This window comes from Neomonachus schauinslandi, chromosome 4 (genome assembly GCF_002201575.2).
Source record: "Neomonachus schauinslandi chromosome 4, ASM220157v2, whole genome shotgun sequence".
Lineage (NCBI taxonomy): Eukaryota > Metazoa > Chordata > Mammalia > Carnivora > Phocidae > Neomonachus > Neomonachus schauinslandi.
In genome coordinates, this window is record NC_058406.1 from 30,781,478 (window position 1) to 30,894,002 (window position 112,525).

The window sequence follows — 112,525 nt, forward strand, 5'->3', positions numbered from 1 at the left end:
TCTGACTCAAGTCACCTAACTCTCAGGTCCCACATCACCTGGCAGGTGCTTCCTCCCCACTCTGAAGAAAACCCAAACTCACCGAACTGATGAGTCTGAGCGTGGTGTTCCACATCACAGGGGGCTGTGCCCCTCTCAACAGCACACCCCTAGGGCATTTACACGAGGCTTCAGTTAACTTCTGCCCAGACACCAGTTTTCAGGAAGGAGGTGAAGGCAATCAGGGTAGCTCCCACGAGGAGATGATGTGCTAAGAGTCTGGAAGGAAAGAGGGAAGTTTAGAGGAAGGGCTAGCGAAAACATTTGTCCTTAAGAGCTTCCAGTAGCTTGTGGTGTAAAAAGACTTCAGAGATAGCTGTGTGATATTGAGCAAATTCATTTAAACTCTCTGATTCTCTTTCCTACTTTGTAAAACCGTCCCGACTCCTGGGTCCCCTAAACTGCCTTTCGGCACTTTAATGTCAAACTACTGTTGCTGAAGCCCCACACACAACTTTAAGACTTTTAACACATGAGGGACACATGGGGGTCCACCTGCTAAGGAGCTCTAGACCCTATTCTTCCTTCCTCAGTCCTCCCCCTGACTGATGGGGTCTGTGTCCTTCCCCAGACTCTATGACATGCCCGGGGGTGGGGGGGAATCCTGGCTCCACCCCCAGCCATGTGACCCTGAGCAAATCGTTCAGCTTCTCTGAACTTCTATCTCCTCTTCTACGTGAGGAGTCTACTTGCCACCTGGACACAGCCCCACTCTCCAGGTAGACTGGGTGTTGGATGGGTATAATGAGGAGCAGGATAACACTGTGATTAAAAACACAGGCTTTAGGGGTGCCTGGGTGGCTGAGGTCATGATCTCAGTGTCCTGGGATTGAGCCCCATGTCCGACTCTCTGCTCAGCGGGCAGTCTGCTTCTCCCTCTCACTCTGGCTCTCACTCTCTCTCAAGTGAATCAATAAAATCTTTAAACACACACACACACACATACACACACAGGTTTTGGAGACAGACAGACTTGGTTCAAAACCTAGATCTGTCACTTACAAGCTGTATGACACAGGGCAATTCCTTAACAAACCCCCTGAGCCGACTGCTCCTCATCTCTTGAGTGGGTAAAATAATGCCCGCCTTAGGATTATTAGATAAAATGTTGCAAAATAAAGATTGGTAACATGCTAACTGCTCAGCTGGGCAACTACACTGTTACTACTCAGAATGGTGCCTTTGTAATGACTATACAGGGGTCAGTGTGTATTGGTCTGGATTGCACACCAGATGCAACCACTTCATGGGAAGGTTCACAGACCAACAGGATCACCTCTCCCTCCGGCCAGGGCTGCTTCCACCCCGAGCCCAGGATAGCATGGGATCTGGGTCCCTGTGCCTCTCAGGTGAGGTGGGAGCTGACACGGAGGCTGTGTTCTTCTCTGCCAGCATCTCAGCTCCTGGCCCCTCACTGGATGTTGGGTCTGGCATTTGAGACCCCTGATTCAACCTTAACCCAGCACCAGAGCTGCCCACCACATCTCCCATCCCAATCTGTGCCCATGTCAGAGGCCAGTGTCTGCCTCCACAGAAGGCGAGAAGGGGTCTCTTTTTTCTAGCCTCTCCTTTCCCCCCTCAGGAAGAGATGGGCGGGTGACAGGGCTGGCAAATGGTGGGAGAGGTAGGTTGGGCTGAGGGAGCGCACCCAGCTTGCATTGGGAGCACCATGCCAGCTCCCCTCCTGATTATGTGACCTTTGTCTCCCCCCAGCCAGACTCCCACACACAACGCTATGCACACACACAGGGAGAGACATAAGACACTTGATTTCAAATGTGTGATCACACACCCTACACACCCAGACAGATGATATACACTTAAAGATACAATCACATGCGTACACAGATGTGCCATGCACCCCCAAGACAAAGGCACACAGAAGCCGCCTCACTGACAGCCACAGGCATCTGCAGACTCACATATGTGTACACACCCACGCACACTCATACACACACACCCCTCCTTGGCCCCTGCCCAGCCCAGAGAGGCGGGAAGAGCCCATCCCTTCAGTGGGCAGGGAAGTGGGAAGTGTCTTACCTGGATCTTGGGTTCCCTTGGCTGAGGCAGGCATGCCAGCTCTGGGCGGGCGCTTGTGTGAGCTTGAATACACACACACACGCATCCCCGCTCCAGCCCCCAGTACCACGCTCCTGGCCCCCATCCCTGCAGGTCGGACAAAAGAGCTCCTCGGGGAGGTTTGTGGTGAGGAGATGAGAAGACTGGCAGGGAGCAGCTGCAGTCACCATGGCTACGGAGCTGACCCACTTCTCCTCCACCCAGCCTGGCCCACCCAGCCCAGGCAAGGGAGGACAAGCAGCCTGGGGCAGGGGGGCCCTCCCCATCACACACAGTAAAGAGGTGGCTCTCTGAGGGTGTGGTAAGGGATGGGTTGAGCCCCAGGCTGGTTCCTGCATAGAAAGGCAATAGCCCAGACATTCTTTGAGGGGAGCAAGGTACTAAGAAGATGGCCCCTGCTAAACCTAGCCCCTCGCCTCCTTCAGCATCTGTACCTCTGGCTTCAGGGACCTCCATGGGTCATGCGCTTGCCCTGGACACGTTCTCAGACACAGGCCTCATGGCAGGGCAGAGGGTGAGGCGGCCAGGCCCAAATCTGCGTCCCCAGCTCTAAGGACTCAGGACACTGAAGGGCAAGAGAGACCCAGAGCTGGTTGAACCCTGTGTCCTGCTCAGAGCAAGGTGGTGGAGGGCAGGGCTTATCCTCCCAACTTGGACTAGGGGCTCCTGGAGGCATGGCCATGCCTTCATTCCTCAGCCCGGGCTGCCATGTGGGTCTTCTCTCAGCCAGCGGGCTCCTGAGGACATGGCCATGTGTCTTCCCTCAGAACCGGGGATAGAGAGGAACCACACAGCCTTTAGACAGCTCAGTGTTGTGAGGAGATCGCTCACAAAGCAGAATGAATCACTCCTGAATGACAGCTTCCCATAGCTCCGCATTCCCTTCAGGATAAGGTAAAAACCCCCTCACACCAAGGCCCATAAGCCTAGTGACCCAGCTCATCCCATGCTCTTGCCCCTCTTCTGTATTTCAGCTACACTTGCCTTTTTCCCATTCCTCAAAAGTGCCCTGTGTCTCTCATCTGCCTGGAATGCTCTTCTCCAGCCTCCCCACCCTCATGTTCTGGGGCCCTGTATTTACCTGCTGAGCCACCTTTGCCTGGCTGATCCCTACTCATTGCTCAGTCCCAGTTGCAGTGTCATTTTCTAGGAGAGTCTTCCCAGATAAAGTGAGTCCCCCTGTCATGCTCTCCCAGACTCTGGACTGTCCCTGCCTGTTAGGTGAATTGTGTCCCCCACCCTCCCCCCAAAAAAGATATGTTGAGGTAGAAACCCCAGTACCTCAGAATACGACCTTGTTTGGAAGAGAGTCATTGCAGATGTGATTAGTTAAGTTGAGGTCATGCTGGAGTAGGGTGGTCCCTAATAAGGGTGTCCTTATAAGAATGTGAAGACAGGGACACACAGGGAGAATGCCATGGGATGACAGAGGCAGAGTTTGGAGTGAGCAGCAACAGACTGAAGAATGCCAAGGATTACCAGCTGTCACCAGAAGCTAGGAGAGAGCCATGGAACAGCATCTTCCTCAGAAGGAACCGATCCTGCCAACACCTTGATCTTGGACCTTTAGCCTCCAGAACTGTAAGAGAATAAGTTTCTGTTGTTTTAGGCAAGTCAGTTTGCGGTACTTTGCTACAGCTGCCCTAGTAAACTCATATACTGTGATTCCTAATGTGTTCAGTGCTTGTCTCCCACACCCCAGCCCCTGGCTGTGAGCTGCCTAAAAATAGACACCATGTCTTCTTCACCCTGACCCTCCAGGGCCTGGCACAGGTCTGGTCCATAGCAGGGCTCTGTAAAAATGTGTTGAATGAATGAATGATGATCTCAAACAAAGATTAAATTAACAGTATTTATAGTTGTATAGAATTGTGAGTCATTTTTATTTTCTTCATGTGACATATTGTGTTTTTCTAAGTTCCCACTTGAGAAACTATATTGATGTTATCATAAAGAAAAACTAAAATACATATTTTTCTTTTCAAAACATACATTAAGATAACAGTCATTTCCACGAATATGTATTTTGTGAAGAGGAGGAAGTTCTGCTATCTGCTTGATAACTACTTTTTCATTGATTAATTGATTCCTCCTTGTGTTGCTAGAGTGCTTTCCGGAGTCAGATTTACAGAGCTTGAGCTCTGGGGCCTTGCGGGGAATAGATTCCAGGTGGGAGGGGTCCAGGCAAAGTATGCATGCTTCTCAGCCAATCTCAACCCTTCCCATAGCTCATGGGATGTGGCCCAATGTGGCACCTGTCACCAGATGGGGGCTGCTACACTTCACACTTGAGAACACAACCAGCCCTGGCTGAAGGCCATTCCCAAACAAAAGCAAAATCCTACCCTTCATGAATGCACCCTCAAACTTAAATATTCACACTAATCATTTGGGGATCTTGTTGAAATGCAGACCTCAATCCCATGGGTCCCAGGTGGAACCTGAGATTCTGCATTTCTAACAAGATCTCAGGTGATACCCCACATTGCTGGTCTATGAACCACCCAAAGTTAAAGATAAGATATTCTGGTTGTTCCGCAAGAGTGAATGCTTTGGGATAGGGAGACCAGAAAAGGCACATTGGGAGTACCTCAAAAGATAGGTGGGATTTGGAGAGGTAGAGCTGGCAGGAAAGAGGTGGGAACTACCTGGAAAGGTCCAGAGGGAAAGTGCTATGTTGGCAGGATGGTGACTTGAGCAATACAGCTGGAACAGGAGGTAAGTACTATTGTGGAAGGGAGGGCTAGAAAGGTAGGCTGGGAACATCCAATAAAGGGCTCTGAATGCAGGGCTAAGAAGCTTGGCTTTAATTCCATAGGGAGTGAAATCTGACATGACTTAGAGATAATGTTTTCCAGAGATCAATCTGATACTGAGTGCAGACTCAGAAGAAAGTCTGACAGAAGGAAGAAGAGTCAAAAGGCAGGTAAGAAGGTTGCACTGCTTCAGATAATGCAGATGGGGAAAGGAAAGGGGTGGCTAGGAGTCATGAGAAGGCTTGGGGGTTGCCTAGAGTTAGTGATGGGACACAGTTGGGGAGAAGAAAAAACAGAATCCAAAGTGATTTACAGGAAGGGTGGAGACTGAGAAGCACCATCAGCAAAGCTTGAGGTCCCAGAGGAAAACACTGGCTTAAGGGGAAGATGAGTCCCATCTTAGATGTGATGAGTCTGACATAATACTGCAACTCCCACATAAAGGCACTGGGCAGGTAAGCAGATTCAGTGGAGCCCAGGAGAGCAGTGTGTGTGGGCAGGATTTGGATGTGTACCCTGAAGGGAAAAGTGGGGTACAGAAAGGAAAGAATGCCCAGAGGGGAATACAGAGTGAGCAAAGGGTGACAGGTAATACCCACAGCTAGGGGTAGGAGGAAAATAGAATCCACTGAAGGGAGAATCAGCAGAGAGGTCAGAGAAGATACCATGGGTATACAGATGGCCAACCTGGAGGCCCTACCATACTGTGACATCAAAACCAAGGAAAGGCCTGCCCAGCCAAGGCTGTAGAAGGGCAAGGGAAGCCCAGGCTCGAAAAAGAGCACTGCTTGAATGGAAAGCAGCATTTGAATTGGTGGAGAAGAGGACGGGATTCCCTGGAGTAGGTCTGGGCTTCAGCAGGATCCGAAGGGGCTTGGGGCTCCCAATCACTTATTCCAGATCAGCCCTAGCACAGGAAGGACGATCCCTTAACCTGCAAACACACACACATGATATGTGCACACCCCAGAACCTACCAAACCCCCAGGGCAGAGCAGAGAAGTGGGGAGAAGGGGTCTTTGAAGCAAAACCTTATGGCCGGGAGGCACATAATTTATCATCCAACTAGGACTCTTTTGAGAGTGAGCAGAGACGCTACCAACAATCACAGCACAGATGTGCATTAAGACTTCCCAGGCAAACCCAGCCCTATGGTTACCCTAGCCCTGGGGGATACTGATCCCCCCAAAATGTCCGTTTGCTCCCCGTTCCCCCTTTCTAGATGGGGTGGCGGAATTGAGTCACAGGCGAGAGGAACAGGCAAGCTCATACTCCGAGGCAGCCCCCGCCCCTCCCCGCGGAGGAGGTTGGTGGATGGGGAGATCTGGCTCCCCCCACCTCCCAGCAGCACCATGGACAGCGACCGGCCCAGCCCGCTCCCAGTCCCCTGGCCCTTGTTTAGGCAGGACCGCCGCGAGGCTCGATCAATATTTCATGGGGGAATGGGTTCGGGTTACCAGCCCCGTGCCTAGCCGGAAGGCGCCGCCCGCTCCCGCCACCCGCCCTGGGGACCCTCCCCTGGAACCCAGCACACCCGCGGCCCGGCTCAGACAGACACCGCCCTCAGGCGCGCTCCGCATTCCCCGCACACCGCTCCGCCCCCGGACCCTTCCCAGGGCACAAAGACCCGCGCACACGCCACACAGCTTCCCGCGGCCACTCAGACGCACCGCACAGCCAGACGCGCGCTGTATGAAGACGGTGACTACACAGAACAGGCACACCCCACACCCAGCAGCAAGCCACCTAGACACATAGCACACACACAATATGCCTCGCAGACACACACTGCGCGGAGAGTTCACCGCAGACCCTGAATGCAGGGCTAAGAAGCTTGTGACACCCTGCCACACACACAAACTCACATGCTGCCCGAAAACTCCCTCACAGAGAAGCTCCGATACATTTACTAGACACACATATCACACACTGTGTGTGCACACACACAGTATGCCTTCACAGAGTCCTTCAGACATATCGCCCAGAGCTACTTCACCACACACAAACTCTCTCTCTCTCACACACACACACACACACACCACACACACACAGTATGCCTTCACAGAGACCCTCAGGCATTCACCACGGATACGGAAGCACATGCATCACACTACCGAGGCCCACCACCACCCTCCTGGAGCCCAGGCCTGCCCTCCTGCTGTGGACATGGGACTGGGGAAAAGACAGGCAGGACTTCCATCCCTCCTGCCTGGCCCCGGTGTTGAGTCCTGTGGATAAATTCTGTGTGTACTCTGAGGCCTCCGGGGGTTGCTGCCCAATCCCCCAGGGCAGACAGACAGAAGCACAAAGAGGTGGGAAGGGGGGAAGCAGGGGAAAGGGGATCTTTGAGACCCCAAAGCCTCCCCAGCCTTGCTGTCCCCAGGCCCCAAGCTCTGGGGCATGAGGCTCCAGGGATGGCCTTGCCCTCACCTGCAGCTCCCACAGCCTCTGTGCTCCCTGGGACTGCCACCTTCTGGGAGGAGGTTTGTGTTGTGCGTGGGGACCAGGAGAACTGTGGAGTCTGCAGCTCCCGCTGCCCCCCTGGGAGTGCCCAAGTGCTGCCTCAGAGTTGAGGGGACATGCTACCCCCATCCAGACAGCCCAACTCCAAGAGCTTCCCTCTCCAGCAGGGGAGGGTAGAGTGGCACAAATTCTCCTCTCTGCAGAATAATCATGGCAGGATTTTCTGAAAGAAACCCAAGACAGGGCATGAGGTGAGGAGAGGGAAACAGGCTGGCAGAAGGAAGAGACCCCTGAATTTTCCAGGCAGGTGGAAGGGCCCTTCAAGATTATCTAGGCCAATAGGCCATGTCTCTGACATCCCCATACCACTTCCCAATTTTGCATTTTCCACATAATGTGCCCCCTCGACAATTTCTGCCAAATTTCCATACTCTTGTTCTGTTCCTTATTTATGGTCTTGAAATTGACACTTTTAACTTGCATGCATTTACTGTAAATAGAAACTCTGTGTTACTACTATAAATGCAAAGGCTATTATTGCTTTTAATAAATAGAAAATGATGGTAAAATACAGTAAAAGCAAACTGTGTTTAAATTTTAGCTACATGGAGTTGCCAGTCAAGACCTCTTTGTTCAAAAGGGAAGGGCAGCAGTGTTGGAAAGTTGTTAAAGACACACTGGCACCTTCTTCCTGGAACAACCTTGGACTTGACGGAATTGAAAGGTAACCGACTTTCTCACGACGTGAGCCAATGCTATGTAATGACAGGTCCACGAGCCACTGAAAGTCACCTCAGGTCTTGCTGAAGGTACTACCCCCCACGGTGGGAAGCTCTAGGCTTGCCCACCTCCTGGAGGAGCTTGAGCACAGTGGCTAGCTGGACCCTTGGTGCTACGATCCATTCTGATAATAACAATCCTTAGAAATTGCTCAATTCTTTCCTATTTACAAATTGTCCCTACAGCCACCATCTAGTATGAGCTGCACAGCAGGAATTATCATCCCCATTTCTGAATGAGAAAACAGAGGCTCTGAAAGATTAAGAGATTTGTTCAGAGTCACATAGCTACACAGGGTAGATCCTCAACTCCCACCCCCTTTTCTACTCTACCTGCCTCCATCTGTCCCATTATTGGGAGCCCTTGTTCTAGGCTGACCCCTTCCCGGGCAGAGGGGAGTAGAGGGAGAATGGTAACCTTGCATCTGCCTATGAGGCCCTCACAATCCCGAAGGCAAACAAGCAAGTGAGTAAGTAGAGCTTTTATTCTGGAGTCACACTGTTGTGTGTCCCTAGCCGAATAACGGCACCTCTCTAAACCTCAGTTTCCTTGTCTGTAAAATGGGGATATAATAGTACCTATCTGGGGTGCCTGGGTGGCTCAGTTGGTTAAACGACTGCCTTCCGCTCAGGTCATGATCCTGGAGTCCCAGGATCGAGTCCCGCATCGGGCTCCCTGCTCCGCGGGGAGTCTGCTTCTCCCTCTGACCCTCCTCCCTCTCATGCTCTCTGTCTCTCATTCTCTCTCTCTCAAATAAATAAATAAATAAAATCTTTAAAAAAAAATAATAGTACCTATCTTATAGGGTGTGAGGAGTCAATGAAATAACGCATGCGCATAGAGTCTGGCACAAAGTGAGAACTGAAAAATTTTTATCACCAGGGAAGTAAAAAGAATAGAATTAATTCAGGTAAAAAAAAAAAAAAGGCTGCTGGGGGGGGGTAGGCATGGCATGGTTTTTCACTGAAGAGAGGAAATGAGTTCCGTCTTAGAGAATGAATATGATTTTGGTAGAGAGAACTATCCTGTCTGCTCATGCCCTCCTCTTCCTTCTCTGCCCGCTCCAAAGAGAAGTGAGAAAATGCAGGGTCTCATCTTCCTATCTTTCTGCTCTGGCCTTTGAATGACAACTGACAGGCTCTTCAGAGCCTGCCCTGGGCATTGCTGCCCCAGTAAGACTCCCCTTTAAGTCACAATGCCCGGGCTGTTTTCTCCAGGGGCTATCCAGATGGAAGGTTGGGGGCCAAGCACACCCTGGCACTCTAAGGATTCTAGCAGATGTCTTTCAGCGTACTTGTGCAGACAACAAAGACCCTCCCTACCACCACCTTTCTCCAACGGGGTCAAGAGTGATGTCTGCCTGTCTGACTTTGAGAGCTTTCCCAGCAGGCTGCAGGTTATTGGACCTGGGTGGGCACCTGACCCATTCAGAGCCAATCAGATCCTCTCATACAAATTTGGACTTGGACGGGCCAAACCCCGGGTTCTCTGAATGTGGCGGGAAGGAAGGACAACATACAGCAGCTATAGGTTGCCCAGGCTCTGGTAAAGCAGAGAAAACCCAGTCTGTGGAGAAAGAAAGGTAAAGGCGGCCAGAAAAGTGCAGAGAACGGCTGCTTCCATTTCTCCTGGCCTACAGGTCCTGCCTCCCAGAAGCTAACGATTTTCTGCCCCTCCGTTCTCAGGAATCCCTTGTGTCCTGGTAATAAACCCTTCTTTATTACTGAAGCTGGCTTGAGTGGGTTTCTATATACAAGCAAAGACCTAATTAAGAAAGGGGAGAAGCTGGGAGCTAGAGGCACAAAGATGAACAATCCTGGGGGGCGGGGGGGGGGGAATCAGTGTGTCTGCACCGGATGAGCTCAGCTTAATGGGAGACATGGAAGCAGAGATGTAGACTCTGTACAGATGTGGCCAAAGGAGGGTGAGTTACCACCGTCCAGGAAGGGCCGGAAGGGTCCGCAGAGGCTTCGCAGCAAAGGTGGTAGCTGAGCCCGTTTTGAAGAGTGAAGGACATTCTCCAGGGAGACAAAGCAGAGGTGGGGGAGGGCTGACAGGCGCGGGAACAGCAAGTGCAGAGGCACAGAGGCACGAAACAGCCTGACGTGTTAGAGGAACTGCCAGAAGTTCAAAGTGTTGGGGAGGGGGGTTGTGGATAGAGGGGGAGAGCAGGGAAGATGAAGCTGGAGAGGCAGTCCGCCGGTGCAGATCACAAAGGGCTTTGAATTCCATGCTAAGAAGTTGAGGCCTTTCTTGTCAGCAATAGGGAGCTATTGAAGTATTTTAAGTAGCGGGGGGGGTGACAGGGTCAGTTCTGTGCTTTAGAAAGATGCCTCTGGGGCCATACAAAGAAAGGACTGGAGAAGGCAGGCCTGAAGGCAGGGAGGCCAGTTAGGATGCTGCAGCAATGATTCATCTGTTCCTTTCATCCACTGACCGGCTCACTGTATACCTACTGTGTGCTGGGGCTAGGCAAAACAGGATTCCTGACCCCATGGAGTTCACAGGCTAGCAAGAAAGAGAAACAAGAAAGAGGTAATTCAAGTGTGATGAGCGTCATGAAGAAGTATGAGGTCCTGGGGTGGGGGGGGCAGTGTTTAGTTTCTGGTTTTTAGGCTTCACCAGGGAAATGATGTTGGAGCTGGTATCTCTTTGAAAGCTAAGTAGGAGTTAAAGCAGCAGGAGGAGGAGTGCATTCTGGGACGGAGGACCATGTGTGAAAGTCCTGTGGCTGAGGGAGAGGAAGAATGGTACCACATGACAGAAAAAGGTAGGCAAGGACAGGAGCACACAGGGCCTCGGAGACTGCGTCAGAGTCTGGCTTTGGTTCCAAGAAGTCTTGGAAGGGTCTTACACAGGGAGATGATACAATCAAACGTTTATCTTTCGAAGATCACTCTGGCTGCAGTGTGAAAAATGAAATAAAGTGGGGCAAGAACAGAAACGGAAGGAGCCGACTCTAGGAGGCTGTCCCTGTGGTCCAGGTGGGAGCCGACGGTGGCCTGGAATGGGGCGGCAGGCCGGGAGAGAGATACAGAGAGCTAACACGACTTGCTGAGGATGGCTGTGGGATGTGGGGGTGAGGGAGAGGGAGGTGTCCAGGAGAACTTCCAGCTTTCCAGCTTGAGCAAGTGGGTGGATGGTGGCAGCAGAGATGAGCTGGAGATGCTGGAGGCACAGCAGGTGCCAGCAGGCGGAGCTGGGGACCTGGAGACCTGGGTTTGGACCCTAGGCAGATTGTGAGACATCTAAATGTGGCCCAGGAGGCAGTTAGACCTGCAGGGCCTGAGCCCAGGAGGGACCCCTCAGGTCCAGAGAGTAATGAGATGACCTTGCAGTGGAGGAGGAGTGGGCAGTGCAGAGAGGAGGTTGCGGGGAGGCAGGGGGCAGTGGCAATCCTGGTGGCAGCAGGGCCTGGGGGCAGAGTGACCAGAAGCTCTGAGCTCAGCAAATCAGAACCATGAAATCTAAAGGTTAATTCCCTCAGCCCCAGGAGGTATCAGGCTTTGGCTCCACCTCTCCTGGCCAAGCCTCTGGCCTCAGCACAGACACCTTCCAGCCTCCCTTCCCCACAGCACCTCTTCCTCCTACCAAGACACAGCTCGGGGTGGGGGGGGGCTCCACCTAGGGAAGACTTTCCCAGTCCTGGCATGCACTCTGCTGTCCAACAACCTGGGTTTGAATCCCAGTTCTCCACTTGATAGCTGTGTGACTTGGGCCAAGAAATTTAACCTCACTTCCCTCATCTATATAACAGAAATAACAGTAGTACCTATTTCACGGGGCTGTTGGAGGGTTAGTATGCAAAGTAGTTAATAGAGAACCTAGTACACAGTAAGCACTCAATAAATGTTACTATTATTAACATCCCGCCCACCTTGGGACAGTTAGTCATGCCCTCCACCTCGCACCTCCTCCACTTGGGACCTATTTGCAGGTCTATGTCTCTCCCTGATTCTTCCTACCCCTACCCCTATTTGTGGGGCTACATAATATGCAGGGCCCAGTGCTAAATGAAAATGTGGGATCCTTGTTCAAAATTAGGAGTTTCAAGATGGTGATAGCAGAACACTAACCCGAGTGTGTGGTCCTGCTAACGCGGGGCTCCGTGCTGCCATTGACTCATGAAACCAGCCCTGTCCCCACCCCCACCCAGCCCTGGGCCTGGCCTGGAGTAGGTGTCAGCCCCATGCAACAGGGTAAAAACGCCAACTGTCATCGAGATAGGGTTTTGTCATTTCCATCTGGAATTTCATTTAATCCTTCCCATAGAAATAACATCAACTCTGTTTTACAGTTGACGACACTGAGGTTTAGAGATGGGGTGGGCCTTGCCAGAAGTCACCCGCCTCCTGAACTGCAGAGCTGGGATGTGAACATAGGCCTGGTGCCAAAGCCCTGCCTCTTGCCCTCTGGCTCCCTGGGGAGGTAAGGAGAACCTGGCCCCAAGGGGTGAACTTTGTCAACAAGGCCCAGAGAGAGGGAGCTGGAGGGACTGGGACCGGCCCCCTCCCTCCTGGGGCGGGCCACATAAACAACCAGCTCCCTGGGCACCAGGGCTACCCAGGGAATGGGGTGTGAAAGGGCAAAAGGTCACTCCTAAGAAGGCTCTGCCTGAGGGCCATAGACTCCAGCCCCTGCTCTGGAAATGAAACCCTGCCTTCTCGGCTTAAAGCCCTTTAGGGACTGCCGTTGGCCTCAGGAGAACTCCTAAGCCTTTAGTATCCTACTGACCAGGAAGGTCTGGCCTCTGCCACGGGCACACTCTCTACCCTCTTTCCTCCACTGCTGCCCTCCCCCGCCACACCAAGCCCCTCGCACCATCACCCAGGCCTGAGCACACACTGCTCCATCTCCTAATCCCTGCTTCTTTGCCTCCTCAACTCCTTGTCACCCTAGGCTCCCTGAATCCTTCCTTTCAACCCACTGACACAAGTGTAATTAGCTGCCCTGGACCATCCTGGGCTAGAATGCAGGCTCCACGGAGGCAGGGCTGTGTGACTCACAGAGCTCGGTACATCAGCTGTCTGAAGGCATCCCCCTGCAACAGAGGCAGGAGGGTCCTGCACACCTTCTCCCCTTCTCTCCACTCCCCCCTCATCCTCTTTTTCTTGTTCAGGTATCTTGAGCTCAAGGTGGGAGAAGCCCAAACTTGCAAAGGGAAGAGAATCGTCATATAGTACACACCTTCCACCTGCCAGCCCTGGGCTGGGGGCTGTACGTCCAAGTCACTGCATCTAACCCCCAAGCATTTTCCTGATGGGGGTGGGGCAGTATAAGTGTAAATTATTCCTATTTTCCAGAGGAGTCTGAGACCAGTTGCCTGAAGTGGCCAACAGAGCCTGGAAGTGGAGAATGCAGGATTTGAACCCAGGTCTGTCTGATGCTCAAATACCTGGTGTCCTCTCTGCCCCTGTGACTGTCCCTAGCCAGCTCACTTCCAACCAGGGAGCAACTGTTTCTCACCCATACCTTCAGTTCACACACACCCAAAGCAGCTCAGCTCCTTGTCCGGTCAGCAAAACCCTAGTGCCGAAGGCACTCCGGGGTTAGTGAGAGGCCCATGTAGAAATCACGCCTCCCCTGGGTCAACAAAATGCCAGTCTAGGAGAAATACACCCCTCCTCTTCCCGTCAGCCAAACACTAACGGGGAAGACACCCCCACTGTCAGCAAAATGCTGGTACAGGAGGTATACCCTGCACCCCAAGTCAGCAAAAGCCAGTGCTAGAGACACTTCCCCACCCCTCTCTGCCCAGGGTCTAAGACATGGGCTGGGGGTGCACAGAGTCCTCCAAAGTAGAGCCCTTGGGGGTGGGGTAGGGGGAGCTTTGGGGCTGGGGCTGCCGTTGCCTGGGGGGGAGGCTGCAGCTGGGGAGCGGGCAGACTCGGGTGAGAGTTCTCACATGGCACTAATGAAATCAACCACCAGCCTGCCCCCCCCCTTCCCCAGGGACCCTCCAGGCTCCAGCTGATGCAATGCCCAGGCCAGATAATTGTTTTCTTCCCTCCTTAAAGGGCCAGCTGCTCTTGCAGCTGCAGACATCACCCAGACCCCTGAGAGACCCCACAGAGCTTAGCGCCTGGTTAGGGATAGGGGGAGCCTAGAAAGTAGCAGCTTGGCCCTAGGCTCTGCAGAGGAAAATCCAATTAATGTCCGAGACCAGAAATGTCTGTGAGCAGGGAGGGAGGGAGACATGAGAGTTAAGACAGAGACAGCGCCTGGCCCACAACCACATGCCCCTAGGGAAGGGAACCTGGTCCTGGCTGCGTCCTCAACACCTGGCTTCTGCCTGCCTGTCCCGTCAAGTCCTTGGCATGGGGGTTGTTAGTGAGTTCAGCAGTGCCAGGCACTGTGCGAAGCAGCTCAGATCCACCATTTCAATCACTCCTCCCAGCAGAACTGGAAGGTGGGTCTATTTTACTGAAGGAGGCTCCTAGAGGGGAAGTGATTCCCTCAATAGCACACAGCCGGGAAGTGGCAGAGGCCGGGTTTGAAGTCAAGTTTGCCTGACTCTGAGCTTCATTCCCTGCAGAGGGTTGAGTAGGTGTCGAACCCCAGTGCTGGAGGTCCCTAAGCCAGGCAGCCTGGGCACCTATGGCAGGAAGGGGGTCTGTGGGCCCTAAACAGGTTCAGAAGGGCACAGTGCTTGGTTTAAGCACAGATTTCATGGACCCCTTCCCTAATTCCACCCCCCCACACACACACCCCCCAACCAGAGAATGTCCCATTAGGCTACCCACATGCCCCCAGGGACAGTTGGCAGCTGCCTGATTACAGACTAATTGGTGGCTGGCAGCAACTGTGGGGGCTAGCTAGTTAACCCCTTGGTGACCAGGCCTAGCCCAGAAAGGCCCTCTCCCTGCCACTTAAGGCCCCAAACCCAAGGACCCTAGACTTAAAAGGCATCATAGGCAGAGGACAGGACCAAAGGGGCATCAGCCTTCCTCTCCAAACCCAGACAACACCCTTGGGGCTAGGGGTGGACACTGACATTCACCCAGGTGCCAGCCAGCACCCCTTGTTCTCTGGCCTTGGATATGGCATTACCTACTCCATTCAAGACCACAGGAGCTATGGGCCCTCCCTGGGTTTCCAGGCCCAGGATACTGGGAAGAAACCCACTCCTCTGGGCTGGGTTGTCCAGAGAAGGTGATGTGGGCATGGGTCCAGGCAGCCTGGAGGCCAGCCAGTGAAGCTACCCTCCCCTTGAATGAAAGGGTGTCCAGGTTGCCCACCAAGAGTCCTGCCAAGCCTCCCTGAACCCTGGACTCCCCACCGTGGATTGACCAATTGCCTTTCCCAGCTTCCCAAAAGTCCCCTCTTCCTACCCTAGGGCTGGAGTGAGTACCACCCCTTTTCTTTCATGGGCTGGGGGGGGGGTCCTCTGGGCCCCACAGTGGTGTTTCATTGGGAGGAAAGAGTGCCTGCTTCTCAACCAGGGCACAGGCAGGAGGGAGAAAGCAGGCTGCCTTCCAGCTCCCTTTCCAGGAGAGATTTGAGGCACTTTCTAAAAATGCCATGCGAGGCAATGCTGTTGAAGACCAGGGCCCCAGGTGCTCTGAGAATCAGCAAAGAACTCAAGACTCTGGGGTCCCCTACCCCATTTTTCAGGCTTCCTCAAATACCCCACGTTCCTTCTCATACCTTAGCCCCCACCCCTGAGCCATCACATACACTCTGCTCAGCCTCTGAGCCCCCGCCCTGCACCCCCCCAACCCTGCACACTCACATCCCTACGTGGCGCCTCACGGCCGGAACCCTCTCCCCCCGCCCCGGTGGTCCCCCAGATCTCCGCAGCCCCCTCCCCACGTCCACTCCCAGGCGAGCAAGGCCTACTGACTTACCCGGAGGTGGGGCCAGGGTCCAGACAGGGAGGGGTCTCCGCTGGGCGAGGCGGCTCCACAAGGCGGGGCAGGTGCTGCCCCTGGACCCCGCCCCGCGGACCCGGCGGTGGGCGCGGCCCGGTCCCAGGCGGGCGGCGGACTCCGAGGGTGTAGGGGCGCGGGGCGGGGAGGGGCGGCGAAAGAGGCTCACGGGGGCATCGCCCGCCACCGGGCCGGGCAGCTCCGCTCCGCCCGCCTGCGCTGCCGGCTCCGCAGCAGCCACGGTTCTCAGCCGCCGCCGGGTGCAAAGCCCAAGCCCCGGCCGGCGGGAGGCGAAGAGGGAGGCGGGGCCTGATGGGGGCGGGGCCTCGGTCGGGCGGGTGGGGTCACTGGAGGGGCGGGGCCACTGGGGGCAGGGCCTTTGGTGGTGGGCGGACTTAGGGGAATGGGGAGAGTCTAGGTTTGCTTGGTTGCAGGCAACCCAGGCTAACAGGACCTCGAAGGGTTGGGGTCTAGAGGACGCCTCAAGCCTCTCCACGTCCCTAGGACACTCCTGCCTCATGTCTGCTCCCCCCACCACCACCATGTCTATCTGTACTTTTTCATCCTTCCTCCTCTTTCGGGCACCTCCAAGGACATCACTGACACCATGGTACCCCTACTCCATCCTGGACCAGATCCAGGGAAATCAGATGGTGGGAGATAGAGGAAATGATACAAACTCAAATTCAATATACAGGTGGAAAAAATTGACGCCGAGAGAGGAGAAAAGTCTTGCCCAAGTTCCTGTTGTGAAGAAAAAGACTTTATGAGACCCTAAAATGTGGACAGCCTGAAGCAAGGTCCCACAGCTGGCCAGAGGTGAAGCCAGGACTCAATTTTATTCAACTGTTAATTAAACTTTTGTTATCATCTAATCTACATCAGGCCTAGAACTAGGCCTGTGTCATAGAATGATTGCTCTGGAACAGCAAGGGGGATTAGATTAGAGGGACAACATGGAGGTCAGGGAAATAGCTGGAACAATGGAGGTGAAGGATGGGGAGAGCAGAGCCTGTGAGGATGTGGGGGAGGAGGGAGGAATCAAGATTTCCTTGTGCTCTTCCCAAGCACCCTATCATAGAGACATGGAAACCAGGGGCTCCCTTTGGAATCATGGTCCCTTTGCACATTTGGTGAAAATTTGGGCCTTCTCTCTGGACAAATGTGCAAATGTACACTTTGCATACAATTTCAGGGACTTCAGGGACAAAGGATTGGGTGGACGGTTGATTCTTAAGTGCATGTAGAAGCATAAACATGCAGGAATTAAAAAAAAAAGCTAGAGAAAAAGGAATGGAAAGAGATTCTGTCTTACCTGATATTAAAACAGAGACTCAATGTATTTAGAGCAGCATGGTATCGAAGCAGGACTACACGAATTAGTGGAACAAATCGGAAAAGAGAAATGGATCCAACCACACAAAGGAATTTGATGTATGATAAAGTTGGCACTTCAGGTAAACGGGTGAAATAACTGGCAAGTCATTTGAGGAAATGAGAGAAAACTGTGTCCTTACACCAAAATAAATTCCAAGTGACTAGCATATTTATATATTTTATGTACCAGAAGAGAGCATGAGTGAATGTTTCAATAATCCTGGAGATGGAAAAGACTTTCCTAGGCATGATGAAACCTAGAAGCCAAAGGAAAAACATCGATAAATTTGACTATAAAAACTTCTATAGAGAAGAAATGATCATACTCAAGTTTGAAAGACATATGACAAACTGGAGAGGATGAATCCCAGCAGTCCTCTACTCCTGCCCACTTTACCCCGCCGGCTCCTCCCCCAAGGCGTGAAGGGAGCGAGCAGGAGGGACCGCAGTGGCTGTGAGAGGGCAGAGCACACCGTGGAGGCTCCTCCCACAGCCCCCCGGCCAGCGCCCACCTGTTCAGGGGCGGGGAAGCCCCGGAAATCCCAGCCCAGCCATCTGGGTCCACAGCAGGTGCCTCAGCACAGCAGAGCCAGAGTCCGCCCTGAGGCTGCTCACCACTTCCCTCGTATGGCCATCCTGGGAACTGTAATCTTCCGTTCCAGTTCATGCAGCTCCCGATTTTAAGGCGGGATTTTTTTTTTTTTAAGATTTATTTTTAAGTAATCTCTACACCCAATGTGGGGCTGGAAACTACAACCCCGAGATCAAAAGTCGCCGGCTCCACCGACTGAGCCAGCTAGGCACTCCGTGGGAATTTTTTTCTTAAAATAAATAACAGCTAATTTTTTGAGGGAGCTAACAATGTCCCAGGCATTGTACTAAACACTTAAACATACAGCATTTAATTTAATGCTCAAAGCCGCTCTTCTGGGTAGGTCTACTTTATTATCAGCTCCATTTGACAGATGAGGACACAGGGTTAGAGAGAAGTGACTTGGACAAATTCTAAGAGGCAGCATCAGGATTCAAAGTCCGACTCCTGGCCCCACTCTTGTTATAAGAAAGCCAAGGTCTAGGAAGAATTCAATAAAACAAAGTATTTTTTTAATTTATTTTTATTTTTTAATTTTTTAAAGTAACATATAATGTATAATTTGTTTCAGGGGTACAGGTCTGTGATTCATCAGTCTTACATAATTCACAACGCTCACCATAGTACGCGCCCTCCCCAATGTCCACCACCCAGCCATCCCATACCTCCCATTCCCCTCCACTCCGTTTCCTGAGATTAAGAGTCTCTTATGGTCTGTCTCCCTCTCCGGTTTTGTCTTGTTTCATTTTTCCCTCCCTTCCCCTATGATCCTCTGTCTTGTTTCTCAAATTCCTCCTATCAGTGAGATCATATGATACTTGTCTTTCTCTGATTGACTTATTTCACTTAGCATAATGCCCTCTAGTTCCATCCACATGGTCGCAAATGGCAAGATTTCATTTTTTGATGGCTGCATAATGTTCCATTGTATATATATACCACCTCTTCTTTATTCATTCATATGCTGATGGACATCTAGGCTCTTTCCATAGTTTGGCTATTGTGGACATTGCTGCTATAAACATCGGGGTGCATGTACCCCTTTGGATCACGACATTTGTATCTTTGGGGTAAGTACACAGTAGGGTAATTGCTGGGTCATAAGGTAGCTCTATTTTCAACTTTTTGAGGAACCTCCATACTGTTTTCCAGAGTAGCTGCACCAGCTTGCATTCCCACCAACAGTGTGGGAGGGTTCCCCTTTTTCCACATCCTCGCCAACATCTGTCGTTTCCTGACTTGTTAATTTTAGCCATTCTGACTGGTATGAGGTGATATCTCATTGAGGTTTTGATTTGGATTTCCCTGATGCCGAGTGATGTTGAGCACTTTTTCATGTGTCTGTTGGCCATTTGGATGTCTTCTTTGCAGAAATGTCTGTTCATGTCTTCTGCCCATTTCTTGATTTGATTATTTGTTCTTTGGGTGTTGAGTTTGGTAAGTTCTTTATAGATTTTGAATACTAGCCCTTTATCTGATATGTCATTTGCAAATATCTTCTCCCATTCTGTCAGTTGTCTTTTCCTTTTGTTGACTGTTTCCTCTGCTGTGCAAAAGCTTTTTATCTTGAAGTCCCAATAGTTCATTTTTGCCCTTGCTTCCCTTGCCTTTGGTGATGTTTCTAGGAAGAAGTTGCTGCGGCTGAGGTCGAAGAGGTTGCTGCCTGTGTTCTCCTCAAGGATTTTGATGGATTCCTGTCTCACATTTAGGTCTTTCATCCATTTTGAGTCTATTTTTTTGTGTGGTGTAAGGAAATGGTCCAGTTTCATTCTGCATGTGGCTGTTCAATTTTCCCAACACCATTTGTTGAAGAGACTGTCTTTTTTCCATTGGACGTTCTTTCCTGCTTTGTTGAAGATTAGTTGACCATAGAGTTGAAGGTCCATTTCTGGGCTCTCTATTCTGTTCCATTGATCTATGTGTCTGTTTTTGTGCCAGTACCATACTGTCTTGATGATTAGAGCTTTGTAATAGAGCTTGAAGTCCAAAATTGTGATGCCACCAGCTTTGCTTTTCTTTTTCAACATTCCTCTGGCTATTCGGGGTCTTTTCTGGTTCCATACGAATTTTAGGATTATTTGTTCCATTTCTTTGAAAAAAGTTGATGATATTTTGATAGGGATTGCTTTAAATGTGTAGATTGCTCTGGGTAGCATAGACATTTTCACAATATTCGTTCTTTCAATCCATGAGCATGGAACATTTTTCTAAAACGAAGTTTTTTTATGTTAACCTTGATCCAGGCTTTGTCCCAGGTGCTGGGGATTCAGAATTGAGAAAAACAGTCATTAAGAGAGACGGGAGAGGGCGCCTGGGTGGCTCAGATGGTTAAGCGTCTGCCTTCGGCTCAGGTCATGATCCTGGAGTCCCGGGATCGAGTCCCGCATCAGGCTCCCTGCTCGGCAGGGAGTCTGCTCCCTCTGACCCTCCTCCCTCTCCTGCTCTCTGTCTCTCATTCTCTCTCTCTCAAATAAATAAATAAAATCTTAAAAAAAAAAAAAAAAGAGAGACGGGAGAGAAATATTTCTGACACAGTGAATCCTGGAAACAGCCAAGGACCCATTAACCACAAGAAGGGGTATGGGGAGAGAGGAGGGGTGCAGGAGGAGATGTCCTTGAAATGAGTCTTGTGGAATTTAAGGGAAGGGTGAAGGAGTAGGGCAACACTTATAAGTCTGGGCGAAGAAGAACAGAGCTTAGGGGAGGAGCAGTGGTCTACCTGCCCTGAGTCTTAGGGTTGGTTAGAGATGAAGCTGGACAAGTATACCGGGGCCAAGCTAGAGTTTGGGCACAGAGGAGTTTGGGCACAAAGATTTTGAGAGCTTTTCAATGGTTTAGTTGACTTGGTCTAGGGGCCACCTGCTCTGCCAACCCAACCTGCCTCTTTCTTCCCAAATGGTCCCCACCTGAGTTCAAGCTACCAGTTGCTTAAGCCAGAAACCTAAGAGTCACCTTTGACTCCTCCTCTGTCCTCACTGCCATCCAGTTAATTATCAGGGCCTGCCTAATCCACCTCTTAAATATTTCCCAGGTTCATTTACTGCTATCCATCCCCATGGCCAGTCCCCTCGTCCACACTCGTTCTTCTCACTCCTGAATCCAGCTGGGGGCACAGACTTGGTTTGTAGGTCTAGACATCGCCAAGCTTTCACCCAAGAGAAATCCTTCTAAAACGAATCTGCCCACATCTACTCTCCTACTGAAAACCCTTTTCATTGATCCATTCAACAAATATTGAGCATTTATTACGTGTTAAATACTGAGGACACAACAATGAGCAAAACATAGAATTTAAAGTCTGTTGGTGGGGGGACGCCTGGATGGTTCCGTCAGTTAAGCATCCGACTCTTGATTTCGGCTCAGGTCATGATCAGGTCAGGGTTGTGAGATTGAGCCCCACGTTGGGCTCAGTGCTGGGCGGGAGCCTGCTTAAGATTTTTTCTCTCTCTCTCTCCCTTTGCCCCGCCCCCCACTCCCTCTTTAAAGAAAGAAATAGAGTCTACTGGGATGGCAGACATCAATCAAATGACCACCACACCAAAATAATACATAATTACAAACTGGAATATGTGCCATAGGAGGGCCTGCTAGAATGTTCCTCAAGGTACTTCATCTGAAGTTTGAATAGCTGTCAACCAGATCAGAGTCAAGGATAGGGTAAGAGTTTATGTGAAAAGGCCCCAAAGGTGCTTCTGAGTCTCAGTTTTCTCATCTGTATCATGGGGATATTTATAGTTGTGAGGATTAAATGAGTTAATATATGTAAAGTCCTTAGAACGGGTCTTAGGACATAATAAATTTCCCATAAGTGTTAGCTATAATAACAATAATTATTATTTATTTTTCTTTAGAGAGCCATTGAAGGTCTATCGGCAATGTTGTTAAATCATAAAGAAGCTTTTTTTTTTTTAAAGTAAGCTCCATGCCCAGCGTGGAGCCCAAGGCAGGGCCTGAACTTACAGCTCTGAGATCAAGACCTGAGCTGAGGTCAAGAGTTGGATGCTCAACCAACTGAGCCACCCATGTGCCCTACAAAGAAGCATTTTTTAAAGGTCACTCTTGCTGCAGTGAGGAGCATGGTTTGGAACAAGGAAAGAGCAGATTTGGGGAATTAATGAGGGCACTTTGCAGGGGCATTGAGAACTGTGGGGCATTTAAACCAAGGAGGCAGAGAGCATTTGGAGACATTTTGTGATTTTGGTGGGTGAAACGACTGGCCTTGGTGTTTGATTGGTGGTGGGAGACTGTAGGAGGTGGCAGGGGGCTCCCAACATCTTGACCCCAGCAGCAGGGCAGGTGGTGATGTTCTTCACCAGGTTGGGGAAGCCTGGAGGAGGACCGGGCCTGGGGGCAGTGCTCAGGCCAGTTGTGGATGTGTTCAGGCACAGGCACTGTGGGGAATCCTGGATGTGGGGATGCAGAAGCAGCTGTTTGGGTCTGGAGTTCAGGGGAGAAATTGTGGCTGAAGACATAAAATTGAGATTGTTGGCAAATACCTGATAATTGGGCCTCAATCATCCCATCTGTAAAATGATAGGAGGAAGGAGATAGCTAGATGATTTTTAAGGTTTCTCCAACATGTGTAAGATTCCAATTGTTGAGGTTGGTAGGCCTGCAGAGACAGGGAGAAAAAAATCCATGTGGCCTGAAAGATTTGGCCAAGGCTTCTTGGAGGCTATTTGTTATTCTTTAACCTATTTTTTACTGAGCAGCTACTATGAGCCAAAGGCTCTGCCAGGGGTGGAAGGGTGAATAAGACCCAGCCCTTGCCCTCAGGGAATTCAGTCTGAGGTACAGAGACAGACAAAGCAAAGGGCAATTACAAAAATGTAACCCAAGTGCCTAAAGGCAAGCTTGGGAGACAAGAATGCTTCTAGGGGAACTGACATCCAAGACAAGACCTGAAAGTCAGGCAGAAGAAGAAAACTGTGTGGGGAATCTGGGCTGGAGAAGATTTTTTGTTTTTTGTTTTGTTTTGTTTTTTTCAGAGGAAGGGGGGAGGGGAAGAGGGGTAGAGGGAGGGGGAAAGAGAGAACATCCCAAGTAGGCTCCATGCCCAGCGCAGAGCCTGCCACCAGGGCTCAATCTCACAACCCCGAGATCATGGCCTGAGCAAAAATCAAGAGTCAGACGCTCAAGTGACTGAGCCATCTATGCACCCCTGGAGAAGATTGTTTATGTGGTTATTTTAAAGATTTTCATCCCTCTTGAATTTTTTGCTTTGGAGTCTACCCATGTGCCCTGAGAGTCTATTTCAGGTACAAAGGCCCAGATACTGGTAGTTGCATTTTATAGGCTGTGTTGAATTTGTCTTCTTCTTCTCCTTCTCTTCAATGCTCCACGTGGCCTCAACTCCACATGCTTTGCCAGGGCTTGGATGAAGGCAGGGCAAGAGAGGCACCTAGGGCACAAATTTAGGGAGGCATATCTCAGGGATATGCAACGTGCTCCTGGCCCTGCTTCCTGCTCACACCCCCACTCCAGCCCTTCTGGTGCTCACATCTTGCTGTCTACACACATGGCCCACCCCCACTGGCCTGGTGAAAGCTCACTCCTGCTCCAAGGCTCAACTCCTGGAAGTCTACTGCTCTTGCCACCCATCCCTGCCTCCTCCCATGGCCAAGGTGATCCTCTGTGCTCTAACAGCATGGTAAAGGCTGCATAGCGCAGACCAGACTTTGGCATCAGAGCCCTGCTGTGCTATTTATTATCTGTGAACCGCTCTCTGAGACGGTTTCCACTTGTGTAAAATGTGGTGCCGACTTCACAGGGGAGTTGTAAAGATTAAATGAGAAAATGTATGTAAAGTGATCAGCAGTGATTGGTACAGGGTACTCAGTAAGTGGTAGATATTATCAGTTTGTTTATACTTCTTCTAAAGCACTCATGTATTCCAATTATTCTCCTGCTTTTATCTTCACTATACCATAATTTCCTTGAGTCAGGGAGGAGGAGGGGAGGTAGGAGGAGGGAGATCTTTATGAATGACATTGAACAGGCACTAAGACATGTCTGCTGCACAAATAAAGGAAAGAAATGACAAATTCTATGGAAAAAATTCTGGAAAGGAAATCTGGAGCCTTAGGCTCTAGTCACAGGGTCCCGGTGATGGCACAGTGCCTGCCCAACTTATATTCACTTGGAAGAAGAGCTGCCCAGACCACAAACCCTATTGGGCTCCTGCTTTAGACCACTTGGCCCCTTTAGCTTCTAGACTTGAACAGATGGGGCCAGCACCAGAGCCAAGGGTTACCATTTCATATACTCGCTGGTGACCTTTAACTAATGGCCTACCATAACAATCTGAGACAGGCCAGTTAGAGGCTCTCTTGATGCAAGGAACAGAAAGAAACTGTCAGGTAACAGAGAGAGCTGGAGTAGGGAGGTCAGAGACAAGTGAGCCTTGGCCAGTAGAACCATGTGCTCGCCAAGATAAGAGGGAGCAGAGACCAAGAAGAAGCAGAAGCCGATTAGTAGGTAGAGGCAAAAGGAGCAGCCCTGTGCAGAGATGGGGGAGGGCATCAGGAGAGGGAGAATGAATAGAACAGTGAGTCCTAGAGCTGCTTTGTTCCTGCTGGCATTTCAGTTCCAGTCCTTACAAGAAAATCCTTTATATTTGAGCTAGTTTGGGTTGATTTCTGTCCCTTGCAGCCCAATGAGCCTGATTCTACTTGTTATCCTGGTCAGTCTCTGCCCCTCTCAGCACCTCAGTTTGACTAGACCATCTCTATGGTCTTCTCCAGATCAATGTTTGCTTTGAACACCACGTAGAGAGAATGGATTTTAGGTTGTTGGCAACTGAGTTCAGTATTACAGAGTGCCATGACATCCTGGCTCCCAAAATAGCTTGGTAACTGGTTAACGAGCCTGTGGAAGGATCCAACACACATCTGACTTTCAACCTGAGTCCAGCTGATACAGTCAGCCTCCACACCGCCCCTCCCCACCCCAGGTCCATTGCATCCTTTGTTGGATCATAAAGGAACTGAGAAACCAGGGCTGGTGTTTCTCCAGTATCTTTGGCTGCTAAATGCCCTACCTACCCCCTTAACACTTTCCTGGACCTGCTTCAGCATTTCAGAGGAGTCCAGTGCCAGGTCTGCTCCAAAGAAAGTGCCACTCCAGGAAGATTTTGAACAAAGAAGTTTCCTTCTTTGGTGTTAAGATTTCCTGCCTTCCAGCTGTTTGGCTCTCAGCCTGGGCCCTGCCTCCATCTTTCTAAGCTAACAGCTATGTTGATAATAATACTTCCTTGCTTTTGTAGGGTGCTTTGTACTTTTCAGAGCATTTTCATGCTTGTCTTTGATACTCACGGAAACCTAGGGAGGATAGGCAAGAAGGGGAGTGTAGAGGATAATACCTATCTCCCATCCCATCCACCCCCTTAAAACTATTTATTTTAAAAGAACTTAAAATAGATGAAAATATTGAGACCAATCTTGATTAAGTGACTTACCCAAGATCACAGAGCAGGTAGATGACTGAGCTGGATCTAGAAAGTTCCCAATTGCGGATCACACTTAAGCAGGACTTGCCTAACACTGCCTTGCAAAATACTGCTGGCCATGGCAAGGGACCCCTGAGAGAAGTGGTGTTCTTGGCACTGCTGCCCTTTGGGGCCTCCAGGAATCATTCACAATCTTACCCCTCCAGTCTCTACGGAGACTTGGCTACCCCACAGTGGTTTGGGTAGCACCAGGAGCCCATAGAAGGTTAGCTGCAAGCATTTAGTAGCAGTGCTTTATATACTGGCAAAAATGAATGCTAGTGGAAGAGTCCATTTTCTTGGTTTGGTTACAGAGCACTTTATGGAGAATAAGACAGGAAAGGTTGAGAACCATAGGTCTACCCTTCTACCAGCACCTCTGAAAAAGAGGAAGCAGAGGTAATCATTCCTGCCCATCCTCCCTTCCTAAACTCTACTCTGCAGCAAGGACACCTTGTCTTGGCCCCTCTGTTTCGGGCCCCTTGCCAACTGCATTCATTGCTGCACTCCCACCTGGTCAGGATGAGCCTATCTCTCCCAATTGCAACATGGACTCAAGTTGTTCTGGGAGACACCAGTAAGTTCTAATCATTAGGGGTAAGTAAGGAAGCAATGGGAGTAGGAAGCTTCATCTGGGCTTTCTCCAGGGTCTGCCCTTGCTCCTTCCTCAGTGTGCCCTGGAGAGCATAGTGTGCTTTTCTTGTGGCAGTCACCCAGCCTGGCAACTCCAAACAGCACAACTGGGAAATTAGTCAAGGAAGTTGGCCTATCCCATGGCCCAGACGACAATATGTCAGCTGAGGTGAAGACAAGAAACCAGAAAATGTGCTTGGAAACCTGTTGGCTTGAAGGAGCAGAAGGGTAAGGTGAGGCAGACTAGAGATTTTTTTTTTAAGATTTTATTTATTTGACAGAGAGAGAGAGAGAGACAGCGAGAGCAGGAACACAAGCAGGGGGAGTAGGAGAGGGAGAAGCAGGCTTCCCGCGGAGCAGGGAGCCTGATGCGGGGCTCGATCCCAGGACCCTGGGATCATGACCTGAGCCGAAGGCAGATGCTTAATGACTGAGCCACCCAGGCGCCCCCAGACTAGAGATTAATACCTGCAGGAAGCTTCTACCACCCCTAGGCTTGGAAGATCAAATGGAAGGGTGTTACGGGGTCCAGAAGTACGCTTGCTGCTGACACTATGGGAGCTTAGGTTTTTCCTTTTTTTCTTTAAAGATTTATTTATTTATTTGAGAGAAGAGAGAGAACGAACCAAGCAGGGGGGAGGAGCAGACGGAGAGGGAGAATCAGACTCTCCGCTGAGCAGGGAGCCTGATGTGGGACTCGATCCCAGGATCCTGAGATCATGACCTGAGCTGAAGGCAGACGCTTAATGACTGAGCCACCCAGGTGCCCTTGTGTTCCTTATCTCTCCCTGCCTGGGATCCCCCTCCAGAGGGAAGAAAAATAGCAGATGGGCAAAAGACAGGTACACTGCTGGTCTGGCTTTTACCCCATCACACTTTTCACACTTTTCTGTCTTAATCCACTCAGTCTCCTAATTGTCAAATTCAACTGACTCTTTGTGCCTCTGCAGATCTTTTGCCCCTTTCTCTTTTTCTGGTACCACATATCACTTCCTGTTCTTTGTATCTTTCACCTCTACAGCTCAGAGGGGTTAAGTCACCTGTTCAATTTATACCACTAAGAAGTAGAGTTGGGACTTGAACCCAGAGTAGGCTGATTCCAAAGCATATGCTTTAGCTAACATTCCATACTGCCTTCCCAAGCAAACCAGTAGTCTAGATCTATGCTGTCCAATATGTAGTCATTAAATGCATATAGCTTATTTAAACTGAAATTAAAATAAAGTGAAATAAAAATTCAGTTTCTTAGTTGCACTACCTGTCTTCAAGTGCTAAACAGCTACCTGTGACTGGTGCCTACTATACTGAACAACGTAAATATAAAACATTTCCAGGATGCCTGGGTGGTTCAGTCAGTTAAGTGTCCAACTGATGATTTCGGCTCAGGTCATGATCTCAGGATTGTGAGATCGAGCCCCACATTGGGCTCTGCACTCAGCAGGGAGTCTGCTTGTGATTCTCTCTCTCCCTCTGCCCCTCCCCCACTCGCACACTCTCTCTCTAAAATAAATAAATCTTTAAAAAAAAAATAAAACATTCCATCATTGCAGAAAGTTCTATGGAATAGTGTTGGTTTAGAAAAAGTGTAGGGTAGCATTGTGTTAGATTGCATTCTGCCCTTTGACTTCTTCTCTTTATCCTCTGTCCCCTTATTTATTCTCAGGGAGTGGGCAGCATTTCCTTCATCTGCCCAACTCTCTCCTCCCACTTTTCTGGGATGTGTTATTCTATCCCACACCTTGCTATCACACCATTATCCACAGGGTCACAGTGAATACAGCCATGTTTATACATGACCCTGCATCTCTCTCCACAATGTTGATTGCTTCAGGGGTGGACATCTGGCCAAAGCTAGCCCAAGCAGTAGCTCTTCTCCCAGAAATTCGAAATGGAACCTAAAAGTTTAGTTGCCTGGCTAATCTCTTGAATGGAGGTGACTTGGGATCCACTGGTGACCATGTTTTGATCTGGATTGGGAAAACTGGTCTTCAGAGAGATCAAGAAATGACAAAACAGTTACGCATATTGGGGAGAGTTGGATCTAGCAGCTCAAAGAAAGTTCACAGAGCTCTGCCTTCCTTTGTGATGACTTCATGCTCAGGCAGGCTCTCTTCATGAAGCAGAAATGATGGCCATCCCCAGATCCATATGGCTCAAGACCTCCAGAAGAAAAGTCCTATCTTTCCTGGATCTATATTTCACATCTTCCAGAAGGCTTTGCTTAGCTTAGGTTGGGTCATGTGCTCATCTGTGCAACTGTGACCTGTCTTAGCAAGGGTTCCTAGAAAACAAAGTCTGAAGAAGGGATTAAGTGCTAAAGGTTTTTGTAGGATGCAAATTTCTAGGGCAGTGAGAATGAAGGGATAGGGGAAGCAGGAAAAGATGGAAAGCAATGCAAGGAAATGTTTGCTACTTCTTCACGATGAGCTGCGAAGAGACACAGCTAGTCTCTTGAGAGGTCCACCCACTTGGCCATGTGGAATGTCTCTAGATAGGTTGCATAGAGAAATTATACCTTGAAACAGTCCATTAGAAGAAGGAAAAGAGACTGGATTGTTCTATCCTGCTGCTTCCTGTCTCCTGTCTCCCATTGATTACTTTGCCCTATGGGTAGTTAAATCTCCTATACTTCCAGGTTGCTTCATTGGCCCCTTCAGCAGCTGCTCAGGAAGCCAGAGCTCATGTTCTCTGAAGAGGTGTGTCATCAGGGTCTGAAAGCGGCAGAAGCCTTAGAATCCACATCTGCAATTAGTTGGCCTCAGGCAGAACTGTAAGACCTCACTCAGAGTTGGTCAGCCATGTCTGTGGGTGAGGTGGACCAAATAACTAATGGTCTGAGAGTGAAATGACGCTGAGACACTGTGAGGAAGCATTGGGCCAAGATGTGGGGATCATTATGATCAGTCAGACTGGGTCATATGCCTACCCCTACAGCTGATGGGATATAGAAGATATGCTGTGGAAGGAAATATCCCATCCTCCCTCCCCTCATGCCAGTTCAGATCCTTAGAAAATCAGATACCAAGACAGGATTAAATGCAAGGAATTTATTATGAAAAACACCTGTGAGAGAAAATGGGGTAGGAGCTGAGAGACCAAGGACCATCAGACAATGATGCAGATCTGACCCTAAGGGAAGGAGAGAGAAGGAAGGAGTTCTAGGTGGAAGGGTCTTAGACTGCAGTGTAGTTCCAAGGAAAGTTTGGCAAGGCAACATTGAGGGCCCTTGAGGCAAGGTGGCCCATTAGAAGAGCATCATTTATTCTGAAAAAAGCTTATCCCAAAATTCCTGCAGGGCTGTCATTGGCCAGGACCAGCCTGGGGGAGGGGAGGCCTGAGAGTAAGGGGTGATGGATTTCAGAGCTCAGCACTTGCGCTGCTGATGAATTACACTTCTCCCAGTTGGAGATCTGCAAAGTGCATTCTCATGGCCACAGACCTTTTCAGCCCAGCACTACATGCAGATGAAGAAGGATGGTTTTACAATCTAAAAGAAGAAGAAAAAAAAGTAGAGTGCCACTACCAGTTGAAGGGGCAAAGGTGTTGAGCAGGCAAGACAACAATGTCCACCTCACAGCTTACAATATCTCATTTGTAATCCAACTCTACATGTTCCAACCTGAACTCATGACTTCTCCATGCTCTAGAAAAGTCCAGAACTCTTCATCTGGAGACTACCATCCTCCCAGCTGTGAAATATGAAAGTCATATTAAACACCTCTTGATCCCCTCTCCCCCTGCCCCTGAAATAGCCAACCACAACAGTCAAGTCCTTCCAATCCTACCGTGGCAATGTCACCTCTGCAGTTGTTCTCATTGCTGATGTGTTCAGGAGCTCATTGCATCTTGCCTGAACTACTGTGGAAGTCTCCAGTGGTCCTTTTGCAATCCCATTCCATCTTATCATCTCTGCCAGATTGTCTTTAACTACAGTTTTCACCATGTCAATCCTTTTGTAAAAACTTCTGTCACTGTGAATGTAAAATGGTGTAGCCATGGTAGGAAACAGTATGGTGGTTCCTCAAAACATTAAACATAGAATTACCATATGATCCAGCAATTTCACTTCTCAGTATATACCCCAAAGAACTGAAAGCAGGGACTCAGATATTTGTACACCAATATTCATAGCCATCATTATTCACAGTACCCAAAGGACGGAAAAAATCCAAATGTCCATTGATGGATAAATGGATAAACAAAATGTGCTATATACACATAATGAAATACTAATATTCAGCCATAAAAAGAAATGAAACTTTGGTACAACATGGATGAACCTTGAATATATTATGCTAAGTGAAATAAGCCAGACACAAAAGGACAAATATTGAATGATTCCACTTATATGAGATACCTAGAATAGTTAAATTTCAAAGAGACAGAGAACAGTTGTTACCAGGAGCTGGGGGAGGGAAGGATGGAGAATTATTGTTTAATGGGTATAGTTTCAGCAGAGGATGATGAAACAGTTCTGGAGATGGAGAGTGCTGATATTTACACAACAATGTGAATGTACTTAATGACAATGAACTATATACTCAAAAATGGCTAAAGCGGTAAAACAAGCAAAACCAAAAAAACTTCCATACTAACTCCCCTTAGCAGAAAATAAAACCCAAGAGCCTTAATCTGACCATATATAACTTTCCAGACGATTCTTCTTCCTTTTCCTGTTACTCTATATTTCCTCAATTGATCTCTTGCTTCCTATATTTGCTCCATTGGCTACCTACACATGGCATGCTCTTTCCCTTGTTCTACTCATTTTTTTAAGACCCAAAGGTCACATCCACGCCAATCTTTCTCCTTCCACTATTCCATACTAAGTGGAAGTAATTGCTCTCCTTTTTGAACTCCCACAGCTTGTGAATTATGTCTGTCTTTAACATTTACTGCTTTTCTTTTAGATCAAAGAAAGCACATAATGAGATAGAGAGGTGTAGCTGAGGGTAGGCTAGTCGGCCCTCTAGACGGGTCCCTCTACTAGAGTGCTATAACCTTAAGGAATTTACCAACATCCCAGAACTGGTCTTTAGCCTTGCAAATTCAGAAGCCTGATTTTAATAGTAAGCAGAGTGGAACCATCTCCCAGGGCGGCTCTTGTACCCATTAAGTTCACAGAAACTGATGGTTATATAAGCCAGAATCAACAGGCTGATGTACAATGAAAAATGTAATTATCAAAAGAACTGGGATCCTCTAGGTGGCAGATCACTAAATTCTGTCCCCATAGGTAAGTCATTTGCTGGGTGAGTATAGAATCACACCAGGGAAGCACGTTGATCTTAAGAAGCATTTCTCAGCTGAGGCAGCCTGAGATATTCTCACCCACTGTAGGGATGACACGGACAAGGAAATACTAATGCTCAGGTCAGTTTGACTGGGGCAGGACTTAGAAGGGCAATACTAATGCTTGCCTCTGTGACTGCCCTGTTTTGGGTTGTCATGGCTGATTAAGCCCTTTGGTTCACAGAATCTCTCTCCAAATAAGATACAGAATGACTGGTTGGTAAGACTGATTAGGCATCCGTTTATTAAATTACAATCACATCTGCCTTCTTGAGATTTCTCTTGTATGCCTGGACCAGAGTTCAGTTTGTTTTTTGATCATGTTTGTAGATAAACTCTAGGCTTACCACCACGGATAGCTGATTTTAAGGTTGCATTAGTCAGCTTAGACTGCTAGGTTATGCGGCATTAACAAACAACTAAATGAATTTCAGTGGCTTACAATAACAAAGGTTTATTTCTTACCTCACATGTATGTCATGTACATCAGCTGTGGCTCTGCACATCTTTATTCTGGGACCAACGCTGGAGAAGCAGTTCTATTTGGGACATGCTGCTCTCATGGCAGATGAAAAATAATATGGTGGAATCATTAGATGGCCCATACATTTCTGCTCAGAAGTGGCTCATGCCATTTCTACTCACATTTCATTGACCAAACCAATGCCAAGCTTGATGACATTAGGGTGAGAAGTATAATCTCCTAGGGACAGACTAGATAGGCAGGGATTTAGAAAGGCAGGGGCAGAGAATATTGTTAATAGTCTATAACAAGGACTAATATTCAGTCTGTGTGTACCAGTATGACTGGCACGTTATAATATTAACTATTAAAATATTGAAATAGTTTCATACTAGCTGATAAATACCTGCTACCCCAAACTTCCTGACAACTCCCCTCCCCTGGGAGCCCTTGGGACCTACTCTTCACGCCTTAGCAACTAAAGGGTTAATACCTAGCACAGAAAGATATATCCATAACTTCATGGACTTCAAATCTGCTAGATAAATGCTTCAGCACTACTTGTTAAATATGTTTATGATCACCTTTGGCTGATGTTTTCTATGTAAATTCTTATTAGTTTAATTCTGAAGGCAACCTGATTTCCAGGCTCTTAGAGGGAAACTGACTGCAGCCCCTATGTGCGGTCGATACTTAACTATAACAGCAATATCTAATAATACTAATTCATGCTGATTCCTACACATTTTTACATCTTTTGTAACAAAACATATGCAATAATTAACTCAATATTTTAGACTCACTTAGCTTTTTCCCATTAGCTAAGCTCATCTGTCTACTATCTTAACATACTATTTGTGTCTGTTTTGAATTTTTTATGCCATTTCTCATGTCTGAAAATGTCATAATTATCACTAACTTCTTTGGCACTTCTGCAATTTCCAAGGCACTCTCCTTTACACTATTTCATTCAATGTCCCCAACACTCCCAGGAGGTAGGAAATAGATCATTTTACAGATGAAGAAATCAAGACTCAGTGAAGTCAGGTGTCTTATAGCTAGTTAGGTTTTGTTCATTCATTCACCAAATATTTGAGTGCCTGAAGTGAGATTTATTCAGGTTGGATTTGGAAACAGTTTTCCTGAATTCATGTCAAGGGCTATTCCAGTATTCTTAACACCTTTATCATCAGAGTCATACGCTCAAAGGAAAGAAATAATAATAGTGTTGATTATATTGTTGAAGACTCCTGCAACCCAAGTCTCCAAAAAGCTCCAAGGTCATTTATAAAATTCACGGGAACCACCAGCAAGAGCAGTTTCATCTCTCTCAGTGCTTACATCTAACCCATTGGCTCAATGTAGATAATTCATCCACAGCTTTTGGAGCTACTCAAATTGAGTTTTGACACTTGCGAGCTGTGGGACTTTGATCAAGTTACTTAACCCTTTTGAGCATCAGTTTTATCTGTAACAGAAACACTAATACCAACTAGTTGTAGAGATTAAAGAGATAAGGTATGAAAGAGACGTAATGCTCATGGGGTTTTCAATTGTCTTGATGGAAGTTTTAAACTGCATTCAAATGAGAAAAGCAGTGTCTATGTCGACGTAAGGTTACACGCTAATAATTCTTCGGCGGTGCTGTTCTTTACTCCGGAGTATATAATTTTACAGTTTTGGTGTAAATCCCCTTTTATGGTACTGGTAACTATCTTCTTTAGGGGCGCACGTAATCTAGCAATCCCATGTCGTCCTTCGTCCCCCAGCTCTTTCCTCCCAAATTAAAAAAAACCCGAAAACCCAAAAAACGTATTTTAACATTCAAGTGCGCGCACCACATCAAAGGCCCACAAGCGTAGAACGCCCTGTGGAGGTCACCAGGAAACGCCTCCGGATCCTCTAGAAAGGGGTGGGGTCAGAAGGCTCTCTGATCTCATTCCTCCTCCCCAGGTCGTCGCCCCTTCTTAATTCTCGCGAGACTTCAAACAACTCAGCTCCTGCGCATTACAAGATACAGGGAATCAAGGCGCCAAGGGAGGGGGAGGGGAAGGGGGGGAGACGGTGCAAACGGCGTGGCCGCCATCTTGTTTGTGCCCCCGCTTTGCGCGCGCTCCGTTCTCCGTGACGCACGCTTCCCCCTCCCCTCCGCCGTGTCCAGGCCTCTGCATTGCCCGACTCCGCAGGAGCGCGGAGGCGGCTCCTGCTCTTCCCTGGACTCCTGAGCGGAGGCGTGTGAGTGTGCGGGAGCGTCTGTGGGAGGGAGGGTGAGAGGCGAGCGGCGGCGGCGGGGGGAGGGGCAGCGCTTCCCGCCTTTGGCGGAGACCTCACTTCCCTCTCACGGCCGCCGCTGTAGTTCGGTCCGGCCTGCCCGCCGCCATGTTGTGTTCTCGCCGGGCCCGCCGCTGTCACCGCTGTCGCGCTCCTGGGGTCCGCGCGCCTCGTCGGCCCGGCCCGCGGGCTTTCTCCCATTGGCGGAAGGCGACTGCGGGGGGGCTCGCTCGTGATTGGTCGGTGGCGGGGAGGCCGCGGACCTGGCACCTTATTGGTCGCGCTGGCTCCGGCCTGGGGGGTGATGAAGGAATGGGAGGCTGCAGGGATGCGCGCCTCTGCGGCTTGGGGCAGCAGGGTGGTGACCCCCTTCGGTGCAGGCGTGGGGTGGAGGCTGGGGGCGAGCCTAGAGACCTTAAGGGGGAAGACAGGGTTATGGTCTGGCAGGTACTTCGAGGATAACCTGTGCACGGTCCGGAGTGGGTGACACTCCTAACTCCAGAGGTATCCTCCATGGAACATGCGTGGCCTAGTATAAGGGCGTACAAGCCCCAAGGGTGCCAGGCTTGGAAACCCTGAAACCTGAGTTAGGGGCTGAGAGGGTCTTCGAGAGCCAAGAGAGCTAGACTTGGAAGGTGTTTTTGTTTTGTTTTGTTTTTGTTTTTTATCCAGCATAGTTAACATACAGTGTTACTTTAGTTTCAGGTGTACATTGTAGTGACTCAGCAATTCCATACATCACCTAGTGCTCATCCCGACAAGTGTATTCCTTAATCCCCATCACCTATTTCAGCCATCGTCTGACCTGCCTCCCCTCTGATAAGCATCAGTTTGTTTTCTATAGTTAAGATAGAGTTTAACACAGTTTGTGAGTGACCTCGATGTCCACGGATGCCAGGTCTGAGGGCATGGTATAGGAGGAAGGGTCACCAGGGCGTTAGGGACCTAGCTAAGCGATAGGATCAGATTGGGATTTTGCTGGAGAGTGCCAGCATTGAAACCGAGGTTTCAGTTACCAGATCTGGGATGTGATATCAGGGGAAAACAAACAGAACCAGCGTGAGAGAGGGATCCTATTGGACGAACGTGACGGGTCCTAGAAACAATGCCAAGCCTAAGAGGCACAGCATTAAGTAGTGACAGATATATAGGAATGAGGAAGTGTGAAGCATTTGGGGGAACATTTTCAGACTTGGGAATTATAGTAAGGGAGCAATTATAGATTATTGGGTCTCAGGACCATGCAGCTAATTTTGAGATGTATATGAAGTTTTCCTGTATTAGGAAGGATACATGTCAGGGCTGAGTTTCTAAAGCTACATTTGCTAGCAGGTATTAGATACTTGGCATTTATTTGTTGAATAGATATTGTCACATTCCTCTTTAGTGGAAGAGAGCTTAACAGAGATCCTGGACCTGCCTTATTTGTTTTCTTTTATATATGCCTAAAAAGTACACCCACCCTCATGTGCACTTAATTTTTTTTTTTTTTTTATCAGCTTGGAAGGAGAATAAACTAGTGCATAGTTTCTTGCATCTTGTCATGAGTTACAGAACTTGTCAACACTTTCTGGTTTGTATTTCAGAAAACTTTCGTTCTGGTCAAGAGTTGTTAGAGTCAGCTTGAGGGTATTTTATCACTTTCCATTTTATTGTAATGAATTGTTCTACATTTGCTCTTCCCAAGGTTTGGGGATCATGGAAACACATTTGTGTTAAACCTCTGTGTTTCCTAACTTTTTTTTTCCTTGTCTGTGTTATGTGGTCCTTTCTAGCTTTAGATAGTTGTTATACATCTGTTTTCATCATTTCAATTTCAAGAAACTTCTCTGGTTTTCAAATTTGGTCAGCTTTATGTGAATGCAACAAAATTTTCAAGAGAGAAAAGGAGTGTAGTAGAGGAAGGGAATTGACATTTTGGGGGCACATTTACTGTTAGGTAGGCATTATCATTCCCATATTGGAGATGAGAAAATTGAGGATCACAGAGGTTATGTAGCTTGTCCAGTGTCACTCAGTGGTTGAACTGGAATTCAAATCCAAGTTGTCTGATGCCAGAGCCTGTAGTTTTACTGCTATATCATGCTATCAGTATAAACCTGACTAGTCAAACTGCCAGATAGTGTTACATTTCAAAATGGGTCATCTTTCTTTGATTGCTGGGTGTTAGGAGTGTATTGAGTGGGGAGGATATAATTAACAAGAATTTGTTGTACTGTTTGAAAGATTCAGACCACAGAATAGGAACCATATAGAATATAGGTTCTTCAACTAGGTATTTAAATCATAGCTCTTGTTTTCTATTGTGTAGAGAAAGATTTACAAAGTAAACTGTTGGAGTTTTTATGAAGCCAGGTAGATAATAGGGAAAAACATGTACAGAAAGTTTAAGAATCTCATTTTTTAAAATCAGACTTAAGAAAATTGATGACGTAGTCTCGCTATATGCAAGTGATTAATGCCAAGGAATGAGGAACTACCAAGTGTATAAAGAACTCACTTGGGAGCTTTTTCAAAATATCACTGCTTCTTTAAGATGTTTGTCTCCAAACACTGGGACCTGTCCAGAAGCCTAGTGCCTTCTTCAAACTGTGGGATAGTGAATCTAGTATATGCTTATCTTAAATGATGTGTAAAATTGAAACTGGATACAAAAAATTATTTGCAGTTCTAGTATTTGCATGAAAATCTTTAAATAACTCAGGTTTCGAGGGGAGACCAGTGAATTGGAAGTCTGAGTTGCTTTGTGACTTGATACAATTAGGTGAAGGTCTCCTCCTTTTTATTTGCAATTACATTGCAGTGTGGAAGATAGAGTCAAAAGAACAAGGGGAAATAGGGCTTGCCATGCATTTTGTACATTGGTCATCTAACCTTTGTTTGACTCAGTCATTAAGTTAGCAGAATATGAGGAATGTTATGGCATCCATAATTTAGTTTCTTTTTTAGTAAATCTAGACAAGGTTGCAAAAACAAGCGTACACATATTTGCTTTTTATTCAGCAAACATTTCTTAACTATCTGTTCTTCAACACCAGTGATCACCTTAATTCCTTTTAGCTCCTTACACCCATGGCCAGTTGCTGGGCCTTGTTATCATCTGGAATTGACCACCCTAGAAATCTTGAACTCGCAGGAGGTCTGAGTAGGTCTGAGTTTATGTTAAAAACTTGAGAACATCAACTTTGCCTTCTAAGTAGACTCATACTAATGTTTAGTGTTTAACAGACTATGTCCATGTTTTGTTCTCTAAATCCTTGTAACAATTCTGTTATCTCATTTATGCGTACATATTTTCCATTTGGTCAAAATTGATTCATTATACTAGAAAAGATACAGGGTTTCTTATGCCCACTTAAAGAGAAGTAGAGGCAAAGTGACATGCGGGTTGGTGCTAGTTGTCTTTTTGAGGCAATTTTGAAATTCACATCTTTTAGTTCAGAGATGCTGAACCACTAAAAATCTAGGAATCAAGCTCAGGAATGATATTATAGTTACTACTTTTTATTGAGTGATTACATTGTACCAGCTAGGGTATAAATGTATTATGCATATTATCTGCCACGCTATGTGGTAGATCCGATCCTACTACCACCTGCATTTTTAGGTGTGAAGAAACTGAGGAGTTAAGTAATTTGCTCAAGGTCACATAAGGTGGCAGAGCCCAGATTCAAGCATAGGTCTATAACTCTTTTTTCTTTTTTTAATATTTTATTTATTTATTTGAGAGACAAAGCACGAGAGAGAGAGCACAGGCAGGGAGAGCATCAGAGGGAGAGGGAGAAGCAGACTCCCCGCTGAGCAGGGAGCCGGTTGCGGGGCTTGATCCCAGGACCCTGAGACCATGACCTGAGCCGAAGGCAGACGCTTAACCGATGCAGCCACCCGCGCTCCCCTGTAACTCTTAATTCTTACAAAATTTGTGGAACCCGTACTCTTAAATACTGGCTTCATTCTTTCTTGAGAGAGTGAATGCGTGAGGGGGGATAGGGGAGGGGAGAGGGAGAGAGAATCTTTTTTGTTTTTTTTTTTTTAAGATTTTATTCATTTAGAGAGAGAGCATGGGGGGAGTAGAGGGAGAAGGAGAGAGAATCTCAAGCAGACTCCACACTGAGTGTAGAGCTGACATGAGGCTCAGTCCCATGACCCTGAGATCACAATCAGAGCCAACATCAAGAGTCAGACGCTCAAAGAGAGAGAAAGAATCTTAGGTAGACTCCACGCTCAGCATGGAGCCCAATATGAGGCTCAATCTCACCACCCTGAGATCATGTCTTGAATTGAAATCAAGAGTTGGACATTAGACTGAGCCACCCAGGTGCCCCAAACGCTGTTCTCTTGACACCCTGAAATATTAGGAGAAAAGAAAAATTCTTGCATCTTAGATCAGGAAGTGGCTTTTGATTTCTTTTAGGCAAGTGCTTTGTACTGAGGCCCTAAAGAGTGTGATGACCTTGACAAGGTCACTTGGCTATGCAAGGGGAAAGCCAGGTTTAACTCAGATTACTGGATTCCCAGTCCAGTGCTCATTCCACTGGGCAGCATTGCCTCTTCTGTGGAAACATTGACTTGATGGAGATGACTCTAAGGCACCTTTTGTATTTTGACAAGTTTGCCTCATTCATAGGAGGGAGAATGGCAGAGGACATTATAAAGTCACAGACGGAGGCGCCTGGGTGGCTCAGATGGTTAAGTGTCTGCCTTCGGCTCAGGTCATGATCCCAGGGTCCTGGGATCGAGCCCCGCATCGGGTTCCCTGCTCAGCGGGAGGCCTGCTTCTCCCTCTTCCTCTCCCGCTCTCCCTGCTTGTGTTCTCTCTCTTGCTGTGTCTCTCTCTGTCAAATAAAATCTTAAAAGAAAAAAAGGTCACAGACGACCTTCTTGAGGTTCATTCCAACCTCAGGCATACAACCTAGGAGGAACATTCCTTAGCCAGCAAGTTGTTCTTTTCCATTCAGTTTCTTATGCTCAAAGCAGACTGATTGTGAGTTATCTGATGTCTTCCAGTCTCTCTTCTCATTTTGTTTATTCAGTTTTTCATGCATGTGCTGTGACTAGTTAGGAAGGCTACAAGGTCATTTTAGTATTTTCCCAGAGACTAAAAGCACCTAACATAATTTAAGTAGATTAATTGTTGGAGGAAATGGATTTAAAATACTTTGGCCAAAAAGTGCTGTTGGGAGGGGGTAGTGTAGTTGCTGACGCTGGAGTCAGACCTGGGAAAGAATTCTTCTGCAATGCAGTTACCCTCTGTGTGAGCTGGGGGTCAGTTTCTCAACCTGTCTGAGCCTTAGTTTCTTCTTATGTGAAGTATTGGTGGTGACACCTATCTTATAGAGTAGTTAGGAAAAATGAATACAGTAGCATACAGTGGGTGCCTGTCACCAAGTGGACCTTAATAAATGAGAGGACACATCATTTTCTTTTTAGAACAGCATAAAATCTGTCCTTTCAGCCTGTTAGAGCTTCCCTAATAAGGAGGCCTTTTGTAATTATCTACTCTTTTATGTACGGTAAGATGTTTACATGGGGGAGCAACCACTTGGCATGAAAGAAATAACCTAATTTAGTTACGTTGTGGTTTAGGAGCTGGTTTACAATGGATCTATATTATTATTAGTCTGTATTTATGAATGTATGAAGTAGTAGGATTATTTCAGGGTTAGGTTGTCTCCTGATTGCTCTGTTAATCCTCAGGTCCTGAGTGGTAATGATTTTGATGAGATGAGAACTTTTCCATATTTGCCAGATAGCGATAATTATTGAAATCAGAACAACCAGTTTTATCCTTCAATCCAGAAAGAGATTTGCATTATAGTCATTTAAAAAAATTTTCTAATTGTAGAAATTGTCAGTTGACATAGGACTGTCAGTTTGGTTTCTAGTCACCTGGGTAACATTTTCTTTGAAGTAAGCAGGAAGACAACATTGTGGAATGGTTCAGGAAAAAAATCCCTCTGCCTGCAGAAATTTTTGCCAGGTTGCAAAATTTGCTGCACCCTTCCCACACTTCTCCATGTTGTAGCAGTGATGTACCTGCTAACGGTGAGGCAACAGCTGTGCTCATTTTCAGCGTGGGAGTTGTATTTTCTATTTTGGTTTAAGTCTTTGTTTGGGGGTGCCTGACTGGCTCAGTCGGTGGAGTGTGTGACTCTTGAACTTCGGGGTTGTGGGTTCGAGCCCCATGTTGAGTGTGGAGATTGCTTAAAAAGAAAATATTAAAAAAGAAAAAAAGTCCTTGTCTGCAGACAGATTACTTCTAAATTCAGTGTACTTTTATATAATGAAAGCTTTCTAATGGGTAAACTTCAGGTGCAGTTTAGAGAGAGGGACTAGGCTAGCCTATACATTTGAATGTTTCCAGTAGAATAGGTTTAACTTAGAGGTTCAAATCTTCATGTCCAAGATATATAAAGTGTCTTATTTAGATGAATACTCTCCATTTAAAACCAACAATATATTGTTAGATCAGATTCAAGAATCTTTTTTTTTTAATTTTTAATTTTTAAAGATTTTATTTATTTATTTGACAGAAATCACAAGCAGGGGGAGTGGCAGGCAGAGACGGAGAGAGAAGCAGGCTTTCCACAGAGCAGGGGGAGCCCGATGTGGGACTCGATCCCAGGACCCTGGGATCATGACCCGAGCCTAAGGCAGTCGCTTAACCAACTGAGCCACCCAGGCGCCCAAGAATTAATCTTAAATACATTCGTGGGTATGAGCTGTAAATAGTGATCTTGAGCAGTGCTTCAATAAATGCTTCAGTGACTCATAGGAAATGATTTTGGAGTATAGAATATTTTGTATGATGTCATTGGCTTAAATCTATCAGAGTTACAGCAGTCCCACCCATTCTCCACAGTTTCGCTTTCTACGGTTTCAGTTACTGCGGTCAGCCGTGGTCCAGAAGCAGATGATCCTTCTGATTATTGTCAGAAGATAGTAGTAGCCTAACGCCGCATCACAGTGCCCCTCACTTCATGTCATTCCTCTCAGTTCATCTCATCACACAGGCCTTTTATCATCTCACATCATCACAAGAAGGGTGAGTGCAGAACAGTAAGAGATTTTGAGAGAGACACCACATTCACATAACAGTATATTATTATAATTGTTCTATTTTATTTTATTTTTAAGATTTTATTTATTTCACAGAGAGAGACACAGCGAGAGAGGGAACACAAGCGGGGCAGTGGGAGAGGGAGAAGCCGACCCTGTGGAGCAGGGAGCCCAATGCGGGGCTCGATCCCAGGACCCTGGGATCATGACCTGAGCTGAAGGCAGACGCTTAACGACTGAGCCACTCGGGCGCCCCAATTGTTCTATTTTATTATTAATTATTGTTATTGATCTCTTTACTGTGCCTAATATATAAATTAAACTTCCATCATAGATACGTACATATTGGAAGAAACAGTGTATATAGGGTTCCATACTACCTGCAGTTTCAGGCATCCACTGGGGGGGTGGGTGGTGGAATGTATCTCCTGTAGATAGGGGGGACTACTGTACTGAAGGTTTTCACAATTTCTGTTACTGTCAACCCTGCCCTCAGAAGCTGCACATTGTCCAGTGATCTATATGAAGTGAGATTCTTTGCCCAGTGTTAAGAAAACACATCCCCTCACTGGTGGCATGATCATTCATATAAAAGAGGAAAGTGAAAGTACATGAAGTCTGCACAGTTGAACATCTTTGTCATTTTTAACTGTCTTAAAAATTATTACTGTACCCTGAAGGGTAAGTAGCTTAGAATTTGCTCATTATCAGCTGACAAAGTTGTGGCCTTTTAAAAAAGCAAAGCACACTCGGTTGGCGATAATTTGGGAGGCAGAGGATTGCTATTTATGGTGATATTTAATGTCATCTTCAGTAGGACTAAATTAAAAGGGAAATGCCATAATGTGTGTAAAACTCCAACCATTTTGGAAAGTGGTCAGAATAGAGTTGCCTCTAATCTTCATTCCACTAAAATCTGTAAGGCAGCTTAGAGCAGCATTTCTTAAGCTGTTTCATTGAACATTAGTTCTTATACAATGTATTAAATGTCCTCTGGAGTTGGAAAAAGGATCCTTGACAGAATGATGTCTAAAGTGAAATGCATTTCTTTACTGCAGAATTAGTATTCAGAGTGTGTGTGTTGACGTCCTTATGACCCTTCAAGAGAGAGGATACATAATGCAGTGTTTCTTGAACTTATTTGGTTCTGGAACCCTGTTTGTGAGAACATCTAATAAGCATTTCATGTTACGACTAGTGTGTAGTGGGGCCCAGTTGAACAGTTCTGGTATAGAGAGTTTACGAGTAAAAAATGAATCTTTTTGTATATGACAGCTTGGCCAATGGTGGGAAAGGATTTGTCTGGGAACATACAACATATCTCCAAAATCACATAGACTCTTAGGGATGAATGTGATTTCAAAAGGTCATCTAACCCAGTTGCCAATATCAGCGATAATACTAGCAGTACCATTTTTTAGAGCACTTGCCGTTTATCAGTCACAGTGTTGTTATTCTACAGGTATTATTAACCACTGGTCTTAATGATTTTTTATCTTCTTAATATTTCCCATTCATCTGTTCAACATCTGCACTACCACATTTTCCAGTAACTAGATGACACAAGGTCTTGTTTTCCCTGCTATCTGTCTGGAGCTGTCATGCTCCCACCCTGTCTACTTCTCCATACTATACCCCAAATGATCTTTTAAAAGGGTAATTCTGATTGTGCCAGTCCCATGCATAAAGCTCTTCAGTGGCTCACTGTTGTCTTCAGAATAAAGTTCTAGTATCTTAGTCTTGTCCAGGCCTGTTCACTTTTCTAGGTTAACTTCTAGCCTCTTGTCACTGGGCTGCTGCCATATCAGACTATAGCCATTCCAGGAATGTAATGCTTTCTGTCACCTCCAGGACTTTGCACATGCAGTTTGCTTGTCTGTCTCAGTAGGTTCCTATTCTTCTTACAATTTTAAATCCCCCAAGAAGTTGTCTCTGACCAGCCTGAAATTTAGTTAGGCCCTGGGTTAGGGGATCTACTTATGTCTTGTACTATGCATTTCCTCCTGTTGGAACTCTTTTTTTTTTTTTTTTTTAAAGATTTTATTTATTTATTTGAGACAGAGAGAATGAGATACAGAGAGCGTGAGAGGGAGGAGGGTCAGAGGGAGAAGCAGACTCCCTGCCGAGCAGGGAGCCCGATGCGGGACTCGATCCAGGGACTCCAGGATCATGACCTGAGCCGAAGGCAGTCGTTTAACCAACTGAGCCACCCAGGCGCCCTCCTGTTGGAACTCTTAACACACAGCACTATGATTGCCTATTTTAATTTTCTTTTTTGTTATAAAAGACTTTAGTCTCCTTGAGGACAGGACTGTGTATTGTTAAGGATCCCCAGATCTTAGCATAATACCTAGCACAATACCTACACATAAGTATTTATTGAATGAATGAAAGTATCCCTAATCCTTACAGCCTTGCAAGATGGTTTATAGTTTAGGAGATTGGCCTCAGTGGAGTTAAGTAACTGGTTTGAGGTTACTCAGCTAAAAAGAGGTGAGGAGGGATTAGAATCTAAATCTGTCTAGCTGCAAAGACTGGGCTTTTTTCCCCTCTGCTTCTCCACATGGCTGCTCTTTTTCATCTTGTCTTCACATATTCCTGTCAAGTGTTCAAACAGCCTGTGCTAACAACCCCATCCATAGCTTCTGAGGCAGCTTGTGCCATCTTTGGACAGCTCTGAGAGAACAGAATAGTTTTCTAGAATAGTTTTCCACCCATTGGTTTTAATTTATGCTTTGGAGAATATAATTTATTTTTTAAAAACAAGTAATTCAGAATTTATGATCCACTTAAGGTCTCATTTATTGGTTCACTTCATTAATTTATTGAGCAGCCATTTACTGGGCATCAGGAAGCGCTGTGTTCCTTATTCTAATGATACTGTCATTGCTCAAAATATTTCTGGGACTTCTTTGGAAATTATCTTCAGAACTTCTGTCAGATTCTTTTGAAAATGTGTTGATACTTTTTTTTTTTAAGATTTTATTTATTTATCAGAGAGAGAGAGAGACAGAAGCAGGCAGAGGGAGAAGCAGGCTCCTTGCTGAGTAAGGAGCCCGATGTGGGACTCGATCCCAGGACCCTGGGATCATGACCTGAGCTGAAGGCAGAGGCTTAACTGACTGAGCCACCCAGGCGTCCCTGATACATTTTTTTAAACCTTGAAGGTGGATTTGGTTTGGGAAATAACTGATAGTTGTTCACGACCAAGTCAGGTGAAAGATATGGGTCAGGAGGAACAATCTGGCAGCCCTTAATTTTCTTTGATCTGCTTATAATTAAAAAATTCGAACCAAAATTGAAAATGGAAAGATTTAACATTAAAACAGTCTGGCTTTCATGGTTTTTTTGTTTTGTTTTGTTTTTTGTTTTTTAACCAGACAAAATGATACTATTTATGAAGCCATTGCAGTGGTTCTGGAAGGGATAATGAGGGTACAAGGAATGGGCATAATGGATGTTCTCTGTGATGCTGTTTACAATATTTTAAAATTGAAGACATTGAAGGATTAATATCTAAAATATATGAAGACCTTATACATTTCAGTACCCAAAAAAAAATCCAGTTAAAAAATGGGCAGAGGACTTTGAAAAGACATTTTTCCAAAGAAGACATACAGATGGCCAACAGACACATGAAAAGGTGATCAACATCACTAATCATCAGGAAAATGCAAATCAAAACTACAATGATACATCACCTTACATCTGTCAGAAAATTAAAAAGACAAGAAATAAGCTTGGCAAGGATGTGGAGAAAAAGGAACCTTTGTGTGCTGTTGGTGGGAATGTAAACTGGTACAGCCACTGTGGAAAACAGTATGGAGATTCCTCAAAAAATTAAAAATAGAAATACCATATGATCCAGTAATTCTACTACTGGGCATCTACCCAAAGAAAATGAAAACACTGATTCAAAAAGATATATGTACCCCTATGTTCATTGTAGCCTTGGCATTATTTACAATAGCCAAGATGTGGAAGCAACCTAAATGTCCATCAATAGACGAGTGGGTAGGAAGATGTGTGTGCGCGCGCACGCGCGCACACACACACACACAGTGGAATATTACATAGCCATATAAAAGAATGAGATTATGCCATTTGTGACAACATGGATGGACCTAGAAAATATTATGCTAAATGAAGTAAGTCTAACTGAGAAAGACAGATACTGTATGATTTTAGTCATATGTGGAATCTAAAAAACAAAACAAATGAACAACAAAAAAGCATAATCAGACCTATAAATACAGAGAACATACTGATAGTTGCCAAGGAGGGCATGGAATAGCTGAAATGGAGTGGGAGATACAGGCTTCCAGTTATGGAATGAATAAACCACAGAAATGAAAGGCACAGCATAGGGAATATAGTCAATGATACTGGAATAGTATTGTATGGTGACAGATGGTAGCTACACTTGTGGTGAGCATAACATAGAGAAGTTGAATCATTGTGTTACACACCTGAAACTAGTGTAATATTGTGAAAACTATACTCAAAAAATTCAAAAGGTAAAAAAAAAATTGGAAACACAAGTTACTAATATAAAACTGATTGAAGATTATGGTCCATTCAATGGACTATAACCCAATTATAAATGATATATATATTTGATATGGAAAGTTAACATTTTTTAAGTGCAAAAGATTACAAAACAGTTTGTATAGTGTTATCTAATATTGGGAGACTAACTCAGCCTTGTTTCTCATTTACATAAGCAAAATACAGTGTTTGATTCTGAGTGGTTGCATTAAAGGAATTCATAAAAAAATACCCCATTCCCTTAACCTATCACAACATCAGTACAAAACTGGTATATCTCTCATCAGCTTAGTATGTAAGAAGTCATACAATGTATTTAATATTCAAATGAATATGGCTTTGTGTTCACATCACAACATATGAAAATTTCATTTTTTTTAGAGGTTCTCTGATATTTCTTGGGGCTTCCAGGTTTACTTACTTCATTAAGTCCAAAGAAATCAGTTAGGGGTACCATCAGTAAAATGTTTGTTCAGGGCACTGAAGAGCCCAATATCTTTGCTGCTAATTATGCTTCTGATGTGATACAGTATAACCTCCAAGATTAGGTTATCTGGGGGACTGAGCAAGACTTTGTACTTGACAAGAATTGTCATGGTGGTTAGGGCCAACTTCTGCCATAACGCTGGTCCTTCAGTCATTCCTCAGGATGGCAGATCAGGAGCTGTTCTAGCATCACCTTTTTGTGTTCAGGATCTGGCTTTTGCTTCTTTGATTGGTTTTGAAGCTCTTGCTGCAATGGACTAGTGTTCCTCCATGGCATTTGTTAGTTGGAGCTGAACAATGGCTGCCCCTTTAGATGGGACATGCACTCTCCAGTTTTCCTCAATCCCCACTACTCCTTGTTATTTCATTGACACTATGGCTAAGGTTGTGTTTGAGATACACCTCTGTACTGAACACTGGGGATATATGTGGATATAAACAAAACACAGCTGCTGTCTTCAGGAAGCCCTCCTCTGGTAATAGAGACATGGTTGAAAGTAATTATAATGTGTGATAAGTGTTATAGTCAAGTGTATATTTAGATATTGAGTACCTACCACATGCTAGGTATTAATGCTGAGTGCTTTACCTTGTCACTAAGCCTCAACATTCCCATGAATTGGTGTTATTTTCTTCCGTTTTATACATGAAGTGAGCTCAGAGATGGTTAAGTAACTTGGCCAGGGTCATAGAATTTTCTGACCAAGAGCATCAGTTCCCACTGTGCCTACTTTGAGAGTATTTAAGCTTGAACCACTTAATCAGAGGCCTTCGATTTGCCTCATAGTGATCTGGGTGTTTTTTAGGGCAGAAGACGCAGTTGTCTGGTTTGGAGGGCTGCTGAGATCCAGGACCAGGGAAGAATGTGAGTTGGAATCCCAGAGATCCCATGAGGCTCTTAGTCCACAGTAACAACAGGCTAGAGAGGAGAAAGCAATAGTAAGTAAATGGGTCAGGCTGCCAGATGGAAATTCTAGGATAACTTCAGTTCTCTTCCCACTTGTAGCTTGAATTATAATAAGGTGGCTGTTGATGAGAAATAGGGGTTGAGGGGCGCCTGGGTGGCGCAGTTGGTTAAGTGTCTGATTCTTGGTTTCAGCTCAGGTCGTGTCCTCAGGGTTGTGAGATAGAGCCCCAAGTAGGGCTCCGTGCTCAGTGCACAGTCTGCTTAAGTTTCTCTCTCCCTCTCCTCCTTCCCCATGCTGTCTCCCTCTCTCTCTCAAATAAATAAATCTTTAAAAAAGGAAAAGAAATAGGGGTTGAAGTGTTTTTCTTGCAAACTTTCCAAGAACTAGTAAAAACTACGCCAAAGACCTTCACAGAGTATTAAGGGACATGTTTGGTTTAATCGGGTACATCAAACACAGAGTCAAGGATGGGCATTTGGGACAAGAACCAAATTTCCGCCTGGATTGGTGGTGAAAGGCATGGGGAAGATTTTTTGTAGCAGCTGGGAGTCCTCCCACACTGCCTTTTATGGCTCAGGAGTTGCTTTCTGCAGGGTTGCAGGGTATGCTGGAGATAGAAGAGAGACAGTCCCTTCTAGTAGCTTTAGGGCTTTAAGGAAAGGGTGCTATTTTGTCACATACTTAGCTAGGTCTCCAAACAAGAGATCAAGCTCAACATCAGTCAGATTTCTGATTTTTAAATTAATGAAGTTGGGTGTAATAGTTTATGCTACCTCTACATATATGTGACCCCTAAGAATTTCCTTGGCTGTGCCCTGAGGTGCCCCATGTCTCGGTATCAGCATTGTGGTACAATAGAAAGAATAGCACCCTAGGTGGGACCTGAGTTTGCATCCCAGTGTATGGTTAGGAGCCACTTGTCAAAGTTCTCATTCACTCTTTCTCACATATAAAAGCGGATAGTGAGGATTAGAGGGGGGAAGTCTGTAACATACCTAGCATAGAACCTGGCACTAATCATGATGAAATTAATTCATTTCAATGTGAGAAATGAGTAGAATGTGTATAGAGAAGTTAGTGCGGCAAAGCGATTAGAAGGACCACCTTGCTTCTGTTTCAGGGCGCTACCAAATCCCTGCATATGCCCATGATGACTTTGCATGTAGGGTCAGCCGAGGTATTTCTAGAGAAGGTCTCCTTCCCCTGGCAAAACAGTTGTGTTGTTTAGTCCTGGAATACTTGGTTTCAAGGGAGGAAGCAGATCTAAGGAGACTGTTAAAGGCCTTTGGTAATAGTGCGATGTTTCTATTTGAATATTTTGTAAAAAGAAAAGAAAAAAGACATGTTAATTCATTTTCACCATATTAGGAGGCTCCTCTTTAAAACCTCAACAGTTGGGCCCAAAATCCATAAGCAAATCTTTGACCACCGCAGTAAACTTCAGCACCCCAGAATGTCTTCAGTAACTGCAGTACTTGCACTGTCTATCCTGAGATCATCCCTGTTACTTATTCTTGAAAATGTGGTAAAAAGTTTATTGTCTGTGATATCAACACTGTAATATTAAAAGCTAATCATTTTTTATGACCATCCTAAATAATAAATCCATCAAACTGTAATGAGCTTTAAACAATAGTCATTGGGGGCGCCTGGGTGGCTCAGTTGGTTAAGCGACTGCCTTCGGCTCAGGTCATGATCCTGGAGTCCCGGGATCGAGTCCCACATCGGGCTCCCTGCTCGGCGGGGAGTCTGCTTCTCCCTCTGACCCTCCCCCCTCTCATGTGCTCTCTCAAATAAATAAATCTTTAAAAAAAAATAATAAATAAAAAAAAATAAACAATAGTCATTGGTGTTCTATCTCTGCCAGTTCTCCCCCCCCCCCCCATCATTGTATTTCCCTCTTGGGTTCCTGGTAGACCTTTTGGAAATGCCACCATCTCTGTCACTACCTTCTTATATTACTCCAGAATTTTCCTATTTAGATTAGTTTGTGTTTCAAACTAGTACTAATAATGTGCTTTCAAAATTACCAGGGACATAATGACAGATGCCTTTTTAGAAATCCTACAAGCTGTTGTATGGCCATTGTTATCACTCTTTGTTACTGTAAAGAGGTCACATTTTCTTCGGAGCTGTTGGATGAGCCCACCCGGTTTGCTTTTTCTTCTGTTAATGCTCGAGAAAACTGGATAGTTAAGTCACAACTTTCCGATCTTAGGCACATTGCTTCTCTGGTTTACTGCCATAGGATACTGTAGCAATATCTTACAGACATCTTTGATGGCCAATCAGAAGCAGTTAAGTTACCTTAAATTTTTTAAGTGGAACTCTGACAGCCAATAAGAAATCCTTTGGGTGGGAACTGTAACAACCCTTTCGTGTGATTTTAAGAACATTGTAAATTTGCAGTTTCCTCTGTTTTGGAAACACAAGAGGCCCTGGTGCGTCTGCTGTGTGCATTTGCCAGGCATTTCCAAGCCTTAAGTTCCCTGTAATTTGAAGTCTGAATCTGACCCCTGTTCTGCTTCTCAAGGTAACTTTAAAACAGGAAGTGTACAAAGGAGGTAACTGATGACGTGAACAGCCAATCATGGCTTTGTGTTCTTAGCTGATAAAGCAGCTCAGCCAATGGGACCACTCTGGAGGCAAGGTTTGGTGTCAAATAGCATGCTAGATTGAATGCCTTTGACTGTTAAAGTGGAAGGAGGCTGCAGGGCTTCATTGGAGCCTCGGAGTTTTTCACTGAGGCAGGGGTCAGCTGAAAGACAAAGAAAAATGGCGAATAGTTTGCTGGGGGGTGGGGGGACAGCTGTTCGGGTTTTCACTGGAGTGGACATTCCAGACTCAGGTTTCTGCATCTCCTGCTGCCTTTTGTTTCCTCCGTCCTTTTGGGGGGGAGGGCTAGGAGTGACTTAAATTCTCCCTGTCCGAGGAGATATAAATAACTACATGTAAAATTAATGCAGTTCCCGGTAAGTTTAATTCTTTGTTTTGTGTTAAAATGGTAGAAACTGTTTAGCTTCAGAGAGTGTAGACAAGTTGCACTGTTTCAGAAAATGGCCACTTTACATTCCATGCATACCTTTTGGTGCACCTAGAATACCTTGGCTCTGTTTAGATTTTGCATGCCCTTCACCTAGGATTTCTTTTCCTAGTTGAGTATTGACAAGATCAGGTACATGAAGAAAGGCTAATCATTTTTCAGGGACACACAGAAGCAAAGCACTTTCTCTTTGCATTGGGTAAACTTAACTGTTTTCCAAATAATTTTCCTTTGTTCAAGTGCACTGAAGCTTTCCTACAGAATAAGCTGAGTTGTTGTAAGACTTCTTCTGTTTCCATGCACTTTGTTGACATCTGTGTTTTCAGAGGTGGAAGCAACACCATTGATGTTCTAAATTTGTGTGAAAATACGTTTTGCATGGATGCAGGTTCTAATGGTGAAGGCCCACATGCCTATGTGAAATTCTCCCGTAACTTTCTTGATTTACCTGTCTGCTTCTATTCTAATACGTACCAGTAATTAAGTAACAGTCTTTGTTTTAAAATACACATTCTAGTTTAGAATGTTGGTGAGAAACATACTTTTCCACTATATTGGCAGTGAAAAGAGCAAATCTTTTTCTACCAGTTTCACACATTTTGTCAGACATTGGTTTAGTTCTTTAAAAATGTGAGCAAAGTGCTTTTCATTTTTCTGTATGAAATATTTTGAATCCTAATTTACCTGCATTTTGTGAATAGGAAAGTTAAGAGTACAGGTACCCTATCTTTTGCCCTTGATAATTTTTTCCCCTCTTTTAGGGATACAAAGCTAATGCTGGTTGCTAATCAGTAACCAGCCAGGTTTTGTGAATAGTGAACTCTTCTGTCCCATGTACTAACATCTATAATACACTTGATTTTAAAAAGCAATTCTTTGTTTTCTTATTTGAAAATATGGAATGAAGGTCATTGGAACATTTCTGCAGCAGACTCAGCGTGGAGCAGTGAGCCAGCAGTACTCAGTCTCTGGGTAGGGAAAAGGAGCAGGCCCTAGTAGAGGAGAAGTTTGGAGGGTGTTGATTGCCTTCCCCTGGCTTCCCCTCGTGTAAAGGATTTACCAGAGAGGATCCATAGGGGTTTAGATTTGGGGCTCTTCAAATGAGTGGTGTAGCAGTCAAAGTTCCTCGATGCAGGCCTCTGTCGTTGCTCGCAAAAGTGACCTTGAAAAACTGCCGAGGAGTTGAAAGATGGAAGGACAAAGTTTGTTTATACAGATTTAGACTGAAAAGCTCTATTTAAGATGAAAAGAGACTGTACTTCTGATGTTCAAGTCGAGTGGTTAGTAGGAATATGTTATAGATTCAGATTAGGAGTTTTCAAGCAGTAAGACAATAGGGCTGCATTCATTCTCTCTCCCACTCTTCTCTGTTCCTTCCCCCAGCAAAAAAATTCTAAATCCTTTGGTATGATAGTTGAGTGAACTGCCTAACAGATTCAGAATTCCTTGCACGCTACCTTGTCTTCTGTGTAATCTAGAGGGTTCTTAGTGAAGAATGGCATTTCAAGAGTTCAAAGCAGTTATGTTTGTAAAACTTCTTTGAGGGAATTGGAATGCTTATGGTAAGAAAACTGTCATTCTGGGAAGTTAAATCATAAGAGAAAGGAGTATGTGTTAAGGATTACACTTTAACAGATAATTTAAATTTATTTTTTATAAGTCATTGATTTATATGTTCTCAGTTGCTCCAGGTTTTATGTACGATTTAAAAAACAGATGTAGATACCGAATGACTCTTTTAGCCTGGGAGAAGGCCTGGAGCAGGGAAGGCAGAAAGGTAAGTGGGGCACAGTATGAGGCCTTGATTAAAACTCTTTGAGAACTTTGTGGATTTCGCTTCTTGGAAAGATCTCTAGCCATTGCCTCTAGCTTGGGTTCTTAACCTTTTCAGAGTCATGGACTCTGAGAATCTGACCCACTACCTGGAAAAATGCACATAGGCATGCCTATGCAGAACCCCTGGTGACTAAGATATCTTCCAGTATATGCCGAATGGTGTTGATATGATCTCCTTATTTAACACATTAGCCAGATAAATGTTTTCCAGAAAAATGAAGAAAACTCTGCTTCCATAAGGAGCATAGGACCTTCCACAGCTAACTAGAACTTAGACTAGGGGTGGGTGTGTGTGGGTGGGGATGACTTAGATGGGGTCTTAGATTTGGGCATTTATTTATACTCTGATTACAGTATTTGAGGCAGCATGGTGTGGTAGCAAAAGCAGGCTTAAAGTCAGGAGACCTGTGTTCAGGTTCCATTCAGCTATCACCAGCTTTGTGAGCTTGGGCAAGTCAGCCATTTAGTGTCAGCTTCCTCACATGTAAAAATGGGACCTAAAAATAGCACCTTCCTATTTAGTGGTGAGTCTCAAATGAGATCATGTAGTCAAAGTGCTTTGCAAATTGTGAATTGCTACATAAATATTAGTTGCTATTAATCCAGACTATGGGGGGGGGTAGGGGTTAAATACGAAGATAGGCGGGGCATCAAAGAAAAGAAATGCCAGTATTTTAATATGTTTACCAAGGAGTTTCCTTAAACCTGACACATCTCTTTTTAAACATGGTTCCACATGCTTTCACATGCATATTCTCGTTTGTGCTGACATGACCCTATGTAATTCATTTGTTGAGACCATCAAACCTTCCCTTACCAGGATGCCTATGATGAAAGAATTTTAACCCCTTTGTCAAAAATTAAGAGTGTCTAAGAATAAGATGAAATGGGAATGCTGAGTTTTTAAAAACCCTTACTAGATTTAGGAGCCTCTCAGAATAAAAACTGGGAACCAGTTCTGATTGGGTACTGAGATTTGTGTTATAATGCAGGTAAGTTCTAATAGTTGCAGATGTTTACTAAGCAGAGGTTCATTTTTAGTTTGTGCAACAAATATTTATAAAGTAAACTGGAGCTGTTTTTTTGTTTGCTTTGTGGTCATATTTTTTTGGTCAGTTTTCAAACTTGGGAGGTAGTTACAGCTTGCAGAGTAGTAGTAAGCAAGTAAATGTTGGGATAAAGAAAAAAATAATTGGTTGCATCAAAATATAAACACTAGCATGAATGCCACATAGCTGATACATATTGTGAGATACATTTCCAAGATAAATGGTGGAAACCCATGGGGATTTCTTACCCATTTTACATGCCTGGTGTCATCTATTTTTAGGACTTTTTTTTCTTCCCCTGGGGTGGGGGTGGATATTTTGTGATCTATTTGATTTCCTGTCCTGTTAAGTCACTTCCTGTCAGGCGTGGTCAGTCAGCATTGATGTCTGTCTCCTTTCTATGCATTGAAGGAATCATTCACACAGAATAAGATTTGGCAAAATTGGAATTGGCCTCTCCACATAAAAGTCCGCTTCCTGGGATGTGTATGTTTGAAAACAGCAGTCATGGTCACTGTGAGCTTTTTGTTCCTAAAACAAGATGAGGTCTCCTTTTAGAGAAGGTATATACTTTCATGGAGGCTTCAGTAACCCCAAAAGTATTCTTTTTTTTTTTTATTTTTTTTTTAAAGATTTTATTTATTTATTTGAGATAGAGAGAGTGAGAGAGAGTGCACGAGAAGGGGTAGGGTCAGAGGGAGAAGCAGACTCCCCACTGAGCAGGGAGTCCGATGCGGGACTCGATCCCGGGACTCCAAGATCAGACCTGAGCTGAAGGCAGTCGCTTAACCAACTGAGCCACCCAGGCGTCCCAACCCCAAAAGTATTCTTAAAGCTAATCATTTATACATGGTCTTCATGAATGGAGTTATTTTGGTCTATTCTGGCCCCGATAATATATGCATACAGAGCTGTTATACTCTTTAAGTTCAGCTGATGGAAATCATCTAGGGATCTAGTCTACTTCCCTTCTTGTAAAGTGGGGAAGTTGAGGCCCAGAAAGGTTAGGTGCCCCAGTCTTTCAGCTTTTTAATGGCTGGCCTATGCAAATTCAGAGATTCATCTCCTACTTAGTTCATTCCAGGTTTCTTTTATTCCTCTAGGTGGTTTTTACTTTTTATTTTTCATATTTCTCTTCCTTTTGGTACATCCATACAGGTTTGCTATTTGGACACAGAAGGAACAGAAAATGGGCCATGGAAGTGGTTCAGAAGTCTCCATGTGGAGTCTGTTGGTTAGAAAGTCTGCTGCAGCAGACTAACAGTCCCTTTTGGGATCTGAAGATTTCTTGCCTCAGCCATCTGGCTTATTTAGAAAGCAGAGAATCAGCTAGGAAGTTAATGGTGCCCACCTGGCTGAGGTGTCCCAGAGAGCTGGGTTACTTTTATATATTACAAGGAAGTAAACTAAGGTATACAAACACAACACCTGCATGCCAGTTGGGGTTTTGTTTTGTTTTGTTTTGTTTTTTGGTGGTGGTGGTTGTTAATACACCTCAAGAGCAAGCTAACTCCCAAACAAGTTCGGGCCTGGTTCTTCAAGTGAGTCCTTAAGCCAACTGGTATTTCATAAACAAAGATCGCAGGATCATTTTAAGCATTTGACAAGACTGAAATAGAAATCATTGTCTATATACTCCCTAAATAATATTTTAACTATGTTGACTTTAATCTTTACCACCAACAAAGTAGTTGTGTTTCTGCACGTGTGTGTTTGGTTTTGTTCTCATTTGCATATTCTCTGATACACCATAAACTACTTGAACGTTTTAAAGTTTTTTTTTTTTTGTAGTTGGATTTCTTTTTACCACCTTCATATATTTGAACTAAAGTTACAATTTACTGAAAGAGTGAGAGCTTGAATGATATGCATCTTATGTGATGTGTAGGTGCTGAGGTGTACTGTGTCTGAAAAGTAGCGTAGACATAGCTGGATAGTATCTTCCTTGCGTCTGCATCTCCCAGAAGCTTCGTTTTCTTTTTAACCTCTTCTCTCTGCTGTCTCGTCAGTATTGGGCCCAGACCTTTAAAACTTGGTCACATTCTGTCTGTATTGTCACCCTTATCTTCCCGTCAAAGCCACACCTCACTGTTCAATACATGACCAAAAGTTTTCCTCTGTTTATTAGAATGTTTACTATAAATTAAGTTACAGCGCTGCACTCTGTAGTGAAAAAGGGCAGTTGAAGGATAAGAAATGAAGGTAAATTCCAGTGTAAAGGCAGAACTAAAGAAAAAAAGCCATGTAGTAAATGTTTAACTTTAAAGTGGCATAACATAGCTTGTGACCTTGTGTTCCTTAGTTCAAAGGAAGAAAAGAGACAAACCACAGCAAACAGCAATGCTGATTCACTTGGTTACCTTTTTTCTTGGAAGTACTATCATTTGGTCTGTCTTCATCATTTCATTTACATAGAAAACTAAAGCAAGACCTGCTTGATTGGAAATACCCAGATAAAATGAATTTTTCCTTTATCTTCCTAAGCTGTATAGTTCTTACCTAGGAGAAAATACTGAAGGTGGATGCTTTACATTTCCTTTTACTAATTCACCACACATACGCATGTCTTATGTGTGGAGACTTCAAAAATGTGTACAAATAAAATTTTACTCCAGGATCTAACAGGGGAGACAGAGGATGTATATCAAGTATGTGAAACTGATGTGGAAAGTACAACCAAAGGACACAGAATTCAGAGGAAGGGAGATCTTTACTTTTGACTTAGGAATGAAGGTAGGCAGTGTAGCTGGGCATTAGACTCAGGGAGGTAGGGACAAGGGCGCTTTAGGCACAGGGAAAGGAGGAGCAAGGTCATGATTCAAAAAGTGCAGCATGTGCTGAAGAGAGCAGTAAATGGCCCAGTGTGCTTAGAGCATATAAGGAGATGAGTTAGGGACAGGAGGGAGTGCAAAACAAAGAAGTCTGGAGAAGTAAGTTGGGGTCAGCTGTGACTGTCAGGTTAAGAAATTTGAACTGTCTCTGTTGACATCGGTGAACTGTTGAATGTTGAAGATTTTGGGTAATAGGTTGATGTGGCATTATCAGAGATGTGCTTTTATAAGATTTAGTAGCATCATTCTGTAGAGATAAGCAGAATTTGAGTAGAAGACACCAGAAACAGTGAACAATGCAGTGAGTTCACATACTAGGTTCACAACCCTTAATTGTTACGAGGGTGGAAAGGAAGAGCAATGCAAAGGGCTTAGAACTGTACCTGGCACCCAGCATTAAACGCGTGTTAGCTATTATCATCATCATCATAGTCATTTTTGTTAACTATATGAAGATGATGAGGACCTGAACAGAGATAGTGACCGTATGAAGAAAGGTCAGGAGATGGACACTGTTGGACACTGTTACTACAGATTCTAGAAGTTGATGAGAATTGAACAGAGTCCAGGATGACTCTGAGGTTTTAAGCCTAGGTGACTGGAGGATAGAAACTGAAAAGTTAGAAGGAGCAGGTTTGGGGAAAGAAGATTTTGGACACATGGAGCTTGAGTTTGAGTTCTGGGCAGCTTTCCAGTTGGAGATGTCCAGCTTGCAGGGCTGGAGAAACAGCAGAATTGGTAATGTATATTTGGAATTTAAGCTATAGAGATTATAGCTGAACCTGGGGAATAGATGGGAGGGAATCAAGGGAGAGAGAATGGACAGAAGGACCGGAAGAATGAAGCTTTGTGTCAAAATTGGAAACACAAAAAAAGTTGGACCCTTAAGTTGAGACATGTAGAAATGAACATGGTGGAGTCCTCTAGGTCAGTGGTTTTTTTTTTTTTCTTTTTAAAGATTTTATTTATTTATTTGACAGACAGAGCACAGGGGAGCGGCAGGCAGAGGCAGAGGGAGAAACAGGCTTCCTGGCAAGCGGGGAGCCCGATGCGGGGCTTGATCCCAGGACTCTGGGATCATGACCTGAGCCGAAGGCAGATGCTTAACCGACTGAGCCATGCAGGCGCCTCTAGGTCAGTGTTCTGTAAGCTTTTTTGATTGTGCACCCCTTTTATCTGAGTTGGAGCTCCCATATAGAGTATTCTTTACTCTGAAGCTACTTATTCATTTTTTTGAATGTTAGTTTAGTTAAAACTGCAGAATATCTATAACTTCCCTAATTCAGGCCTACATAACAAAGTAAGGTATCACTGTTAGCCCACATTTTTCTCAGAATACTTAGAGCACCATGCGTGATACATGATCTTGTGACAAGTTAAATGGAATGAGGGCATCGGTATCAGCCCATGGGTTGAGTATTCAGAAAACTAATATTAACATTTTCAGTGTGTGCCTTGATATGTAGAAGATTAGAAATACTGCCCTAAAATCTGGTAGCCTTCACTTGTTCTGAAAATGTACAAATATTTCCTTGAAATGTTACCTTGTAGTTCCTTGAAATTAGTTATATATGTTTCTTTATACGTGTGTATGTAAAGCCTTAAGCTTTCTTATTTAAGTTTTAAGTATATACACACACACACACACACCTCCATCCAGTGGAAAAGCTGGGTTTTTTTTTTCTGAGTTGCATTGGGCTTAATCTTCACTGGTGTTAGCTTTATAAAGTCTCAAACGGCAGCCTCTGCATGAAGCAAAAATACACATGTAGGAATTTGGCGGCATTTGCTTAGCAAGTAATATATAGCCACATGATCATGATAACATGGCTGAGCAGCATACAATATAAATTACCAGGAATAGGATAGCCTCATCTGTAGGATTTAGCAGAATTTTTAATATAAGGCATGTATATTTAGTTTCTAGACTAGGTATGTTGTAATTATCCTCAATCTAAAATAAAGGTAATAAACTTTTCACTAGAGAAGGAGTGGTAAATTTCCAGCCACTCTACCTGATTGATTATTTATATCCTGAATTCCATGATTATTTCTCTCCTGGTAATTAATTAACTGGCCAAATACCCATGAAGCTACCCTTGAAGGTAGTTAAACAATGTAATAGTATGTAATGTTTATACGAAATAGTACTTTATAGTTAATGGAGTGATTTTATATTTATTCTCTCACTTAGTATTTACCTAAGGTAAGTAGGCAGAAGATTATTATCCCCATTTTGTGGGTGAGGAAATTAGAGGCAGAGCCTAGTGACATAAGCCCTGTGTTCTTTGCACTGCACCTTGTTACTGCCTGTGAAAAACAAGCTATAGCTATGTCTGTCTAATAGGACTAATTCTTCCTTCCGCCTCCCCTTTGCCTGTGTGTGCTGCTCTTCCTGAAAAAGGAGACACATCCTTTTTTCCGCCCAGAGTTCACATATAATCTTACATGAAGTGACTAAGCAGGTTGATCATAAAAGGAGCAAATATATAGTCAAACTGAATTATATTTTAAGTTTTTTTGTCAAACACAGCCATCTTTCTTTTCAGAATAAAGCATCGTAGGGGGCGCCTGGGTGGCTCAGTGTTTAAGCGTCTGCCTTCGGCTCAGGTCATGATCCCAGGGTCCCGGGATTGAGCCCCGCATCAGGCTCCCTGCTCGGTGGGAGGCCTGCTTCTCCCTCTCCCACTCCCCCTGCTTGTGTTCCCTCTCTCACTGTCTCTCTCTCTCTCTGTCAAAAAATAAAATCTTAAAAAAAAAAAGCATAGTAGAAATAGATAGGTACTAAATGAGTACCACCAGTGAGTGTGGTGGGAAATTGTCTTTCCTGAATCCTAAATTCACTGAGGTCAGGTAAGTATTTCACGAACTTTCCCCCCATAGATAAGAGGTTAGAGTTGGTGTTAGCTGTCCTGTGGTGTTCCTTAGTTGTGCAGATGCACACACATTTGGGCAGCTGCTAGATTTGTGTTCTTATCTGGAACTGCGGAGATTGGCGTTTTTAAATGAGTCATGGTGTTCTTAAATAATCATTTGCTTTATATTTCCTAGCTGTGATTTATAATACTTGCCTTACCCCTAGTGAGGTAGTTAGAACAAAGGAATGCTGATTTCTTGGAGCAATGACTGCATAATAAAAATAACATTGTCACCGTGTTCACAATGTGGCAATAGCTATAATTTTGAAACACTGCATAGTATTGAGCCAGATGATTCCTCCTGTGAGTGTGCACCTATGGAAACATCTCCAACAGGGGGGGTAGGCTAAGGCTATTCCTTTGAACTAAAGGGAAAAGATAGAGTGACTTCCCATCACCAGGCCCCCAAAGAGTGAACTTGATCTACCAAACCTTTTCATCATCACTCTTGGTTGGTGACCAGATAACTTCGACTCCCAGTCCTGTGTGCAACTATAGCTTTAACAAGCTTGAAAACCTTAAGCTTTCCACTTTGAAATGTGTAAGAATCTGGCACCTTGGCCTTCTGGCGTACTTTTTCCAGGAGAATGATCAGGAAAACTAAAGGTAAAAGGCTTGATGGACTTAATGTTGCAGGCTTCAAAGAGCCATACGTTCTTAAGTTTTGGGTCCTCTGTTGAGTAATTAATTCTATGGAGGGAGGAGAACATGTGGTTTAAGAGCGCAGAATGGAGAATCCAGGCATGTGGGGTTTCATTCCAGCTCTGGCACGTGCTTGTCCTGTGACCTCTCAAGTCCCTCAGTCCATCTGGATGGAGTATCTTTATCAGATGGGAGTATTAGTACTTGTGCTGTGTATGTAGTGAAAAACAAATGAGATGGTGGAAAGAGAGCTCCTGTACGAAGTGTAAAGCATGTACAGGTGTAAAGGATTAGCATAACCATCTCAGTTGCTTCGCCCTCTTTGAAGTAGTCTTTACACTGAGCTCCTGACAGCTATTATACATGGATGTAGGAGGTGTAGTGCTCGTTTGGCTTGGAGGATTTGTTTCTTCTCATGCTCTTCTCATTTCCTTCCTTCCTTTCAGCATCTAAGGCAACCATAAAAGACACTACGCAGAGGGCAGAATTCAGTGTGTCTGTGAATCAGCAGAATCCATACAGCCAAACCAATACAACCAAGCTCATTGACATTCTTAAAACACCCGCAGGTTTTTAATTGAGAATTCTTTGCCCTCCCCCCCCCAGTTTTTAGATGGATTAACTCATCAGCACAATCTCCCATTTTCCAGTGGAGTCTATGATTTAGATAATTATCTACATTCGTGGCGCATTTTCTGAAGAAGAACAGCTTTCTCTCCTTCCGTATTCTTTTTTGACTTTTCTATTGGATTACTGCACAAAGGTTATTGCACAGCTGGGTACAGGTACTTCAGAAGGGATTTCCCCATATGAACATTTCAGAGAAAAGCCGGAGTGAGGCCAAAGATACTTGGGGTCTTAAAATAGTTCTTGAGGAGCTTGTATTCTGTAGATTTGTGTTGAATTCCCACTATGAGCAAGGAATGTTTCCCTTGAGGATGTGCCAGAAACAAAGATAATTACGTAAGAACTGGGGAAAACATAGGAGCAGGGAAATTTTAGGCTTAAGAAATAACGTGCCAAATAATAATATGTCACACAAGTCTGAAGAAAGTGAATATGTTAATTGTAGAAATAGATTTTATTGAGTGCTGAGAATGGTTTTTTGGGGAGAAAAAAAATTTAGTGGCCGCTAATTAGTGAATGTATATTTAGTTTGTTATAGTTGTACTGTAAAAAGCAAGCTTCTTAACAGTGCTATTCCCAAAAAACCTTAACAAGGTTGGTTTCATTCCATGAAATAGTCTCAACAGTTCCTGCTTTCAGAACATGTTCGCTGTACTCCAGAGCTCAAAACAGAATCTTTATCTTGGGTGGTAGGGCCAAGTAGGGTGGATGCTGCCTAGACTCCTGGTCTCTTCTGCCCCCTAATGTAACAAACAAGATTTTCTTTTGAAGGACAAAGCAGCCACACACACTCCCAGCTTACAGAAGTCTGACATGTCCAAGGAGACATGTTCTAGGAATTTAAATGTTTTTGGATTAGTCTGGAGGGAAAACCTGCATAGCTATTGTCATTGACATTCCTGGGGATTAAAATTTGGAGCATTCCTAGTTATTTCCGTTTGAATTCTTTGCTTATTTGGAAGAGTACACTCATTCTAAATTTAACAGTTTAAAGGGCTTTACAATTTATTTCATGCTTATAAGAGATGGGAAAAGATTTCTGTGTATTTGTTTCCATGCATCTGAAGCCTGGACTCTTAGAAATTACGTTAACAACAAAGTCTGAATTAGAGGAAGAAACGAGTTGGGTTACTTGCTACAGTACCTAAGGGAGATCGGTCTTTGGGCTTGGTGCTCTGCTTGAGACCATTCAGGCCAACAGTAGGTGTCTTGCCTTGCTCTCAGCAGTGAAGATGATACATCATCTGGCACTTGTATGATGCTTCGTATTTTTCAAGGCTTTCCAGCATGTATTTTCCTATTTGTGTGCTGCAGCTGCCCTGTGAGGTGCTCCTACAGGTGAACAGAGGCCCTAAGAAGTTAAGTGATTTGCCTAAGATCATAAACATAGCAAGTTAGTAGCCAGAGAGCAAGAACCTCTAGGTCCAGTCCATTTTCTTTATGTATTTCCCTGTACTTTACTGCCCCCCACTGTTCACAACTGAGTATTTATAGGTGCTACTGACGGACCTGGAGACATGCAAAGGGGAAGGATAAAATAGGAAAGAAAAAAGCGACAGAGCTTGGAAAGAGACAACAGAAAAAAGAAGAGGATGTTTATATGATAGTAGATAGGAGTGCCATTAGCATTTTCTATTACTGTCACAGAGATGATGGGAGGAAGTGGATAAAAATTATCTTTTGGGTTAAGGATTTGAGTCATTGGTCCCAGCCAAGACTGCTCGTCTCTCTGAAGAGTTTGAATATATGCAAACCTTAAAACAGTGCAAAAAGGGAGAATGAACGAGTTATAATAAGGCAAGAATAGAATTGTAGAGCCTTTGTGTTTCCGACTCCACCATTTACTATATTGTGCCCTTGAGCAAGTAACTAATCCTTAGCTTTCTTATTTGTAAAATTGGAATAATATTGATATCTTTATCCCTGAACTGAGTGAAGATCGGTTGCGGGTAATGTATGTGACAAGTATTTTTTGTAAACTCTACAGCTCTTAAGTTGGCATCGAAACATTCTTCAGAATCACACTTCTCACTTCTCCTGGGCACGCACAAATACAGGATCCTGCCAGAAGCAGGAAGAGGTGATTCTCAGGATTTCTAAATCTGAGAAGGGATCTAGTAGGCAAAATGCCTCTTTGTTTTAGGATACAGTTTAACTCAGGCTACTGGCACTATTTCTGTCTCCAGCTCAAGTCAGAATTCTCTTGCAGGCTCAGAGCCTGAAAAACCAGTAACTCACCATTCTTCCTGCAAGAATTTATTCACTACTTACTAGGTTGGAGAGTCAAAGAGATTAACAGATACTCCTTTGGGGCAGAGGGGGCTGGCCCAGCTCACTCCTCATGGAGGCTGAACAGGTGAGGGAGCTGTGTAACAGCTGTGTGCTGTAGGGCAAGCTTTGCAGCCGCTGCTGCTCAGGTGCCGCATCAGTAAATGAGGGGTAACACCTCTTCTGGCATGGAAGGATTCAGTGAAAGAAAACACTTAACAGTTTAGACCTGCGTTCTGAATGTTACCTGATCCTTTTTTAAGATTTTTATTTATTTATTTATCTGAGAGAGAGAATGAGAGACAGAGAGCACGAGAGGGAAGAGGGCAGAGGGAGAAGCAGACCCCCCGCCGAGCAGGGAGCCCGATGTGGAACTCGATCCCGGGACTCCAGGATCATGACCTGAGCCGAAGGCAGTCGCTTAACCAACTGAGCCACCCAGGCGCCCCCCTGATCCTTTTTTTTTAATAAAGGGCCAGATGATACTTTTGGCTTGCAAGTCATACAGTTTATGTTGTAACTCTTCAACTATACTGTTGTAGCGTGAGAGCAGCCTTCAGCAGTGTCAGTGAATGAGGGTGCAGTCTTCCAATAAAACTTAATTTATGCGAACAGACTGCAGGACCAATTTCGGTCTGTGGGCTCTCATTCCCAGACCCTTGCTTTAGGAGTACTCCACTGAAATACTTGATTTTTTTTCCTCTGTCACACAAAATAGTGTCTTATTGCTGTCATATATGCAGGGGTGGTTTAAGTTGAACATTAATGACCAAATGAGGAAGAAAGTATGTGAAGTAAAATGTTTACATATCATTTTCTCTTCCACAGAAACAGATCTTAAAGTGTTCTGTTCATGCTTTCCTATCAGTTTAATTATGCTTATACCGGTTGCTATGCCTTCAAGTTTTTCCATTTATAACTGTACTATGATCTGGCCCTTGTTTAAAAGATTACGTTGTAGTAGATAGCAAACAGAAACATGTTTTTGTTTTTGAAGGAAAAACGTTTCTGCTGCCAATTTAAAAATGTGTCCTTGTGAATAGATCTTTAGGGAGAATAATGTGCAGCTAGTTCCAACCCTTAGTCTTTTGGGAAGCATGGTTCTTCCAGTAGGCAGTTTGAAAAACAACTTCATACTTAGCTTTTCGGAGCTAGACACAGACATACCCTCAAACATTGAACTTGGCATTAATCAGGGTTGGGGAAAACGGTCTCCAGTCAGGCTATGTTATTCATTCTTATAGTGGTGGGTATAAAACCACAAAACCAGTGAGTTTGACTAGCTGGGATCCAGTTATGTAAGGGTTTAGAACTTAAGTAGTAAGGTTTCTGGCACTAAGCTTAGTGCTTTCTTGCATGATTAAGTAGATGAGCTTAAAGACTGCTGACCTCTCTTTTCTCTCTAATCACCCTGCCTTCTTTTGTATTCATTCATTTATTGCATCCTCAAGTGGTCAAGTGAAGGTCTTCCATACCAGACCACCCCTTTGGCATATTTGTTCAATATACATTGCTCCTGGAGTGGCTTAGTGGAATGACAGGCCAGTTCACAAACACAGGTCTTTTAGTTTCCAGAGTAGTGCTATTTTTCTCCTGAAATTGTCGATTTGAGATTGGTTTTATTGTAGAGAACATATGCCTCCTTAAGTCTTGAAATGCTCTTTAGCCGTGGTTGATAATGGCATATGTCCTTAGGTCCATCTGTACAAACATTGGAACCAAATTGTCTGTTAGTGGAATTGTTTTGTTTCAGAAGTCTTAGTTCTCAAATTTCATTTACACTTTTCTTTGTAGTGTGGAAGAATATCTAAAATGGCAAGCACAAATAAGCTTAAATCCTACCCCTTTCTTATCCATCTAGTTATTCATGTTAATAGCCTTTCTTTCTCTGTATCTCTCACTCACCACTTGAAATATAACATCCCAACAGTTTTGGCTAATTCAAATAAACCTGGAACTAACTTCAATAAATACTTTAACAGTACTGGAACATACTAAAATGCATGTGAAAGTGCTGCCAGTTGGGCAAAATAAAAAGCATGTCATCTAATGACAGGAAGACATGATCAAAATGCGAGTCACAAAGGGAGTGAAGAAGATGGGTGCTTTGAACATAGGGAGATACACAGGAATGATTGGGGTTGCTTGTGGTCTAAAGGCTGCAAGTTGGATTATGCGGGGGGGGATGGTCATTAAAGGGAAACATGGTACCAGTGTTTAGATTTTTCAGTCAAAACTGGACTAGGATATATTTGCTTGCATTTGACAATGAGAGTGTTGTTTTTAAGTGAAACCTGATTTCCTGGACTGGGTCAGCTCTAGTACTTTAATAGGAAGCAGCGTTGGTCAAGGATTGGGTTTCATTTCAGGGGAGCTTTCTTTGACTTTTTTCCTTGAACAGATATGTTAGGGTTTTAGGTATTATCTCCCAACAACATCTGTTTGGTTTCAGTTATTTCAAAGACTGTATAGTGGGTTTAGTGAGGTATATGCCAAGAAAAGAGAGCTATAGTCTAATGGTACAGAGTTTTAGAAACCAGGGAATATTGCAGTAAAATCTTATATTGCTTTGTATTTTATGAGGTTGATCACTTTGTAAATCCTGTTTCGTGTCTGAGTGTATCACTGAGGGGAGGATTTGGTGAGCCATGGTACCTGCTCAAGAGCAAGAGCTTGAAAGATTTCCAGGATCTTTAAAAGAGGAGCACTCTGCTTCTAAGATGTTTTGAAAACTGTTTAGGTCTTTTTCTTTCTTCATCAATGATAAAGAGTAACTGGATATTAGAGTGACAGCTAGATTTTTCCATCCTTGAATGATCTGATTGAATCATCTTATCTCCTCCATGATTTTCTCCTTATTTTCCTGCTAATGAATGGCCAAGCAGAGGTATTTGCCCTCCTTCTACTTACCTTTTGTCATTAATTTTTCACGCTTTACTAGTCTGTCCTGGTCACCTTTCTGAGAAAGTTCTGTCTTTCAAAGATTTATACTCAGGAGTGGTATGCACCCATGTTTCCAGTAAACAGTCTGCCTTGCAACTTCAGGGCGTGGGGGATCGGGGGCGCGTTGTGGCCTTCCTATCCTGTCCTTTTATCTTAAATTCACTTCAGTAAGTCAGTTCCAGGTGGATTTCTGATTGTTGTCCTTCTTATTTTAAAGGCCCAGAGAGAAACTCATTTATTCTGAGCTTCCCAGAATAACTTCTATAACCAGCCACTTCCTTTGGTTGTGAGGCAATCCCGTTAAGTCTATTTCAAGGCCAGCCTTTCCAAGAGACCTCTTTTTCTCAGAAAGGCCGTACCTAGCAACTCTCTTGCCCCTTCATTCAGGAGTAATCAGTCAGACTGTGTGCTAGACTCTGTGAGAGATCCAGAGATGAATCATATTCAGGTCCTACCCACAAGGAGCTTGTAAACCAGAAGGGGAAATATGATAAGACACACACATAAATAATGATCATACAAGATAATATGGTGATGGCAGAAAGAGGTGCAGATCAAGGGCTCTGAAGGTTCACAGGAAGGAGTGATCATGTCCGGATGGGGATGTTTAGAGAAGACTTGTGGACAGATGGCAGTTGAGTTGAGCATTGGAGAAACAGCCTTTTTGTGATGGACTTTGAGTCTTCCCTTTCTAGCTTTGCAAAACAAACTGTTTTTAAAAGCAGATAAATTAATAGATATTGGGAGTTGAGATTATTTCTGGCAACAACCATTTGATACTTCATCTGATCCTTTCATCTTTATTAAACAGTTAAACAGACATCTTATTCAAATATTATAAAGTAATTAACATGAATGATAAGTCTAATATTAATAATGAATGAAATCTGGGAAATTGTATGCTGCATGTTTCTTTTTTTAAGATTGATGGATTTATTTTAGAGAGCACGAGCGGGAGGGGCAGAGGGAGAGGGAGGGAGACTCTCAAGCAGACTCCCTGCTGAGCGCGGAGCCTGGTACAGGGCTCTATATCTCACGACCCTGAGATCAGGGCCTGAGCTCAAACTAAGTGTCAGATGCTTAACTGACTGCACCACCCAGGCACCCCAAAAGTCACCTGTTTTTGTTGTTGTTGTGTTTGTTTAAAGTAGGCTCCATGCCCGGTGTGGAGCCCAGTGTGGGGCTTGAACTCATGACCCTGAGATCAAGACCTGAGCTGAGATCAAGAGTTGGATGCTTAACTGACTGAGCCATCCAGGTGCCCCTATGCTGCATGTTTCATGAGTGATCTAAAGCAATGCACTTGGTCTTAAGGCAGTTTTGTTGTCAACTGTATATAAATAGCTTTGTCCTGTGATAGAGATAGCAATTTAACATGGAATAAAAAGGATCGTAGGGGTGCCTGGCTCATTCATTCAGTTGAGCATCTGACTTTGGCTCAGGTCATGATCTCAGGATCCTAGGATCAAGCCCCAGCTTTGGGCTCTGGGCTCATCCGGGAGTCTGCTTTTCCCTTTCCCTCTGCCCCTCCCCCTGCTCATGCTGTCTCACTCTCTCTCAAAAAAAAAAAAAGGATCCTGAAGTATTAGTCTTTCTACTTTCAAATACATACCTTCTCGTTACCCTAGAAAATGGATCTGGCATATATTCCGTGGGATGTAGATGTTATGAATAGGCCATTTCTGTAGCAAAATTAACTTAGTTGCAATTAATGTATTTAATTACTAAAGTCAGAGTGGTAAGATTAACTAAGGTTGGTCTGTATTTTTTAGCTTATTGGGGTGTTTAGTGAGCAAAATTTGTTTGCTCATTAGTTTTCATTATTTTAATCCTGAGCCTCAGTCAGAAAATATTGAGAACACCAGTTTGTTTTCATAAAATCTTTTGCTTGAGGGACACCTGGGTGGCTCAGTTGGTTAAGCGTCTGCCTTCGGCTCAGGTCATGATCCCAGAATCCCGGGATCCTGGAATCGAGTCCCTCTTTGGGCTCCTTCTCAGCAGGAGCTTCTTTCTGCTTCTCACTCTGCTTGTGCTCTCCCTCTCTCTCTCTGACAAATAAACTCTTTTAAAAAAAAATCTTTTGCTTGATATTTGTTCTAATTTTTTTTTTAAGATTTTATTTATTTGACAGAGACACAGTCTCATTTTTAAAGCCCCATGTAATGACTCTGCTTTGAGGAAAACCTTTTTTTTTTTTTTTAAGATTGATTTATTTATTTGAGAGAGAGAGCTGGGCAAGGGGCAGAGGGAGAGGGTGAGAGAGAAGCCACAAGCACACTCCCCACTGAGCACAGAGACCAAAGCGGGGCTCCATCCCACAACCATGAGATCATGGCCTGGGCCACCCAGGCGCCCCAAGGAAAACCTTTTGAATAAAAGTAGTCAGTGTTTCTAGGAATTTTTAGTAACAATTTACATTCTTTCAAGAGGTATTAAAAGAATTACCTACTAATCATCTCTGTGCAGAGATGCTAGAAATCATGTTCCTCATGAGAAGATCTTCTGTTTCTGATGAGAATACCTTTGTTTTTGAAGACAGGAATTTATAAAAAGAGGTTTTTGGATGGAAAAATCATAAGGGCTATAACTCTAAATCCAGAGCTTAATTGGAACTTTGCAAATACAATTTAATATAAAGAAGAACACTCAGAGCTGTCCAGAGATGGAAAAGGGTACCTTACCAGTAAGCCAGTTTCCCAGAACCGGGGAGGGAGATGCTCAAATTGAAGCTGAATGACCACTTGGGATGGGATTGAGGGGGTTGGCTGAGGTTGGAATAGAGCTGTGAGCGTGTTTTTAGAGGGGTGAGCCTCGGTGGCTCTTGATATCTTTTTTTTAAGTCCTAAACTTTTATGATGCAATAAAATGCAAAGGACATTATTATTGACTTGCATATTTTGCCATTATCCATTTGTGATTTTCTAATGCAGATGGGCCTCTGAAGTTAGAAATTTAACCTTTTTTTTTTTTTTAAGATTTTATTTATTTATTTGACAGAGGGAGACACAGCGAGAGAGAGGGAACACAAGCAGGGGGAGTGGGAGAGGGAGAAGCAGGCTTCCCGCCGAGCAGGGAGCCCGATGCGGGGCTCGATCCCGGGACCCTGGGATCATGACCTGAGCCGAAGGCAGACACTTAACAACTGAGTCACCCAGGCGCCCCATAGAAATTTAACCTTTAATATATTTCTCACTTCCAGAAAGACTTGCTAACTTCTGTTTTGTACCTAACCCTCATTCCCAGCAGTGTGTGGCTCTGAGCCAGCCAGATTCATTCATGATCTGTTGACTGCACAGATGTTTGGGAACTGATCACAGCAGCACATCCTTAGTTGGGATAGCTCATAATTTAAAAGCAAGACTGTCCACAGACAAAATTTAAAGGTGCTTCTTGAAGTGTGAGCCTTTGTAATGTTTGTGGGAACAGATTAGAGGACAGCCGAAACTTGTTACCAACTTTCTAAAGCTAACTCAAACTGAACCCTATCCATCATTAGCAAGTATACAAAGATATCACATTGGCAGTGGTGTGGTGTGCATCTTCTTTCACTGTAGCAGTTTGTGTGGCAAATTTTGCTAAGATCAGGCCTTTCCGAGGAGCCATACAATAAAAGGTTAGATTCTTTTTTTTAAGATTTTATTTATTTATTTATTTGAGAGAGAGAGAGTGAGAGAGAGCGCAAGAGGGGGTAGGGTTAGAGGGAGAAGCAGACTCCCTGCCGAGCAGGGAGCCCGATGTGGGACTCGATCCCGGGACTCTGGGATCATGACCTGAGCCGAAGGCAGTTGCTTAACCAACTGAGCCACCCAGGCGCCCAAGGTTAGATTCTTTTTTAAGTTTTTGATATTTATTTTTATTTCTAGAAAGATTTTTTGTTTGCTCCATTTTGAAAGGTTAGAGTCTAGGGCCACCTGGGTGGCTCAGTTGGTTAACTGTCTACCTTCAGCTCAGGTCACGATCCCTGAGTCCTGGGATTGAGCCCCGCATGGGCTCCCTGCTCAGGGGAGAGCCTCTACCACCCCCCCCCCCAGCTTGTGCTCTCTCTCTCTCAAATAAATAAATAAAATCTTTTAAAAAATAAAAGGTTAGAGTCTCTCTTCACTGTAATCAGTACCTTGTAAGATCTATTAAAAATAAACTTCTTTAGGTTGCTTAGATTTCTTTGATCTCAGTATATGTAAGAGAATAATGTATAGACCCTGTGCATACGGTGATGAATGAAAATGTCATGGGAGCTGAGCTGAGAGGACCATACTTGGTTATTGAGGACTGAAGATTTTATCTAGTCATTTCAACTGTGATTCAACACTCTTCACTTTAATTCCCTCCAGAACCTCCAAGATCATACTGCTTCCTAGTACTTAAGAGTTCCTGTTGATGTATAGGGCTGCTTGTTGGCCTCCAGCACCAGAAATTGGCTCCAAATCTTTTCCCATTACATCATCACCCACTAATGTCATTACACCAGAGTGAAATCTGCTTTGAAGATTGTACTCTTGTTTTCCTTCCATCTCTTTCCTCTCATCGTTTCCTTTAGAAGGAAAAAGAAAAAAAATTAGAGACCTCTTGGACAATCCCAGGCAAACATTTAAGGGGGAATCAAACATCCTCAGTCTAAACCTAGATTTATCAGTCTTCATTCCACTCTGCCGACGGAGAGTGATCTGCCCAGCATGTGTCCTTATGGAGTCTAGAAAGGAACACGTTTGGTCATGTGACACCTGACTTTGGTGCTTTTCTCTCAGCCCTTCAGAACTAGTTCTTAGTGATTTACATAGCTCTCTGCCAGCATCTTGTCACTGGCCTGTTAAACTTTTTAAAATAATTTCCCAGAATAGAAATTCTTAGGACATCACTAAGTTTCTTATTCTTTGTGTTTAATTAAACTGTTTCTTGCATTTAAGTATTTGCCAGATAAGCATTTAAGCCATCTGGAGTTTTTTACTTTCCCCTTGTAAATCTTATAAAACTTACAATATTACCTACAGTTAAAATTGATACAGGGATCCTTACTCATCTTCCCTCCCCCATCACAAAAGCAGTTGATTGCATGCAGGTTCTGACCCTCTTTTCTCTATCCTAAATTTCATTCCCCATTGTTTTTCAACCACCTTTAAAGCTTCCAGTTGATGGTGTGCTTTGGCTTTTTCCTAACAGAAAGGTTCAGGTAAGGAAAGAATTGGGAAGTAGTTTCAGTTCAGAGACTTGGTGCTACCCACTCAATTATTGGCCAAGGCTTTAGCACTTCTGTGCCCTCTGAGGCAGATTAGCTTGAGATTAGAAGAAATAATAACAGTAGCCTCTAAGAAATGGGACCACAATGTCTAAAACAAAAGAATAAAATGGGCTGTTAAGACTTGGGTTTACATTTCTGTACAGTATTAGTCTTTGGGACTCTTAATCTATCTGCTGCAGGCTATGGCGTGGAGTGTGAGAAACCATGGTGGGGGCGCCTGGGTGGCTCAGTTGGTTAAGCGACTGCCTTCGGCTCAGGTCATGATCCTGGAGTCCCGGGATCGAGTCCCGCATCGGGCTCCCTGCTCAGCAGGGAGTCTGCTTCTCCCTCTGACCCTCCCCCCTCTCATGCTCTCTCTCTCATTCTCTCTCTCAAATAAATAAATAAATAATCTTAAAAAAAAAAGTTTAAAAAAAAAAAAAAAGAAACCATGGTGAACTTGAAAAAAACATTGGAGGGAATGGCATTGAAAATTACCGACCAGACTAGGGCACCAGCCAATTCCCCTTTTTGTCTCCTCCTAAGATAAGACATTAAAAGGCCTTGATTCATACTAAGATTTCAGTTTGAATTTCTAGTAATTTTAGGTTTTCTAGTTAGAGCTCCTTGATAGTCTCTGTGGTATAAGTTGGATAGAAGGGGAAACTTTTTCCATATGTTTTTGCTAACATTTAAGTCTGTGTTAAAAAACCTCTTCAGCACAATTATATACCTTCTCAGATTGAAAAATTGAATTAGTGAAAACAGCCATAAGGAAAGATATAAATAACTTGAACAGAAAGTCTGTCTTTATTACTTCTAATGTATCTCATGTGTGTGTTTGTTTTCAGTTGTCAGAATGTCCACAGAAGGAGGATTTGGTGGTACTAGCAGCAGTGATGCCCAGCAAAGCCTGCAGTCCTTCTGGCCTCGTGTCATGGAAGAAATTCGGAATTTAACAGTGGTAAGAAAGAACGAGAAACTTGCAGAGTGTAAAGAGCTATGAGATGAATAACCCAGTACTTAGAGTAAAACATTTTTAATCTCAAACGCATAGGCATAGTTCATTCCTGACCTCTGGGTGGGAACATGAAAATATAATTCACCTTAGGTGAGGTGACTACAAGGATTTTTTTTTATATCTTAGTGGCTTTCCTGAGGCATGTGGGTAGATAGTGGATGCTTTGGCTCAGAGGTGGTAGCTTAATGTGAAGCGTATCTTTTAGAGAGGCAGAAGAGCACAACTCTCACCTTCCTTTAGTAGCTGTAGCTCATTTCTTAGTCCTGATTCAGTGGCCCTGCCAAATTTCTAGAATCTGGTAAACACTATTGGGCAATTTATTCAACAACAAATCTATTGTAAGCACGCACTCTTTCTGGGTGTTAAAAGATACACTTAGATCAGGGTTTCTCAGCAGCAGCTTTATGGGCATTTTAGGCTGGATAATTCTCTGTTGTGAGGAGCTGTCCTGTGCATCATAGGATGTTTAGCAGTATCTCTGGCCTCTACTCATTAGATGCTAGCAGCAATCCTCCTCCAGTTTTGACAACCAAAAATGTTTCTGGACATTGGCAGATGTCTCCTGGGGGCTAAAGTCATCTCATTGAGAACCACTGGCTTAGAAGAATCAAATATTACCCTGGCCCCTGCGGAGCTTACAATCTAGTAATTACAATCAGAGTTATTTATTCAGTGAATATTTATTAAATACTTACTGAATCAGACACAGTAATGAGTCTGAAGCAGTAAAAGGTCAAAGTGCTCTGGGATTACAGAGGACATAGTGCTTATTCCTCCCTGGTTGAGTTAGGGAGGCTTTAAGTAAAGGGGACATTTTTTTGGATCTTGAAATATGAGAAGCGTTCACCAGATGGAAAGGATAGGCAAGTATATCTTCAGCAGAGTATGGCATTCGTAAAGGCCCGGAGGCCCAGAGGGGAGGGCCTTATGTTTTGAGGACCAGCAAGAAGTTCAGAGTGGCTCGGGGTTACTATGTGGGTAGTACGATGGGGGTAGGAGTAGAGTGGTATGGCAGTGGTAGCAGGAGGTGTGATACATTAGAATTAGAAAATTTTCAGAGTGTAGTGTTAGTTCCTTAATGAAAAATGTTCCATTTGGTGTCATTTTAGCAAATACTGAAGGATCTCTCTGTTTCAGATGGGTCATTCCTGCCCTGAAGGCATTAAGCATCCTGGCAGAGGAGACACTGGACTCCTTCCTAATGTAGAACTAATTTTGCACTTTCTTAGAGCTAGTGGCCTTTAAACCTCAGACATACGAGGTCAGTTTATTTGTTTACTCAACAAATACTTACTATATACCTGCTGTGGCTGTGCTGGATACTGTGGATCCAGTAGTGAGCCCTACAGACAAGATCATTGCACTCACAGGACATGCATGCCTGTGGGGGAGGTAAACTGAAACAAGTAATGAGTAAATAAAATAAAATAACTTCTCATTATGGTAAATGCCCCCACTGACTTCAGGGATTAAAAAAAAAAAACAAAAACCAATCCAAGATTCATATTTTGATGTACTTGTGGGTCGCGTTTGTTTACATGGGGCATTTTCAGCAACTGAACTTGGCATGGCCTTTCTCAGAGTGGCTTGTGTTCACAGATGAATTTCCACTGAAAATTCATTGTTTCTTTTCTGTAGTGTAAAGGTGGTAGTTATCTATACTGTCTCAGATGTAAGAGAGAGGAGGAAAAGAAATGATTAAGTAGGGTGTTTTGTTCATATTTTAAGTGGGTAATCTCACAGTAAAGCTTATGAGGTTTTAGTGCAGGAGTCGGCCCCGTGTAAAGCTAGTGCCCTCCTGGGCTGTGGTGGGATTAGGCCCGTGCCGCAAGTCTGTACTCCAGCTTGAGCGTAGAAGCAAAAATCCAGGATCAGGCAAGTGGCCGGATAAACTCCGGAGATTCCAGCTCAGCACTTAACTTTTCTGTATTTTAAGTTTTGATTTTTTAAAAATTGTGGTAAAAAACATACAACAAAATGTACCATCTTAACAATTTTAATTAAAATGTATGCAGTTCTGTAGTGTCAAGTTTATTCACATTCTTATGAAAGCGATCTCCAGGACTTTTTCATCTTGCAGAACTGAAACTCAAACATAAGTGGGATCATACAATATTTGTCTTTTTGTGACGGGCTTATTTCACTTAGCATAATGTCTTGAAGGTTCATCTGTGTTGTAGCGTGTAACAGGATTTCTTTCCCTTCTGAAGCTGACTAGTATTCCGTATATACATGTGTGAACCACATTTTGTTTAGCCATTCATCCGGCAGTGGGTGTTTGGGTTGCTTCCCCCTCTTGACTGTAGTGAATGATGCTGTTAGGAATATGGGTCTTCAAATTCAAAGACTCGGCTTTGATTTTTATTTGACTTGGCTTAATGTTCAGGTTTGATTGCCAAAAAAGCAGATTGTGGTGTTAACCAACTTTTGTTATTTAGACAGCTAGCTAGTCCACCAGAGGTTCAAAGTGGATTACTTTGAGGGATTTAGTTTTGGTTCATGTTTATGAATGAAGAGAAAGACCAGCAAGGAGGGCAGTTGTCTTTAATGATTCTTCTGTTGATGACTGTAGTTTTCTCCCCTTGACAAAGACTCCTAGACCACTACCATGGGATCCCTTACATCAGACGCTTAGAACAAAGTTTGGCATTTAATAGGTGCACAGTAAATATTTGAATGAATCAGACTCCTCCATCTCAAATTTAGTGTGAAGCAACATCAGTGCCAAATTTGAGAATACAGTCTAGGCAAGTTGGGGTGTCTTTCCCTTTGTAAGACTCTTATTTTGCCCTCTGCCTGTGGCACATAAAGGCATCTGCTTCTCTGACTGCACCTCGGCCTGTGTAATGTGGCCAGACATTTTGCATTTAGACTGCGCCTTTCCGGAACTCAGCAGCACTTACAACCAGACTTCCTCAGATATGTTAGAGCCTCTTAGGTTGACATCTCAAAATCTCGAACAGATTTTTTTTTAAATTCATATGTTCTGACTGTCCAAACATAAAACTTTTGAGAATATTCATAAGGTGTTGTGGTCTCTAAGACTGGGACAAAGATTGTTTCAAAAACAAATTGAAGTTTGCTAGATGTCTATTTCATGACGTATTGGGAACTCTGGCCTCAATCATTTTGGTCTGAGCTTTGCAAAAGCAATTTATCTTTCATCTCCACTTGGCCATTATGTTCTTCTCACTCTTAAAAGCACTGTAATTGTCCATAAATTCAGGTGACGTTCAGCTGGGATTGAAGTTGGTTAAAAATCATACCAAAATGATTGTACGCTAGGATGATTGTGCAAAATACTGTATTCCTGCTCAGCAGGGCTCTGGGAACATTAACAGACTTCTTGGCATTGAGTTTTACTCCTCTGAAGACCTTTTGAAGGTGGGGAAGAAAAAGCTAACTTTGGTTTTTTGAGGGCAGATGGGGAGGCGACAACGCTAAATCTTGAAAAAAATCTCATCTACCCCTTATTCCTTCCATCCCTTTCAGCCTTCACTTAGCTGTAATTTGATGCCTAGGCCACTTTCTTTTAATTGCCAGGTACATCTTTTCATTCTTTGGTGCCTTCAGATTGGACAATGACATTTCTAACATTACAGTCAAACCAGATAACCATTTAAATAAAACCTTGGAAATGAAAGGTTGTGGACTGTTAGAAAATAGGTCTTGTGCTGTTTGAGCCCTTCCTGTAAGAGCAGTGCCGCCTAAAGGTTAGTCTGTATGAACCACACGGGGATCTTGTTTAGAATACAGATTCTGAGTTAGTACGTTTGGAGTGGAACCTGTGATTCTGCATTTCTTTTGCGTTTCCAGGTGATGTCATTGCTGGTCTAAGGACCTCACTTTGAGTAGCAAGGCTTTAACCCTCATTGTGGGTCATAGTCATCAGGGGAGTTTTCAAAACACATGGTGCCTGGACTCCACCCCTTAGAATTCCTGGTTCAGTTACTCTGGGTAGAGCCCAATCCTCTTGTTTTTCAAAAGCTCCCCAGGTGTTTCTAACAGGCAGTCAAGGTTGAGAATCACCACTTTGGAGAGGATTAGAATCTTGACTTTGCTGGTGGTCCTGACTGGGTAGGCCTGGAAAAGATTTCTCATCATTTGAAACTGCGGATATTCTTTAGTGCAGCCTGAGACCCATTGACTTTTCCTTGGCTCCAGATTCTCATTGAGTGAATTCAGACTTCTTGAAACTTGGCAGTTTCAGATGGCAGCATTTTTAATGTAGTTCTTTGGTTGTGGTCAGGAGCACGAGAATTTTCTGAGAGAATCTGTTCTTCCACCTTGCTGATATCACTCCCAAGAGTAGGGGGAAAAAAGTATGTGTCAGTTGTTCTTCCACTTGGATCAGCATCAGGAGAAGCTACATGGTATTCACATCAGTTGCATGGTTGCCAGTGACAAGGGGTCACTGAATTGAAAGGCAATTAAGTGGACCTCAACCTATGGCTGGTAAGAGTGCTGCCCTCTCCAGTAAGCTTGTCGTAAATCCTTACACGTGACTGGAAAGCTAGGATGAGATTATAGAAGACTAGGTTGTTGTCAGCGATAATGAACCACACATGCATATCTGAAGATTCATTTCACACACTGCCCCTTGGGATCTCAGGGTTTGGGGATCATGAGAAAGTTTCCCAAAAGGTTTTTGAGGGGGAGACTTAGAGCAGGGTTTTTTGGTAAGTTTCTGCCTCATTTTAGATCTCTCCAAGGTTGGGACCTTTTGTTGTTGGTTTTGATTGAAGAATAGTCTCATAGAAATTCTAAAGGCAATATTCTCTTTCAGGTTGGGGAAAGAGGTCGTCTTATCAGCTTTGGGCTTTGGTTAAGAAACTTTAGAGCCCAAGCACCTGCGTGGCTCAGTCGGTTAAGTGTCTGCCTTTAACTCAGGTCATGATCCCGGAGTCCCGGGATCGAGCCCCACATTAGGCTCCCTGCTCATCGGGGAGTCTGCTTCTCCCTCTGACCCACCCCTCTCTTGTGTTCTCTCTCAAATAAATAAAATCTTAAAAATCTTAAAATAGGGGCGCCTGGGTGGCTCACATGGTTAAGCGTCTGCCTTCGGCTCAGGTCATGATCCCAGGGTCCTGGGATCGAGCCCTGCATCGGGCTCCCTGCTCAGTGGGAAGCCTGCTTCTGCCTCTCTCCCTGCTCATGCTCTCTCTCTCCCTCTCTGTATCTCTGTATGTCAAATGAATAAATAAAATCTTTAAAAAAAAAAAAATCTTAAAATACATTGTTAAAAAAAATTCTACATATGAGTGAAATCATACAGTATTTGTCTTTCTCTGACTGACTTATTTAAAAAAAAAAAAAGAAGAAAAGGAATTTTAGAGCAGTCATGTGGAAATACATTAAATAACCAAGCCCAGTGAGAGTGCACGTGCAAGCAGGTTAGACCGTGTGGTCATAATCTTGTGCTGTGTGTGTATCATCCTGGGAGGCCTTCCAGAGGAATTATCCCCAGCATTCTCCTTGGCATTTCTGTTTCGCATCATCATTTTGTGTGATCTGCCACACAAGAAGGAAGACCAGTGATTGATTTCTGTGGTTAAATGTTTTTTTAAATCCCTTTAGGGTCTGGCCCCAGTCCAGCATCCTCTTACCCGCTGCTTCTCTCAGTACTAAGATCATACATTTAAAACTTAAATAGGCCATGTTTTTTGTGTTGCTGTACTTCTGCTTCTGTCTGAATGACATTCTCATACTTTTCCAACAAGCAAGTTTTGTAACATCCCTTAGACACAGTTCAGATGTCAGCCCTTCTGCGGAGCATTTGCCAGCTCCTCTCGTTCATTCCAACCCCTCCCCCTGCCCTGCCGGCAGGTTATTTCCTTTCTTGTCCCTGTGGGATTTTATACCCCCACCCTACTATAGCATAGGGGGTTATAATATTTTTCTATGGCAGTCTCTAACAATTAAACTATAATCTGTTCAAGGGTAAGAATAGATTTGCATCTTTTACACAGTAGCAGGTACCATACACTCACTTTTAGTTGAGTTGCATGAATGAGTCAATGAAAGAGGAGAAAAAAATAAGAACAGAAAGAATATAGCCTGCTGTCTTTTTTGGTGAGATTTTAATAATTTGGACTTGTAAAGCCCTGCCACTCCAGTGTTAGTTTTAGTAGAGACTTCATGGAAAATGTTTTACCTTCATGGAAAATGCTGGAAAGGGAAAAGATTAGGAAAAAAAAATGGTGTTGGAGGTTTGTAGAGGTGAGTGGTCCCATGCCGCTTGTTGGGTTTGTGAGGAGATACCTAGTGTTTTAGTGTGCCTTTTATCATAATAAAACTCTTCCTTCTGTAGTCATAAAAATGGATTCTGGGAAGGCTGGTGACCTTTTTCCAAAAGGCCCCACTGCCTTCTTTGACATATAGTTGAGGATTTCTGTTGGTTTTGGAAAAGAAAGTTCGCTTATGCACATTCATTATACTAAATCTCAAATAATAGCTGCTCCTTCCATAACGTGATGGTGCAAATTCCCAGGTGAGCACCTTGGGCTTGGTGAGTCACGTTTCAGACCACTTATAGAATCTGGCACTTAACACCTGGGCCCAGTAGGGGTTTCACTGATTTTAGCCAATCTCTGCCTTTGCACCCTTCTCTTCACTGCAGCTTTGAAACGCAGAATTGATTTTTATTTCTAGAATTACATCCATCACTGGGCATGTGTTTGAGTACCAGTAGTATCAAAATAAAAAAGGGCTTAAATCGCAAATAATTGAAGTAGTGCTGGTCAAAAAGCCCTTTCCTAAATCCTATCCACAGTAAAGTCATGTGGTTTCCTCCCAGCCCAGTCTTGTTTGTTAAAGAAAGAAGTGCCAGGGGCTGTTCCAAAAAGGCAGCTGATAAATTCATCCTTTTTCCCCCATACTCTTCGGCTCCCATCCCCACCTCCAGGCAAACTTCGGAGACAAGGCCTTTGCTGCTGTGACGGGAAAGGCCCTCCTCCCTGATTTCTGGTGTCATTGCAAAGGCCAGAAGTAGCCAGTGTCAGCCAGTACTGGCTGAAGACAGCTGTGGGTCACCGTGGTCGGGTGCTGGCAGCACCTTGCCCTTATAGTCCCAGAATAGAAGAAAGAACTGGCAACTTAAAGGAATTCCCCGAGGCAAAAATCTCATTTTAACCTGCATATTGCAGACTTGGTAAGCTTTGGTGGGAGTGGGGGTGTGGAGGAGACGCTCATAATGCACCTCTATATTGTGCCAGCAAAGAGTCTGATACCATTTGGGTCTGCTTTTCATGAGGGTGCTGTTAGATGGCATTGTAAGTTTATCCTGAAACCTTTCAATTGTTTGAAACTCTGCATGGGTTAAGAAGAATTTTGCTCCAGGACTTGGATTCTCTTCATTTAATCTGTACCTCCTCTCCTGCTGTATTTTTGGAAAGGAGAGACTAGGCCAGTCACAGTGTTTCATGGTGCCTGTCATGCCCTGCTGATTGTCCCCACATGTATGTCCCTCTTGTTACTCATTTCAGAAAGATTTCCGAGTACAGGAACTCCCACTGGCTCGTATTAAGAAGATTATGAAACTGGATGAAGACGTGAAGGTGAATTCATATTCGTTCTTATTATTCATATTGAAGCTATAATGGTGGGTAGGTTGTCGCTCATTTCTGCAGCGCTCAAAGTTTAAGCAGAATGAAAATATCGTTATTGTCTCTTGTTTTATTTGGTTCCTGTCTAAAATTGTTAAGTGAGCTGAAATTGAACAGTTTTAATTATTATATGGTGCTTCTCTGGAAATTAGGGATATCCTGTTTTCCAGATGTTGATAATATGCTGAGGGTTTGCTTTTTGAATCACCCATCCTTTTCACTGTGCAGGGTAGATGGTAAACACGAATCATCAAATCAGCAGGACAGTGCCATCTTCTCAATTAGCATCTCATTGCAGTCGCTAGTTGTCAATGTGAGCTCTAAGAAATGTTTGATAATGATACTGATCCCGTTCTAACTTTTCTGTCTGTGAGTTGTTTTATGTGACTTAACGCCCCAGAGAAGGTTTCCTTGCAGGCAGCTATTTCTGTATTCCTAGGAGCCCACCTCCCATTTCAACTCTTGGAGAGAGAGCAACGCTCTCTCCTTATCACTCAAAACTAAAGTCCCTTGTGATTGTATAGAAAACTAACAGTTCACAGTAATTTCCCCTTTTATTAGTTCTCCTTCCTTTTCATGGACACCCTGTGAGATTTGATAGGATAACAATTATTAGTGCCGTCATAAAGATATGGAAGTGACTCACCCAGAGTAGAAGAACCAAGATCCCAGTTCTTTTACCTCCTGCTTCCTTAACTCCAGACCTCTTCCCATGGCTCTGTCCTGCACAGACCACCTCACCAAAGGTTCAGAGCCTTGTTTGATCAAGAGCTTGAACTTTGAAGTCAGACATGGCAAGGCAGCTTACATTTCTTGAGCACTTACTAAATGCCAGGCCCTGTGCTGGGTGCTTTTACATGTATCGTTTGATTCCCACAGCAACACAGGAAGGTTGTCTTTTTTTTTCAGTATGTGAAAAATAAAGCCCAGAAGGATGGGAATAGGAAGCCTGAAATTCTATCTAAATCCATCAGTTCTCAAACTCATCATCTTTCCCCACATTGTCTCTCCTTGGATTAGAACCTAAACCCTGCCAATTACTGGCTCTGTGACCATGGGCAAGTCACTTCTCCTCTCCTAAACCCTAGTTTCTTTAAAATGTATTAGGAAAATAAGAAAGTGCATGGTAGGTCCTAGAAAAGTAAATGTTCTTCTCCCCTCTTCCTTTCTCCTACCTGCTACCTGCTTTGTCCCTACTTGTGGATTTATTTTACCTTGGGATCTCTTGAAGCTATCACCTTCTCATTTTTCAAACCTTGCCCCATTGTCCATGGCAGGACATGAGGGAAGGGACAAATGGATTGGTTTGAATGACATGCTGGTGATTGACAGGGAGGGCCTACGTCTGTTGCAGATGATCAGTGCAGAAGCCCCTGTGCTCTTTGCCAAGGCAGCCCAGATTTTTATCACAGAGTTGACTCTTCGAGCCTGGATCCACACAGAGGATAACAAGCGCCGGACTCTACAGGTAATAAAGATGCACAGGGGGAAACTGGGCAAGCAGCTGCCTTTGCCTTCACCCGCTTCTCTTGCGTGGTTTTGGGCCAAAGATCGTTCTTCCTTAGATTTCTGTCAAGTTGATGTGTGAAATTGGCATCTTCCTTCACTGTTGTGAGGCAGACCTACCCTATAGCCTTGACAGTATTTCCCCACCAAGAATCTCCTTGCCAATTGTTGTGGTTTTCACAGCTCAGTGACTGAACTCTTCACTTGGTGAGCCCTCATTATAAACAGGCTAAAGTGATACCATTCTATTTCCAGATGTAAACAATTTCTGGTTGGAAGCTTGAGAGACGCCAGGAAAGGATAGCCCCAGGAAGAATCCATCTCACCTACGTCATTTGCCTTTTTGTTCCTTGTCTGCCTTCCTGGGAATCCCTTCCTTCTTCTTTTTCATTTTTTTAAAAATTTTAATCCAGAAAAAAATCAACATTTATATGGTATGAAGACCCTTGGTCATTGGCTCTGGAGGCCTTTCTCTTAACAGCCAAGCCTTAGTTCTTGGAGGAAAGGTTTCCTAGACATAAGAGGAAGGGTGTGACAGAAGACACTGGCAATCTTTCAGTAACAAAGCCAGGAAAGTAAATTGTTTTCTCCTTTGTTTCCCTTACCTCCAAATCAAAGATGCATGCATATTTATTCTACAAATATTTATTGAACACCCACAATGTGCCAAGCGCTGTTCTGGGCTCTGGGGATTAACACACAAAACAGACCTAAACCCCCACCCTTGGGAAACCTATATTCTAGTGCAGCTAAACATGGCAAACTTACTTCATGCTGCTTTTTTTTTTTTTTAAAGATTTATTTATTTATTTATTTGAGAGAGAGAGAATGAGAGAGAGCACATGAGAGGGGGGAGGGTCAGAGGGAGAAGCAGACTCCCTGCCGAGCAGGGAGCCCGATGCGGGACTAGATCCAGGGACTCCGGGATCATGACCTGAGCCGAAGGCAGTCGCTTAACCAACTGAGCCACCCAGGCGCCCACTTTATGCTGCTTTGAAAGAAGCCTATGGCTCTAGAGAGATGCAGTTAAAGTTACCTTCAAAATCAATTCAGATTGAAAAATAAAATGAGCAAAACACTTGGACAGGCCCTTCAAAAAAGAAGATATCCTGGGTGGCTCAGTCGGTTAAGCATCTGACTTCAGCTCAGGTCATGATCTCAGGGTGCTGGGATAGAGCTCCACGTCGGGCTTCCTGCTCAGCGGAGAGTCTGCTGGAGATTCTCTTTCCCTTTTCCTCTGCCCCTCCCCCTGCTCATGTGTGTGCGCTCTCTCTCTCTCAAATAAATAAATAAAAAATGTAAAAAAAAAATCCAAATGACCAGTAAACATATGAATAGGTGTGCAACATCATTGTCCCCTGTGAAGTAGAAATAAAAACCACGTGACATTGGTTTACGCCCACTGGAATGGGACTGACAGTACCAAGTGTTGATGAGGAAATGGAGAGACTGAAACTCCTACAGTACTGCTGGGCAGAATGTGAAGTGGTACAGTCACTTGGGGAAACTATTTGGCACTTTCTAATAAGCTTAAACATATCCCTACTGGATGGCACGGCCATCCCACTCCTAGGTATATACCCCAAAGGGTGGACCTTCTTGTATAGGAATGTTCATAACAGCCTTATTTATAATAGCCAAAGACTGGAAACAACTCAAGTATCCACCAAGATGGGGATGTATAAATAAAAAGGATATGTTCATAAAATTGATTACTACTCAACAGCAACAACAACAAAAAACGATTGATCCATACAACATGGGTGAATCTGAAAAATTATGTTAAGCAAAAGAAGCCAGAGGAAAAAATTATATAGCCCATGATACCATACACTATCACCTTCTATGGTGATAGAAATCAGAGTAGTGGTTGCCTCAGATTCGGGGGAGGGCAATTGGTTGGAAAGGGAGAGAAGGACACTTTTTATAATCTTATCTGGGTGATAGCTACCTGGCTGCATATATTTATTAAAATTCATCAAGCTGTATCCTTAATATTTCTATGTTTTACTGAATATGAGTATTCAGTAAAATACCACTAGCATGAAGAAAGGCAAAATAAAATGTTAAAAAGACCAACTGAAGTATGTTTGTGTTTCCAAAAAACTGTAGAACACTTTGGTGTGTGTTTGGAGGTGCTTATTATTTGGTTCCCCACCCCTGCCGCCCCCCCATTTCCATCCGTAGATGAGCTGGTTAGGTAGCTTTGAGTAGGTGACATCATCAGGAATGTGATACTATATCGTACTGATCTTAAATGAGACCTGGCAGCCTTAAGATGTGCCCTGCTTCGGGTAGAGGGTTTATTATCAAGCTGGTGGTTGGCAAGAAGGGTACATTGGAGTTTTGCATTTCAGTGGCTTGGGGCCATCACAGAGACAAGGGGAGGAAAAAAACAGAAAATTTCCATCCCCTTTTATTTTGTCTGGTGAGTCACCTCTTTTAAGATGTGATATATAGAGATTGTTAGGGATTTCTGTTACCATGTTGACTTTCTCCCCCAACATTTTATTACGAAAACATTCAAACGTAAGCAAAGTTAATAGTGTTTATATACTCACCACCACACAGATCCTACTGTTAACAGTTTACTCACTTCATCCTCATATCTATCTGTCCCTCTGTCCATCAAGTCACCTATTTTTTTTTAAGTGGTTCCACACTGGGCCCCCAGTGCAGGGCCCAAACTCATGACCCCGAGATCCAGACTTGAGCTGAGATCAAGGATGCTTACTTGACTGAGCCACCCAGGCGCCCCGATCTATTTTTAAATGCATTTCAAAGTTTACTTTCCCCTAAAGACTTCAACACGCATATCATTCACTAGAGTTCACTATTTTTTCTTGTTTTTTTTTTTTGCTTTAAAATTTTCATACAGTGAAATTACATGAATCTTAAGGATACATAGTGTGTTTTTAATAGTTTTTAATTTTTAAAAAAATTTAATTTTATTATTTAAAGAAAGGGAGTATCACTCTTAGAATTCATTGGAACAGGGCTTGGTTTCAGTATCATGTAGTCAATTCTAGTAACAACTTCAGACTTCTGGTATTCAAATCACATTAAACAAGATTTAAACCATGGATTTAACATTGTGACTTTATTTATTAAAGATTTTATTTATTTATTTGACAGAGACACAGAGAGAGAGGGAACACAAGCAGGGGGAGTGGGAGAGGGAGAAGCAGGCTTCCCGCTGAGCAGAGAGCCCAATGCGGGGCTGGATCCCAGGACCCTGGGCCCATGACCTGAGTCAAAGGCAGACGCTTAACGACTGAGCCATCCAGGCGCCCCTAACATTGTGACTTTAAATTACAAAATACAAATCATAGCCTTGTGGGAACTTATATTCTATAGATCCAGTGACTTGGAAATACTGTAAAAAGTTATTCAATTAGGATTTCAGTAGAGATCCCCAAAGGTTATAAGATTGAATAATAGCCTAACCTTGCTAACCACACAGTGAACAGAAACCTGCCAGTTGAGGTTGCTAGCTGGAGGATGATAATTTAACAACTGTGGGGAGGACTTGGGGTAGGATCCGGCAGAGGTGGTAGTCATAATTGGAGACTCAAATACCCAGTTAGTAGAGCATGAACTACATGTATATCTTTGTCAGTGTCTGTCCATCAAGTCTGACGTGAAGTTTGTGAGTCTGGCTGTGCGTATTTCAGCTATAGCCTTAGCCGTGGTCACTGAGTTTGGCTTAGAGTCATTATCTTCTCTTGCTTGTGACATGGAGGGTGTAAAGCCAGGTGAACTAGTTTCTCCCCCGGCTAATTTTTCACCCTGCTTTTCTTTGTTACAGAGGAATGATATCGCCATGGCAATTACAAAATTTGATCAGTTTGACTTTCTCATCGATATTGTTCCAAGAGATGAACTGAAACCTCCAAAGCGTCAGGTGAGCTGGGAAGGCCTCGCTCCTGCTTCTGACCGAAGAGCACCTTGCATACTGGTGTCAGATATGCTCCTTTTCCTCTCTCAGCTCAAGTCATTTGTTATTCCTTTTGCTTTTCTTTCTCCAGACCAGATCCATCCTTAACATCTCCCTCTGTTACTCATTTATGGATACTTTTAACTCAGTGCCTCTGAGGTGGTATTTCAGTGAAAGTAGACAAAATGAGAAAGACAAGTTACAAACAGTAAAGTGAAGCTCTTTTCACGGTACCCGAGGGAGTCTCTCAGAGTTCTTAACCTGGGATGGGAGAACATTCCCAGCCAGGTACAGATTTTAGATTTTCAAGATTTAAAGAAACAGCTTCTCTATGTGCACAGTGGTGTTTGGAGTGAATGGACTTGGGTTTTCTCTTACTCTGGATTGCGGTTCTCTGTGTAGTGCTCGGGCTATACATTAGATCACCTGTTAGGGTTTAAAAAATACTAGCGTCTGGGTTTTACCCCACATCAGCTGAATCAGAATCTGAGGGGGAGGCCCAGGCCGTAGTACTTTTTAAAGCTTTTCAGATGTGTTTAATGTGCAGCCACATTTGAGAACCACCACTTAAACTGTTTCCTAAGCAATCACGGGAAAGAATCTGAATATCTGTCTTTGCCTCTCTTTTGCCTGCCCCTCTCCAAAGGTCACACTGATTTTTTTTTCAGCACCTTGGGTGCATCAAGCTCTTAATTGCAATTGTAATAGACCCTTTTCCTGTATAGCTCATTGTTCGAGGCACGCGGATTGCATGACTCAGTAGGTGTGGTTAGAGACACTTGGGGAATAGTGGCAGTGTCTGGCAGGAGCAAAGCTGTGCTTTGTTCTGCTTGCTTTATCTTGTTAATAAAATTTTAAGTGTTTTTAATGAGTTATTTCATAATATATTATCCTTAGAACAGAGTCATTCAGTGACAACCATTCTCCTATGCTGTCTCGCACTAATAACCAGTCAGGAAGTGTAGAAGTGGGCATCTTAAAGGACATCTGTAATCCTGACCCTGCCTGGGGGCCTTTGGATCAGCAGGCCCTCTGTTCCCTCCTTACTAGAGCAGGGCGCCTCACTGCGGCTCCGTTCTTTCTGGGCAGTCTTTGCTACTGTAAACATCCTTGACTGGAAGCTGTAAGGTGTTCAGAGGAGCTTTCAGTCGGATGTTTACAGCGGCAGGCTGCCACGGTCGTCCCCAGCTGCGCATCGCCTTTGAAACCATTGCAGGGTTGTGCCCATGGGCTCAGTTCCTCCTCTTGGTGTGTTTCCCTCCTCTCTGAGAAGTCCGTACAATGAGAACTTAGACCACTTCTCTTCCTCCAAAACAAATGCTACCACGCCCTTGCTCTCCTTTTTGGAATTTGTTTCAGAAGCTCCCTTTAAAAACAAGGTGGTGAGGGCGCCTGGGTGGCTCAGTTGGTTAAGCGACTGCCTTCGGCTCAGGTCATGATCCTGGAGTCCCGGGATCGAGTCCCGCATCAGGCTCCCTGCTCAGTGGGAAGCCTGCTTCTCCCTCTGACCCTCCCCCCTCTCATGCTCTCTCTCTCTCATTCTCTCTCTCAAATAAATAAATAAAATCTTTAAAAAAATAAATAAATAAAAACAAGGTGGTGAGCCCTGTGACAATCAGGCCTTGTGCTAACTCTTGCTCGTTCTCTGTGGGCTGTCTGCTGAACCAACTGGCTGGAGGGGAGGGTCATGTTCTGTCCCTTCCTCAGGTCCTCAGTGCCTGGCTCTCTCGGGGTGTCAGGCAGCTCCTAGTTCCATCCTAGCCTGACTCATAATGCTGTGATCCATCTCCTTTTAAAGTTTCTAGCTGAAACAGCTCCTTGCTGCCTGGATTCAGGTCTTTGTTAGGTGTTCAAACCATTGATTAGTGTCCTTTTGGGGACAGGTGCTGCCTGGCCTTTGAAAGGTTGAGATTGCTGAAAGCTGGCCTGAAATTCTAAGATAGCACTTTTAATCCTCTGTAGACATGAAGTTTTCTCCAGTTCCAAATTGGCTGGCACCTCCTTAAGTCCTCTAAAAGCGCCTACTCTCCAAAACTCACCCTTTCTGAAGGAGGCAGCAGTTCATTTCTGGCTACTGAAGCGAATGTACTTTTTTCAGTCTGGAGCTGGCTGCACAACTCTGTAGTGATGGCCTGAGGCTGGGATGCTGCTCATTCTCTGACGTTTGTCACTCCCCTTCTGAAAAGATTCCAAGAGCAAGCCCTCTGGTCAGGGAGGCCACTGCGAAAGCTGGGCAAGTGCCCCATTCTGGATTGATCCAGTCATTTGAGATTGTTCTAGCACAGGGTGTCATTTCCCACTGCTGGAGAAAGAAACTAGCCAGAAATATTGAGTTGTAGATCTAAGGTCCTTGACTTCTCAGAGATGCTTGGAAAATTTCTCTTGTTCTTTGGGGAAGCAAGTAAAGACTATTCAGAAGCAGGAGATAGTTGAGGCTGACTTCTACCCCACTAAAGCTATGAGTTGAAAGTTCCTGCCCATTGAAATGTCATTGTCTCTTCACCCATTTCTTTAAACCAAGCATAATCATTCCCTTGCTAGCTTGCCCTCCATTGGCCGGATGAATCTTCATAATGCAAACGAACCTTAGATGTGCCTCCTTCCATTCCAGTGATTCAAGAGCAGTCATGCCTGGTGCTCACACACCAGCCTAAGCGCCTCTACTTGGTACTTCCAGAGTGTCCTAGACACTGCCTAGGTCATAAACAACTAAGAGGGTGTGGTAGGCAGTATAGGAGAAGCTCTTTACCTGCTGCCACAGTTTTTGGCAAGGAGTATTTTGGTTTCTGAAAGGGTTGCTTCAAGGATTTGCTTTTTGTCTGGCAGAAAAAGTGTATTCACTTGCAGGTCAGTTGCAGTGAGAGATAACTGGAGAAAGAACAATCACAGGTCGGGGCTAGGAAATGTCAGTTTCTCCCTCCTCCCTGACTTCCTTCAAATTGTTCTGGGGGTGTCTCAATCCTCTCTACTCTCTCATTTACCCAAGAGCTTTTGTAAGTTAGGTCTAGAGTATAGTGATTGATGTTTTTATATAAAATGGGAAGGACGTTCTCAGTGGAAAATAAATATATTGAAGCTATTTCAAGAGCTTTAAAAAGAGCAGTTGGCCTCTGTTTCTTGGGTAAGGGAGGGTATCAGTATTTATCCCTTCCATAGCCAAGAGCTAGTTGACAGGCTGACCTTTATTTATAATGGTGAAAAGTTGAGTTGAAAAGAAGGTGCTGTTGTTACAGTTACATTATGCTGGAAACAGACCTAGACGAGAATAAAGGGGACCTCCTTTTTTTTCTGCCTCAGTATGGTTACGTTCAAGGTTCAGACTGTTTGGGTCTAAAGCACAGAACACATTACCCTAGAAAATTCGTTCATGTTTGAGGACTGGCTTGGAAACCCAGAATGTTAAAAGTGTCTGCTGAGGCTGGGTGGGTGGCCATTAGGGGATCTTTTGATGCCGAGACCCCAGTTCCTGAAAGGCTAGTTGTCAGCAGTCCTAATTCTAGTATCTGGGGCCCCCAGTCCCCAGGCAAGCCCTGTTCTGCAGGGGATACAAGCTTCTCCCCACACCATGGCCACAGAATCCTAGAGGTAGCAAGAGAGAGTTTAGGTATTCTTTTCTGTTGGTAAAAGCTGTTGGGTTCAAGAGAGTATGTCATACTACCAACTTAAGTTTTAGAAAAGCACTTTCTGGGGCACCTGGCTTGCTCTCAGAGGAGCATGCGACTCTTGATCTTGGGGCTGTGAGTTCAAGCTCCACATTGGGTATAGAGCTTACTAAAAAAAAAACAAACCACTTTCCTACCTGCAGCTCTGTGCCTGACTCTATAAATCTGTCCATCATTCAGCAACCTCTTATTGAGTGCCTGTCTATAAGGGAATGAATGACTGGAACATCGAAGAGCAAGAGAGAGTTGAGCCCTCATAGCACTTTCACTCGAGCAGGGAAGGCAGTGAATTTTGACAAGCAAGTACAACAAAGTATGGTGGGGAAGGGACTGTGCACCAGAGATTGGGGCACTTAACCTAGTGAGGGTATGTGGTCATTACCAACTGTGTCACTGTCACTCTGGGGAGCTTTGAGGCAGTCCACAGCATCTCTATACCTTGGAGAAATGTCTTTTCCTCTTTTCTTGAACCTGGCAAACTTAGCCCAGAACAAGGCAGTGAGTAAATTAAGCTAATTTTCTGCTCAGCCAGCCCAAGTGGTTGTATGTTTCTGTTGTTTTTGTTGTCCCAGGCAGGGGCACCGTGTGTCGCAGGGCCCTCCGGAGCAGACGCCGATCTCTGTGTCAGTGGTCAGGGGTCTATCAGCCCCGGACCCTCAGGCTCTAACCATGCCGTAGTGTGTGTAAACATCCTACACTCTCAGCTGTGAGCTCAAGGTGGCTGGGAGAGGGTTGTTTACTCCTTCTGCCATGGAAAACGTCAGCTGAAGAAGGAACGGTCTCTTCACCCAGCAGATCGGACAGAATGCGGCCTCCCTAGTCAGCCAAGGCAGCCCCCCCAGCGGAGAGCTGTCCCTCAGGCCCCCTGGGTTGCGCTTCTGTGGCTAAGTACAACCAGAACCAGATACGACACTGGATAGACGTGGCCCTCAGTGACCCAACTGTGACCCTCAGTGACCCAACTGTGAAAAGCTGGGCACTTGCCTACCGGTGCTCTCAATCCTGACATTCAATTCTAAAATTCCAGCCCAGGAAAAGCCCTGTTTCCCTTTCCCCTGCTCTATCCTCCAGAGCTGGTGGGCATCAAATAAGGAGAGTGCTGCCTATCTGGGAGATTGGGGGCCAGCCCGAGAGCTTGATGTTTGGGTAGCATCTTCCCAGTGCTCGCAATTAGCACCGTCTGCAGATCACAGGCCTTGACAGCATTTACTGACAAGCACTGCTGGTGCGTGGTTTTTAGTTACAGTAATTATTTGCCCATTTGCAGCTCATCACGCAATGGGTGATTACTCTGTACTTCTGAAAATTGGCTGTATGTGTTGTGAAGCCTATGGAATCTGTTATTTTTAGTTTGATTTAGCACAACTGGTCTCTTCGAATTCCACTTTCCCTTGGCTTCAAATGTGGAGAGCTCAGCATTCAGCAGGCAACTGCACAGAGTCCGTTTGGGGGAAGAATGGAAATTCACTGTGGCGGCTGCTGAGTCAGTTCTTTTCCTCTTACCTGCCTCTCCTTCTACCCCACAGGAGGAGGTGCGCCAGTCTGTGACTCCTGCTGAGCCCGTCCAGTACTACTTCACGCTGGCTCAGCAGCCTGCCGCCGTCCAAGTCCAGGGGCAGCAGCAGGGCCAGCAGACCAGCAGCTCTGCGACCACCATCCAGCCCGGGCAGATCATCATTGCGCAGCCGCAGCAGGGCCAGGTCCGTGAGCAGCACGGGGTGTCTGCCAGCAAGCCCGCGCCACTTAGGTTTGGGACAGGGAAGGGCTAGCCTGGGCGGAGAGGCAGGCCAGTCATCAGAGGGCCCTGGAGTTGAAGCCTGGAAACTTGGGCTTCTCCCCACATTCAGACACCCAGGTGATGTGTGACCCTAACCTCTCTGGGCCCTGGTTTTCTCAGGGTCAAATGAGGAGAGTGCAGTGAATAAGACGCTCTCCAGGATCCCCATGAGCTAAGGGAAAACGTCTGTATCGTTCCCCCATGAAGAGTAGTGACATCCCTGTCGGAGGTATTGTAAGTGGACCCCACGTCTGCTCTTTGTGCCTACGCTGGAATTGGACTGTGTTATACCTTTAAGGAGGAGATTAGGCATCGTTACCAGCTTGCATCCCTCTCCTCCCCTTCTCCCTGTCATTTCTCTGTTGCACCACAGTTGTGTCAGGGGACTTTCTCTTTTTACAGTAGCGATCAGAATATTCTCTCTCCCCAGTGGTATTGTTGTGAAAGCAGTAACATCCATGTTTGTTGGGGATCATGAGAGGCTGTAGAGAACTCTGCTCTCTCAGCTCTGAATCCAGTTCCTGGTCAAGCATTAATTTATTCACCAAACATTGACCCTATTCTGTGTGCTAGGGATAAAAGCATGAATAAAACTCCCTATTTTTAAGAATTTTCACAATCTAGTAGGGTACAAATACTTAAAGATTATAATACCACACGTGGGAAGTGTAAGAAACACTTAGGGATGTGTAAAGGGTGTTATGGGATCACATCAAAAGGGATATCTAGGGGGTGCCTGGGGGGGCTCAGTCGGTTAAGCGTCTGCCTTTGGCTCAGGTCATGATCCCAGAGTCCTGGGATCGAGTCCCGCATCGGACTCCTTGCTTCTCCCTCTGCCTGCCACTCCCCCTCCTTGCTCAGTCTCTCTCTCTCTCTCTCTCTGACAAAACAAAACAAAACAAAACAAAACAAAAAACTAACAAAATGTGAGGGAAGTGGTAGAAGCGGATGTCAGAGAAGGTTCCCTGAAGGGAATAATACGAATCTTAGAGGGAACAATGGCAACAAATCAGATAAAGAGGGGAAGGAGGGCTTTCCAGAAGAGAGCACAGCACAGGCAAAGGCTTGGAGGTGGAAAACCGCACAGGGAGTGGTGGGAGGGTACAGTCAGCACGGGGGATATCTAGGCAAGTCTGAAAAGAGAGGCAGAGGACACATTCCCGATAGCCTTGTATCTGTGGGTAAGGAGCTGGGTTTGCCTAGAAGAAAAAAATTGGGGTGGAGGTAGATTTAAATATTAATTAAGATTTTAGGATTTATTCCCTGTCTCACTTTTTAATCCAAGTAACAGAAGTTTTAGGGTGCTTTCTCTTTGCCAGACACTGTGCTAGGCAGGAGGGGTTCAAAGATAATCGATTGCAGCCCAGTCCCTGCTTCAGGGCGTTCACCATACCATGATGCCTAAGGGACCTTCTTTGGCTAATGCTTGTGTCTCTGCGGTGGTGAGAGCTTTCCCTGCCGAAGGCTTTATCCCTTTACGGAGCAAACTTCAAGGGAGTCCACCAGGGGCAGGCTCTGATTGGCTGAACATCCTAAGCAGCTCGTGGCTGTTGTGCTCTGACAGCAGGGCACACCATACGTGATTTGACAGCTGCCATGCTAACACAAGCCTTCATTTTCCTGAAATGATTTAGAAATACCTTGGAAATCCTCTTGGGAAAATTGAGTTGATAAAGTTCAGTGATGAGTTGGCAGTATGCATTTTTTTTTTTTTTTTAGTCAGCAAGAATTTCATCTCTCTTTGCCACCTCAGAGGAGAGCTGGAGCTGATGAGGCTTGCAGGGATGAAGTTGGTCTCTCCCAGTGTCTCCCAGCTTTTGTTCTCTGTCCTGCTGGTTCAGGGTGGCCTTGTGCTGTGTCACCCCTCCTTGGACCTGTAGTAATGGCTATTTCAAGTTGAGTTCAGATAACCTTTGCAGGACAGAATACTTACTAAAGTTGGAAGGAAAGCATATTTTGGTAAAGTGAATCCTGTGTGTTCTGTCATAAAATTGGAAACTTCTATTCCTGGAGGTCGGGGGAATAGGCTGAGTCGAGAATGCTGTTGTGAGAATGGGAGGTGTTTCCTGTTGTCCTAGCCTACCGCATGTGTTTTTACATAGATCCCTCTGTCCTCTTTCCTCCCGACCTCCAGGTCATAGTATTTTCTCCTTACCTAGTAATCCTGTGAATGTCATCTGTAGTTCCTAGAACACGTCCCCTTCCCCTGTAACCTCAGATGCATAGGAGACCTGTGCGGTCAGAAACGTAAGAGCATCAGAATAGCAACATCGATAGAAGCCCAGGAGCCACTGAGACTCTCATTGTCTTCTTACTGAAGTTATTCTGAATGCAGAGTGGGGAGGCATCATACCCGAATCGGGGCATTGGGGGTGTAGGTGTGGTTTAAAAGATTCCACCCTCCTTCCAGCACCATGACCACCATCCCCTACCCCCACCCCCATCACCATGCCCCACTACTCCCCACCCCCTCCCCCAGCAGATGAACAGAATGTTCTGGGCTCCCTGCTCTAGGTAGTCTATAAAGATCACATCTGAGGCTAAAGTTTTGAAATTTGAACAAGTGACTGACCACCCCTTTTGACAGTTCAAGTCTGCCATCGCTCAAAGGAGTAAGTTTCATGGGACTGCAATCCATGAAGTGTGTATGAGAGACACATCTGCCAAGTCATGTACATTGGACAGAAATTTCTTAAATCTAAGGTTCCTGTTTTAGAGAGTTCTTGCTTTGTTAAATTCTGGTGTTTAGGGGTAGCCTCAGTTAGCATCCAGGTCTTAGCAGTGTTTACCTCCCCCGTTGGGAAGCTGTGCTTGGTCCAGAGCAGCCAGCTGGTCAGTGTGGGCTGGAGTCATTCTGCTGCTTGCGTGAAGCCAACGTGCACTTCATTTTCCTTCCAGTGTCTGGCATGCCTAGAAAGGAGTCCAAGGTCCTGAACTTAGTAAATTTGTCCTGACCCCACTCTCCATTTAGTTGACTCCAGATTCACCTGCTCCAGACTTGACTCTGGCCATGTCTTAAGGGAACTATCATGGTTGCTTTGGATTCTTTTGTACCATATATGCCTGTCACTGAAGGGGCTTTGGGAAGCTACAGCATTTGAACCATAGAGATGTTTGGGGCCTGGGAAGATACTCTGTACTATGAGCCTAAAAATGTGTGTGGCTTTCTCCCATCTTTTATTTTGGAGAGTAACTTTAGCAGTGCTCTAGGCCCAAAGGACTCTTGAGTATTGTTGATTAGTGTTAAGATGAGCTTAGGCGTCCATGGAAGGGGTTTGCTCCTCATCAACTGCTCGTCGTTAACCCCTTGGTAAGCCTAATGGCTCTGAGTTGGGGTTGAATCACCTTTCTCATCACTCTTCTTTCTAGACCACGCCCGTGACCATGCAGGTGGGAGAAGGTCAGCAGGTGCAGATTGTTCAGGCTCAGCCCCAGGGCCAAGCCCAGCAGGCCCAGAGCAGCACTGGACAGACCATGCAGGTGATGCAGCAGATCATCACGAACACAGGAGAGATCCAGCAGATTCCGGTAAGCCCTGCTCTGGCTCACACCTGCAAGGCGCTGTGCTTCTGTTGTAACGGGAGTGCTTACAGGTCTTAAATGCACACACAGAATATTGTGTCTACCGCACACACGCGTGTGTGTACACATACATTTCTCTAAACCAGTATCCCTGTTAACCCAGACCACGACTTGCTTCAGTGTATACTCACTGCTTTCCTTTAATCCAGCTCAGGTTCGCCACTGTGGGGCAGCTTCTCTCGGTTTCCCTGCACTCCACCTACGCAGAGAATGCTTGTAACCACTATTCCATGCCAAGACCCAAAGGCCCTGTGAGGCAGTCCTGTCTTTTGATTAGCAGAGAATAAGAGGGAGGTGTACAGGGAAGGCCATAAATACACTTGTTGCATATTCATGAGTCAGTTCCCAGGGGAGCCTGCAGCAAAGTGTATTTTTGGCTTTCATTTAACTTATCCATCCCTTCACTGTGGACTTCTGCTTCCTGTGTGCCTTGAGGGATTTCATTTCTTGGATTTGTTGGCTTTTTTACTTGTACTTGCTCTTTTGTTAAAAAAAAAAGTGTCCTGTCTTAACACTTGCCATCTACACATTGGTCATTTTGCCAACCAAAGATGTAGAAAGTGAGTGACATTGAGCAGTCCTTCTGTTTCCTGCCCCTTGCCCTTCCTATTGTAAATGATATGTAGGCAGATAGAGAAACTCACTTGAACTTGGTTAACCACTTCCTCTTTGAAAAAAGCTCTGTTTTTGGAACTGTTCTTATTAAGTTAACAGAGTAATAGACCAAGAGAAAACTGAAAGAAAGTGTAGTGTGTGTGTATCTGTGTATCTTTCTGTCTCCCCTCCCACCTTCCCTTCCTTTCTTGGGCTTTTGGTGTACTCTCTCTCTGCTAGAGCGCTCTCTCTCTCTCTCTCTCTCTCTCTCTCTCTCTCTCTCTCACACACACACACACACACACACACACACACACCCACACACACACACCCACACACACACACACACACACACACACCCGTCAGTTATAGGTGCCTTGCCTCACTGTCTCAGCCACTAACCCCAAGACCTCTCTTGAATGGTTCTCAGTTTTACATGGGAAGGTGCCAGAACAAGTTCACTTAAGCCAAAGAAGAGTTCCCACTTCGCAGTAACTTTAACTCAGATCTTTTTAACTGTTTTGGGCACAGAACTATAGCACAGATTTGTTGCAGAATTCGCTATACTCAGATACCTTCTGCAGGAGTCTGCATTTCTAAATTCCTTCAGAGTGCTCTCCCCAATAGAGAGGACCTTCACGAAGGAAACTTCGCTTCTCTTTTAAAAACCCAAAGGGCAGGATTTTGGTCCTGGAGTTAACATCAAAAAGCTACCAGGCTCCCCAGACCTGTCCTTGTGGTAGAGGACTGAGGGCAGAGCATCACCAGATGTCTCAACCTAAGTCTAAAAGAGGAGCTTCTTGCTTCTAACAACTGCTTGGAACTATCTGGCATACAACTTTACAGTCACATCTGAATTTCTGCAAAGAGCTCTTCCCAGCTGGGAAATGTAAAATCCCTGTGGCTGTCAGTACACCTTCCTCATTCTTGGGACATGGCTTTCGTCTTTCATCCTGTGTTCCTTGGCTGGAGTTCTGGTGACTGCTGGGACCAGCCACCATCAGTCCCAGCAGATGAGACTTCCCAAGCCTCTATCCGGCTGCCTTCATCCCCAAAAGCAACTTAGCGTTATTGCCTGGAAGCCACATTATGGGACTTAGCGCGGGGGGCGGGGTGGCAGTCTGGGCCTGCATCACAACTTCCCAGCAGCTCTTGGCATATTCTCAGAAGGAAATGACTGCCCGTCACGATATCTTGCCCCGTCTCCTGTGAACCAGATTCTTAACGGGTTTAGATTTTATGTCCCTCCATTTTGCCATAAGTGGACAATTCTGGAATCTGGTCTACCAAGGACTTCCAAGAGCTACACTAACTACCAAGTGTTAGTCTTTTCTTGGTAGCTCAAATCCTCTTTGAGGCCGAAGTTGCAGAGAAGCAGTGAGATTTAACACTGCTTGCAGGAGTGCTTTTCTTAGCCTTTTCCTCATGGAAGTAAAATTCCCTGCAAGGGAATTAGCTCTTGAAGGCGAGGGGAAAACTTGCTCCAGGACAAAGAGGCATGACTTGTCTGTTCGCCTCAAGAAGCTTACCCTGGCAACAATGGCAGGCTGGGCAGCCAGGGAGGGTGGTGCCTGGGCCCCCAGATAGAGACCAGCCTGTCCTCCTGGCACCACTTTCATCCCCCAAATCCCAAGTGGAAATGTCTGTAGTGCTCTGCTGCCTCCCTCTGCTGAGCCACGGTTCCTCTCGTGCAACCAACCGCCTTGGTCTCTCCATTCCTGCTCAAGGCACTGAGACTTTCATGGTACACTGGAGCGTTAAGAGCCTGAATTAAGGCTTTTAGTGCACAATTAAATGCAGCATGTGGTATTATTGTATTATCTGAGATTTAATCTTAAGCATGAGGGACTCTAAGGGCATTTTTGTAGCTTTGGTTTCCCATGATGGAGTTTTCTGTGAAAGGTTTATTGATTCAGCTTCCCCTTGGGAGGAGTTTGGCCAGAAGCTAGTGCTGAACACCAGGGATCCTAAAAGTCCCACAGACCCCCATTGGTCCTGGCTCTTGGGGACTGAGATAGTGAAGCGGGCCAGCTTTTTCTTCCAAGATGTGCAGCATGGGGTTGGGCAGGACTAGGGCTAGGGTGCGGAGTGACGGCCATCTGCTTTGGGTTCCTGGCAGATGCTGGAGCTCTTCTCAGTATTACATCAGCCATCCCCAGAACTGGGGTGGCAGAGTTTGGAGATAGAGGAGAGAGTGGCCCACACTTAAGGTACAAAGCATTCCGGTCATGTCTGACAGTCTTTGGGATAAAATCCTAAGATAAACTGAGCAGACGGCTAAGAGCCAGTGGAGTGGATGTTGAGGGTGTGGCCATGCTGTTCCTCACGTATGTGACCAGATCCTCTGGGAATTTTCTCCAGAGTCCATTTAGGGAACATACCCTCTTTTGTGTTTTGTGACTTGCCGGGTGGGGATGTTACGGCTTTCAGAATAGGTTTCTTTGGAAGGCTCGGGGGTTTGGGGGGACAGTCACCGCCTCTGGTCATGGGAAGTTTGCCTGTTGAGGTTGCACTCAGTCTCCTGTATCTGCTTGTCGGCCCTGCTCTAGGTGCAGCTGAATGCCGGCCAGCTGCAGTACATTCGCTTAGCCCAGCCTGTATCAGGCACCCAGGTCGTGCAGGGACAGATCCAGACACTTGCCACCAACGCTCAACAGGTATGTGCCCCAGAGATGCAGGGCTTGGGGAGGGGACTGGCCGGAGCTGGCTTCTGGCTGCAAAGGAGGGCTCAGCAATAGCTCCCTTGCCACCTCACCCTTCAGCAGGAGCCGCCTCCACACTCTGCACATCTGTTCACCCCACAGGACAGATGGGGCTTATTGGAGGACTGGATTCAAAGCGTGTCTCTTACTATCTTGTTCTTGAGGGACAAAGAAATGCGAAGGAGGGGAAATCTCAGGGACACTTGAAGAAAGCCTGGTGTATGTGTGTGCATGTGTGACCAGAGCAGGCGTTCTGACAGCATGCCTCATCGTCAGGCTGAGTTTCCATCTTTAAAACCAAATAGCTGTTGTGTTCTGGCACTCCTGTGTCCTTTGGAAAGCTTGCATGGATTTTACTTCCTCATGCACACCTAGCCAGAGACTGCCCCCTTCATCTCCTCTCATGCCCTAAGATACGGAAGACTGTTAGCCGCAGGTGCTGAGGGGGTAGCCCCCCTGGGCTTGGGGGTTGGGGGCCATGGGCATCATTTGCAGGGGATGGGGGATGCTGGTCAAGGGGAGGCATTGTTAATGGATTCTTCTGCCTCAGACCCAAAAAAAGCAGCGATCGTTTAAGAGCTGGACCCGTCTGGCCCAGTTGCATTTCTGGTGATGTATCTATTGACAGTGGTGACAGAGCTGAGTTTGTAGAGCAGGTCTCCAAAGATTTCATTTGGGAAAACAGGAGGAATGAGCCAAAAGCAAGGCTTCGAAGTTCCATATAGTCTCTGGGATCATTTAAAGGGCCCATTCCAGACCCATTCCTTGGCTCACCTAAGGGCCTGGGCTTTTCTCTAACTTCCTTAGGGTTGACTGGCATGGAGTCACATCTCCAGACTGGTCACATCCTTAGGTACCCCTCTTTTTTTAAAAAAATGAAAACAAAAACAAAAACCTTGTTAAGATTCTAACCTGGGATCCAAAAACTTTTCATGGCATGTGGGTAGGAGGAAATGAGAAGGAGGAGTTTTGGGTTCCTCCGAGGTCAGTTTGGGGACCAGAAACTAAAGCCAGAAAGTGGGGAGAGTCCGGTTTTCAGATAGCGGGGGAGAAGCAAGGAGAGGGCACCTGAGAGCAGTTGGAGTCTGCATTACAACAGATCTTATTTGTGACACGTAGTAGGTATTTGGTATGTGTTTGTTGAATGAATAATATGTAAATGGAATTTAAAGGTAAATGAAACTTTCTTCTCAGCTCATGTGAAGGGCAGTCCTGCCGGCCACAGGGCACGGTTGACCTTCTCATCTATGAAGAATACTTCCATTTGTCTCAGGGTCATTCATTTATTCTGCAGACATTACTTGAATACTTACTTTGCATTGGGGGCTGTAAAGACAAAACACAGAGCTTCTGCCCTCCAGCCGCTCATAGACTGGTAGGAGGGGAAGGACCCAAAACAAGGCACAACAGTAAGAAACCCTCTTGAAGTCCTTTCACACCGGTCCCCTCCTCGCCCCCGACAGCCTCATGGGTAAGCCTGACGGGTGGTGTTTGGCTGTCGTGAGGACGCTCGAGAGGACAGCCCTTACCTGGCAGGTTGGCTGTGATGGTTCCAGGAGGTGGTACACAGAGGACGTCACTAGTCCAGTGTTGCGTAGATACACACACGCACACAAGCACGTTTCCGTCTTCTTTCTGGTCTGCCAGGCTGTGTTGAGCAGCTGGTGCGCTATGACGCAGTTCCACATGGCAGTGCAGTTCTTTTCACATGTACTTAAAATCCCCTGTGAGATTGTAAGTACATGTGGTAAATGGTTTCCTTGCTCTGTCACCTGCTTGGCCCACAGGGCTGCACGTGGCCTGTCTCGGAAAAAGTACTTCATAGGTGTGCCACAAGGGCTTCCAGGGCCAAGGCCACCTCCTTGCCAGGGTGTTTCCTATTCCAGTCAGATAATCTAGGTGATACGGGTTTGGTTTGGAGCCCACCTTCCAAGAATGAAAGGGACCACTCACCACTCTGCCCCACGTTTTGCAGTCTGCATTCAGTGGCTAAAAGACTCTGGGGTTTTCTGTCTCAGCCGGAAATGTGGGGCCTTGCCATGTTAGCACCTAGGAGCTTGCAGTGAGGGGCGGACGTTAAGAGAGGCGGTGGTGGAGGTCGTATGTAGTTCACGCCCTGGGGTCCTGTCCTCTGTGCGGTGCCAGCTCTGAGTAGCCTTCGGTAGTAGGGGAGCGGGGATGACCCTTGCTTTCCTGCTACTCCTTCAGCCCTGTTCTATGCCAGGCCTCATTCTGGGTGCTCTGTGCATTGTCTCATGTGGTCTTCACCACCCTCTCCTGGTTGTGGGCTGCCAGAGGGGTGTACCAGGCCCCGCAGCTGACCTGCCTCCTCTGCCTTCTCGATTCCTGCAGATCACACAGACAGAGGTGCAGCAAGGGCAGCAGCAGTTCAGCCAGTTCACGGACGGACAGGTAGGACACCCAGTCTGGGCAGGGGCCGGGGGTGAAGGGTTGTCGGGGGTAGCTGCTGAGATCTCTGGGTTTGGATGCTTAGGGCAACTGTCCCATTTTCTGTTAACGAGTGGGCAGGAATTGTTAAAGCAAGTAGAGTCTTTAATTCGGAGTGCCAATCCTTTAGATTTAGGCTTGTGGGAGCTGAAAATAATCTTATAGTCCCAATCCCCATTTTACAGATGAGTAAAAACTGAGTCCTAGAGATGAGAAGTGTCTGTGCTCACTCAGCTCTTCATTGCAGAACCATGACTAGAATGCAGGTCTTCTGTTTCCCTTTCTAGGGCTTGTTCTTTTTCTAAGCTAGGCTGCTTTTTAATAGCATGGATTAGTTGAAATGCAGAGAACATGTGACCTCTCGAGCTCTCTTGGTGCCTGGAATTCAGTAATCCTAAACTCCTGTGAGGAAGGAATCTTTCCCTTTCCCTCCGCCTTTTCCCTCATACCAACGGTCCCAGAGACCCCTGAATCCATGACAGGATGACACGCCCAAGCCCATGTTCTCTGCTGCCCAGAAGGGAGAGGAGCTGGCATCAGGACCCACCTCTGGCCCCTGCCCCGTACCACGTGCTAGGCTCACATGCCAGGGCTCCTGTGACGGGGGTGGGGGGGCTCTTTGCCCGTGAGCTTTTTGGGGGGACACCTGAGAAGTCAAGTAAGTGTCCGTTTGGCTCTGTCCTTCCATAGTGGCTATGTGAGCTGCTTCTCAGTGCCTCACAGGTCTTGGCTCAGTAAGTGTTTAAACCCAGGCCCCCTCCTCAGCAGCACCCATATAGGAAATGCAGGCTCAGTGTAACCTCAGCCTGAGCCAGATACTCTGAGGAAAGGAGGAGGAGGGGGGTAATCCTACTGCCCCTGCTAGTGAGGAGTACCAAGAGTTGGGGAAATGCGGACTTCCAACCTGCTGGTACAGTGGTTCGAATTGCTTGTGTTTGTCACAGAGGAACAGCGTGCAGCAAGCTCGAGGCTCTGAGCTAACGGGAGAGGCAGAGCCCAGAGAAGTGAAAGCCACAGGAAATGCAACTCCCTGCACCTCTTCCCCGCCCACCACACACCCCCCCTCACACCGGGCCGGAGCCTCCTGTGTCTGCTGCTCCCAGCCCCAGCAGAGCTCCACATCCCCTCCTCCCTCCGACGCCTTACAGTGGGTGGTGGTTGAGGTATCTGGGGCCCCCAGCCAACTCGAGGCCCCTAGGGAGCTGCATGCCCCTCTCCCAGGGGTGACCTCACTCTCTCCTCTCCACCCCTCGCAGCAGCTCTACCAGATCCAGCAAGTCACCATGCCTGCCGGCCAGGACCTCACCCAGCCCATGTTCATCCAGTCAGCCAACCAGCCCTCCGACGGGCAGGCCCCCCAGGTGACCGGCGACTGAGGGCCTGAGCTGGCGAGGCCAAGGACACCCAACACAGTTTTTGCCATACAGCCCCGGGCGATGGGCACAGCCTCCCTCCCCAGAGGACCCGGCCGACCTCCGCGCCTCCTGCAGGGCTAGGACACTGGCGCACTACACCCCACGCCTGGGGGCCAAGAGTCTCCAACAGAAAGATGCAATATTTTTTATTTCCTTTTTTCCACTTTTTCTCCAAGGAATCAGTATTTCAGTATGTTGAGCTGTGTGTCCAATGCTATGAAATGAAAATATTAAATAACATATTTATGGCATTTTCTTGAAGAGTGTGGTTGAAGAAATATTTCTTTTGTTTTCCTTTTTTTTTTTTTTTTTTCCAATTCTTACCGCCACTTCTTTTCAGGAGCAAATCTCCTCAGGGGGGTACGTTACCTCCTGACTCCTGGAACAGCTGCTGCCCCCAGGATTTGCCACCTCGTTCTGCCCTCAGATTGAGTTAGGTGACCGCGTAACTTCCTGTTCACTAGTGGTCCTCTCCTGCGACCCTGCGCTTGGCCCAGAGCTCTGTGTGTTTGCACCCAGAGGCCATGGAAACATTCCTTGCATTTAAGAGATGAACTCATTCGCCATGGAGAGTGGATGGTTTCATTTCCAGACCCTTCTCTCCCAGGGACCCAAGGAGACTAGAACTTTGTACATTTGCCTGTCCCCACCCCCATTTTTTATTTTTAAAATGCATTAAAAATTGTGCTAGTCTCCTTTGCTGCATGGACTTCAAACTGCATGAAATGCAATAAATCTCATTTTAGGTAATTTAGAGTCTGGGTTTCTGTGTCTGGGGGCGTTCACGGGACCACTTTGGGAAGCTTGGGAAGGCTTGTTTGCCCTCAGGTTGGGTGTCTATGAAGGAGGGGGACTCTTGTGAGGAGGGGACTTCCAAAGCGAAGCGAAGTTATGCTACATCTGATTCCAATGGAGGTCTTCAGCTGACTTTGAAGATGAACTACATCAGTCTATTTGCTGCTCAGAGGCACGTGCCTGCCTGCCTTACTTAGACTACCGCAGATGGGCCAGATTCAGCTGTGTCCTGCTGGCTTGTTGAGGGTCAAGAGAGCATCTCTCACAGAAGAAACTGTCGCTGTCCTTCAGACAAGTCCCTCCGCTTCTGCTGTGACACGGACTGGCATCCTGAGCTGCCTGCTGTGGCCATGCCCACTCCAGAGGCATGGTCTCTGGCACGGTGGGCAGCCCAAGCTCCTTGTCAGCCAGCAGCAGGCCAGAAGGCTTCTAGAGCTGGGGCCCACTTCCTAATCATCGAAGCAGGAAGAACAGAGCATTCCATTTCTTCATTGGCTTTCATTGGCCATGGAAGCCAGCAGTGAGCCACCTTCCTAACCTTCACCATGCCATCCTTCAACCGGGATGAGGCGTGTTGTCACGGGAAGATCAGGGAACTGAGTGCCAGGAAAAGTAGGTATTAATTTCTTCTCTGAAGGTAATGTGCCATAAAACCTTGGACAACTCCCTTCTCTTTGGATTATCTTAAGGGGTGAGGTGGGGATAGGGAAGGGGCTTTGATACTAGGCGATTGTAAGTCTCGCCCTGATACGCTGGTGATTCTCCCACCAAATGCCCCCCACTGTCAGCCATGGTAAGTACTTGGACATCCATCATCTACTCATTTTCAGTCATTTACCTAAGTGTACCTTTCTTCATTCCACAAGAAAAATTAAGATGGCTTGCATTGAAAATACACACAATGAAACAAATATGACAAATTAGAATTAGGAAAAATATAATTGAGTAGGAAATCGGGATCATAAAAAGCAAGAACACATATTCTGGCCATAATATAGACCTACATAGTTGTTAGAATTCTATTTCACATTTGACCCTGGGCTTCCTGGCGGCCAAAGCAAAGAGAAAGATGAGACCAGGTAAGAGATTCATACTATAAAGGGAAGAAAAATAACATTCTCTTGCAAAAAGCAAAGATTTTCTTAGTTTTGAGGTTTGGGATACATGGTGCCTCTCCGGTGGTATCTTGGGAAGAGAAGCAGGTGGTACTGTCATAAGAAGTCAGTGGGTCTGCCCCACAGGCTTCTTCCTGACTCCCAAGTTTAGTGCCAACCTCCTTCCTGTATCCAGTTCTCTTCGTTCTCGCTCTGGACTTTTTCTCTGAAGGGGATCATCTGGCCTTTCCCACTGTCCTGTGGGAAGTCTCAGTGAGACATGCAGATAACTCCTGAAAGCCCAGCCCCATGGGGAGAGAGGCAAGCTCGGGGGGACCCTGGCCTCAGAGGAAAGGCAGCAGGTCGGCTCTTTCATTTCCTGGCTGAGCCCCCACGTTGAGGCCACAGCACTGCCCCACCTTGCTGCTCTTCAACTTGTTCCTGAAAACCCAAGTAGTTGGGTTTTCACACCAGGCAGTGGGGCCCTCTTTCCCACGGATGTCCATTCTTATTTTGGAGATGCTTCGATCAGTTGTGATTGGCAAGCAGCTTTCTGACTGAGCACGTTCCCTTTAAATTTCCCCGCCAGCAGGGCCCATCTGGGTGTAAACAAACACTTTAGTGCAGCCCAAGAGCCCCTATCTAATCCCCAGCACGATCCCCTTACATCCGGAGCATGCTTTCAACATTTTTCCTAGCACTTGCAGCAACCGTCCTCCCAGTGATCTTCAGGTGACCCTGCAGGGGAGACAGGAAGAGGGATCATGATCCTGTGTTACAGTTGGAGACATGGGAGGCCCAGCAAAGTGCAGGGACTTGCCCAAGGTCACTCCATCAATTGGGGTGGAGCTGAAGCCAAAATACAGGTCTCCTGACCCGCTGTGCATAAAGAGTGGCTTTCTGGCCGAAGGTGGTGGCCGCGGTAGTGGGTGTAAGAATAAGGCTTTACTAAATGTGAGCTGTCTCCTTTTATTCTTCCTCCCCCAAACCATTGGCCCAGTCTTGAGTATATGTGGAATAAATAAAGCAATTTGATCTGGTGTGTGGACAGCTGGTGGTTGGGATAACTGATGCCCGAGACTGGAGGCCCCTGGGATTAGGAACAGACCACCTGGCCAGCCTCCTTGCTACTCAGTTCTGCTGAGGCCACAAGGGGGCAGCATGCAGCATTTCCCCAAGCCTCAGGGAGGTGCCCTGTCCAACACTTATCCCAACTTGAGACAATTCTAGGAACTACCAGGGTCCTAGGTCCTGAACCCCCTCTTCCGTAAGACCCTTAACTTTTGAAGCCAGGGGAATCCCTGGGGCAACTGAGGGCTGGAAGCACTATCCAAGTGTTACATTAGGGTAGGTTCTCAGATTTTATTTATTTTTTAAGTAATCTTTATACCCAACATGGGGCTCGAACTCATGACCCCGAGATCAAGAGTCACATGCTCCACCGACTGAGCCAGCCAGGCACCCCGGTTCTCAGATTTTATAAGGACTTTCTGACAGTCCAAATTCATTCAAGGCCCTTCTTAATCCCCCAGCTTTATGTCTTTCCACTCTCCTCTCTCCTGCACTCTTTGCACACTCGGTTACTCACTGGTCCCTGAGCTCACCTGCCTGTTTTCAGAATGTACTGGCCCCAGTGCCTGGAATGTCCTTTTATTTCTGTTCCACTTACTGATCTATACATCCATCAAGGCCCCATTTAAATGGCCCTTGCTGAGAAACTTCTAACTCCTGGGGCAGGGTCTGCAAAGACCTCTTCCATGCTTCTACAGCAATGTCTACAGCCTCGATTATTCATGCTTGTATCCATAGTCATTCAGCAAATATTTCTTTGGCACTTCCTGTGTATCAGAAATTGTTTGGAACGTTGTAAAAACAGCTAAAAATTAGCCGGCTGAAGCTTGGGCTTTCGTGGAGCTTATATTGGGTTGGGGGCTGGGGGAGAGGGTGAATGGAAATGGGAGAGAGAGAGACAATAAACACAAGACGGGCTCTGAAGAAACCCCCTATCACTCTGTTAGAATTTTCTGGGTTTGGCTCTCTTCCTCACAGATGGTCCTCCTCTAGTCCAGAGTCTTCTCTGCACCTCCAGAGCCCAGCACAGGGCCCGGCACCAGGAGGATGGCAGTGACTGATGAAGGGTGAATGAACAGACGAAGCATGAGAGACTGTGGACTCTGAGAAACAAACTGGGGGTTCTAGAGGGGAGGAGGGTGGGAGGATGGGTTAGCCTGGTGATGGGTATTAAAGAGGGCACGTTCTGCATGGAAAAAAAAGTGAATGCACATAAACCCTTCCCTGAAGACAGGGCCTCCAAACCTGTGCCCATTCCCACCGCTACTCGTTTGTTCTTGCTATTGTTTTTTTTTCCTGTTAATTTTTTTTTATTGAGCACTGATAATATGCTAGGCAGGCATATCAGATGAAGATTATTCTTTTAAGAAATTTCTGTGTAGGAGGGGTGCCTGGGTGGCACAGTCGGTTAAGCATCCGGCTCTTGGTTTCGGCTCAGGTCGTGATCTCAGGGTTGTGAGATGGAGTCCCGCGTTGGGCTCCACACTCAGCACAGAGTCTGCTAGAGATTCTGCTTCTCCCTCTGCCCCTCCTGCTCATGCTCGCTCGCTCTCTCTAAAATAAATAAATCTTTACAAAAAATCTCTGTGTAGGAGAATATATTTAAGGTTGATACCTGATGGATGATCTCATTTCATCTTCACATCCTCATAAGGTAGGTATTCTCATTTTCTAAGTGAGAAACTGAGGCTCAAAGAGGTTAAGAAATTACCCAAGGGCACCAGCTGGTTGAGTGGAGCCAGGAGCTTCATGAAACCTCCTGTCCCAGCCAGCTCAGCCCCCCTGGTCACTTCCCCTCTGTCCAGTGATTCTTTTCCTAGAGAGAATGAGAGCCCCTGCACTCCCCTCCCCAGGTAGGGACCTAGCTTTTGTCCCACTGCTCCAACTATCCATACAGGCCTCGGTAAGTTGGCATCTGACCTCCCAGGAGGAGGGGGCCCTAGAGTGGAGGTCAAGTGCCCGGTCGCATGAGCAACTTGGGTGTGGCCTCCCCAAGGCCCCTGAGCTGGGCTGGCAGTGTTACTCCCTGGCTTCGATGCTGGGCCACTTTCATGACTTAGGAAGAGGGGATGGGAGGGCAGCAAGGCTGGCGCCCAGGAGGGGAGAACGTAAGTTGGGTCCCAGCTGGGCCAGGCTGGGCTGGGTTCCTCTGGCTGGCTGGTGCTGAGGAGCAGTCCCAAATAGCCTGGCCCCCCACTGCAGCTTGGAGCCCCATCGCCTCTCCAGCTCCCCAAACCTCCCCCAAGCCCCTGTGCCTCTCTTTCAAGTGAAGTTCTGAGACAGAAGCTTTCTAAGATCTTGTTTTGCCAAAATGTCTTGATTTTGCCCTTTATTTAAATGATGGTTTGGTAATGTATAGAATTCTACGTTCAGAATTATTTGCCCTCAGCACTCTGAAGATTCTATTCCATTGTCTTTTTTGGCATCTGTTGTTGCTGATGAGATTCTTACTGTCAATTCAATTATTGGACCTTTGTAGATAAGCTATCTTTTTCTCTCTGGTGGCTTTTAGAATTTCCTTTTTATTCTTGATATTCTACGCTTTGGCTAAAAGGTGTCTAGATGTAATTTTGTTTTGTTTTTAAAGATATCTTACTCGGCAGTCTGGGCCTTTTCAATCTAGAAATTCATGTCCTATTTCTGGAAAGATCTTAGTCACTCTTTCCAGTAACTTTTTCTGGAACTAATATATGCTGGGGTTTCTCATTCAATCTTCGATGTCTCTTTTCTTTCATATGTTTAATCTCTTTATTGTTCTGTGCTTTGTTCTGGAGGATTTCCTTAGTTCTAGTTTCTAATTCACTAATTCTCTCTTCAGCTGCATTTATTCTACTAACCCATCTATTGATTTCTTTTTTTTTTTTAAAGATTTTATTTATTTATTTGACAGAGAGATAGAGCCAGAGAGCACAAGTGGGGGGAATGGCAGAAGAAGAAGGAGAAGCAGGTTCCCTGCTGAGCAGGGGAGCCTTATGAGGGGCTTGATCCCAGGACCCTGGGATCATGACCTGAGCCGAAGGCAGACGCTTAACTGACTGAGCCACACAGGCACCCCTATTGATTTCTTCTTTAATGTCAGTGACTTTAGTTTTAATTTCTAGAATTTCTAGATAGTTCTGTTCATATCTGCTATGTGGTTTGATATCTTCCTGTTCTTGTTTTATAGATGCTATTCTTTCCTTTATCTTTTTAAAGATTTTAACCATATTAAACTTCCTTTCAGATTGCTCCATTATCTCTAGGTCTTTAAGTATGAATTCTCCCATGAGAGAGGTGCCTCTCAATATATTGTACTTACTTTTTCTTATATGTTGTGAAGTTTATCCCTGAGATAGTTAGTTTCAGCACATTTTCCTGACTACCTTGAGTGTAGAGGCCACCCTAAGGGATGATTTCTCAGTTGAATCTGCCCAAGCCATGTGGATGTGCACCAGCCCCAAACTAGTTCTTCTTTGGGATTTTTCTACCCAAAGCCAAGACCAGGAGGCTAGCAGGCAGAGATATTTTAGTCCTGCTTATGGCAGGCAGCACTTCCCAGACCCAGCATTAGCCAGGGAGCCTGCTGTAGCCCCTCCCACTGGTGGGGTTTGCAACTATACCTTCCATCCTGCTGAATGCCTCCTCAAAGGTACAGCTTCCACTCCTACTCACCACCAGAATTCCCTCTCATTTCTGGCCCTTAGAGATTTCTCATTCTCACTTTTGAGTTTGGATATGTATTTTTTAAAGTTATCCAATCTTTCAGTGAAGTTGTCTAATTCAAAGTTATCTAATATTTCAGGGAAGAGGGACTTTAATATGTGTTCAATCAAGTTTGACCTGGAAGTTCCACTCTCTGGGCCTCCCACCCCGGTCATTGAGCCCCCAATCTCCCTGCTGAGCCCCCATTCTCCTCCCTGGGCCCCTAGCTCCCTTACTATGTCTTATCCCTTTTCTGAACCCCCTTCTCTGCCCCTCGATCTGCAGTCCCTCCCACTAACATCATCATCTCCTCTGAGCCCTCGTCCAAGCTTCCCCCACCAGTGGAGCAGGGGTCAGGGAGGCTTTCTTCCATTGCACTCTCAGCAACTCAGAAATGTCGTTCCTCTCATTTTCCAACCAAGTCTGCTGTCCCAGCTGCTCTCACTGAGAACATGGAGCCGACCAGCACACCTGCAATACTAGGGGCGCCTTCTGCATGGTCTTCCAGGGGTTGGGGGTCAAGGAGGAAGAATCCTGAAGGCAGAGGAGTAGCCGCAAGAGAAGGGTTGGTTTTGACTTTCAATTCCACACCCCCTTCTCCCTTAGTGTCTCCTCTTTGTGGGCCCCTCTCCAGCCCTGAGGATCAATGGGGGTTCACTTTCACTGAACTCAGCGACACCGCTCCCTCCCCACTTCCTGTGGCTCTGAGCTCCCTGGCCCAGAAGACCTGCTTGTCTGGGCTGGGGACAGCTCAGTGGCACCCAGAGATCTTGGGGGAGAGAAACTCCTCTGGCCCCTCCAGGACCTCCCACCTGCCAGGTTGGCCTACTGGCCTCACTGGGGAACGGAAGCAGGCCTGATCCTTCTCTTACACTTCTTCCTCCTGCTCACAGTGGAGTGGAGCCCCAGAGGTAAATAATGCATGTGATGCCACCACCCCAGGAGCACCGTGTACTCCAAACCCCTCCTCCTAGGAAGCCCTTCCAGATTGAGGAGAGCTGCTAGGACTAGGGACTTCCCACAGCATCTCCCCTGTTCCCCCGCACCGCCCACATACCTGAAGAGCAGTAAGATGAATGGTTCACATGTGTACAGCTCCCTGCACGATCATGACTTTTTCATGCATTCGGTCTTCCCGATAGCTGGAGAAGGTGGGGCAGAGGTGGAGTGACTTGCCCAAGGTCGCCAGCTAGTCCAGAGGAAGAGCCAGGAAGCCCATCCATGACTCATGTTTCAGTGTTCTTTCTGCCCCTGGCACTGCCACCTTCCCTGGGTGTTGATACCTCTAACTCCACCCCTCCTGACCCCTCTCTTGCACAACCCCAGCCTCTGCAGCATGTCCAGGCTAAGGCCTTGGCCAGACTGTTTCCTATCAGGCCAAATTGGACCCTCTGGCTTAGCATTCAAGGCCCCAGGTGTCCGCCTAGCCAAGCTTACCCTTCCTTCCCCTTGCTCCATAACTTCCTCCCCACCCCCACACCCCACCTACACACACACACACACACACACACACACACTACAGCACAGGGGTAGAGAGCTAGATTAGGCGAGTCTCTTCACTGAGCCTCAGTCTTCTTGTCTGTGAAATGGGGGTGTAAATAGCAGTACATCACAAGGTGGTTGGGGTGCTGAAATAAGACAATGCAGGTAAAGCACCCTGCCCAAGCCTTAGCATTTAGCCCGAACCTCAGCCCAGGGGCTGCAGGCATTACTGACTGCACTTCTCTGCACCTCCCCGAGTCCTCCATACCCCCGTCCCCTTCTTGGGGGGTTGCCAGTGGACTTTTCCCTCATCTGACCTCTACCAGCCCTGGGAGCTATAAGAAAACCCAGGGGGTTTCTGGGATGTAGAGAGGGAAGAGTAGGAGATCTGGTGGGTGGAAACTTGACCCCCCTCCTCAACCCCAATTCAAGCAGAGCACCTCTGTTTTAATGATTTTTACATGTTGGGGTGCTACTTCATGATTCCATTGCTAATAAAGTCTGAAAACCACTGACTTAAAACCCCCTTCCTACTCCAAGAAAGGAATCTGCACCTTTGGTTGACTTGAGGTCACACTGGTGGCTGTTACAATCAATGACAGGCTTGAGCCTGGCCCTGGGACCCAGGTCCCAGCCATTTCTAGACCTGAACCCTTACGGACCTGGGAGTCTCCACCCTTGGCAGGAGAGAGTCCTAGAGAACGGGACTGGGCCATCTACAGTTCCCCTCAGCTCCTGGCCCTGATCCCAGGATCCCAGTGCACAGTAGGTAGGTGCCAGCCAGGAGGGAGGACAGGTCACAGACAGTTCTGGGGTTACCCACAGGCTGTGTATCCTTCAGTGATTCCCTGTACCTCTCTGAGCCTCAGCTTCCACACATGCGAATGGCTGCTCTCTGTCCCAGATGGGGCAGGGCCTGGCACCCAATTGGTACCCCGCAAATGGGAGCTCTCCCTCCCCACCCTTCCTCTCAATCAATGCTTGTTCCATTGACGGATGATGGTGACAGTGATGAACTACAGGAGATCCTGGAGCCCTGCCCCCTTCTTCTTGTACAGATGGGGAAACTGAAGCCCAGAGTGGGGAAGGGGCCTGCCTGGGTGGCACAGTGCGTCTGGGCAGAGTGGTGCCATTCTGGCAATGTCACCAGGGAGAGAGTCAGGCGCTGGCGGTGGGGGTGGGAAAGAAGCTGCTGAGGGTGGGGTGCAGGGAACAGGTGGGAGAGAGGGAGCGAGGGAGGGGAAACCACAGCCACCCCACCCCCCCACCCCACCCCCCCACAGCAAGGAGGCAGACTGAGAGAGCCTGAGACAGCTGTTTGCTCAGAAAAGTGTCTTAGTCACTAAAGGCTGCAGTGGGGAAAGTCCATCCTCCCAGTCATGTCCTGGGAATCCGGATGAGGGCGGGAAGGCTGCCGGGTGACCCTCAGAGGGGCCACCTGTCCTCTTTGAACCAGACTTTCTCCTCTGCTTCCTCCAGTCCCCATGTGTGTGTGAGCATGTACACCCCCCCCCCCAAATAAACTGCTTATGGCCTCCGAGGACCGTCTTCTCCTTTCCCCTCACCTCTTAAGAAGAGTTCCATGTCTTTCCACTTTAAAAAGGAGTGGGGCTGTCCCTCCACTCATTACACACACACCTGCAGAAGAAACAGGCCTCTGTGTCCTATGAAAGTCCTTCCTGAGATCTAACTTCCATCCCTCTAGCTGCAACCATGGTCTCCTTCCTTTTCCTGCTACCTGTGAGGGGGGTAATCTGGAGCTGGAGTTGGGAAAGATGATGTGGGGCCCTCTCCTGGCAGTGAGGGCTCCTCACAAAGAAAGGAAGAGACCTTTTCAGTCCCCCAAATGGGAAGAGAACTGTGGGGTCCAGAGGTGATGCTAAGCGTAAGGATCAGATTTCCAAGAACAGACCCAATTTCAGATATTCTGGGTGTTGGTAAAGGCAGTCTGTGCTCAAGTGGAGTTTCTGCCACAGAAGAGCCTCAAAAAGACCCCAAGGAAGACTCCCAAATCCCTTACAACTGCTTTTCTTTCCACCTACCGTTCAAGTTCCCAGACCTTAGTCCCACCCTCCAGGACCCCTGATTGATGAAGCCTAGACAGACAGTCCCATAGAGTCCCGAAGGGCGATGCCACGGCTAGGGGCTGTTGGTTTTAGCCCACAGGGAGAGGATGGATTAACCCAGCCCAGGCATTGCATCTGTAGCTGGGCCCTGGGGTCCAGAAACCTTCCCCAGCTACCAGTGAGGTCCGGGCATAACCTGCCCAGAGGCATCAGGCTCTGGCCCTGGGCACACGAGGAGCCTAGAGCTGCAGGAAAGATTCAGGTCAGACCCCAGAAGGCACCCCTTGTTATGCAGAGGGAAAAGGGTCACTGTCGGGGTCGGGGTGTGCGCCGGCTGCCAAGCTCAGCTTGGGGACCCCCCAGGTCCCTGCAAGCCCCTCCCCGCCGCCTGCAGATCTGCCTCCCTCCCTCCCCCACAGGGCGCTCAGCGGATCAATGCTGCCTTTGCTGACAGCTGAGAATCGAGCTCGCCTTCCCGCCCCCTGCCCCGCCCCTCCCGCTCGGCTCCGGCCCCCGAGAGACTCCAGGAGGAACGAGAAGAGTTTGTTGCGGAAGCCTTCACCCTGGGGCAGGGCCTGCGGGGGGAGCGGCTGGTGTGGCCGAAGCTTCTGTCAGGGGAAGAGGGAAGGAGGATCGGGAAACCCAAATGACCGCTCTGTGCAGAGCCGAGAGGGCTAAGGGGAACGAAAGGGCTGCCCCCTACTGCTACGGAGAGGAGGTCAGGCACCAAGAACTCTCCAGCTGGAGAGGCAGTGCGTGGGAAAGAGTCTCCCGTTTTGGGGTGGGATTCTGCGGACCTCTGGGGAGAAGTCGTCCAGCCCGCCACGCGGGTTCAGAGCTCACCTCCCAACACGCACGTGCCCTGACCCTGACCCTGGAGGCAAGGGAGAGATTCAGACTGGGTTGGCGGGGCGCAGGCCCCTCATTCGGAGGAGACTCTTCTTTGGGGCGGCGTCGTCAGCCTGGGGGGCTTGTCCTCCAACCCGAAGAAGGCAAGCTCCGACGTGGGGGTGGGTTGGGAGGAAGAGCGGACACACCCGGGGCCCACTGTGCAACACACTGTGACACAGCTCGGCAGCGCTTGGACAGCAGGCCTTTCAGGTAGGAGCTGCTCACCGAGCCACACGCGGCACCCGCACACTTTTACACACGCCGCCCCGCGCACTAAGGGCACGACCCGACGACGGGGCACGCCTCCTCGCTTCCACCGCCACCACCCAGCGGGGCCTGGACCGTGCACACTCATCTTCACACCTATCCACACAGTGCCCACGCCACGCACCTGAACGGACCCTATCCCGTCCCCGCGCGCACCCACAGCCCCCCGCGCTGCACGCACGGGGCACGCACTTCTGCAGCCACTCACACCTCAACTCCACGGGACGCCGAGTCCCGTCCACGGCGGCGGCCACCACTCCCCACCCCACGCCCCACTTTCCGCAACCCCACGCGAGGCGTCCCACCCCAGCCCGGCCTTCGGGTCCCGGCTGCCCCTCGCAGCAGTGCACGCCACTTGCACGCGGCCAGCCCCCGGGGCCGCCGCCACGCGGTCGGGTCCCGGCACCGACTCGGCGGCCCGGGCGGGGGGCGGGGCGCACCCCGCGCGGGCCGCCGAG

At 45.8% G+C, this 112,525-nt stretch overlaps 1 protein-coding gene across 3 annotated transcripts; it reads left to right on the top strand.

The window, feature by feature from the left end:
• The first annotated feature begins 33,988 nt into the window (after positions 1–33,988).
• On the top strand, positions 33,989–101,464 carry NFYC (nuclear transcription factor Y subunit gamma). 3 transcript variants are annotated; one of them, XM_021684239.2, is made up of 10 exons: positions 33,989–34,063; positions 71,324–71,436; positions 78,978–79,049; positions 80,452–80,565; positions 84,412–84,507; positions 89,729–89,902; positions 93,349–93,507; positions 96,705–96,812; positions 99,210–99,269; positions 100,250–101,464. In XM_021684239.2, exons 2-10 carry the CDS (start codon positions 71,332–71,334, stop codon positions 100,679–100,681), a joined length of 1,320 nt encoding a protein of 439 aa, XP_021539914.1. In that variant the 5' UTR covers positions 33,989–34,063; positions 71,324–71,331; the 3' UTR covers positions 100,682–101,464. The 3 variants fall into 3 exon arrangements, with proteins under 3 accessions (XP_021539914.1, XP_021539916.1, XP_044770425.1); XM_021684241.2 differs by having other exon boundaries at positions 100,562–101,464; XM_044914490.1 differs by having other exon boundaries at positions 100,565–101,464.
• Positions 101,465–112,525: the final 11,061 nt, after the last annotated feature.

Excerpts from the sequence above, each read along its gene's own strand:
- NFYC (XM_021684239.2), top strand. The coding sequence starts at position 71,332 with ATGTCCACAGAAGGAGGATTTGGTGGTACTAGCAGCAGTGATGCCCAG. Across the intron at positions 80,566-84,411 it reads ACAAGCGCCGGACTCTACAG|AGGAATGATATCGCCATGGC; the intron begins GTAATAAAGATG and ends TCTTTGTTACAG. Across the intron at positions 89,903-93,348 it reads CGCAGCCGCAGCAGGGCCAG|ACCACGCCCGTGACCATGCA; the intron begins GTCCGTGAGCAG and ends TCTTCTTTCTAG.